The sequence below is a fragment of the Talpa europaea genome (genome assembly GCF_964194135.1).
Source record: "Talpa europaea genome assembly, chromosome: 13".
Taxonomy (NCBI): Eukaryota; Metazoa; Chordata; class Mammalia; order Eulipotyphla; family Talpidae; genus Talpa; species Talpa europaea.
The window spans coordinates 61,066,225-61,187,089 of NC_140080.1; the positions used below are offsets into that span (position 1 = coordinate 61,066,225).

The following is a 120,865-nucleotide window of genomic DNA, read 5'->3' on the forward strand; positions in this document are numbered from 1 at the left end:
TTGTTCAATAAATGGTGCTGGGAAAACTGGGTCACTACATGCAAAAGAATAAAACTTGACTACTACCTCACCCCATGCACAAAAACCAACTCAAAATGGATCAAAGAACTAGACATAAGACCTGAAACCATAAAATATATAGAAGGAAATATAGGCAAAACACTACATGACATGCACATCAAATACATCTTTTTTTTTTTTAATAGAGGCATGCTTTATTTATTTGTTTGCTGGTTTGTTTGTTTGTTTGTTTTGTTTATACATGCACTGGATACAGTCAGAAGCGCGGGAGGGTGAGAGAATTCACCAGAGCCAGAGCAGGAGCAGAGCAGGCAGAAGGACCGAAGTACACTGCTGAGGGGAGCAGCGGGCGGCAGGAGCGGTCTGCACGCCATGTGGGACCCTCCTCCGTGGCCGGGGAGCAGCCGGGGATCGAACCGGCGCCGCAGAGGCCGCGGGCAGCTTCGCAACCCAGCGCTCAACCGCTGCGCCACCGGGGAGGCCCTCAAATACATCTTTACAGACACATCGCCAAAAGCAGTGATAGTGAAGGCAAAGATAAACAGCTGGGACTACATCAAATTAAAGAGCTTCTGCACAGCAAAAGAGACAATAACAAAAACAAAGAGAAACCCCACCAACTAGGAGAATATTTTTGCACACAACACTAATGATAAAGGATTGATCACAAAAATCTACAAAGAGCTGATGAGACTCAACAAAAACAAAGAAAACAATCCAGTCAAAAAATTGGCAGACGAGCTATAAAGAAACTTCCCTGAAGAGGAAATACAAATGGCCAACAGGCATATGAAAAAATATTCAACATCACTTGCAATCAGGGAAATGCAAATCAAAACTACCATGAGATACCATCTCACATCAGTGAGAATGGCAAATATTAAAAAAACTAGCAACAACAAATGTTGGCGAGGATGTGGAGAAAAAGGAAATTTCCTGCATTGCTGGTGGGAATGCAAACTGATCCAACCACTATGGAGATCTGTGTGGAGATTTCTTGACCTACTAAACATAGAGCTTCCATATGATCCACCAATTCCACTCCTAGGTATTTACCCAAAGGACACAGAAACATTAATTCCAAAGAGCACTTGCACCCCTATGTTTATTGCAGCACTATTTACCATAGCTAAGCTTTGGAAACAACCCAAACGCCCAAAAATAGATGACTGGATCAAGAAGATGTGGTACTTATACACCATGGAATATTACTCAGCATTCAAAAAAGACAAACTCATGCAATTTGCAGCAACATGGATGGCTCTGGAAGGGATCATGCTCAGCGAAATAAGCCAGAAAGAACAAGAAAAATACCAGATGGTCTCACTCATAGCAGGAATCTAGGAAACCTAAATAAGGGACCAGGAAAAAGAATAGCTATAAGAAAGAAAAAATCAAGGGCCTCCCCTGGTGGCGCAGCGGTTGAGTGCTGGGTTACGAATCTGCCCGCAGCCTCTGCAGCGCCGGTTCGATCCCCAGCTGCTCCCCGGCCACCGGAGGAGGGTCCCACATGGCGTGCAGACCTCTCCTGCCGCCCGCTGCTCCCCTCAGCAGTGTACTTGGTCCTTCTGCCTGTTCTGTTCCCCACTCTGGCTCTGGTGAATTCTCTCACTCTCCCCTGCTTCTGACTGTACCCAGTGCTTGTATGAATAAATAAATAAATTTTTTTTAAAAAAATGAACTTAAAACAAAAAAAAGAAAAGAAAGAAAAAATCAAAATCAACAAGCAACAAGCAACTATGAACCAGAGACACACTATGGGGGGAGGGGCAGGGAAAGGAGGGATTGGGGTCAAAATAAGAGGGTTGCAATTGTATGGGGAATATAAAAATAAAATTTAAAAAAAATAGAGACATCCATAACAAATGCTAGTGCTCATGGATATTGAATATGTATTTGGGAATAATGACATAAAGGAAGAAATGACTGACATTACCAACCAGGATGGTGAGAGAGTTTGGGACAGAACCAGGGACTTCACCTCCCCACTTAGAGCCCTTAGTACTCACTTCTTAGTACTGACTCTCCACTTAACTTCTATTTGTCATGCAAATTCTCTGGCCTGGACAAATGGTACCTACCTTAAGTTCCCAAATTTCCAAAGGCTCCCCCTACCCTCTGAGGCCCAGTCAGGGTGCAGGGTGAAAACAAATGGGCACAAAGTTCTTGCCTTTGCCCAGCCCTGTGGGCCTTTTCACACAGAGAGCAGGAAATAAATGACTCAAGTGTTCCTTTTGGCTCGGGCAATTGTTTAAATGGGATTTCACCCTTAGTTGCCAAGGGAGGGGAGTTGAGGGGATGGTGTGTAAGGGAGAACAGGAGGTTTCTTCAGACCCCTCCCCAGTTGATTCTAGATAGAACTGGATGGAGGTTTATACCCCACTGTTTGTTTTATTAAGGGCAAACCACTGCCTAAAATCAGCTCACAGCAGGAGCAAAGAATCCCTCATTTCACTGGGAACATGGAATGTCTGTCTCTGAAATACTTTCAGAACAGAGAGAGCCTTGTGCAAGCTCCAGAATGGGCTTCCGGGATGTTTGCTGCCCCACCCCCAGCAGTGACCAGCCCTGGGCCAGCAGGAGGGCCACCAGTGAGGGGCTCCTCTGATTTGTTCACAGTCTAGGCATCTGGGGGGATGTGAGGTGGGCAGGCAAACCCACAGGTAACCCAAAACAAGGGGAGGGACCAGACAACTGGTTATGAAAAAGACAGTGCCATCTGGGTTTAGTAGTGGTGAGTGGGGGGGGGGGGTTTCCTGTCCTGTCAGGGTCTCAGAGGCCTCATCTGTAATCAGACCATCCAGGGTTGTGAAGAGTAGATGGCATAACATGTGGGAGGCACCTGCCCTTCATAGGGAGCACCCCAGGCTCCCACATATATTATTTCCCATTCTGGCAATGAAATCCCATCCCAGGCTGGGTCAACCTCCCTCCGCCCTCCATACTCTCTTGCAGGCTTTAGCCTCAAATCTCAGTGGTCACTCCCTAAGCATGTCTGCACTTCCTCACCTCCAACTCTGCTCATCCTGTGCCCTCGAATTGAGAGGGGCAATGGGGTCTGACTGCTTCCTTCAAATGCTCATACTCCCTCTAACCAGGCAAGCACCTCAGGGAATTTACAGACTCAGTCTGCCATCCCCTCCACAAGAGGCCAACAGGATTCTCCCGACAGAGGCTCCTTGTGAAGAGTGAGATGCCTCTTGAGGGAAGCACTTGGAGCAATACTGCACAGGGAGCCCGGTACTGGCCACGCAGCTCCACTTCTTCCTCCAGCACCTCCTCAGTCACCCATCACCTGTCTCACCCTGGAAGTTAACACAAGATCTATTTCAAGTCTGTTCATCTCTCCCACACCAGACTGAAAACCCCCCAAAGCCAGGGCCCACAATTCTGTGGCAGCAATGTCTGCACACAGCCATGTGTTACCTGATTGATTCGGTCGCCTTTTAAAGCCAGTGGAGGGTGGGGGGCAGCTGTGGGGATCTTTGACTTCACCCTATGTCCGCCAAAGTGGTTCTCATTTAGTTGTTCTTCACCTGGAATCCACAGCCCCTAGATGTCCAACAAATGGACTTCAGGGAGAATAAATCCCCTCCACTACACTCCAACTTGTGCGATTGTAGAGGCAACCTGCAGGCTGGCAAGGCAGGGGGATGGGTGGCTTGGGAGGAGCTAAGCCTCACTCGTGGCCCCTACAATTCTTTATGCTCTTTCCCTGGGCTCTCTCTGGTGTTGACTCTCTCGAGTCATTTTGTGGTCCAGCCTCTTCTGTAGTCACACTGCTCACCGTTTCACTGCCGCTACTGCCGCGGGTTTTATCCCAACCTCCAGGCTCAGTTGTGCACAAATACACATGCGTGTGCACCCATACTCCAGGTGTCCACAATCATGCATGCCCCGCGCCCACGCACCTTCTGCATTAATAAAATCAAGGCCACAGGTGATAGCCACAGAGAGGAGTGGTGTAAAAAGCTTGATTAATTCATTTACCCTGCAGTAATACTGCATTGCTGGAAGAGAAATTGCTTACCTTTCAGCACATGCTCAGAAGAGCCTGTTTCCCTTCTCAGCTTTCATTCATTCATTCATTCATTCATTCATTCATTCATTCTAGCTTTATTGAAAGCACCCAACACTGAATTTCTATTATCTATGTGCTTATTGTCTCCAACACAAAAAGTAATTTTGGGCAACTTGTGTTCATGGTTATGTTATAGAGCAGCCCCGATATTGAACGGGTTGCCTGGCTGTGAAGCTTGGAAATCATGTTGGGCGCCAGCTGTTACAGAGCAGCCCGGATATTGAACGGGTTGCCTGGCTGTGGGTCCTCACCCGCGCGCTTAAAAGGGACTTATTAATACTCCACTACAGGCACACACAAAAGGTTAATAAAAGGTTTATTTACAAGGGAAAAGGAAATAAGGAAAATGTACAACTCAGGGACAAAATAGGGAAATAAAGTCTTCAATGCGTCCTACCCGATACACCGACCTCGAAAACCAAAGTCACTCTCAGAGCTGGCTGGACGCTGCGAGCTGGCGGAGAGCAAAATGGGGGAACCCCCCAAGTCCACATGTCTGGCTTTATATCAACCTGGCTGCTTAAGCCCACCCTCAGGTCCCAGCCACCTTCCCTTTGGTGGTGATGGGATTTGGAGTTCCCAGTGTCTTTGGCTTTGGCCTGGGGTGGGGGTGGAGTCCACAAAGCCCGTATGGAATTTAGATTTAGGACAGCCTTTTCCCCTAAAATTACATCAACAGAGCTCAAAACAGAGACTGGCACATGAGGTTCTCAAAATTACTTGGATGGATGAATGAGTGACCAAGGTTAAAGACCACAGATCCTGCCCTGTAATAGGGGCCTGGTGAGGCCTGGCGCCCTCTTCCTCAGGCAGCTCTGGGACCGCAGGGGCTGGAGCAAAGACCAGTTCTCCCACAGCAAGAGTATTTGGGGGAGGGGCTCAGGGAGCCCAAATTGGATCCACCTCAGAGGACAGACTTTCAGAGCCTGGGCTCTATTATTTATTGCTGGATGGTGAATTTTCCAAGAACCTAATAGTTTAAAACATTTTTACTGCTATTTCCTGTGTGATATTAACAAGTAATACATATTTGGTCATTCACATTCAGTCTTCATCCACAGTTCCTGGCTCAGAGCTCCCCAAATCCATGGAATTTGTTAATCAGTGAGATTGTTAAAGGTGTCTCTTGTTATGTTAATGAAGGCAACTCTTGGAATACACCTGAGGATGGGTTGCTGCTTGCCAGGAAAAACACCACCAATGGAAGGCACAAGTTCCAGCCCCAACCGCAGACCTCCAGGGAGAGGAGGGGAGAAGGGCTGGAGGCAGAATCAATTGGCCATGACCAGTGAATCAAGATGACTATGAAGGAATCTTCCATGAAAGCCCAAAAGGAGGGCCTTGGAGACTTAAGCAGACCTGCACTCCTGGGGAACACAGGAAGCTCCTTCCTTGCCCCACACCTTGCCTTACGCGTCTCTTCTATCTGGCTGTTCCTGAGTTATAGCCTGTTGTGGGTAAAGAAAATGTCAGGTTTTTCTGCCCTCCCGCCATCAGGATAGATGATGGATCCTTGCGCTTCTGAATGCATGCCTGATGGTGGGCACCTGGAATAGGGTGTGGGCATAGGTAGATGGGATTCACCTGGGCTAAGACTGTGCTTTTTAAGGGCGGCGTCACGGGGGCGCCAGGAGAAGCCGAAAGAGAAGCAAGAGAAGCAGAAGCCAAGAGAAGGCCGGAGAGCCCAGATAGTGAGATTTGCTGGGGGCTGGGAGGACTGCCAGCCTCCCGAACCCCCAGCACCCTTGCCTGCCATATGCCTGGTGAACCCCAATAAAAGCCTGCAAAAAAAACCACTGAGGACTCTGACTCCTCCTTCACCCAGTCTGCATGGGATCAGAAAACCTGCACTGTGGTCCTTCCTGCCTTTACACCTGTGTAATAAATCACTGACCTAGTGAGAAAGCAGGTTTCCTGAATTCTGTTAAATGGTCTACAAATTAGTCAAACTTGAGGAGGATGTCCTGGAAATCTCTGACTCGTGGCCAGTTGGTCGGAAGCACAAGTCCAATCTGGACTGTGGTTGGCGTCTAAGTGGAGGGTGGTCCTGGGAGACTGACCCCATGAGTTTGTGGAATCGGAGCTCAGGATTGAATTGAATGGTCAGACTCTTGCATACACATCCACGCAGAAACTGCTCTCAGGACACCAACACATCCTGATGGTGTGGTCAGGAATTCACATTGATGCTACTTGTTGATGATTCTTCTATTCCATGGGGCATTAAGATCACTCGATGGCATTCAGCTGGCAGAAGGGCTGGTCTGGCGGGTCCAGATCAGCTACCCTCGGGTATCTGGTAGCTGGAAGACTGGGCTCACTACTAATATGCCTGTACCTGGTATCCCCAAGCTGGTAGCCAAGGGGCGTCAGACTTCTGCATGGCAGCTCAGGGCTCCCAAAGCTATTTAAGCCCAAAGCAGATGCTGTAAGGCTGCTTTTGACTGGCCTGGGAAGATGTGTGGCATCACCCCCACCAAGTAAGACACAGAGCCAGCCTGACTCAAGAGAAAGGGTAGAAACTACTGGGTGTGAATACCATGAGGGTAGGGGTGGGCTGAGCTGAGAAACAGAGCCGAAACTGATGGAGGATACGAAAAAAAATCTGAGAAGGAGGTGCCCACAAGACCAGAAACTTGGCTCACAAAATACCAAGAGCTGGAGGTGGGGGTAGAAGGGATTAGCCTAGCCATTGACACAGCTATGGAAACCAAGATCCTTAGGAGCCAATGCCCAGATTACAAAGCATAAGACCCAAGCAGGCATCAGACTGCTGTAGGAAGTGTCCAGAGCACAGGCCCAAGGGTAAAGATATGGAGATTGAGCCAAACAGACCCCAAAGGTAAAGATAGGGAAATTGAGGCCATTGTGGAATCACCGTCCCTTTCAGATTCTACATAGTTATCCACCAAAGGCTCACAAGGAGTGACCCTTCCCAAACAGAGGAAGACTCTATCAGTGCAGTCTCTGCACAGGCTGGGGCTGCACTGTCTGCCCACCTGTGACTATACAGGTGCCTCTTCTCACTCTCTCCCTCCGCAGGGCAGCAACTTCCTGCCAGCCCATGACCTGTACCTGCCGGGGCTTCTCTTCACTGACCTCCCTCAGCGGAGGCACCTCTGCTCAAGGCTGCCCGCCTGCAACCATGCAGGTCTCTCTCAGCAGACCTGTCCCTTTCGGGGCAGCTCTTCCTGCCGCTTGTGTCTATGCAAGCATTCTTTATTCCTCCGTCCCTTTTCCTAATAAACCTGTCCTTTAAGTAAAACTAAAGTCTCTATCTCGTCAAGAAACTCACCTGGGAAACTCACCTTGTGCCCCTGAAACGGGAGCTCTGGTGAAACCTTTCCCAGTGTGAACCCAAGGACCCCGCACTCCAAACCCACAGACTCCAAAACCACAACATATGGCACCCAACATGGGGCTTTTCATGTCATCTGGCACCCCACATAACCAGGGGAAGCCTAAGAACCTCACCCTTTTGACTGGAACAAGAAACAAAGGATCATTGGCCCCCAGAGTCACAACCACTTAAACTTCCAGTGGAGTCCATTCTATTCCAATACTTTGATCACAGCAATCACTCAAAAAAGAGATCATATTTCAAGTATTACTAACCACATTGTATTCTTGCATTCTTATTTTTTCATCCAGACCTTTAACTATACTTTTTTGGGTGTGCAGACCTCGTGAAGAAAACGGTGTTCTCTCCTGGCACTGTGCCCTGGACTCCTCCAACTTTGAAATCCCTCCACCTTCTGAACAAGCCCAGTGCTCAGAAACAAGGCCTGAGAATTCAACAATGGCTGTTTGTTCTGGACATTTAGAGAGAGTCCAGGTGAGAGCAGCACCTTCACAAGGTGCTGCTGGCTGCTCCAGTCACAAATAGGGTGGATCTCAGATACAACCCAGGGAGGCAGCACCTGTGCTCAGGTCACAGGCCCCGGCCCTTGGGCAGAGGGAAGGAAAGGGGCCTCCAGGGAGCAGCACAAATGATGTCAGAGGTGTTAGGAATCCACACAGATAAGCATCAGAGAACTGACAGTCTCCTGTAAAAATGTGTGTGTGTGTGTGTGGGTGGAGGGACAGGGGAGGCTTCATTTCTTTTTCATAACAGAATTGTCTAAAGTAAAGATGAGAAGATAGACTGTGTCAGAAAGACCCGGGTACAAGTCCTCACTGGGTGGCCCCGGAATAGTTACTGAATCTGCTGGCACCAGGGAAGAATGTTGCCTGTCCTGACTCTGGGAGCAACCAGTGACAGGAAGCCCAGAAGGTGCCCAGCACAAGGCTCGGCATTCAGTCAACACTCAACAGCTAGTTTGCTTAGATACTATTATTGGGGTGGTAACCCCAACAACTGCAGTTAACACCCAGTATAGATGAACAGCTCCTAAGTTAAATTTTCTAGTCACTCCACTAGATAAGGTAAAAAGAAACAAGATTCACTTTGACGATATAATTTAACCCAATATATAAGAACTATTATTTCAACATGTTATCTTTAAAAAGTTATTATGAAATATTTTATACATTTTTTTTTTCTCGAAGTCTTTGAGACTGCTGTGAACTTACATTTACAGCACATCTGAATTTAGATCCACCCAATTTTGATGTGGCTGATGTGTCTGGACATCCCTGGGCAGCACAGGTCTCGGAGGAATTGCTGGATGACCCTTCCTGATCAGTCTGGGCCTGTGTTTAAGATGCAAGCACTCCCTCCCCAGGGCGAGCAACTTTCTATAATGCTACCAAAGTTGAAGAGACAAAAAAGGCAAATTACCAAGAAATAAATGGTTTATTTTTCTTTATATCCATAGATTAGTAATAATAATACCATTATACAATCTTGCCTCTCTTGACAGAAAACATTATTTGTACCAAAAAAAAAAAAAAAAAAATCAAAACACCCTGGCTTTGACTTGGGGCCAACAAGGCCTAAGGTAATTGGGACCCAAACAGAACATGACCAAACTGATCATTTTGGGCAGAAGGGAATGCTGGGATGACTTGGAGATCTCCACCTGGGGTCCCTGAGGGCTAATGAGTAACAGAAAATGAGAGCTTGTGAGCGCTGGAATCATCTGGGCCAGCCCCCTGATTTATAGAGCTCAGGCTCACCTGTAGTCTTGATGAGAAAATATATTACTGAGCAAATGAATATAATAGAGATTCCAGCAGAACATCTGGCCCAGGTGCAACAAACACTCCAACACAGGCATAATTAACAAGTTTGCTTACTTACAGCTCCTTCTCTTTCAAGATTCATGGCCAGGGCCTCAGCACTCTTATCTACGAGGTCGGGCAGCCGGCCAAGCTGGTCTCTCTCACAAAGCCATTCCCAAATGCCTGCATCTTTCCCCCCTAGCCTTGCCCACCTTGCCTGGGGACTTCGCCGCAAATGGTTGTGCCTGCTGAAAAATGACATTATCCATGTAATAGATATGGGCACGGTTGTGTATAAAAGGAACCCTTGGTCTTTAAATGGGTGCTCAGACCTTACGGAGCTACCCAGGTCTGGGACCTCATGCATGAATAATAAAGCTTCTCCTGACCTCACCATTCCTGAAGTACCCTGGGTAAAGGCTAGAATTTATTTCTACAACAGTCGGAGCTGAGCACATGGAGGGTGCATACAGGTGATGGCTTAAGCTCCAACATGAGTTCACGAACAGATGGAATTGTAAGAGGCAGGATGGCATACTAAAAAAAACACCTTCTCCTCTGCTGGTGTCAAAGTAAGAAAAGAGCTGATATTTTAAAAACAAGGGGATTCTGGAATGCAATTTTTAAAAAAATCAAACAAACAAAACAAATGCCAGAGAAGTTTAAAAAATTTCAGCAAAGTTTTTGAGGTTAGTCCTGTTGGAAATGGGGGCCTGGGCTTGTTAATAGATCCCAGTTCTTTCCAGTCTCAAGAATCTCTCTTTACTTAATGGCACTTGGAAAGACTGGCATAAGATGACATTTGGATAGACGCCACTTTCTGCAAATGGAAAAGAACTGGCCTCTGAGTTTTGTGAAAGTAAAAAAACAAGGAAAATGCTAAGCCTCAAATTTCCTACTTTATTCTTAGTCTATAGAATGTTTGCCGTCCCAAATGAAGAACAAAAGCAAATGGAGGGCCTCCTTGGTGGCGCAAGGGGTTAAGCACAGCACTATGAAGCAATCCACAGCCTCTGCAGCATGAGTTCGATCCCCGGCTGGCCAGGGAGCAACCTACATGGCTCAGCAGACCTCTCCTGACTCGCCCACCGCTCCCCTCAGCAGTGTATTTCAGTAGATCTGCCTGTTCTGCTCCCCCGCACCTCCGGCCTGTACCCAGCTCTTGTATGCATAAATAAATAAATCTTTAAAAAAAAAAACAAAAAACAAATGGAAACTCTTTCTCTGTAAAGAGAACACATTGAACATCTTTACCTTAAATGACAAGCATACCAGGAAAGGACAGTACATTAAAAAAAGAAAAAAAAAGACAAGGATATGAATATAAGTATTGAAGTTCCAAATATACTAATCCATTCCTATTGGTTTCATTTTCTGCTTCTTTAACAAACTGAAAACTTGCATAAGGAATGGCTACTGACTGAGTTAGCTGAGACGGGACAGGCTTCTCAGCACCTGAGACTGCAGGGCCTGGCGTCCCGCCTGGAGAAGCCTCACCAAACTTCCTTACCGTCTACATCTGAAAATGACCAAAATCAACTCCTGGCAGAGTAATAAAGTATTCAAATAACTTGTTATAACAGAGCAGAAATATTTGGACTTAGGCATTTATTTCTTAAACCTTCATTGAGGGTTTAGAATCAAGTGATCATTTCATGCAAATTCATTTCTTTTGACTCACAGAGGCAAAGGTTTAGTGTTTTAATCTGGCCTGGAAATTGTACTTCAGTGTTCAATGGTTTGAAACTTCCTCGGAGATATTAGGGAATTAAATGGATTAAAAGCTTTAAAGAATATAAATATAAATGTGTGTGCCCTTGTATATACATATTTAAATACTTGTTTAAACGCCCTGAGAGGACACCCATCAGTGCGTATAAACCCTAATCCCTCTGGTGATCATTTAGCACCAAGCTATTCTAATGGGGGTGCCGGGGAGGGAGGAGTGTGCAGAATTCAAAAGAACACAGGACAACACGAGGCTATGAAAAGGCTGCGACTCGAGTACTAGTGTCCTTGCTGGCTTCTTACTTGTTCCAGGACTCCCGCTCAATCCCCTCTCCTCCCCTGCCCTAAATGGAAAGCCCTCGAAGGAATTCTTGTGGTGCTCCTAAGTGGGTGAGTAGGGGTTCTAGGCCAGCCAGCATGACAGCAAGGAAAGAATACCCCCAGAGGAGTCTTCAAAGATGCGAAAACACAAAACAGAAGTGCAACATAACAGCCTGGGAGCATCGCCACGCGGTGAGGACAGTGATTAAGGGAGGCATCCTGTCTGTCAAGGTGAGGGGAGCTAGCCTGTATAGGGGAACCCTGCATCTGTTTCTGCACCACTGGGCATGGCACAGTCAGCATGACTTGCTCTCAGAGTGGGAAGACAACATAGGCCATTCTCTGCAACCGCCCGTGACCCCCAGGTAGTGTTATTCTTGACATGGTGAGAAGCAGTCCAGATCCTCCTTTCTTCCTTCTGACACACTGACAGGGAGCACGAAGCCCAGTGCTGTGATCTCTAGCAGGCAACCTCTGGGTGTTCTTTAGGAGATCTTCCTTTGGGAGAAAACCATCAAGGCCTCTCCCAGTCCACCCAGCAGGAAGCTGCAAAAAAAGAAAAAAAGCAGAAGATCAGCGTTTCACATTCCTCCTGGAGCTGCAGACCCAATGAGCTGGCTTGGAAGCCCCCTCATGCTGCCACCTAGAGGCCCATTCCCCGCTCAGACTGCCTGTGGAAGTCAGGCTCCAGAACTGCCCCCCTCCCCACCTTTGGAGCAATGTTCCTGAATAAGCCATGCAGTGGGAGGGGAGTGAGCTTTCAGGTGGGTTTTCCTTCTGTCAGAGAAGGTGATGTGTCCCACTCATTCTGACCAGGGAAGGTGGCAGCACTGATCTGCTGTTCTCCCAACATCCCTCAAAGAAGGCACACACCGGGCCTCTCAGGGGGCGCAGCGGTTGAGCGCTGGGTTGCGAAGCTGCCCACATCCCTGGCTGCTCCCCGGCCACTGGAGGAGGGTCCCACATGGCACGCAGACCTCTCTCTGCCGCCCGCTGCTCTCCTCAGCAGTGTATTTCATCAGTCTGCCTGCTCTGCTCCCCGCTCTGGCTCTGGTGAATTCTCTCACCCTCCCGCACTTCTGACTGTACCCAGTGCTTGTATAAATAAATAAAAATAAATCTTAAAAAAAAAAAAAAAGAAGGCACACACCATCTTCAACACCTGAGCAAGCGCAGAAGAACTGTGACCCGATGCAATGGCTGCAGAGAGCTTTGGCTGGGGAGGGTTTTATTTCCACGAGTGCAGCCAGAGGCTCAGGTCATTTCTACACTTTCCACTAATCTTCCTTAATCACCAGGGAGAAGAACAGAGTGGCGGCTGGCTCTTTGCCACTTTTACTCCCACAGCCTTAGAACAATGCTGAAGTGTAATAACCTTGTATTTCATCCCTTTGGCTTAGCTATTTTATGAAACACCAAAGCAGCTTAGTGAATGCTAAATGAAAACAAAACTTGGTTCCATTTACTGTTAAGAGAGCCAGGGAGGTAAGCTTTTGACGCTGTTTAGAAAACAGCAGAAGCTAACATGGGGTGCAAGAATCTTAATAGCATTTCAACTATTTAAGTCAGAGTTTCACTGAACTGTTTGCAAATCATGTAATCCTGCTCACTCCTGAAATGAACAAACTTCCTGTAACTAAGGCCTAAGCATCACCCCACCAGAAACAGTGGTCTCCAGCATCTCTTCCAGGGGGGTTGTTTTCAGCATATCTCAGTCCTCTTTTCTCCCTTTGGGGACCAGAGACCCCATTTCATTTTTACATTCATCATTGCAGTTATTCAATTAATTCCTCTTGAACCCATTAGACAGCAGACAGAGTGAACCCTTCTTCCAGCTGAAGCCACTGCACTTAATGCAGCTCTCACTACTTATTCAATGAATGATGACATTCTTATACTTGCTCCCCTACTCCCATCAATATTCTAAACTATTTTTGCTGTTTTCTCTTTTCCTCATCAAAACCTGTCTGCCCAATATACTATTCCCTCAGGTCCTTCCTGAGTGACAGTTCACATCTGATAAGTCACTCTGTGCTGAGAGGTAATGAGCAATATTTATTTAGAAGGCCCTTCTTCAAAAGCATTTTCAAGAGGAGTTTTTAAATTTTTAATGCAAATGGAGAGCTGATAAATTTCAGACACCATGATCCTACTAGAGGTATTTTAGAGTGTGTTGGGAGAAGTCTTCCTCTAAATTCATTCTTCCTACAAAGAGACGTAGACGGTCTCCATGAAGCTCCCTAAATTCAAAAGGATAAGATATATTTACCTCAAAAATGATTAGAGCATTTCCTAAAGACTCTTAGTACCATGACCCTCAGGCTGGTGACCTAAGATCAATGGCAGACTCAATGCAAAGGGGAGAAGAGGCCTTGTTCTAGCTATTTCTTTCTCTCCTTACACCCAAACCACTCGATGAAAGAGTGACTCTCTAGTCTAAAAAGAATCCAAAGGGGCACCAACAACTAATTCTGCTCAGCAGGGATACTGTTTGCAGTTCAGAAATTTTTTTCTTTTTTCTGAACTGAATGTCTTTTGCTAAAATTTTGCAACAGAGAGAATTCACATGGCTACAGAACATAAAAGTCTGTTAATTATAAAATGAACAATTAAATAAGAATCTGAATATTTAAATTACTGGGATTGAGATAGATTGTTTTTATAATTGAAACAAGATAATTTACTGCACAAGAGCCATTGATTTTAGTTAAAGCCATTGATTAAAGTTAAAAGTTGATCAATGTCGGGTTTGTAATTTTTCTTGTGTACAGTATTTAGAAGGCTGCCACTTGTTATTTATCCAGCAAGCACTGAGTGCTACATAGAGAGATGCAAAGGTGAATAAAACAAGGTGGTCCCTGAGTTGAGGCGGTCACAGCTGGAGGTCACACGGAGTGTGCGCCCCTGCCTATCACTCAGGAGGTGCTGCGGGGTTGTGCACAAAGGGCACAGGAGGGGCTGCTGACTTCATAACTTGAGATGATCCAAATCTTTAATTAGGAGATAGGCAAGGTTCTTCAGATCTTGTTGAATTTCCTCATTAACCACCATAAACTTTTTAGATCAGTGATTCCCACCTGTGCTAATTTTGCCCCCAAAGGGGACAGCTGGCAATGTCAGAGACATATTTGGTTGTTTCAAATGAGGGGGTACAACCAGCATCTAGTGATTCAGGGGTCAGGTTTGCTATTAAACATACTACAGGGCCCAGAAGAGAACAACAAAAAATTATTTGGTCCAATTTGTCAACAGCGCCGAGGGGAAATATAACGTATTTCGTGCCGCTAAGCCAGGTAAAGAGAAGATAAAGAGCAATGCATGCGTTTATGCATTAGCCATGACCTCACCATGCTGGAGTCATGGACCGTGCCCATAGTCTCAAAGTCCAGCAGGCACCCTGTGCAGAATGAATGGGAGTAGAAGCAAATGGATTTGAGGCTGTCAGGCAGACAGTGTGTGCTCCTCTTGGCCAGTCTGGGCGGTGAAGAACCCAAGGCCAGGTGAGGGCCAGCCTCTATCCATCCAGCATGTGCTGCTCTGAGGAAGTGCAAGCCAACATTACAACTGCCCATACTTTCAAAACAATCTGGTGGTTTGGACTTTTATGAAGAAATACGCCAATTTCTAAATATTGATGAATAATTTGAAATTTGACAAACAATAATTTTACAAGCAAACACACAGATCAAAGAAAACCAGGCCAAGACTAGCCCCACCCCTGTCCAGAATCTGAGGGCTGGTCATCTCGTCACAGCTTGAACACCCCCAGTATATGAACAACACAGACCAGTTCTGTGTAACAGAAAATTCGAAACACAGTCTGACACTCCTTTCTGCTGGTTCACTTTGTGGTTGGAAAATTCTTTGAGGCTGAAAACACACCATCCTTAAACTCAAGAGTTCTCAAAAATCAGGAAATTCCAAAGTCAAGGTTCCTTTTGCAATAATCACACATGCTGTTTCCTTGATTTGGGTACACACTGCTTTTCTTTCCATTTTGTTCAGAGCATACCATAAAGTTCACAGGATGTGAAACAGCCTGGAGACACGGCCTCACACAGAAAGTCACTGGAATAGACAGACCTAGTGTTTCCTCCCCAGTGGAGGGCTGTCTCGCTCTCATTTCCCACATTCAAATCAACACCTTTTTTTTTTTTAGGTAATTCTAAAATTCTATACAAAATATTGTCAAGGAGGGCTTATTTGTAAGAAAGAAAAATACTGTCATGAATTTAGATGATCAATATGAAGTTTGTAGAAATGTGGGAAGTCTCAAGAATGCACCAGGACTCAAACCCTTTTTCTCCTGGAATTTGGGTTTTCAGATGTTAACCTGTCCACTATTTGTGGCATCCCCTCCTAGAAGGATAGGAGCAGAGGAAGCAGGAGAACCACAGGATCAGCACCCTGCCCCACAGCTCCAGCTCTCACCAATTAATAAGTCTCAACATTGGCACCTCCTGCCCCAATTCCTCCCTTCCTGGTACGAGGTGGGGCTGGGGCGGAGAGGGGTGGGCGGCGGGCACACCCTCTTCCATCCTCAGTCTACCTAAGCCTCTCCCTTCTGCATAAGGTCCATTTTCCAGCCAGTTCCCTCCTGATCACTCTGTTCTCTCTTCTTTCAGTTTGTACGTACATCAGGCATCCAAACAATTATGACCCCATCCCATACATTTTCTTTTTGACTTCCCTTGAAAACTCACTGAGGATTGGCTGTTGTCTTTTACTTCTTAATGGCTTCCACACATTCTGCATAGAGCAGACATTTGATAAATATTTTTAGCTGATGAGCAGAATTATAGCTTATAGTATTAAAGAGTCTAAGTCAATGAGATCTTTTCTCTAAAAACATCCAGCGGACATTCTTAGTTCACCATCAGCCCTTGACAAGAAATGAAACCGGTTTGTCCTGAGTAACATTCCTTCTGTTTTGCTGTTGAATCTTTAAGGTGTTATTTACAGATGATTCCACTGTTAGTAAGAGGAACATTTAGGACAATTTCCCTTCCATCTCCATTATGACCCATTTCTACCTAGAAATGGTCTACACTGCTGGTCAATCCTTGGCATTTTTCAAGTCAGCTCTAGGAAGGTACATGACAGGTAATGTGGTCTTGGACACAGACATCTGGTTTGATTCCTGGTCCACTCATGTCATAGTTCAAAATCTTGGGAAATCATGTAAAAGACCAAACCTCAGCTTCTTCATCTTTAAAATGGGAGTAACTTGTACTCCTACAATTTGCTTATACATGACAGCTATAAAGACGTATATAACAAAATTCTGTAGCATAGCAGACATGCATTCCATGTCACCATCAAAAAATGGGGTAAACTTAGGAGAATTATTGACAGTAAATGAGATAATATTAATGTAAAAGTGTCTGAAACATAGAAGTTGCTCAATAAATGGTTTGTTATTACGATTAAAAGGAAAAGGAGGGAAAAAAATAAACTAAAAAAAAAAAATAAAAGGAAAAGGAGGAGACCCCAACAGGGAAAGGAGGATCAGGAAGGTGTAGAAGTATTTCCTAATTTTTTCTTTTGCTTCCACTTTTCTTCTTGAGCAGGAAATGCCTCATCAAGTAGGAGCTCCCAAGAGAGAATGAGAATCAATTTTTGTTTAATGCCACAAGCAAAAAAATGAATTTCTGTCAGTCTGGGATGGTTTAAATCTGGGTCTTCCCTCAAGCAGGAAGATGAGCAACTATAGATACCACAGGGATAACAATTTTTCACTTTTATCCAACAACAGTTCCTGGCCTTTGACAAATGTTTATTGAATGAATGAACCCCTTCTAGGTCAAGACTGTATGAGATGCTAAATCACCTCCTAGACTATCTCGTCCTGGTATTCACATATTTATCCTGTAGGAATCTCCAACAGAAGTTTAAAAATATTGTTTCCATGACTACAATAGCACCAGGGATTGGTCACAAGAAATTCTAGAAGACAGGAGGCTTCCATGGGCACACCAGCACTGTGGCTCTTGATTCAGGGGTCAATTCTGCAGCTCCAACTTATAAACCAATGCAAAAGAAAACAGAACAAAAACTAGCAAAAAAAAAAATGGGGGGACCAGTTCTTAGGATTACTTTGATTCCAAGCAAGAGTAAAAAACGCTGATTTTCTAGAACCATGCCTTATTTGAACAAAGCTAAGTAATGCCCTTCCTTTCTGTATTACTAATAAGGAAATATAAAAACCTATTCTAAAACTTTCTGTAATTCAAGTTTGCAGTGCCATTCCATGCAGGTGAGGTGGAAGCAGAGAGGGAATCTTCCAAACAATTATGTCAAAACTGAAATGGAAATAAACATTGGCTTAAAATGGCCCTAGGTTTGTTTTTAAGATAAGAAGTAGGAGACTAGTAAGCATGTGGCTCCTCTGCTCAAAATCCTCTAATTGCTTCCCATTTCCCTCAGCATAAAGCCAACTTCTTATAATGTCCTTTAAGACTCCACAAGGTTAGGGTGTCCCTGGTGGTGCAAGGGGTTAAGCTCAGCCCTGTGAAGCTGTCCGCAGCCTCTGCAGCATGAGTTCAATCCCGGGCCTGGCCGGGGAGCAACCCACATGGCACAGCAGACCTCTCCTGACTCTCCCACTGCTCCCCTCAGCAGTGTATTACAATAGATCTGCCTGTTCTGTTCCCCACTCTGTCTCTGGTGGATCTTCTCACTGCTTTCCTTCCACCCCACACCTCTGGCCTGTACCCCAGTTCTTGTATACATAAAATAAATAAATCTTTAAAAAAAAAAAGGCCCCCCAAAGTTAGCTGTCAACTGCCTCTCTCATGTCATCTCTTAATACTCTCCCTCTTGTCACACTGCTCTAGGTAGGCCAAGCACATGGCCACCTCAGGACCTTTGCACTTGCTGATCCCCCCAACTTTCCCATGGTTCACTTCCTTACTTCCATCAAGTCTCTGCTCATGTATCATAGAGGGAGGCAGTGCTGTCTTTACATAAACTGATGAGTGCATTCTAAACAGAATGATTTGGTGATTTTCTAAGAGAAAGTGAACTGAAGGATCAAAGAAAAGGAAAGAAACCCAAACAAAGAGAGCTAGCTAGATCTCTAGATCTATATAAGCATCTGTCTGTCCATCTATTATACCTACCTATCAAAAAATAGTGACTCACAATATGGTGACTCTTGTGTGGATGAATGACTGCAAGGTGTACTAGTGATGTTGTTTGTTGATCTGAAGGTGGGCTGTGTAGCTGTGGTATGCTCAGTGTGTGAAAATCATCAAGTTGTATATTCACGATATATACATTTTTTTAGATGGACTTTCATATGTCAACAAAACATATGCCCAACACACACAGCCCCTTTCTTCAACATCTGGGGGGAAAAGTTTATATCCTGATGAAATTCAAACAACTAACTTGCACTTCCTCTCTCTATGCAGAAGACTTACCATCCTACAGTTGCTCTGGTCAGGATCATATCAAACAGCAGTGTTGATAAACCAGCTGTGATTACCTGCAGAAATAATTTCAACAATAGGTCATCAAAGCAGCAGGACTTCAGTAACCTTCTCCAAAGTCACTTTTACAAGCTCAGTTCAGATCCCCGACATTAGCCATTTCTTTCCAATGTCCTTTCCCCACATTCTTCGTAGAATTTAGTGTTGCCCCTGAGCAAAGCATTTGGTATAGAAAATGTTAAGTCCTAGTCTATTTTGGAGGTGGGAATTTTCAAAGCATTTAACTTCCAAACTTTTTAATAGAGGAGGCACACAGCCAACATCTCACTCATCTCTACAGAGCAGGGGGGCCTGGTAAGAACACTCATTTCCATCTTGTCTCAGCCATGCAGAATTAATTTGCAAGGTCAGTGGTGCTCATTAACCTGCTGCCAGATCCTCCAGAAAAAAACATATCCATCAAGCCATCTTAAGCACTGTCTCTCTCCCTGTCCTAATGCCCTGTCTTTTTGGCCTGTGTCACACATTCTAAGAAACCAGGTGCCTCCTTGGGAAAGGGAGCAATTAAATAATTAATTATTTGCAAATATCTAGAAGTCAAAGGGAAGAAGTTATCCCTGCATCTCTGTGGGTCAGAAATTAGAGAAAAGTTTACCTCCCAGAAGTAGCTCCAGGTCATGAAGCCCCGAAGGAATGGCACTAAGGAGATGCAGACCCCTGCCGTGTGTCTAAACAGTGTGTGTGAATCTAGACCCAGTGCTGTGAACACGTGTAACAACTGCTCAGGAAAAGATGTTTATTTTTGCCAGAATTTTGTATTCTGAAATGGTATTCTGAAATGCAGAACCGCTTCCATTAAGAAGGACACCCTAAAGATTGGCTTTCTTGAAATGAGAATAAACAGGCGATATTAGCATGTGACACTCAGACTGAAAGCCCTTGGAAAAGTCAACTACCGCTGACATCTCACTCAAGGGACTTCAAAGACTGTCTCTTCAGGTGGCCAGGCTGGAAACAAGGCAGCGAGCAGATGGTGGGAAGGAAGGCGTGTGTTTAAGGAGCCTCATTTTCATTCATTGATCATTTACTATTTCAAATAGAAGTCTGAAAATATAAACCTTTCAGCATGTAAACTTTGTGATTCTGGAACCTTGCAGCTTACCCTTTTCACTTTCTGGGTGCTGTCCTTTATTGATTTGCAGCAAAAACCTTGACCACAAAAAAGACTTGTGTGGTAATCAGGGACAAAAAAGAAGTGGCAACATGGTCAGAGAGACCATAGCAAAGCAGAACTCAAAGCAGCACAGGAAAGATTTCTCAAAGTGCTGAACAGCATGGAGGTGCCCTTTTGTCTTAATATGACTGTGATGAGGGTCTCCCTGGTGGAGCAGGCGGATGAGTGCAGCGCCATGAGGCTGTCCGCAGCCTCTGCAGTGCCAGTTCGATCCCTGCCGGCCTCGGAGCAACCCACATGGTGAGCAGACCTGTCCTGTCTCGCCCGCTGCTCCCCTCAGCAGTGTATTTCGTCAGTCTGCCTGTTCTGTTCCCAGCTCTGTCTCTGGTGAATCCTCTCACCCTCCCGTGCATCTGGCCTGTACCCTGTCTCTTGTATGAATAAAATAAATCTTAAAAAAAATTTTAAAAATAAAAACAAACAAAAAAACCCCCAAAAAGTTGTTGAATCAATACATAAATATGACTGTGATGAGTGGCAGACACACACACAAATTTTTATCTAACATTTTGTTTAGGACTTTTCCATCTATGATGCAAATGAAGTGGGCCAACAAGTTATTACCTTGCAACCTAATTGTTTGGTTTTGTAACAAGGTTATACTGACCACATAAACTCGTTTATCAGCACAAGGATACAAATGCTCATATATCAGCATCTGTCACTTTGCAAAAGTCACTACAGAAGAAGGCACGAATGGCAGCATAAGATATTTTCCTGTAAGGGATAAAGTTGACCTTCACTATAAAAGTAAAACCCAACTTTAATGTCCCTAAACCTGGAGCTTCTAGTTGGGAGTGGCCCAGTTGAAATACAGAGGTAGTAATGGCCCGTGTCCTCACCAAGTCTTTCTCCTTGATTCAAGCTTGCCATTTTAGTTTTACCAAGACTGTATTTCATCTAGGTTTTCCACTTCATTAACATTTAGTTGTGTGAGTTCAACAATCTAGAGGAGATGGACAAATTCCAACAACTCTACAATCACTCAAAGCTAGCTAAAGAAGAAACAGAACACCTAAACAGACCAATTACAAGCAGCGAAATTGAAATGGTAATCAAAAACCTTCCCAAAAACAAAAGCCCAGGATCTGATGGATTTACAAATGAATTCTACCAAACATTCAGAAATGAATTAGTGCCTATCCTTCACAAACTCTTCCAAAAAATTGAGAAGGAAGGGATAATACCAAACACGTTCTATGAAGCCAACATTACACTAATACCAAAACCGAACAAGGACAACACAAAAAAAGAAAACTACAGGCCAATCTCCCTAATGAACACTGATGCAAAAATCCTCACTAAAACTTTAGCTATCAGAATCCAACAATGTATCCATAAGATAATTCACCACGACCAAGTAGGATTCATTCCAGAAACACAAGGATGGTTCAATATCTGAAAATCAATCAACGTTACCCAACACATCAACAAAAAGAAATATAAAAACCATATGATAATATCAATAGATGCCAAGAAAGCTTTCGACAAAGTGCAACACCCATTCATGATAAAAGCCCTTGAAATTCTTGGGATACAAGGAACATACCTCAACATCATAAAGACCATATATGACAAGCCAACAGCCAATATCATTCTCAATGGCGAAAAGCTGAAAGCATTTCCATTAAGATCTGGAACAAGACAAGGATGTCCACTCTCACCACTGCTTTTCAATATAATACTGGAGTACTAGCCAGAGCAATAAGACAAGAGAAAGACATACAAGGAATCCAAATAGGAAAAGAAGAAGTCAAACTGTTGGGGGGAAAAGGATGTCCTAAAGATAATTCCATACAGGCTTTGTGGACTCCACCCCCACCCCAGGCCAAAGCCAAAGACACTGGAAACTCCAAATCCCATCACCACCAAAGGGAAGGTGGCTGGGACCTGAGGGTGGGGTTAAGCAGCCAGGTGGATACAAAAGGCAGACACGTGGGCTTTGGGGGGATCCCCCATTTTGGCTCTCGACTAGGTAGCAGTGTCCAGCCAGCCCTGAGAGTGCCTTTGGGTTTCCAGGTCGGCGGATTGGGTAGGACGCATTAAAGACTTTGTTTCCCTATTTTCTCCCCGAGTTGTACATTTTCCTTATTTCCTTTTTCCTTGTAAATAAACCTTTTATTAACCTTTTGTGTATACCTGTAGTAGAGTATTAATAAGTCCTTTTTAAGCGCGCGGGTGAGGACCCACAGCCAGGCAACCCGCTCAATATTGGGGCTGCCCTATAACAAAACTATCACTATTTGCAGATGATATGATAATATACATAGACCCCAAAAACTCCAGAAAAACTAATTCAACTAATCAATCAGTTCAGTAAAGTGGCAGGATACAAAAGCAACATGCAAAAATCAGTAGCCTTCCTATACACAAACAATAAATCTGAAGAAGAAGAAATAAAAAAATATCCCTTTTATTATCAAAACAAAAAAAATCAAAAACTTGGGAATAAATCTAACAAAAGAGGTAAAGGACCTATACAAAGGAAACTATAAAACACTGTTAAAAGAAATAGAAGAAGACACAAAGAAATGGAAAGACTACCCTGCTCATGGATTGGAAGAATAAACATTATTACAATGGCCATCCTACCAAAAGCAATATACAGATTCAATGCTATTCCAATCAAAATTTAAATGTCATTCTTCAAAGAAATAGAACAATTATTGACGAAATTCATATGGAATCACCAAAAACCGCGAATGGCCAAAGCTCTCCTGAAAAAAAAATAGAGGGGAATGGAGGCATCACACTCCCAGACTTCAAACTATACTACAAAGCCATAATCATCAAAACTGCATGGTACTGGAACAAGAACAGATACACATACCAATGGAATCGAATAGAAAATCCAGAAACAAACCCACAGATTTATGGTCAACTAATCTTTGACAAAGGAGCAAAGAATATGCATTGGAGCAAAGGAAGTTTGTTCAATAAATGGTGCTGGGAAAACTGGGTCGCTACATGCAAAAGAATGAAGCTTAACTACTACCTAACACCATGCACAAAACCCAACTCAAAATGGATTAAAGAACTAGACATAGACCTGAAACCATAAAATACATAGAAGGAAATATAGGTGAAACACTCCATGATATGCACATCAAAGACATCTTTACAGACACATCACCCAAAGCAGTAATAGTGAAGGCAAAGATAAACAGCTGGGACTACATTAAATTAAAGAGCTTCTGCACAGCAAAAGAGACAATAACAAAAACAAAGAGAAACCCCACCAACTGGGAGAACATTTTTGCACACAACACTAATGATAAAGGACTGATCACAAAAATCTACATAGAGCTGATGAGACTCAACAAAAACAAAGAAAATAATCCAGTCAAAAAATGGGCAGAAGAGCTAAAAAGAAACTTCTCTGAAGAGGAAATGCAAATGGCCAACAGGCATAAAAAAATGTTCAACATCACTTGTAATCAGGGAAATGCGAATCAAAACTACCATGAGATACCATCTTACACCAGTGAGAATGGCACATATTAAAAAAACTAGAAACAACAAATGTTGGCGAGGGTGTGGAGAAAAAGGAACTCTCCTGCACTGTTGGTGGGAGTGCAAACTGGTCCAACCACTATGGAGAGCTGTGTGGAGATTTCTTGACCTACTAAACATAGAGCTTCCATATGATCCAGCAATTCCACTCCTAGGTATTTACCCAAAAGATACAGAAACATCAATTCCAAAGAGCACCTGCACCCCTATGTTTATAGCAGCACTGTTTACAATAGCTAAGCTTTGGAGACAACCCAAAGATGACTGGATCAAGAAGATGTGGTACATATACACCATGGAATATTACTCAGCGTTCAAAAAAGATAAACCCATGCAATTTGCAGCAACAGGGATGGAGCTGGAAGGGATCATGCTCAGCGAAATAAGCCAGAAAGAAAAAGAAAAATGCCAGATGGTCTCACTCATAGCAGGAATCTAGAAAACTTAAATAAGGGACCAGGAAAAAGAATAACTATAAGAAAGAAAATATCAAAATCAACAAGCAACTATGAACCAGAGACACTCTATGGGGGGTGGGGGGCAGGGAAAGGAGGGGTTGGGGTCAAAATAAGGGGGTTGTAATTGTATGGGGAATATAAAAATAAAATTTAAATTAAAAAAAATTAAAACATAAATAAAATTATAAAAAACATTTAGTTGGGTAGAGAAATATCTTATGTGTGCCTATTTTTATCACCATCCTTTTTTTAAAACTTCTGTCATCCCCCCCTTTTTTCCATTCTTTAGTTTGTTTTTTTAAGATTTATTTATTTTTGCACACAAGTGTGGCGTACAGGTCAGAGGTGTCGGGGTGGGGGTTGAGAGGATTCATCACCAGAGACAGAGTGGGGAACAGAACAGGAAGACTGACCAAAGTACACTGCTGAGGGAAGCAGCGGGTGAGTCAGGAGAGGTCTGCTGCCCTGGCTGGCTGGGGATTGAACTCGTGCTGTAAAGGCTGCAAACAGCTTCATAGGCTGGTCTTAACCCCTTGCACCACCAGGGAGGCCCTCCATTCCTTAGTTTTGACCAAAGTTAACTCTCTTGCTAATCTCTCTTTCCTTTTGAAACTCCTTGGACAGTTCTTGGGATGGTGCCCATGGAGATGTATTTCTTAGAATTGCTGAGTGAAGCTCTATTCTACTGATGGATATAAGTGATGCTGGAAGGTTGGCATAATGGAACAACCTCATTAAATTTATGAAGGGCCAAATTCTGCACCATTGTATTCATGAAATTTTCTCCTTTTTACCAGGTATTTCCCCCAACAGTAATGAATAAATGACCAATGTAATTATATTTAAGGTATAGAACATGCTAACTTGATATGCATATGTATGTGTATATATGTGTGTATATTCTTTAGCCTGACTGCCTCTTTCACATGACCTTCAGCAGAGCTGTCACTTCCCATGGGCACTGAGATGGACACACCTAAGCTCTGTGCCTCTGGGAGCTTCTTTTTAGCTTTAGCATCTCATCTGCCACAAAAAGATAGTGCACCTGCTTGTTCCTGTTAACTACACCTTTTGCCAAGAAAAACACATCTTAAAATTTTCAACCCAGTCCCAACGTGTAAATCAGGCTGGTGTAGTAGCCACAGGTGCCTCTGCCATCTGCTGTTTCCTGGAAATGTTTGTGTAGCCTCTTGTCTTTCTCTGGTGCCAGTTTTTCAAACTTCTCTCAATTTTTCTGTCTCAATGAGCAAATTTTCTGCTGTCTGCTGAGACACTGAAATTTTACCAACAGGTTTGTCTTATTTCTGTAGAGTGTACACACTGAAGTTGTTTGCACTGAACGCTACTGTGCAGTTGGGAGGACTGCATTTTATTCTATTCTAATCATCAGTATCTCAGCCTTGTCCACTTTTTTACACTTCCACCACCAGCCCTAGCAGTCAGCTCTTTGGGGAGGCATTTTCTCACACACAGTATCACCAAAGTTCTGTCACTTTGCAAAAGTCACTACAAAAGAAGGCACGGATGGCAGCCGGCAATGCCTTGCTGAAGGGCAGACCCTGGGCAGCTGGCCAGCCCGACTTGCCCACTGAGTACCTTTTGCCCACATATCGACCTTACCATGTGTGAGGTTCAAATTTACACCTCAGCAAAGTGATAGATTTCTATATGCCATGTACCGTCAGGGTTTCTCACCCAAAAGTGTGAATGGTAAGTTTGTTCATGCTTAGGGTTTTTTTCCACTCCTAATTCCACTGAGGAACAAAGACAGGAGTTGCTGAGTATGTAAGCCTGGGTACAAATGTCCCACGTGTAGCCACCTGAGAGATGGAAGGGCGTCCCCAGGTTCACATGTGGGGAAACTAAGACCCAAAGATGGTGTTACTTGTTCCAGTTTAAGCCTGATGGTAATGAGGAGTAGAACCAAACCCTGACTTCCAGGTAAGCTTCTCACAGCCAGAAACTCAAGAAAGTGTTCAAGGGAGCTCCATGAAGCTTTTTGGGAAAAAGAATCCACTGTAAACAGAACATAGATTTTTTTTCTTAAAAATTTATTTTTATTTATGCATACAAGAACTGGGGTCTTGGCCAAAGGTGTGGGGGGTGAGAGGACTCACCAAAGAGCGGGGAGCAGAACAGGTAGATCTACTGAAATACACTGCCGAGGGGAGCAGCAGGCAAAACAGGACAGGTCTGCTGCACCATGTGGGTCATCTCCTGGCCCAGGATTGAACTCATGATGCAGTGACTGGCGATAGCTTGATAGTGGTGAGATTTTAACACTTGCACCACCACAGGGGCCCATAAATAGAAATTTTTAAATCCATGTTCATATCAGCATTATTTACAACAGCTAAAATTTGGAAGCAATCCAAGTCTCTGCTGATAGAAGATAAGCAAAATGCACATACATACAATGTATGTATTTGTTCAGTCTTAAAAATGAAGGAAATTCTGCTCTCTTGCACAACATGGATGAACCTTAAAGACATCATGGTAGTGAAATAAGTCAGACACAGAATCGTGTATTGTACAATTCCACTTATATGAGGCATCAAGAGTAGTCAAACTCAGAGAGACAGAAGAACAGAGGCTACCAGCATCTGAATGGAAGGAGGAATAGGGAGTCACTCTTTAATGGGTACAGAGACAGTTTGGGATAATGAAAGAGTTATGGAGCTGAATGTCAGTAAAAGAATACACCTCAAAAAAAGATCTGTAAAATATCTAAAGTAAGCCCATGAAAGTGTTCACTTTACTCTTGGAACTTGCCATTCAGAGACAATAGTAACAGCCATTACTACCAATTGTTGTTCTTGCTTTCAAAAGCATTTTTTAAAAATGCAAATTTTCCCCCAAAGAAGAAAGACTCCTGTGGTCTGAGGAATGTCTCCTTCACACACAGAGACCTGGAAAATAAACACCAGGCCCTGCCACAGGCCAGAGACGCCAACAACAGCAGAACTCAATACACTGTGTCGGCAGTGGGGCTTTGAACTTCCTGGCTTTGTCAATGGATGTCACAACCTCTGTGCTAGTTAAACAGATTTTGGTATTTAAAGCGGATCGGATTTGTTTTTGAAACATTCATTTCAATCCTGAAACAAATTTTCTGTTTGTTTAAAGGAAAAATAAAGGGGTGTGGTTGTTGCGGTAATCTGACAGATAGTCATGCCTTGGTGGGAGAATCAGATTCAGGTTTATTGTTTATTATTGTTTTGTTGTTGTTTTTAAAATGCCTATAACTTGAGAAAAAACTGCGAGATTACAGCATGCATGCAAGACCCTTCACTGTAACCACTTCAGTTACAGCAATGCAACTCCCACTTAAAAAGTAGTTTTCTGAACAGTTTCATACCATCATCTAGCCTTTGCTCAGCAAATTCTCCCTGACTTGGATAATTTCACAGGCATCCCCACTCAATTCCTATGTGCCTTTCAAAAATCCATCTCTAGAACACATTTCCTGAACTTGGCCTCCATCCACACATCTCAGTGGGTCAGGCACTTCTTCTAGCAGCTTCCATAACCCCTTGTCATTGCACATGCCAAAATGCACAGAAATGTGTGGTCTCCCCAAGGAGGTGGTAAGCAATTCATCTTTGTAAGTTCAAAGTCTAGCAACAGAGACCCACTTATGCTAAGTACCTGAGAGGTTTCATTGAGCTGCAGTAGATCATCAGGTCTAATAATAAAACCCTAGGGTCTCAACATTACTTTTAAATTCTGTTATATATTAGGGACAGTTGGAACACAGACTTGAGAATCACAGGGGCACTCCTTGCCCCTCATTTCTACTTCTTTGACCAATAACCTGCATAGGGAGAGAAAGAGCTTGACAGAGAACATCTGAGATTGGCTCTTTCAGGTTCCAAGTCCAAAACATCAGATGAAATTCTGATTAGCTCCTAGACTTAGCCACCCTGGCAGGGAAGGCAGAGTACTGAACGAACGTGGAAGTGCACTCTTGAACTTCATGACAGGACTAGAGAAAAGAATCTTCCCCTGGAGAAAGACAGAGAAAATAACTGAATAGACAGAACAAGTATCTTTTATACCCTTGCCATGAACACTGCCTGGGAGCTTCTAGGAAATACAGAACCTCAGGCCCCACCCCAGATCTAGTGAGCAACATCTAGATACTAGATGTATGTAGCAGTAGACACTACTGCCCAGTCTTCCTTTTAGGTTAAAGAACAAATCTGATAAAAAATTATATCTGAGAGTAGACTCCTTCTTCTCTTCGAACCCAAGGAACTATTCCAAATTCACTAAACAGAAACCACAGCTATGACTGAGAACTATATTTGACATTTAAAAAATATTCAATTGATTGAATACTGCCTTATTGCCATGGGCAGGGTAATTATTAATGAGACAATTCTTGCTAAACTCTGGGCATGGCTATTAACAGTATTTGGTATCACTTCATTGAAATACACAATGAGGAGCCTCCCTGGTGGTGCAAGAGGTTAAGCGTCAGCATTATGAAGCAATCTGCAGCTATTGCAGATTTGTTCCCCGGCCAAGGAGGTGAACCACATGGCACAGCAGCCCTCTCCTGTCTCGCCCGCTGCTCCCCTTAGCAGTGTATTTCAGTCGAATCCTCTCACCCACCCCACTTCTGGCCTGTACCCCAGTTCTTGTATGCATAAATAAATCAATCTTTAAAAAAATAAAATAAAACATACAATGAGCTATCAATTCTGTCAGGTAGCAAAAAAATATTTACCACAAGCACAATGGGACTGAGAACATACATGAGAAACAGAAAGAGATTAGGGTCCTGTAAAGCCTAATTAAAAAAAAAAATTAAACCCAGAGAAATTTTGGGTGACTTTTAACAAACTCTGAAATTTTACAGAAGAAGAAATGAGAACAAAATAAGGGGGAAAAATATGAAATGAATATCTAGTTCACTCAGGGTAAGGGAAGAAGGCAACCAAAATTTGAGGACATCCTGGGGCCTCCATCGTAGCGCAGGGGTTAAGTCTAAGCGCTATCAAGCTATTTCCAGCAACTGCAGCATGAATTTGAACCCCGGCCAGGGAGCCAAACCACAAGGCACAGCAGACCTCACCCGCTGCTCCCCTCAACAGTGTATTTCAGTGGATCTGCCTATTCTGCTCCCCACTCTGACTATCGTGAATTTTCTCACACACACCCTCCTCCCCTCTGCCGGCACCTCTGGCCTTGACCCCAGTTCTTGTATGCATAAATAAATAAGAATAAATCTTGAAAAGAAAAGTGACATCCTGACATCATGCTCTGAAAAGATAATCTACAGACAAATTATATTTGTTTTTGGCTTATCTTCACATTTGTGATGGTATCCTTTGCAGCACAAACAAAAGTTTTATATTTTGAGAAGTCCTTGTGCTTTGGGTGTTAAGACCACATTTCGAGTAGCAAGGAATTAAAAAAAAAAATAAATTTTTCATCCAATATCTTAACTAACACATATTTAGCTACATCATTGCTTCCTTTTTAAAGAATCATTCACTCACTCTACCTTCAAACATGTATATTCTATTTTAGAACATGATTAGTCTGTCTAAATTCTGCATTTACTGCACTTGACTTATGATGACTTTTCATTGTGATTTTTGGGGAAGATGCCAATATAATGCTATATGACATGAATCTGAGGTTTTGTGATTCAACAGAAATCTAACGATAGGAGCTCTAATAAGCCTATATCAAAGAATCTAAAAAGGTCCATACAGTATTTCTCTGAACATCTCCATAGCAATTTTAAAGAGGCAGATCAGCTCTTTAAAATAGGAATAGAGGGAGCCTCCCTGATGGCGCAAGGGGTTAAGCACTGCACTATGAAGCAATCCACAGCCTCTGCAGCACAAGTTTGATCCCCAGCTGGCCAGGGAGAAACCCACATGGTGCAGCAGACCTCGCCTGTCTCATCTGCTGCTCCCCTCAGCAGTGTACTTTGGTCAATCTGCCTGTTCTGTTCCCCACTCTGTCTCTGATGAATCCTTTCATTCCCCGCATCTCTGGCCTGTACCCCAGCTCTTGTATGCATAAATAAATCTTTTTAAAAAAATAGGAATAGAGGAATGCAGTGTTAAGATTACATAATCTTTCCTCTTTATTTCAGTACTTACATATATCATTCCATTATCTACTGATATTCATAGTTTCAATGGAAATGTCAGTAGTTTCTTAAATTTAAGGTTATGTCTTATTTTTCCCCCCCTCATTGATTTTAGGATTTTCTCTCCCTTTGGGTCTTAACAGTTTGACTAGGATATGTCTACATATGATTTTATTTGTATTTACTGTTTGATATCTGGTGAGCTTCTTGTAGCTACAGGTTGATAACTTTTAGCAGTTCTGGAAAATGCTCAGTCATTTATCCCTTCAAATATCTTTTCTACTTCATTTCTCTCTTGAAAACTCCAATTATAAATATATTAGACTTCTGACAATTTCCCCCATACTTTTTTTGCTGTGTTTCATTCTCTCCATTCTTTTTTTCCTCCTTGTGCTTCACTTTGGGTATATTCTATTGACTTTGAGTTTACCTGCTACTCTGTGTCTAGTCTGCTCTTAGATTCATCCAAATAAGCTATTCATTTCCAATGTATTTTTCTTCAGTTTAATAATAACAATTTGATTTTTTTACAGCTTTGTTCACTTTTAAATTCTCCCATCATTTTACTCATCTTTTTTTAAGTTTATTACTCATGTTCATTTTTAAATTATTTGCTCCAACATCTAGATCATTAGATATAGGAGTCTATTACTGACTATAATAATATCTTCTGCTTCTGTTATCTTTTCCATTTGATTATCAGTCATCTTTTTCCTGCTTCTTTACATTTCCATAGCTTTGTTTGTATGCTGAACATTGGGTATAAGAGAACTGCAGAAGCTACAGATGGAAGCTGAAAGTGTTTCTCTTTTCCTCTAATACGTTGAATGGCTCAATCCAGTTAGGGATTGAGTGGATCAGAAATTAGTTTTTGTTCTAGTAAGTCTCAGCCCACTATTATTCTATCTAGTTCCTTAGTTATGACTATCCCAGATTTGTGTTTAAGAATTTGGTAGATCTCTGTCGCCTCATGTCTAAAAATCCTGGCTTTCAGACATTCTGATGTTAGCTTTTAGCCCCCCGTCCTACACAGGTTCAAAATCTGGCATCTTTAGGGGATGACTCATTGAACCTTTGTGGCAGGTTCCTCTTATTAGGATTTTATATCCTAATTACTCCAAGATTATGAGAGTTTTTATTTTGCCGTCCTGGGTCAGTGTGCAGTCTCCTGAATTGCCCCAGAACTCAGCAAGTATCTCAAGGGAAAATTGGACTTGCCTTTGGGCTCCTCTAGTTTCCAAACTATCAAGCCAGTTCCATATGACTGCCAAAAGCTTTGCCAGTTTCTCTTTTCCACACAATACTTCATCTTCTTGGATCAAGCCAGACCTTTAACCCACACCCAGAATCAGCAACTATTCCCCCTTTCACTCACCCCCATGAAGATAAAAGCTTGTGTTATTCAGTATATCCAGGAAAGGTTCTTCCTTCTCTGGAAATTTACTTCAGTTCTCATTGTTTTCACAGATCTCCAATTTCTTTAAAAATATGATTTTGCAATTTATTTATTTTTCCTCCTAATTGTGTTAGCTGAATGTTGGTCTGTCACAAGGTATGATGTTCTGGTCTGAAGTGGAAATTTTCCTTTTATTATATAGATGAAAAAACTAAGATACACAGAGATGGTGGGTTTTCAAACCAGATTTGGCTGACAACTATTTCCCTAACGTCATCTTGAAAGTCATGATGAAGCAAGGAGGGCAGACTTTATTTGATTTGTTCAGAACATATTCCTGATCAGTGACAATCTTATTTACTCATCATTATAATTTTATTTTATTTTTTTTTTAAAGATTTATTTATTTATTTATACATGCACTGGGTACAGTCAGAAGCGCGGGAGGGTGAGAGAATTCACCAGAGCCAGAGCGGGGAGCAGAGCAGGCAGAGGGACCGAAGTACACTGCTGAGGGGAGCAGCGGGCGGCAGGAGAGGTCTGCGCGCCATGCGGGACCCTCCTCCGGTGGCCGGGGAGCAGCCGGGGATCGAACCGGCGCCGCAGAGGCCGCAGGCAGCTTCGCAACCCAGCGCTCAACCGCTGCGCCACCGGGGAGGCCCTCATCATTATAATTTTAATTAGCTCATGATTACAATCTTATTAAGTCATCATTATAATTCAAAAAAAAAAAAACAAAACATAGTCTAGGACTTTATATATACCAGCCCTGGGCAACAAACTTTCTCAAGGGCATAGTATCTTTTCAGACATAGAGTTTCAGATACGATGCAACTTATGATTAATAATCAGGCAGGCTAGAGGTAAGTTCAATTTCTTTTCCTCATGATTCTCTCTGCTTGTAGGGGAGGAAATTCTCCTGCCTTCTATCCTTTTACCCTCTTCCAAGTTCACTCTGATGGGAAAAAGTTTAATCTGACTATACATTTACCAAGGCTTTTTACACTAGTTAGTGGGATTCCTGAGTCTTAAAAGCAAGATCCCAGACTCTATATGGTTTCTCTTGAATCTATACAATAAAATTCTCTACCCTGCCTCCACCTGTTGGGGGTAGGGATGGAGGGTGGGGTAACAGGCCTCCTATAGAGAGCAGAAAGCTAAAAATGAAGTTGAGTTTTCCAACTCAGCTATGTTTCCCACTCACCTGCTATTCCTGTCCATATGTTCTTAGTATATATTACAAGAAGAGAGGAGAAGTGGGTGGGAGAGTTAAAGTACCAAAACCCCAAATTCTTTAACACATGTTATCTGCTGAAAAGACCTGTGTCTTTTCACACCATTTGACATTGGCCCTTTGGTTATAACTTCAGAAATCTGTGGGACTTTGGACCTTTTCCCTAGCACTTAATTTTTCTGGCACAGTCGAGCAGAAGGTGTTAGATCTTCCCTGTGCTGGGTGTCAAACTTTTCTTTTTAGTACTCACATTTCTCAAAAGTTCATATTAATATCAAGTCTGCTGAATTGAAGGGTCTCTTCCTTTTATCTACCTATGTGGGTATTTCACTTCAGCTCATCTAAAATACGGATTTCATTTGTTTTACTTGCATTATAATTTTATTTAAATAAAGGGACTAAACATTTGTCAAATATTACTTCTTTGCTAAGTGGTATAAAGGGTCAAATAATGTACATATACTTAGAACTTCAACTGTAGAAGACAAACAGGGAATTTGACATTACCCTAATTTTCCCTCAAACTCAATTCACTGACAGCCTAATGTGGAGTCAAAAGATTCTTTATCCTAGTACTTTTTACTTTCTCAACTGTCTTGGTTTTATTTTAAGCAGTAAGTGCACTCACCTACTATTAAACTTAAAGAATGATGGGTTTCTGCTTATTTTTTAAACATTTGTTCTCCTGATTAAAAATTTCTGCCAGTCTCCAACGTTAAGCAATATATGCTGTGCTTCTGAAAAGGAAGGCCATGTGGCTAAGATGGTTTTATTTTCTAAGTTGTTTTGATTCACTCAAAGGATAGATCTGATCTCTGCAGTCCATTTTTAGAAGTGAAATTAATTTAAGCTCACAGTTTTAAATAAAAGCACCATAATTATACTTACTCCAAGACTATGAGGATTTTTTTCATCTCCTTTTGATATAATAATAACTTGAACTCACACTATTGTTATAGTTAGCAAAATGAAGGTGAAAGAATAGATATGCTAAAGATATATATCAAGACCTCCCGGCAATGTTTAAAGATAGGAACTATGGTACCAATTTGGTAAAAACTCTTGCTATTTTTGACCTGCCTCCTTTCTTAATCTCAACAATTCCCAAGGAAGTATCAGTTAGGAGGAGTGAGCCCATGATATTCAGGGCTATGCCCTGGCTCCAAGTCTGAGCACACTCAGTTTTACATGACCAAAGTCACAAATACACAATTCCATATAAATAGACAAAGCTGGCATAAGACTCCCTCCATCAGCTCAATTCTACTTAAGGGATTTACACAAATCACGAAAACTTTTTTGCACACACAACTCCTGGTACTCACAGCAGAATATCAGAGTCACCTCTGAACTCTTATGCTATGGACTGAATTATGTGCCCCTCTTAAATCCATGTTGAAATTCTAACTTCCAATGTGATGTTATTTGGCGAAGGGGCTGATGGAAGGGAAACAGGGCAGATGAGGCCATGAGGATGAGGGTTCCATGATGGGATTAGTACGCTTATGAGAAGAGACTATCTCCTCCTCCTTCCCAAGTGACAACACAGCAAGATGGTGGTCATCAGCAATCCAAAACGGTGTCCTTGGCTGGAACCTTGATCTTTGACTGCCTCTCTTCCCCAACTATAAGAAATGTCTGTAATTAAGCCACCCAGTCTATGGAATTTTGTTACGGCAGCCTCAATTAAGACATTATTCCATGCTCTTTTGGAGAAATTTTATCTGCAGTACCTGGCCTCTTTCCATCACAGATTACATAGCTCATTTAGGAGCTTACCTTACCTAGGACCCTGTTCTCTCTTCCCTAATGAGACCCACCTCATTGCTACTTTTATCTTCTTTATTGCAGGTGCAGGTTTCTAGGGATCAACTAACCTTCTGATTACAAATTCTCCAACCTAGGTTTAAGCTCTGTATCAGCAAAGATGCATCTATTTTCAAGTCATGTTGGGAATGGGGGCACATATTACAACCCATTTTATTTTTCAAATATGTGATACAATCATGATTCTGAAATCAAAAACTAAAACTATACCCAGGAAAGCATCTCCCTACACCCCCAGGGCCCTATGCCCAGTTCTCTCCTCCGATCAAAGGCCATCTTATTTCTAATGCATTAAAGTTTATGCTTATGTAAGTGAATATGAACAGATTCTATTATCCCTGTATTTTTAAACAAAGCTAGCAATTACATACAGTTTTAGTCTCTGTGTATTTTTAACAGTAATATATCTTGGAAAACTTTCCCTGCAGTACATATAATATCAATTAAAAAAAATAGTATTTCTTTGGCCCAAGAGATCCAGTCCCCTATTGACAGAAAGAGAGTTATTTTTTCTGTCTTTTGTTCTAATAATAGTGCTGTTCAGTAACCCTGACATATGCTATTCTAGATTGATGAAAATATATCTGAAGGTTAAGTTGCCAGCAGTAGAAGTAATGGGTCAAATGGTATACATACCCATTTGTAAGTGTAGTAAGTACTGCAAAGCCATCCTCCATTGGTTAATACAACTGACATATCCACCTGTAAGGAATACAGGGCTTGCTCTAGCCACAACCTTGTTAACCAAACATGCTGATTTTTTAAAACTTCAAGCCACTGCTCAAGATGTAGGCTTAGGATGGTATGAATGCAGGTAGGCTGGCAGGGTAGCACTATGGCTCAGTGCTGGCTGCCAGAGCCTCAAACAGCAAGGGCAGAAGCAGAGAAAGATGTCTGTGGCCTTGGGAAGCAGGCGCTCCCACACACAGGCTCTGGGGAGCCATGACCACACACCCTGTTCGAATCACTACTCAATCCTCGGTGCCCTGCAGTGCCCAGCAATCCAAAAGGGTGTCCTTAGCAGACCCCAACCCTGCTGGAACCTTGATCTTGGACTGCCTATCTTCCACACCTTTAAGAAATGTCTGCTATTTAAGCCACCCAGTCTATGGAATTTTGTTATGGCAGCCTCTTTTGGAGAAATTCAGCTGTCTGCTGAATAAACAGATGAACCAGAGGGCCAACGGTGTCCAGCAGAAAGGGCAGGAGATTCTCCTGCAAAAGGTATGTGCCTGTATCTAAAAGAAAATGTGCATGGGACAGAGATTGGGTTCCTCCCTGAGGTTCAAGGAAATGCAGTCCAGATACCAGGGGGAAGGATTTCACCAGTGGATTTAGTGTGAGGATATATGTGGCATTGCCTCCTCTCTGTGTTTTGGACAAACTGAGGGAAAGTAGTTAGAGAAAATGGCACTCTTTCATCTGCTCCATGAAGACACTGCAAACCCTCATTTTAGCCTTAAAGGTTGCTCAGATGTTCACCATGTTGTCTTCCTCTTTCACTGCATTAAGAAATACCCACTCTAAGGGAAGGGAGTTAAATGAGAAACCAATAATGAGCAGCTAGCCTTTATGCTGATTTCTCCAGGGAAGGAACAGAGCAAAGAACCCCTCGGGTCCAGAGGAGTAGAGCCACCATGTTCTGCTGACCTCCTCAGAATGTGACACAGGGCAGCCTGTGCAATCCAATGACCCAAAGACTGGGTGCAGAGATGCACTGCACCAATGAACACTTTTGAGTAAGACTTCTGAGCCAAGTTACCCTAAAAGTGCAATGGATTAACTTTGGTTTGCCCAGTACCTTGGCCAAGAGCTTCCTGTGAGTGTGTTGTGTGCAGGCATGGTTTGCCCCTCAGCCACCACCTCAACTGGCCAAGGCTCTCTGGGACTTTGTAACATATTTATGAAACTAGAGAAACTCATCCTCAAAACCAGGATCTTAGCTGCTAGAACATGTGCATGATACTCATGCTACAACTGGTAGGGGAAGACACAGCCATTTCTGCACATTTAACCCTGGAACTTCTCAGCTCACCACCAAGGCAATGGTGCATGGGGCTTTGCAATGAGACTAGCAGGGCAAGCAAGGCTGCTGCTGAAAGCAAACTGCTGTGCAGTTCGGACATGAAGACAGGGAGGGCTGGACAGCAGCTTTATCACAGAAGCCAGTTTCTTTCCTTTATCAAGGCCATATCATCAATCAGACATTGTGCTAAATGCCAGGCCCTTGATACATCTATTCCCCTGGACTCGATCAACCCAAGAAAACTCTGGTTTAGGCAGCTGCACCAACTGCCTCTCCCCGGCTTGGCCCACTATAGAAAGCATTAGCAAATTGCTCATCTCTTTGGGCTTCAATTTTCTTACCCGCCCCAAGAAGGGAGAAATATTCCCAATATTGTTTCCTAAATACCAATGGGTAAAGAATGATCCTATTTCTGCAAAAACAGACAAATCCAGTTTCATGTACACGGAGACAATCCCAAGGCACACTCCGAAATGTCCCACCACAGTGGGATCACAAAGGCTTTCTTATTTTCATTAAACTTAACTTTCTAAATTTTAAAATATAGTTCTTTCAGATTTCTTTAATGAAGGGAGTTGAACTAAATGGCTTCCTAGGTTTTTTCTAGAGGTGTCATAATAAAAATGAAAGCCACAAATGAAGGAAAATGCTATTTGCTTTGGTTATGGTGAACACACCCTAGAGTTTAACCCTAGCAGAAAATATAAGACCTAACTAACCAAGGAACTGCGCCATTGGCCTCTCCACAGCCTGGCAGTGCTGGCTCACATGTGGGTGCAGCTGCTGTGCTATCTGGCAACGCATATTCCTGAGACATGTCCAGGCAGCAGGGGCTTAGTTCTGCCTGGGTGGCAGGTTGAATTCCTTGACTTTCATCTGCTCCCCATTAGTTTCCTTCAGCATCCCTGTTTCCTGGAGGTGTTTTCTGTATTGTGCAATGATTATCCATTAAGAACAACTACAACAGCAACAAAGTATGGGGGAGCCCCATTATGACAGAGCCTTCCCCAGAGATCTCGCGAATTACAATCGCGCTCACACTCCATCTCTAAATATCACCCACACTGCAAGAACCCCCATTGTTGAATCTTTCAAAAGAGGGGTATCTGTCAAGGTCTGCCAAGAGGGATGCAGGTTTTGCAGTCAGGGCCTCAGTTGGAGTCTGAATTTCCTTACTCTGGCTTAGACATGTTACATAATGTCTTTATTTCTTCAAGACTAAAACGGGAAGAAAAGCACATGGTTTAAACCATCAAAGACAGTGATGAAAATTAAGGTGAGAAATGTGTCCATGGGGCTTGGTGCATAGTCAGCATGCAACCCATGTTAGCTACATACAATCACTTTATTATACCAGGCATTCAATGAATGAGTAGGTCTGAACTGAAAGTCAGATTGCTTAATGAGCTGCTCTCTATGGAGTAAAAATCACATTGTTTTGTCAGTGGCGTGATGAGGGAGAGTGGGACTTTCTATCACCAGGGAAGGGAAGGTGCTCTTGCATTGCACAGAGCAGAAGATGCTGGCTAAGGAGCCAACAGCCTGTGGGACGCTGCCGATGATGGCACATGAGGCAGTCTGCAGGCTGGCCTGTGTCAATCACCACGCCCTTTCTCACCTCCCCAGAAGGCTGCGCACCTCACCAACACTGCACCCACAACACACACTAACAGGCATGTACAACTCAACATGCAAGGAGTCACCAACTTGGTCAGCATCTGCAAAGTGGGACCAAGAGGAAGGGGACCAGCACCATAGGCCTGAGAGCATCCGCCAGGGAGGCACCCAGCCCTGGTGCGGGGGGAGAGCACCATGAAAAGCAGAACCTCACTGAATCACAGCACCCGGCCGACAGCTTGGCAAGTCTGCCATTCTTACTTAGTCATAGCTCCTAACAGCTCCTAACAGGGCATGGCCTCACCAATGGAGCATAAGTGGAACAAGGCATATGCTGCAGTGCTACTGGGAGTCCAAGCCCACTCTCTTTACCTTGGCAATGAACTGAACTGTCATAAGAATCCTCTCCAACCATGGCTTTCAAGAGAATGGGTGGCCACTGCCCAGAACAGCGAGACATCAGCAGGAGGGTGTTCCCTTTTGCCAGTAAGTGAAAACCCAGTACAGGACAACAAAGCACAGACAATGTCAGAGCAAGAGCAGGAGAAGCTTTCCAGAGAAGGCCAGCACCAAGCCTTCCAAAGGAAGCTTCAGCACTGTGGGCTGTGCATCAGTCCAGGCCCTCATCAGATTTTTAAAATTACAGTGTAACATAAACACAGTGAAGTGCATGAAAACTTGAATCTTAAGCATACAGCTCAGTGAGTGTTTACATCCATAAACACCCATGTAATCACACCAGAGATACCAAACTTTGCAGCACCTCCCAAGGCTCCCTCAGGATCCTTCTCAATCAAGACATTCCCCCTCCTGCAAGTTTCTTTTATTGCAGGGCTATTCCATTACATCACTGGATCACAATTTATTTTTCCTTGTATGTATGGAATATTTCCTCCAGTTTGGGGCTACTATGAATAAAACTACTGTGAATTTCCTTAAACATATTTTTTGTTTGTTTTTAAATAACAGTCTTACTGAGCTGGAATGTGCATAGCCTGTTACAGCATACAACTCCATCATTTTTAGTATATTTACAGAGTGGTGCAACTACCACTTCTATCTAATCCTGTAACACTGTTGTTGTGGGTATATGGTCTTCATTTCTCTTGGACTATACCAGGGGTGGGGATGCTGGCTCATAACATAGACATTATTCAACTTTAGTGTTTTCTAAATTCGAAATGTTATTTCACATCCTCACCGACACTGCATTTTATCAGTCTGACTTGTCTGTTGCCATCCTGGTGGGCGTGTGTCTCCACTTCAGTCCCAATTCCCATTCTCCTACAACTAACCCAGTACAGATGGAAAGTTGCAATTGCACCATTGCAGATTCATCCAACAATCTTTGGGGGTGGTAATTCTTTTTATTTCTTTTAAATAAACACCTACAAAAGAGTTTCAAGATATTAGATACAATGACAAATTAGGTACCCTGAATTACTTGAAAAATTGAAAAAAGCATTTTAGAATCTATGATGCCACATGAATGTGACTTTATATTTCTCTAGAGACTACACGAGAAAAAGGAAAAAGGCAGAAGCAAAAAATGTTTTCTATCCACAAAGATCAACAGCTCTCAAACTATAACAGGATGCAAAGTACAAACAGCACTTAAAAAATTTCTCCTTTCAGGAGCCTCCCTGCTGGTGCAGGGGTTAAAAACAGCGCTGTCAAGCTACCACCAGCCACTGCAGCATGAGTTCAATCCCAGCAGGCCAGGGAGCCACTCACATGGCACAGCAGACCTCTCCTGCCTCGCCCCTTGCTCACCTCTGCAGTATATTTCAGTGGACTTGCCTGCTCTGCTTCCCACTCTCTCTGGTGAATCCTCTCACCTCCCCCCACCCAGTTCTTGTATGCATAAATAAATATTTTTAAAAATTCTCCATTCGCAAAGGAAAAGCTCATTCTTTTCAAGTAACAATACAATACCAAACATTTGCTGCTCAATACACATTATTTCATGCATTGAAACATTTTTGTGAAATTATACAATTAGTCCCACTTTACAGATGAGAAAACTGCTACACAAGCTAAGTAATCTTTCCAAGGTTACCAAAGAGTGGGCTTCCTACCCAGGTCTTTCTGTTTCCAAAATACTGAGTTATTAGTCACTACTCTCTACTGTCTTGTCTTTTTAAGCCTAGAATAGGGTAGGTCACCCTATAAATCTCTGCTGAATAAATTTGCTAAATATAACTTCCCACAGAGCAACCTGAAGAAAATTTCCAAGGAAAAGCAAGCCCTCCTAGACGTATAAGTACTGAAATCAGGTCTTATATTACATAATTTTTCAAGTGAACAGTCAACAGTCTGAGTGTAACTTGAGGATAATAAGAACAACCATGACTAACGTCACAGAAGATGCATCCCGACTTGATCAGATCCGGTGGCTCTCACAGCAGTGGATGCGTGGGCTGTGAAGAATCTCTACTGTCACTGGCTGAGGACTCAGAGCTGGACCCGGGTGCTGTGGGGGTACAGGGAGAGACACAGCCTCTCTGTTCTTAGGCATGAACTCCTTTTCTGATTTCTTGTGAGCTCCAGGAGTATGAACTTACAAAGTGTATTCCAATGGAAGGTAAAGTTGAATCATTGACAAAACCTCCCCTACCAAACTGTTGCGGATCCAAATCAACAGCCTGATGAAACGGCAGCAAACGTTGGCTAATTTGGAATGGAAATGCCAACACTTCTTACAGTAGAATTTCTCAGGTGAAAATATAAAGTCTGAAAATATGAGACCACTGTTACTCTCATTTGAAGAAAAACTTTTCGTGGGTGAAAATCCTCCTTTTGGGGGAGCATGAGTAACAAAAGGTTAGTTCTGGGTCAATCAAACTGAGCATTTCCACTTCCAAGAAGATAAATCTATTTCACTATGAAAAAAATTTAAAAAAATTTTTTTTGAGGGCAATATTTATGGGGAGCCAGGCATTCTGCTGGCTGTGGACTCCCTGAGTATCCCAGGCTAACACCCCAGTAGGTATCCGGGAAGTACTGCTACCTGATTCTTATTTTTATTTCCCTAATAAGCCTGATTCCTACCATTACTTTCTTCTCTTGACATGGAGGTGAGGGAAAGTGGTGGGCATTTTATTTATGAAAAATAAGTAACTTGACTGACCGCTTACCTACCATATGTCATAATCACATACCTGGAAAACTGTGCAGAAAACAGATAAATAGGGAATAATGGCCTGGGGTGTGGCAGGAAAGAAACCAGAGAGGATTCTTCTTGAAGACAGATGTGACTGAGAGCCTGCTCCCCTGTGCACCCCTCACCGCACCAACAGAAGTCACAGAACAAGGAAACAGATGGGGCAATGCAGCCAGAGAGATCTAGTTCCCCAAATCTCCTCACAACACCCCCTGTAAGTGCACAGAAACAGTCAAATAAAAATTACTAACATCCTAACAGTGTTTACATACACATACACACACACACACACATGCAACAGGCAATCCATTGTTGACCTAAAAAACTCTTCTTGCTACACATTTGACTAACAGACGACTATTTTGGAGTCATGTAAACAAGTACAACCTGCTTATACTTACAGGCTCGCCATAAGGTCCATGCAGTCTACTTATATGCAAACAAAAACAACATCAAAAATTTTAATGACTCAGCCAGTTCCCAGTGCCAAGTTAGAGTCAAAAGGGGAAAAGTATGTTAGGACTGCTTTTTGTAAGAAAGGAGAGAAATTTTTAAAAGGAAAACATGAACAAATGACTATACAGACTTTAAGCAAATTTCATTTTGGGGGATAAAACAGAACAAGTGTAGGGAGGGCCTAGAGGGGTACCTGAGGCCCTAGAGAGCCAAGCCACCTAGATTACAAAGGAACAGGGAACAGAATTATTATTTTCACGAAATTGTGCCAAGTAAATATCTACTGAAAGTCTTCCAAATATGATCACCCTCTCTAATATGTGTCAAAACTTAGCTTTTCCATAATAAAAGTCCACGCGTTTAGATTTCCCAAGACGGTTCCCTTTTGTTAGCGACAGCAGCTCATTCTCTCGGGGACACAGGAGTTCTTTCTGCCCTCTCTGCCCAGTTTTGAGCAGGGGAAGCCACGTAATTACAGCTGCTGCTGTTTCTCACCAGTCTCACTGGTTCTTGTCCCATGAAGCCATACAAAGGGGTTCGCACACTTTTAGAGTAATAAGCAGAGAGAAGCATCTTTATTTATAAAGAAAATATTTAGAGGAAAAAAAAATAAAAGCAAAAACTCCTGGCCCCCAGATGTCTGAGAGGGGCAAAGATGCCCTATGGGTCTGTGTCTATGGGGGATTTTTTTTTTAAAGATTTATTTATTTATTTATGCATACAAGAACCAGGGTACAGGCCAGAGGCGTGGGGGATAGGAGGATCCACCAGAGACAGAGTGGGGAACACAACAGGCAGACCGACTGAAATACACTGCTGAGGGGAGCAGCGGGCAAGTCAGGGGAGGTCTGCTGCACCATGTGGGTTGCTCCCTGGCTGGGGATTGAACTCATGGTGCAGTGGCTGCAGATAGCTTCAAAGGTTGTGTCTTAACCCCTTGTGCCACATGGATGCCCACTATGGGAGATATTTAAACTTTTTCCCCTCTATTCTAAGATCCCTCACACTCTTTGTGCTTGGCTCTCTCCCAGTGGCCAGACTCCTCTGGGCAGGTGTGCCCATTTTCCCAGCTCTTATCTTGGAGTTTCTCTTTTACTGCCCCTCTCCAAGGGCTAGTTAATTCTCTCAAGATTTACTGTCCTGGTTTATTTAGTCTTCCTGGATTTTCTGCCCTCATCTCTGCGGTATGTTTTGGTTAGTCCCTCCTTAGTCCCCCTGAAGTTCCCTGCCTCTACTGTCCCTGGAAGCTGACTGCTTAACCCTAACTTGCCCGAAGACTCACAGGTACAGGCCTGAAGTGCTCTCTGCTGATTACCCTAAGTTCAGTCATACCTTGGGGAACTTAATTCCAGGGATACAGATGAAGTGTTTTTAGGAGGAGAAACAAACTTAAGCAGAAAAAATGGCACGTTTAAAGAAATGCACATTGCAAGAGCACCACTGGGGCAGTTGCAAGAACTTCACAAGATGCATGCAAACTTCTATTTTTACTTCTGATGTGAGCGCATAGACCTACAAGGGTACACGTATCAATAGCACAAGACCATGCATTTAAGCGTTCACTCAGCCGGCGCTCGCTTACTCAATACTGGCCGACTACAAACTGAGCACACAGCAATTCATTCCCTAGTGTAAGCCCTGTAAACTTTCCCAAGTAACTGGCCTTTAGTTGCAAAAATCACATTAAATTTTAAATTATCTTGGATACTAGCAGCACACATAAAACCTTGCAGTCAGGAATTTATAGAAATTTGGAGTATTTCCTCAGTAAATGAACTAAAGCAGCCTCATTCGGGTCAAAATTGTGAAATCCAGAATTGCTACCATATTCTTGCAGCACAGAACATTGAGATGATCAATGGCACTAAAAATAGCCCCGAAAAAATTAAGAGTTCATAAACAGAAACAAGAAAAACAACAGCCTGATCCAAAATAGCAAAATGTCCATTAACATCACTCACTTCCCTCTGAATTATTTTGACAATAGGAAATGGAATTAAAATTTTTCCTTTAATCTAAAATTGTATTTCCCCACCCATGTGCCCTCTGGGAAAATCTTGTCCATAAACGAATAATTCCCAGATAACCAACTTATTTGCTGACTGTTTCCATACAATCCCACGATGACAGACCCTCTCCTTAACTTGACACTTCATGTTCCTGTCGCTTCACCAGTGATGTCATGGAAAGACATCGACATGTTATGATTGCCCAGAGAGAGACTGTAAAGGAAATTATGTTGCTGCCTCTAGATTTAAATTTTCCATGAAAGATGATTCTCACTGCCATAGCTGCTTAGATTATGAGAGAGAAAAAAAAATGATTTAATTAGGAAACATCCATAATAAGATTTTTAAAGCACACACTTTCAACATAAAAGCTACATTACAGCACAGCTTCATTGGGCTTATAAATTTATTTTCATCAGGCCATTCCAGAACACATTAAGGTGCTGAATGACAACTGAAGGAAGAAAATAAAAGGAATATGAAACTACTACAGAGAAAGTTATCCATTATGAGAGTTCTTAAATGTGACAGGAAGAAGGAGCGAGAGACTTGGGAAGTTGAGAAGATGGAAGGAATACTAATAGTGAGGTGAGAGAAACAGCCTCCTCTTTTGTGATTCCCTTTAACTATCCAGGAATTGAGGAAAGACAAGAGAACTCCACACCCAGCAGATGGTGACAATGATGATAAGAACAGTGAAGAAGATCATAAAGAAAAGGAAGTAATTGTGCTCACTTCAGCAGTATATCTAAAACTGGAATGATACAGAGAAGATTAATATCCTGAGATGGATAATATGCAAATTCATGAAGCATTCTGTATTTTTTTTGTAACTATTTGAGGTGATAGATGTTTACTAGGTTACTGCAGAGATTATTTCACAATACATACCGATTGCCTTATTATGTTGTATATTTGAAATGTACGGGGAGGGGAGGAAGTAATCATAGTAACACAATACGAAGTAGAAAGAGGAAAAGAATTAACACTATTATCATGGACTTCACTAGTGAGAGTAAACATGATGGGCATTATAACTTTACTTCCAAGAATTTCACTTTTCTGTAGTGTGTGTGTGTGTGTGTGCGCGCGCGTACATGTGCCAAAAACTGAAACTCAAAATTTTGAGTCCAGAGCTTTCAAGAAAGATTTATTTACTTGTTACTTCCTTAGATGTTCAAGGTATGATTCAATGTTAAGCCTTGGAATTTCCCTGTAAGTATATCTAAAAAATTTAAATGGAGAGCAAAAAATTACGTTATTTAGAAGTTATGAAATCTGTATGATTCCATATTAAAAAGACTCTAAGCTTCTTCTTTTTCCTTCTTTTAATTCCACCAGAAACAGCAAGAGTTTTACCAGCTGCCTTGGAGACATCTGAAAATTCCAGATGTCTGAACCCTAATAGCATCTATTGACGACACTTTTACAAGTTCATCCTGTACTTAAAACAGGTTGAATTTTATCTAGTAAACTGAGGTAACCAAGACTTCTTCATTCAATACGTTGGCAATAGGTCAAGAGAAACATCAACGTGTCATCAAAAAAAGAAAGACACACGTGGAGACCTGGCAAAGCACCCTGAGATCGATAGTCAAAATTCAGAAAGATTCCTATCCAGTTAAGAGTTCTTCGTAAGAGTAAATCAGAGGCTGAAACTTATCAGCAGAACCTTCTCAACTCTTTTAAGAGAAACTCCTACATGGGAAACATAGTTCAGGACAGCGGTCATGTTGCTACACAAGAGGTGTTGTTATGGAGACAGCTTTGAAGGCTCCCTGGCAATTCCAGTGTATAATTAAGGCCAGTGACCATGGAACAGCCAGCAGGGTGGTCTCCATGGTAACCATCAAACATACATTTTCACAGGCACAGGCAACTGTTCTGAATCAATGACTCTTTATGTAGGTTTAAAAACATTGTGAATGGTGCATCAATTGCTTCTTTTGTTAGACAACGTCTGATTAAATATGCCATAAGAGACCTTGCTTGCATGCAGGCTGAATTCTGAGCAGTGTCAAAGAGTAGGCAATCCACAACTAAATTCACCACTGAGAACTAGTGGAAACAGATGGTAAATTCCATTAATTTGGTAAAAGACTTAAACTAGAAGCCAAGGAAGACCTGCCAACTGGACACTCACTATTACCCCCATTAACATTCCCTCCACCCAGCACTCAGATGCTCCAAATATTATTCAACCCTCTCAATCAGATAGACATTATTATTATACTTGTTTACAGATGAGAAAACGAACACACACCTAGAAAATGGCAGACTGATTTAAATCTAGGTCAAACTTAAGGCTTGACCCATGTTTAGATGACTACATAATACTGTGTGTTTGCTAAGTACTTTGTCACTCCCCAGATTCATCCCCACACATTATCTCACATATTCTGCTTTTATTTTGAAATATTGAGGAGTCCAAGTTCTAGGCATTTTCTAATTCGGCAACATTTCCCTCCTTGATCCTGTCTCTGTGCCCCACTTCTGCACCACCACACACTCCAGGGTTGAAGACTCACACGGGACCACGTCTAGGAGGACTTCTCCATCTGCCATGAGCAGCAATGGGAGGGGGGAAAACCTGCTTCCAGGTTTTTTGGTTGTCAAAACTCTAAATAAAAACAGGGATAAACATTCCAATTAACCGCTGTACCATTAACATATAATCTCTCAAGAGAGAAGGTGAAATTTGATGATAGGGGTCAGGTGGTCAAGTGGTTTCCTAATATTCTGATTGGTAATATCAAAGACTTTCAATCTGGCAAATGCTTTCTTAAGTAGGTACTAAGAATGAATGATTAGGTTCCTAGCAGACCACCATTACCTAATCCTATAATTAAATGTAAATGCCACCAGCATTTCTTCTTAAATATAGTCAACACTGTGAGAGTTATCAGAATCATAACATTCCGGAGCTATCTTTAGGTATCTTCTAGTCCTGACTCCTTCCTTTATGGATGAAACAACATATGACTAGCAATGAGCAGACAGGGAGTGTTCTTTCTTTTCCTTTCCTTTTCTCCCTGAAATCCCAGTCCCTCAATTTCACACCTCATGGCAAAGCCTCCCTCCCATCACCGCCCTTCTGCTGTGCCTGAGTACAAAGGCTCTCTCTCCGTTTTCTCTAAAGCTACCCTTCCAAACTCCTTCCACCTCCTATTGAAGCTTGTTCTCTATTTCAACCTGTTCTCTAGGGGGATCACAATGTTCTATCCCCTTCTCAGGTATTCTTGAATATTTATGATCCATCTTCTGCCCCACTCCCACCCTTGTCCTTTCACTAAAACTGTTTCCCAAAGGCTGGCAGTGTCCTAGCTCTTTTCTCAAACAGGATCTCTTTGAGCTCTTGGCTGCATTTTATTTTATTTGTTAAAATTCTTCCTTGACATCCTTTCACTGAACTTTCCTGGTTTCTTCTTTTACCTCCTAGCTATTACTTCTCTCGCCTTAATATTGGTCTCTGGCATCAAAGTATCTCCCCAGTTAAGTGCTAGCCCCAGTTAAGTGCTATTCTGCTCTCCCCAAACCATTTCATTCTCTTAGTGAGCTCACCTCTGTATTCATTTTCTTGAGTTCAATTCCATCTCTCTTATTGGCAAAGACCAAGAGATATGCAAAGCCCCTGCATTTCACCCCATGTTTTCAACACAAAGCAGCTCCTTTTAGATGTGCTTTCACCATACACATTTGTCTAAAACATATTTCTCCCCAAAGATGTTATTTCAAGATCAATCGCTTCTGCCATGGATTTTGTGTGTCTCTGACCTTAGAGACATTTGTCATCTTTCCTATCCATCAGTCCTAGGTCCAAACCATCATCACCAGCCTCCTATCTGTTGTAAAGCCCAAGTCTTTGTTATCTCTTTATCACATCACACAATAATTATGTAAAATAATTAAATTTTCTTTCAAATTGTCAGTCAAGTTTGACCTTATTCTTGCCATTACTACTTTAATTTAGCTCCTTTCTAAATGCTTGGAATTCATTTACAATTTGTTGAAAACACCACAGCCATATTGACCTGCCTGAAACACTACTTTTTAAATATTTTATTTTATATAATTCTTACATCATTTTTCATCTTTGCACAATGTACGCATTTTCTTTATGGTTATATTCCCCATACAATTGCACCCCCCCTTATTTTGACTCTAGTCCTTCCTTTTCCCACCCCTTCCTCCCCTCCACCCCCGTAGTGTGTCTCTGGTTTATAGTTGCTTGTTGATTTTGATTTTTACTTTGTATTGATTAGTCTTTTTCCTGGCCTCTTATTTAAGTTTTCTAAATTCCTGCTATGACTGAGACCATCCTGTATTTTTCTTTTTCTTTCTGACTTGTTTCACTGAGCATGATCCCTTCTAGCTCCATCCATGTTGCTGCAAACTGCATGAGCTTATCTTTTTTGATTGCTGAGTAATATTCCATTGTGTATACGTAGTACATCTTCTTGATCCAGTCATCTATTTTTGGGCATTTGGGTTGTTTCCAAAGCTTAGCTATTGTAAATAGTGCTGCTATAAACATAGACGTGCAGGTGCCTTTGGAATTAATGAAACACTATTAACTGGCAGTCTTGCTCCAATGTTCACAACAGCCTGTGCAGCTTGGTTTTTAGGGCTTCCTATCTCTCTCTGTGCCCAATTTTCCCCTCACCCCTCTGCTCGCTCCAGCTCCTCTAGTCAAATTTATTTCCTCCTGGTTCCTCATCTGCACATCTGTCTCAGGGGCTCTGACACTCACCCAGGAAGTCCCTCATCCCATTATTCCACCTTTCCCAGATAACCAGCACTTGTTGTGTCAGTCACTCTGCTGCCTCAGTCTACTCACACAGCTCTCCCTTCCCCAACTCCTGAAGTCAGTAACACCTGGCTCAGCAATGTCTTCTAATAGCCTCACACGAGCTACTTTTACCTTCTGTGGTTTATAAGATACCTTAGGCAGGAACCACACATGTACTAATGCTTTCCTACCACTCCATGGCTCCAAGGTTTACGTAATAAATGCTGATTAGGCTAGAATCATGTTAAAAAAAAATCACTCAAAGAGATCATTTATCTTGATGTAAGACACTTCTAAGACCACCAAAACTATAAAAATCAAGTATATCTTAAAGTCCCATGGAATAGTTGTTCCAGGCAGGCAGTAAATGATGACACAGGAAAAGACCTCGGAAAGGCAAGTGAGAGGCGTGGGTGTGACACTCAGGTGCCCACCTCACCCATCCTGGCCCTGTGTGCATTAAATACCAACAATCAAAAACCAAAACCAAATCAAGAGACACATCTAAGGCAAACTACAGAAAAATTATTTTCACAGGGTCATAAAAAGAAACAGCTAAGACTTGGTTTTCTGGTCAACCCACCACACTGCCTTCAGGAAACAAAATGGAGGCAGCTTAAAGAAAGTGTTCTTACAGAGAGAGCTTTGAATTGGAGTAAACACCAAATTCCTAGCACCCTATAAGGCCAGTGCTGCTGTCTGGGGATGCCTCCCTTCTCCTGGCTCATCCTCAAGAAAAACTCACTTGGCCTCAGTTGTTTCTTCCCAGTGGAGGTTGAGAACTCTGCTCGATTAGAACCTAATAGGATGAGACAAAGCATTGCTCAATCCAGGAAGAATTCTCATGTAAGGAGTTAAAAAAATCTGCTGGAGAAACCCAGTAGGAGAAAAACAATCATCACAGCTTTACATATCTACATATGTCATTGCTTTTCCCTTAAATTCATTTACTTCTTCCTGCATTCATACTTTACAGATGGGAAGGGGGCCCAAGATTTATGAAGATGCAGTTAGACTTCATGTGCCTGAATTCATCAAAATCAAGGAAGAAATTTTTTAAATTTCTTTAAATTTAAACTTTTTTAAAAGGTTGCTAAATATTCTGTTGTTTTTAGCTTCTTAGACTGTTTCTAAAATTTCCAGAGAGAAAAGCAATGATAGCGATAACAATAAAAAGTGACTTAGAAAGCACTTTTTTCCCATGAGGAACATAATCAGACCCAAGGAAGAAAGCAAGAAAGATGAGGATAAGATAAAAGCAGGGATGCTTTCTTTCAGAACTCGGAAGTGACGAAGTTCCAATTCCTTGGAAAATGACAGAAAATGGGAATTTTTGGAGCAAAGAAGGCCCCGAGTAACCCCGCCTCCTGAAACTGTTATTTCAGTTTTTCACAGAATCCAATTATCCTCTGGGGCCAATGGAGCATCCTTCTGCATTATTTTCCCAATGTGCAGGCACCCAGAAGAGTCACAGTGACATCATGGGGAAATGCTGGATTACTAAGCATAACTAACTGCATTTCAAATGTCAGCACATTTTGATATGAAAGTGGTCCCAAGAATGGATAAATATTCTGCCACTGAAAACAACAGTGTTATGGTCAAATAGAAAAGAAAAAAAGAGAGGGATAAAGAATGAGATAGAGAGGTCAGTCCTGAGACTAGCAAAGACCTTAATGGTTCATCTAATCTGATCTAATCCTCCACAATTAAGAAGGATTAGCATTAAGTTGCAGAAACCAATTAAAAATTTTACTTTTTGAGTTAACTACAGAGAAGAAAATTGTATGTCTTTCAGAGTTTTCAGAGAAAAAAAATAATAAACAAAATGAAGATTCATAAAACTAATGGTCAAATAGGCAAAGTCATTAGAAAAGAAAAAGTAATTCTAAAGGGTAAGATTTGAACACTGTGCTTTCAGCATTACTATTTTAGAGTTTTCAGGGATGATTTATATGCCATAAAATTCCCCCAATATAAATGTAAAATTCAATGATTTTTAATGAACAAATTTAATAAACTTAATTGATGGTGCAACCATTACCACAAGCCAGTTTTAGAACATTTCCATTACCCAAAAAACTTCCTCAAGCCTAGCTGTAATTCAATGTCTGCTCTAAGAAATCATTAATATGCTTTACTGCCTCCTATAAATCTGCCTTTTCTGGAAATCTCACATAAGTAGAATTATACTATACATTTTCTTTTGTGACTTGTTCCTTTGACTTACCATATTTTTCAAATTTATCCATGTTGTAGCAATACGTTAATAGCCCATTTCTTTGCATTTCTGAATAGTATTCCACTATATCTCATTTATACATTCATATTGATAGACATTTAAACTTTCCAGTTTGGGGGTGTTATGAGTGATGCTGTTCTGAGCATTCAAGTTTAAGTCATTTTGTGGACATATGGTTTCATTTCTTCTGTGCAGATTTCTAATAGAATTGCTGGGTTGTACTGTATAATTAGTTTATGTATAACCTTCTAAGAAACTACTAGACAGTTGTCTATGCCATTTTACTTTCCCACTAGTAATTTATAAGGATTTCAATTTCACCACATCCTTGTCAGCACTTGATTTTGTCTGTAATTTTTTATTACAGTATGTACTGGTATGTATTATATTCTAGTATGTACTGGTTTCTCATCATGGTTTTAACCTGCATTTCCCAAATGACAATGCTATTGATTTCCTTTCATTGACTTATGAACCACTTATCTTTTTTTTTCTACACTGAATGTCTGTTCAAATCTTTTGATCATTTTTAAATTGGGTTGTATGTTGCCTCATCAAACGAAATGTAAGAATTCTTCATATATTTGAGATTCAAGTCCTTTACCAGATACATTTATCCCCCTTGGAATTCACTGAGCTTCTTAGATCTGTCAATTTAGGTTTTCATCAGGTTTCAGATGTTTTCTGGATATTACTTCTTCAAATATTTTTCCTCCACTTCTCTTCTTTCCTGTAATTATTAATAGCTACGAAGATGTGCTGGATGTTGTCCCACAGGTTTTTGAAGCTCTGATCATATTTCTTCACTAAAAAGAAAAAACTTTCTTATTTATTCCTTCTTCTGTCACCTCAAATCTGTTATAAAGTACCTGTAGATAATTTTTACATTTATTTCAGTTATTATACTTTTCAACTCCAGGATTTCCACATTTTTTCCCCTTAATCATTACTATTTCTTTATTGAGATTCTGTATTCATTGAGTCTTTCCTTTAATTCTTTATAGTTTCCTTTGGGTTTTGCAGTCTTTTTTGACTAAAGCCTCTATCTGAGGACAGGTACTCAGACAGTTCCTATTGACTGCTTTCTTCTTGTGTGTAGATCATGCTTTCTTATTTATCTGAATGCCTCTAACTTTTGTTGTTGTTGAATCCTGAACATTTTAGATAATATACAGCAACAACTCTTAACTGTCACTTTCTCTTTTTATTGGCTTTTTAATTTTGTATATTTTTACATCATTTTTCATTTTTTATACAATGCATGCATTTTTCATCTTGGTTATAGTCCCCATACAATTCCCACCATCCTTGTTTTGCTCTTACTCCCTTCTTCCACCCATCCCCTACCCCCTTCCCATAGTGTGTCTCTGGTTTATAGTCACTTATTGATTTTGATTTTTACTTTATTATAATTGGTCTTTTTCCTGATCCCTTATTTAGGTTTTCTAAATTCCTGCTATGAGTGAAACTCTCACTTTCTTAGAGAACTGCTCCTGGTATTGTTTTGCCTGTTTAGTAATATTCTTAGACTAAGTCTATGAAATCCCTCCCTTACAAGGCACAGTTCCTGATGTCTTGATTCCATTTATTTCCTTGTTTTTATTTTTAATATTGGCTTTCTGAGGACCATCCACATATCTGCATAGCTTAATTTTCTGGCAAAGATTAGTCAGAGATTTTGCTCAAACACCTTGAACCAGAAAGGCTTGTTCTCTCTGCTTCTGACCCTGTGTGTGGGCTAGGGAGCACATTCAAACTTCAGGCAGTTTCCAAGCCTTCCCCAGCTTTTGCTTTCTGCTGGCTCTCTCACATCTCCCTGTGTATACAGAGAGGCTCCAGTAGCCAGAGATGCGTGGGTGTCTTGGGCACACTCCATCTCTGCTGCTCCCAGACAAGGTTATCTGGGAAATGGAGAGTGAGGAAGTCCCTAAAGGCTTCTCACCGCTCAAAACTACCTGTTAAATTCCCCCACTGGGTCACTGCTTACTCGGAAGAGACTATAAACTCAAGTTAATGGAGCCCTGGCTCTTCTTTTTCATTTATTACTAAAAAGGCCACTTTAACAATAATACGCCAAATAGTAGGAGCCCTTTTTTGAAAGTGGCAGCATGGTATTCTGCTTGTAATATCACATTGACAAAGCTAGGGAGGAGGGAATGGGAGCAGCCTCAGGCAAGAATGCCACAAACTAAACCAGAGCGTAGTAATTTTCAAAAACAAATGTTAATGCCTCTGGTCAAGTTTTAGAGAACTGGAATGAGTATTTCTGACAATCTTTTCTAGCTTTCCAGATCTGTTAACCTCCTCATTCTGTCAAGCTGAAAGTCAGTATCTTAGTCACTCTCTAAATTCTGCTGGAATAAGAATTAGTGATGCTATTAAAAAGTATTATTAGTGCCATAGAAACGTTTTCACCCTGTAAATGAAAACCTCACCATGAAATCTTATTTTCAAAGAAACATGTTTATTTTTGTTTTCTGGAAAGAAAACCCAACAAACACAAAGATAACTAAAGGCACAAGTGCAAAGGATTATTTCACTAGATTAATCCAGAAACCTCAATGAACATCCTGCTAACTTGACTCCCTTGCTGATATTAGAAAAATGAAATGCTGCACTAGAAAGAAGCTAGTTCCAAAGCATTGCAGAGCTGCTTTTCTGTTCTGTTTCCTTCTAGTTTTCCCTGCTCAATCAGATACACAATAAGCATTCTCACAATAGCCCTTTGTCAAAGTTTCCCAACTGTCCATTTCTTTTCCTTTCTCTATCAACTCTGTCAGGCTGAGACCTCTTGGGCAAGTCACTGAGCTAACCACATGCTCAGAAGACCTGCCCCCATGCACCAGGAGTCTTAGAACTGGAGAAACCATGGAGATTCTCATGGCAAAACCTCATTTTCAGATGGAGAAATTAAGGCTCAAGGAAATGAAGGAGCTTAAGGGCATGTGTGAAAGTAACTGAGGACATGTTTCAGGCATGTGTGAAAGATAACATCATATCGAATAAACAGGTGAAAGGTCTCAGAAAGTGTTACCTGGATGAATGGAGGCTCAATGACTAGAAATGATTTCATGAAGAAAACCTGACATTACACAGGCTCCGAGAACACTGGACACTGGAGATCCTCAGCCAGATTTTCCCCACCCCTTCCCTTTCTCTTACCTTTGCAAAGAAAATCCAGGCTGCACACTGCCCTGGGGCCATAAGGCTTTTTAGCTTCACTGTGCTGAACATGAGAAAGAATCCTAAAATTCCACTGGAAAAAGAAAATATTTTTTGTCAGTGAGGCCCACCCCCTTTAGCCATTAATTTTGTTATATTTTACTAGTTTTTAATCATTACACAACCTCTGTCTCACCTGTTTTCTAGTGACCTCTGGATTAAAAACTCCAAAAATTAAAAAAAAATATCATTAAGTTCTACTTTCCTATGATGAGAGCATTTCATTGCAGGGGGGTAGGGGTACAGACATTTGAGAGGTCTCTGACTAAATCGTCAAAGAAAAAAAAGTGGGGGTTAATACTTCCTGCTCATTCCCATAGTGTTTTTTGCACTTAGTGTTTGCCAAAGTAGAGATTCTATTTTTTTTTTTTTCCAGTAGAACAAACTGCCAAGGAAAGGCTGCCAAAGTGAAACTTAAGAGGACAGAGGATCTGGAATGGCCCCTGGGCTCATGTAAAAATCTGAAGTGGTGGCTGGCTCAGAACAGAAGTCCCCCAAACTAGGTGCACCTATGAACCTTCTAGAAAGCTGGGCTTCAGGAGAATGCCTAAATCAATGCATGTGACCTGAAAAAGCACCCCTCTCCCCATCCTGCTCAGAAAGCCTGAGGATGGGGCAGCGTTTCAGAGACCATTCAGAGGTCTGGACCAGGAAGGACAAACAGACACAGCAGCAACCTGGGGAAGTAGCGGCCGGTGATGGAACCTTTTTCAAGAGCCTCACTGTGTGGCCCAGGGCAAAGCAAAGAGGACTCTAGACAGAACGGTCACTCTGGCATTTGGAGGCAGCGCAATTGGGGACAAGAGTATGTCAGACCCCAAAATGTAAAGAGAGGCTGACTTCCTGGAAGTGGGAGCTTGAGTGTGACTTTTATTTGAAGTTGAAAACTGAAGAGAGATGACTGCAGCTGCACCCCAAGCCAGAGGGGCAGGTCGTACAGGCTGTACCTCATGTGTACCTTGCCATGTTGCCCTCTGTCCTTTATTATAGATGCTGGTGTGTGACTCAGCCAGATCCTGAGCTCTGAGAGGGAGAGTTCCAATCGTGGGCTTCTCTGTATTTTCCCCCAACAGAGCAGAGGATGGTGTGTTGAGAGAGTATGCATAACAGTGTTTCTTGAGTTTACTTGGAAGCAGACTGAATGGAATTAAACATACTTAAGGGGCCTCCTCTGGTGGTGCAAGCAGTTGAGCGCCACGCTGTGGAGCTGTCCGCAGCCTATGCAGCACTGGTTCAATCCCAGCCGGCCGGCAAGGGTCCCACATGGCGCAGCAGACCTCTCCTGTCTCTCCTGCTGCTCCCCTCAGCAGTGTGTTTCAGTCCTTCTGCCTGTTCTGTTCCCTGCTCTGTCTCTGGTGAATCCTCTCACCCTCCCGTGCCTCTGGCCTGTACCCCGGTTCTTGTATAAATAAATAAATCTTTAAAAAAAAATAAACATACTTAAGGCCAAATTTCACAGAAATGTATGTGTTCACTTTATTAGGTTAGTTCACAGCCACATTCTCAGGGCAGGACCAGAGCTAGGCATTGGGTTTCCTTTGTGTGTATTTTAGCCTACTTGGCCCAGATGATCTGTAAAATCTGTTGAGATTTACATCCTCAGTCATGGGAGACAGGACAGCTGTGGACTAAGACACTGAATGATTCACCCCACAAAGGCAAGCAGGCTGGAGTCAAGGACCTGGATTTCCCTTCACGGCTATGCTCACTGAGCCTCCTAACCTTGACCAGATCCCCTTTATTCCTTCCTGCTCCCCCATCCCGTCCCCTAAGATTCTCTGCTCTTAAAGGAGGAATAAGCGTAGCAGCCATCATCCTACTTTATGGAAATCAGAGACTTTCAGAATAGAAGGTTTCTGACCCCAAATCTCATTTTACTAATGAGCAATGGGAGGCACAGGCACAATTAGAATCCAGGTTGCTGAATCTGTCAACAGTTCTCCGTGGCTCTTCAAAATTCATCAAAGAAATGTGCTCTTGATCAGAGACAAAGTGACACATTCAAGGGGCCATGGCTGCGAGGTTAGTAGAAATCGAGGCAGCCAATCCTCCCGGGGCTCCTCCTGGAGGCTTCCACCCGCTGCATCCAAGGAAGGAATGATCTCGCAGGAACCTGTCCAACCTCCCTCTGGTCTTTTCCTCTCCTTTCTACCTCCAGCCAGAGCAGATGGTGATAATGGCTGTCATTAAACCAGGAGGCATGTTTCAGGCTTTACGTTGTTTTCGGTTTTTTTTTCTGGGTCTTCCTGCCACTCTTTATCAGAAAGAGAAAACAATCTATGTACAGGACACATGGGGGCAGCGGGGAGCGGCTCATCAGGATATCCACAAGGAGTCCTTGGCTGGAAGAGACTGCTCTCTGCTGCATGCTTGCAGAAGGACCCATGCAGGGTAAGAAACAGTTGCCAAGATGCCTTTTAGCCAATGTTCAGTTCCTTCTTGGTGGTCTTTGATGGTCACCTGGAAGCACTCTTGCTGCAGGGAGAGCTCACTGATGAGGTCTGCAATGCTTTAGGCAAAGGCCTCCTGGGGCTACAGATCAGGGTGGTCTGTACGTGGGGGAGGATCTTGTGCTCCAACGGCTGGAGGACTTTGTAGCCAGCCAACAGGCTTATGGGTCCTTCAATAGCTGCAATTTATTATTTCCTAGCATGCAATCTTTTTTGTTGATGTGAACAAACAGGCTTGGGGCACCTTGGTTTCCTAGTTAGTGATAAGCTTCCCCCCATGGAAGAGCTAGAATGTCTAGAAGACCAGAAGGGCATTCATGCTTGCACCACAGAGGCGCTCAAACTCCTATACATCTTATTTACACACACACAATCACCCTGTACTGGTATTATCTTTCTACTTGACAGATGAGAAAACTAATCTTGGGAGAAACAGGATAATTTGCTCAAAGACCATACAATCAACCAGTATCAAAGCTGGAATTCAGCCCCCAAGTCCAAGGCTGCCACCATATCAGACTACATTTTTGAGATGTCCATAGAAGCCTTTCTAACAAAAAAGCCTTCGTTTCCCAGCTATAACAAAGCTAGTGGAGTGGGGATCCTAGCAGGGAAGGGAGATAGGTGGGTTTAAACTTGTGTGTATCTAAATATATCCATTTAATCAGCCTACCTACATCCTTGAGTGTTTCCCAAGGCCAACTAGTAATGGTCACCATGTCTAGCTATTTCCTAGTTGCTGGTCTCCAAAATCTGCTTCTCAGAGTCTTAGGGTTCAGTCAAGATTTTCGGAAGGCTGTCTTTCAGGAGCATGAAGGAGGCCAATTTGGAAGCCTAGAATTGAAATTCTGGACCCAAATCTTCTCCCGGACTAAATCAGTATCATCAGTTTTATGTAATGAAATTTTGTGTAAAATTTGCTTGTGGAGAAAATCAAAGTGGGGGAATCCTAGCTCCTCTACCAGTTTGAAAACCACTGCCCTGGTGGAGGAACAGGACAGGATAGGGGTCCCCACAGGCTCCAGGACCCCGCACTCCTGAGGGTAGTCACAACAACCCGGCCAATGGTCACGGAGCTGTCAGCACCTGCACCTGACACCACTCTCTTCTGCCACTCATTCGGGTAACTTCACAGACGGCAAGACACAGCTGGTAGTAAAGGAACATACAAAATAATAACCCAAGGGGCTTTAGGAATTAAGATTACCTGGCACAGCAGCTACCATGGAATCTGTAGAAATACAGGAACGGAAAGTCCAGGACGCTGAGCAGATCACCTGAGGGGTACAGCAATGGTGAAATGGCGGCCCACTCACTCCCTACCCCCAACTGTCCCAAGTAAGTGTCTTTAGTGGCCCTTAAGGGCTGAGCTATACAAGACTGAGTCCACCCTGGATTTCCAAGTTTTTATGTTGTCTATTATGATAATAATAATATCATAATAATGCTGATTTAGTAGAAGTTTGCCCTCTACCAAAATTTTTATGCACATAACCTCTTTCAAGTCTCGGGACAACTCAGTAAAGTTTTATTATCCCCATTTTAGCCGGATCTTTGCCTAAGATTGCACAACTCCTGAACTGTGGAGCCAGAATGTGAACCCCCGCCACTTAGAACCCTGGAATCTTTCCTCAGCACCAGGCAGCCATGCCTGCCCAAGGCAGAACACAGACCCAAAAACGCCTTTTTCAAAGATCCCTCTATTCTTTTCTGCCTTATGTCTAAAAAAAGATTGTGAATGCACGTCTCTGACATCTTTTTTCATTTTTGTGTAAATTATATAACAACCGGCACAGGGGCCAGATGACCATGCTACTCATTTTAGTTTAAGGTCCAAAGGGTACATTTATTTCTAGTGAAGTAAATTCATTCTTTTAGTTCCACTTGGTGCAAGAGGAAATAATCACACATATTGGCTGCTTCCCTCTCTGGAATTTGAACTTGGTAACAAACAAGAAGTCAGGAGATTAAAAAAGCAGAAGGCCTTCCAAAAATGTTCAGAGCAAAGGAATTAAGAATTTCCACAGCAGATTGCTTAATCCTTCCAAATCTGGAATTTCTGGGACTCTGGAGGAGCCAGGCCTTCCATACCCCAGGACTTGGTATGTGTCTGTGGATATCAGGCTGATTTTCCTATAGCCACAGTCTCCCAAGTGAGCAGTGGGGCGGACAGGTACAACTTCCTTCATCACTGCACATTGTAATCAGAGTTGTAGACAAAGGACACGATGGGCTATTACTCTTCCTCAGAGACAGAAATGATCTCAAATGACTCAGCCATCCACTAGGAAGGATCGTTCTGAATTCCATTTCTCTGCAAGCTTTTATTTAATAATTTGATATTACTTCGTTTTGCTTCATTTGTGTACTGATATGTGTATGTTTAACTAAAAGGAGAGGGTCCTTTGATGTCTGGTTTTTGTGTTGTCCAACAAGAGGTTAAGAGAGTTTTTTCGATCTGTGCTTTTTATTATATAAATTTTATTATATTTTTAAAGACTTATTTATTTATTTATACAAGCACTGGGTACAGTCAGAAGCATGGGAGGGTGAGAGAATTCACCAGAGCCAGAGGGGAGAGCAGAGCAGACAGACTGATGAAATACACTGCTGAGGGGAGCAGCGGGCGGCAGGAGAGGTCTGCGCGCCATGTGGGACCCTTGCCCGGCGGCCGGGCATTGAGCACTGCAGAGGCTGCGGGCAGCTTCGCAACCCAGTACTCAACCACTGCGCCACCGGGGAGGCCCTATTATATACAGTTTAAAACATGTACAATATCAGAAGTCATGATACCATGAACTCTCCATATATCCATCACCTGATTTCAATAATTTCAACACATGAATGATCTTGTTTCATTTGTATACCACTCACTTTTCCTTCCTTCCAACACAGGGTATTTTTTTCTTTACTGAGGTAACATTGGTGACAACACTGCACATGACTTAGGAGAAGAGGCTCATACCTCTTTAGATGTATGTCACTACACCATGGCCACCATCAAAGCCCCCACTGTCTTTTACCCTAAAACTTCGGGCTCCCTTTGCCCTTTGTCTCCTCCCTCCCCTCCCCCTCTCGTAGCCTTAATTCAGCAGTCATATTTCTAGGGTTGGTTTACTCTTTTGTTCTTTCTGCCACGACTCTACTGAATACTTCTGTCACCTAACTCAGGACCTATGTTGGGAGGCCTGTTAGGCATCCAGCATGTGAAAAGCACCATTTATTCCAAAGTCCTGCTCTCCACGGAAGTGACAGCTAGATGAAGTCACCCTGGTACCCTGGTCCCAGAGGGCAGCCAGAGTCCCCTCTGAGGATGATGAAGGGACATCCTTGGAGGATTTGCTTTGTTTCTTTGGCAGCTGGTAGCCCTTTCCCAACTTTCCTCCCAGTGTGAGAGAAACTCCAGCGCAGTAAGTGTGATAATGAGGAATGGGCAGAGAGGGAGATAAATTAAACCCAGGACCTCAAGTTTTCTAGGGCTCTCCCTCCTCTCAGTATCCAGTCTTCCATCAGAATCACTCCCGGGAAGTGAACTGCACTCAGGGTGCACTGGCAACCTTCACCAGCCCAGCCCAGGAGGTGGAGGGGTCTAAGAGCACGGCAGTGGTCAGAGGGAGACTAGGAGGCAGATAAAGGAGAAATCACACCCTTGGGTATTGTACCACTTAAATAATAATCCTCACCCAAATCCTGAAAATTGATCCTATAATTAATTATTGAGAAAGAGAGAGGGAAAGTTCACTCTTACCTTTTAAAAAAAAAAAAGATTTATTTATACATGCATACAAGAACCAGGGTACAGGCCAGATGCATGGGAGGGTGAGACGATTCACCAGAGACAGAGCGGGGAGCAGAACAGGCAGACTGACTGAAATACACTGCTGAGGGGAGCAGCAGGCGAGACAGGAGAGGTCTGCCGCACCATGTGGGATTCTCGCCGGCTAGCCGGGATCAAACCCACGCTGCAGAGGCTGCAGACAGCTTCACAGCGCTGCGCTCAAGCGCCTGTGCCTCCAGAGGAGGCCCTTCACTCTTATCTTTGAGTCATTTCTAAAGCTGCACACATTTCTCACACAGCATCTAGATATCTCCATGCCTGTTTCTCTTTAAAAAACTATCCAGCTCTCTAAAAAGAAACTTCTCTGAAGAGGAAATGCAAATGGCCAACAGGCATATGAAAAAATGTTCAACATCACTTGTCATCAGGGAAATGCAAATCAAAACTACCATGAGATACCATCTTACACCAGTGAGAATGGCACATATTAAAAAAACTAGCAACAACAAATGTTGGCGAGGGTGTGGAGAAAAAGGAACTCTCCTGCACTGTTGGTGGGAGTGCAAACTGGTCCAACCATTATGGAGAGCTGTGTGGAGATTTCTTGACCTACTAAACATAGAGCTTCCATATGATCCAGCAATTCCACTCCTAGGTATTTACCCAAAGGACACAGAAACAGCAATTCCAAAGAGCACCTGCACTCCTATGTTTATAGCAGCACTGTTTACAATAGCTAAGCTTTGGAAACAGCCCAAATGCCCAAAATTAGATGACTGGATCAAGAAGATGTGGTACATATATACCATGGAATATTACTCAGCATTCAAAAAAGATAAACACATGCAATTTGCAGCAACATGGATGGCGCTGGAAGGGATCATGCTCAGCGAAATAAGCCAGAAAGAAAAAGAAAAATACCGGATGGTCTCACTCATAGCAGGAATCTAGAAAACTTAAATAAGGGACCAGGAAAATGAGTAACTATAAGAAAGTGAAAATCAAAAACAACAAAAAACTATGAACCAGAGACACTTTTTGGGGGGTGGGGGGCGGGAGGAGAGGGATTGGGGTCAAAACTGGGGGGTTGCAATTGTATGGGGAATATAAAAATAAAATTTATTATTTAAAAAAAAAAAAAAAAACTATCCAGCTCTGGAAAGCAGATTCGATCTTACTCATGACTTGGATCCACTGTGTTAGGACCACCCCTGACATATAACAAGCACCACCGAATATCTGAAAGACCCAAACGCTTCCTGGAGAGACGACTGAACACTGTCCGGTTGGCTGTGCTGGCCCTCAGTTTCAAACTGACCCCAAATGCTTCCCCTCTGATGTTTTCAGCCTGCCTCCTCTTTTACTAAAGTACAATTCTTTTTTTTTTTTTTAAAGATTTATTTATTTATTTATTTGTTTATTTATACAAGCACTGGGTACAGTTAGAAACGCGGAAGGGTGAGAGAATTCACCAGAGTTAGAGGGTAGAGCGGAGCAGGCAGATTTACTGAAATACACTGCTGAGGGGAGCAGCAGGCAGCAGGAGAGGTCTGCGCGCCATGTGGGGCCCTCGCCGGCGGCCGGGGATCGAACCGGTGCTGCAGAGGCTGCGGGCAGCTTTGCAGCCCAGTGCTCAACCACTGCGCCACCAGGGGAGGCCCAAAAGTACAGTTCTTAAACCGAGAGGGTGCACATTAATCTGTAAACAGCAGTGATTGATGGCTGTGGTAAAATCAGCTCTGGAGATATTGGCTGGGCCAACCACATAAGAACTAGATCCAGGACCCTAAAAAATATTCAAAGACTTCAAAAGATTACACTCATGCACCATCTAGTGCAGAATGCACAATTTAAGCACAGATTAAGTGGTTCAAGAGTTGTCAACATGTTCTGTGGCGTCAACAAGCAGTTTACGCAATAAAGTCTGAGTAGAGCCTTCACTGCTGTGCTCCAGAGTTAGAACCTGCTGACTCCGAGTGAGGGAGTGAATTCCATTTCTTTGAAGATTATAGAGCATGAAATTGCCTCCATAAAGTGCTGTACAATCTTACCACATTCAAGACTAATTGATATTTGAACATCAAGATTTCTTCTCACCACATTTTAGCCCTCAAAACTGGCAGGCAAATGAAAGGTCAGTTCCAAGTTTTTAGTGCTGCTTGCTTTAGCTCATACATAGCAATGGGCATACCAGGTAACAAGGTCATTTGCAGTCAGAGTCCTGTGGGTCTGCCTGTTCTTCTGGTCCTGTGACACTACATATACAAATATGCAAACTTTCAAACACAAGAAGAATTTCTTTTCCCTGCTACTGCTTAGCTACTGCATAAAAAGGTGCAAGGGGAAGCAAAGTTGTTGGAAACTCTGCATAAATCATGAAGTTAAAAGATTAGAGGGAGGGCCTCCCTGGTGGTACAAGGGGTTAAGACGCACCCTATGAAGCTATCCACAGCCACTGCAGCACGAGTTCGATCCCTGGCCAAGGAGCTACCCACATGGCATAGCAGACCTCTCCTGTCTCACCCGCTGCTCCTCTCAGCAGTGTGTTTCAGTCAGTTGGCCTGTTCTGTTCCCTACTCTGTCTCTGGTGAATCCTCTCAACCCCCACACCTCTGGTCTGTACCCCAGTTCTTGTGTGCATAAATAAATAAATCTTAAAAAAAAGATTAGAGGGAGATTCCATCCACCAAGAAACAAATCCAGTGCCCATAGGCGAAACGTAGAAGGCTATGGACATGGAGAACTATCTACCTGATCCCTACAACCATATCCAATGCACCCCAAAGCTCTGAGGCAAAGCCACATCATCTGCATCTGAAAGACCGTTTATCTCTTTAGTCACTCATGAGTGAATGAAAGGGCAGCTCAGTCAAAAGCATTTTTGAGTGATCATGACCCATCCACTAGAATAGTTAAAGGAAGGATGATAATATCAAATGTTGGTAAAGTAGGAGAGCAACTGGAATGCTCATGCATTGCTCGGTAGGAGTGTAAAATGGCACACACACTCTAGAAAACTGGCACTTTCTTTAAAAATTATATATGTATCTACTCTAACAACCCAGAAATTCTACACCTAGGATTTTATCCAAGATACTTAAAAAACAAGTTCACAACAGTCTTGTATAAGAATATTCGAAAGCATCTGTATTCATAACAGCCAAAACCTAGAAAAAGTCCAGGTGAGTGTCAACAAGAAAATGGCTAAACAAAAGGAGGTATGGCACACAATGGCACACCATTCAGCAAGAAAAAGGAACAAGCTAGTGACATGCAGAACAATCTGAATGACTCTGTAAATATTAAACTGAATGAAAGGGCCAGACACAGAAGAATACTTCCTGTGTGATTCCATTTGTGCAAGCCCCTAGAGTAGACAGAACATATCAATGGAAATAGAAACACATTAGTAGTGGCTCTGATGCCAGTGAGACGGGAGTGACTGAGAATGGGCATGAGGAAGTCTTTTTTAGTGACAGGAATGTTTTATATCTTAATAGGGGTTTGGCAACATGGGTATACACATTTGTCAAAATTGATCAAGTTGGATCTTTAAGATATTTTATAAATTTAAGTTACATCTCAATTTTAAACTGCTTTAAAGTACCGTCAAATTATTAAGAAACATAAAAATATGAGAAAAACAAAAAAAGAAAGAATAAAGTCTTGCTTTAAAATGCCACAAATTATTTTTATTGAAATAACTGGCATATAATATTATATTACTTGCTGGTATATGATGTAATCATTCGATGTTTGTATACACTGTGAAATGATCTCCACAGCAAATCTATGGGGTTGGAGGAAAAGTCACAATGCATATTTGCTTGAAAAACATAGAAAAATACATCATGACTTTTTTTTTAAAATATTTATTTATTTATGCATACAAGAACTGGGATGTAAGCCAGAGGTGCAGGGGTCGGGGGTGAGAGGATTCACCAAAGACAGAGTGAGGAGCAGAAAAGGTGGATCTACTGAAATACACTGTTGAAGGGAGCAACAGCAGAAACAGGAGAGGTCTGCTGGTAACATGGGTATATACATTTGTCAAAACTGATCAAGTTGGATATTTAAGATATTTTATCCCAGGCCAGTGGGGGATGGAACTCGTGTTGCAGTGGCTGGTGATAGCTTAATAGTGCTGTCTTTAACCCCTGTGCCACCAGGGAGGCCCCCCTTCATGACTTTTCTGACAACACAATAGATACCATCCATCACTATACATAGCTACAAATTACTTTTCTTAAGATGTTCTCTCAACAACTTTCAAATATACAAAAAGTGTTGTTAACTATAGTAACCATGCTGTATATTATATCCCCGTGATTTATTTACTATGTAGTTAGGGAAAAAATGTCAGCAATTAACAGAACCTTCAAAAAAAGACTGCACCTATGGGACTTCTTCCTGTATTATATCTGGTTCAGGGATGAGGAGTCAGGAAGACAGCACTCCTTGACCTACACTCAAGTCCTGCAGAGGACATTCTAGATAGAAAGTGTAGTAAACAAGCAGGAAAGAATACATAAATGGGCTAGACTACCCAAGAGTCCAATGAGGAAACTAACCAATTGGTAGGAATCAAAGCTGCCTAAGTAAGAGTTTGGGGTTTTTAAAGCTGGCCAAACTGATCCCCAACAGGATTTCTAGAGTCTGCTATCATCTCTCATACCAAATTCCTACTTTAATATATATCTGCCTTAGTGATTCACTCTAACAAACAAACATACACTTTTTACACTGCCTGAAGAAGTAGGGTGTTGCTATGGTTGCACAGGTTGTGCACGGCCCAACTTTAGAGGACAGACCACAGCTGTGGCAGCCCTGGGAGTACCTAAAAGCTGATCCAAACCTAGATGGCCTCTTTTCATTTAGATTTCATAAGCAACTTCCCTACTCTAATCTCAGGATGGTTTTGCAATTCAGCCTCTTCCTCAAGGCAGGCACGCAAGGACAAACCTCATATATACCAAAGTTTTCAGTCAATGGCTTTCCACTGGTGGGAGGTGAGAAGAATAACAGACATACCTCATGAAGGCACCTGGGCATGCAATTTGCAAATGTTGTAAGAAAATAACAAACAAGATCACAGCAACCACACACAGAGTAACTTTATAAATAGAGCCCCAGTATGTTGTTTAATACACACAGAAGCAGGTTTAGTTTATAGCTTTTTCCTGGGATGCCCATGGGCTAGATACTAAACTTCGGGCTGGTACAGATGGTACAGCTCTTCTGGAAGGCTGCTGCAGTTTGTACATAACCCATACACATCTTCCCCAAAACTGAAGTCATAATCCTATTATAAAGGCTACCAAGACCCCTGAATGTTACAGCTTTGGGCCATCTCTTTGCTGGAGAGCTCAGCTACTTACAGAAAGAACTAGGCTGCCTCTGCTGTTGACACCATTGTCATGGCCAATTTCATTATGCCGGCAAATTCCTTCTAGAATCCAACTTTACTATATAAGGCCTCTTTAAAGGTACTATCTGATTACCCAGAAAACAGCAACAAACCAAAGTTGCAGGTAGGAGTACTTCCAGAGAAGTGTACCGAGTCTCTCCCTGAAGAATCCCACAGTTTTACAGCTCCCAGAGCTACCCACCATGATCATTTACCACACAATGCAATATAAGTTTGCAGGAGAAGGTAGGGAATGGAGCATCTGATCTGGAGTCCATCCTTTTTTTTTGTTTTTTCACATTAAAATTGAATTTGAGGGCCTCCCCGGTGGCGCAGCGGTTGAGCGCTGGGTTGCGGGGCTGCCCGCAGCCTCTGCAGCGCCGGTTCGATCCCCAGCTGCTCCCCGGCACCGGAGGAGGGTCCCACATGGCGCGCAGACCTCTCCTGCCGCCCGCTGCTCCCCTCAGCAGTGTCCTTCGGTCCTTCTGCCTGCTCTGCTCCCCGCTCTGGCTCTGGTGAATCCTCTCACCCTCCCGCGCTTCTGACTGTACCCAGTGCTTGTATAAATAAATAAATCTTAAAAAAAAAAATTAAAAAAAAAAATAAAATTGAATTTGAAAGAAAATTAATCCTTACTGAGTTCCCAATACATTTTCAAATAAGAGAGAATTCTCTCATTATTCCTTTTAACTTTTTAAAATGGCAACATAACTTGCCTACTAAAAAAATTCACCCTTTTAAAATGTACAGTATAATGATTTTTTAGTATATTCTCAGAGTTGAGCAACAATCACTTCTAGCTAATTCCAGAACATTTTCTTCAGCTCAAAAAGAAACTGACACCTAATTTAGTCACTCCTCTCCCCAGGCCAACCTCCAACCTTAGAGTATTGACCCCTTCATGTTTCCAGAGAGTAACTAAGTGCTAAAGGTCTTGTACTGACCTAAAAGTTTAGCAACACAGGTCCCCTGTTATCTAAAATTTATTTGGTATGATTTGCTAAGTTATTTTGGGTTTATTGTTAATTTATATGGAATTTTTTTTAGCATCCAAATAACAGGGGATACTTGGATAGCAGGTGAAACCTGTAACTCAAGGTAAAATGTAGGAGTGTTGGCCAAAATGCATAAACCATTACCAGCAGTTACTATGTTTAGAAACAAATGGACAAAACATCCCCTCTTCCCCAAAAGAAGTTCCAGGAAGAAATTTAGGAACATCATATTGAGGAGATTTAAAATAAATTGTAAAAAAAACTAGCAACAACAAATGTTGGTGAGGATGTGGAGAAAAAGGAACTCTCCTGCACTGTTGGTGGAAGTGCAAACTGGTCCAACCACTATGGAGAGCTGTGTGGAGATTTCTGGACCTACTAAACATCGAGCTTCCATATGATCCAGCAATTCCACTCCTAGGTATTTACCCAAAGGACACAGAAACATCAATTCCAAAGAGCACCTGCACCCTTATGTTTATAGCAGCACTATTTACAATAGCTAAGCTTTGGAAACAGCCCAAATGCCCAAAAATAGATGACGGGATCAAGAAGATGTGGTACATATACACCATGGAATATTACTCAGCATTCAAAAAAGATAAACACATGCAATTTGTTTGGATGGTGCTGGAAGGGATCATGCTCAGCGAAATAAGCCAGAAAGAACAAGAAAAATACCGACGGTCTCACTCATAGCAGGAATCTAGAAAACTTAAATAAGGGACCAGGAAAAAGAATAACTATAAGAAAGTGAAAATCAAAATCAACAAAAAACTATGAACCAGAGACACTCTATGGGGGGTGGGGGGTGGGGAGGGGAGGGATTGGGGTCAAAATAAGGGGGTTGCAATTGTATGGGGAATATAAAAATAAAATTTATTTAAAAAAAAGAAAAGAATAAAATAAATTGTAAGATCACTGTAAAAGTATTAAAAAAAAAAAAGCTTGGAAAGAGGGTCCACTGATTGGAGATCCAGTCTCCCTCTGCTACTCACTTCTTCCACTTCATCTAATCACCTCAGTTAACTTCTCAAGGCTTCAATTTTTCTTATTGGTAAAATGTAGCGGCACCTGGGATAATCATTAAGATCCCTTCCAGCTCTGATAATCAGAAGTAAAACAAATGAACAGCATCATTTCTTTAGGTGAAAAATATTCACCCAAGTTCACTGGAAACCACTTGGCGTAAAAGAACATGTAAACCAGAAGAATCAGAAAACAGAACTTTCCAAGGACCTTTGGGGGGGAAAAAAAAAACCACACACAACAAAAAGGGAAGTTGCTTGGTGGACTCTTAAATGTGTTAGATGGCAACCTCCTGACAGCGTAAGGAACTTCGAGAAGCATGACAATGCAGGCAACCAGCAGCATGGGCGAGCAGGAATTGTTTAGGTTTAACACCTGGGTTTTGTATGATTTATTATTTTACGAAGGATAGGCTCTCGACAAATGCTAGTGGAGAGGGCACTCAACAGCAAACCTGATCATTAGCTAGCACATGAACAAACAAATTCAAAGGATGCTTATGAGACTTTATGCAATAAAGGCTGAGTTGAGCCTTCACTGTTGTGCTCCAGAGTTAGAACCTGCTGACTCTGCGTGAAGGAGTAAATCCATCATGAGTTATTAAGGACAGGTCCAAGTCTGTGGGCCATCCTGGAAGTCTGACAACTATATTCTCCTACAAAATGTCCCACAGACACATAACCAGGTCAGAGGACTGGCTTGAATGGAGAACGCAGCATAAACAAACAAAACATGATGGACATTTACCTCTGGGATGAGACCCAAATGTTAGGAGCACCGCACTGGTTCAGACATGTCACATAAAATCAGAAACATTACCAACATCACTTTCAACAGTGCCCTAGGATTCTAGTTCAAATAGTCTGAAGCAGTCAAAAAAAAGGAGGGGGGCGGTATGTGGAGTGGAGTGGTGGGAGCAGGGAAAGGCTGCCTATTGAAGGACATTTAAAATATTAAAATGAGGATAGTGTAGATGAATACTTATGTATTCATCAATAAATACTGGTTTAGGCATAAAAAAATACAGAAAGCAGTCATTGTTTCTGGCACAGTATAAGAGCTGGAAGGGGCTTTAGAAATAATCTGGTCCACCTTTCACTTCATAGACGAGAAAACAGAAACCCCGAGGGCTTGGGCAATGCCATAGGCATAGCAAATATTCTATAAACATTAATTTAAGGAGCATGACCAATAAAATATGTATTTTCAGCCATGCCACATACAGAGATGATTGTTTTATTTTTGGTAACAACTTCAAAATCTTTCAAAGTGAAAAACCACAGTGGAAATGTATTGTGGACAATTTCTGAATCTGGAAAACAACTAAAGAATAGTTGAGGCAATGACAAGGTAAAGGTAAGTTTTGAAACTTGACACGTTCATCCTAGAATTGCATTGTACAATTGTATGTGTATAATATGAAGGTAAAAATTGCATTATAACACATGATTAAAATTATAAAAGGATACTGGTTAACAACAGGGTGAATTTGAGTTTCTTCACCAAATCTTTAGCACTAGAATTGAAGAGCAATTCTGGATGCTTGAATAAGAAATTTTAGAAGACAACCCAAGCATTAGTTTACTTGGCACATTATAAATAAACCTGTCATACATCTGAGATCACACCAGATGAAAACACAGAAAACAATGTTCAAGAGGGGGTGAGAACAAATGCACAGGCCATCCATCCATCATAAGTTATTAAGGACAGGTCCAAGTCTGTGGGCCATCCTGGAAGTCTAACAACCACATTCTTTACAAAATGTCCCTTAGACACATAACTAGGTCAGAGCACTGGCTTGAATGGGCAATGCACCGCAAACAAACAAAGCATGATGGACATTTACCTGTGGGATGAGATGCAAATGCCAGGAGCACCGCACTGGAAAAGAAACAGCAGAGCAGTGAATAAAACTTCCCTGGCACTGAGAAAACAACATACCCTTCCACTTGGAAGGGTAAAATCGGCCCAAAAACAAAGTACCTGTACTGAATGGTCTCCTTCTGCTTAACTCCACTCCTCAGTAAGAGAGGGAGACTCTCTTGACCTGTCTCTGGATTTGGCAAAAGGGTTAGCTCTACTGGGTGACAGAAGATCCAAGCCCCATTGGGGGTCCGCTGTGCCACTAATTATCACACCCATCTCCTTTACAAGAGTATTTATAAGTTAAAAAAAAAGCACTAAATTACAAGTATTCTGTACTCTAATCACTAGCTGTTGAATGTGAGTTAAATCTCTTTTTTGCCACAAAATTAACTTCGTTAGGGCCTCCCCAGTGGCGCAGCAGGTTGAGCGCAGTGCTATGAAGCTGTCCGCAGCCTCCACAGTGCTGGTTCGATTCCTGGCCGGCCAGGGAGAATTCCACATGGCGAGGCAGACCTCTCCTGTCTTGCCCGCTGCTCTCCTCAGCAGTGCTTTTGGTCCGCCTGCCTGTTCTGCTCCCTGCTCTATCTCTGGTGAATCCTCTCACCCTCCCGCAACTCTGGCCTGTACCCCAGCGCTTGTATAAATAAAAATAAAACTTAAAAAAATTCATTAGAAGTTTAAAAAAGAAGGTAAGTTAAATTTTCAAGAAGCTAGGCTGGAAAATGATGCACTCATCCATGGTGAGCCTGAAAATTGCCTGGACTGACTCACAGTTGTTGCTGAAAAGGATGAAAGGAAGGCGCATTCCTCTGGTGTGGACCACATATGCCCATGGCACTCTCCCACCTCCTGTGCCACCTTCCACAGCCACTGAAAAAACTCCACATCATCCTGGCAGCTGATCTAATTAGGTTAAGGAATGTTTTGTTTTTGTACTTGCTGGATGTCCTACTCTGGTTCTGAAGCCAGGCTGCATATCCTAAGAGCCAAGAGCCTAGCTGAAGATAGACTCAGAGGGCGTGGTCCCGACCTCAGTGGTTTGTGACTTTGCTCTGGTCTCTGGTCATTTCAACATGCATTGGCTCTACTGGGTGTCACTAGCGGCAGTGCAGAAGAAGACAGTTTTGAGCAGGGAAACCACTGCTAACGTATCAGCCCTGTTCTGCTGCTGGCTTATCTCCCAGTACCATTTCTGTTCTCAAGCTCTTCCTTTGCTCCCCTTTAAAGCACAGGTGGTCTGTTGGCTTCCAAAGAAGCAGCATCATGGAAAGAGGCAGCAGGAGGAAGGGTCAGGAGAAAGGCAATGGAGAATGGCAAGTGTCTAGTCATTCAGAAGTTGCGGGTGTGTAAGATAGGGTTTACATGTAGCTGTGAAACAGACACACTAAAATGAGACTGGCGATGTGGCCTTCACACGGCCACCTTTGTTTACTTCTCTTCCATCTTTGGAAAACATACCCTGTACTTACTCCATTTTTTTTTCAGTGAATCTCCTTTTGTTTATAATTACGGATAACAGAAGTTATAGCCTCTGCGGTAGGACATAAGGGGCCCCTTCCCTTTCCAAAATATTTCCCAGGCTCTCCAATGGTACCCATACTTCTATTACTGGAATCACCACAAAGGGTAACCCTGAAAGCAAGCATTAGCAATAAAAATAAGAATAATTAAATGAAGACGTTGATTCTGTATGAATTTCGCAATTACAGTGTCACAGCACTTCTAATTCCTATATTGTGTTCTCCTTGGGATCAAAAGACATATTTTATTGATCCTTAGATCCCATGTCTCTATGCCAGACAAACAGTAGGTGTTCAACACATTTTCTGGATTGCAATTAATGATCTCTAGGCATATACGATGGGGATATATTTGAAGAGAACTATAACTTGAAGCCCCCTATAGTTCTAACATGTAAACTCAGAGGAAATCACACTAACATAAAAGGCACAGCATGCCAGAAAAACAGCAAACTTTAAAATTCATGCATTCAACAAATATTTACTGAGTACCTACTAAGTGCCAGGTAGTGTTCTAATATGGAAAGACAGCAAGGAATATAGAAAACATTCATATACTCACGGGAAAATAAAGAAGAAAATGTAAACTCCATGGGCTAGACTCCAATACATCTTTTTTCTTTCAAGTCCAATACATCTTTTTTCTTTCACAAAGGCACGCCCCAGAGAAAATACCTATTTATCTTTCTCTCCCCCCCACACACTTTCATCTATAAAATAATATGAATAGAGACCAATATGGCTATTTTCTATTCAACAATGAGAGACTAGTGTCACTCATGTTAAAAAAAAAAAAGAGGCCAGGCATATATCCTATAATATTTCTTTTATAAACTACCTATAATTCCTCAAAATGCAGATTAAGGTGATACCATTTTGTTTTCAGCCCCATATATAACTTTCTCCTTTATTCCTTCCATCACCCTATGCCTCCATCTTGGGTCTTAGCCTTCTATGTATAAAAAAATTCCCAGAATCAGGGTTTGGAACAAACACATCCTCAAGAAAATAGAGGCGTATGTGTCATAGATAGAGAACCACCCAACTACAGGGCTCTCTCAAAAACAGAAAGTTCACACCAGGCCTTGGCCCTGGCAGGCACTTCAGGCTGGCACACACAGGCATAACCATCCCACAGTTCTGAGTGATTGATGCCCTCAGTCTCCAGTGCCCATGGGAAACCCAATAATGACCCTTGCTCTGATTCATATATCTTCATCACTTGTATGGAAAGATCTAAAAATAGGCTGGCCAGCAAGGGGGCCTGGAGTACTGGGCTATCTCTTGGGCAGGGAGCCCCATCTTCACATGAGGTGAAGGAGCTATGAGAAGATGGAAGGACAGGAGAGCCAGCGGGGGGGGGGGGGGGCTAAAAGGGTATCAAAGAGATTTTCCCATCCCCTTATTGTTCTGCTGCTTGAGTTGGCAATGCTATGTTCTGTGGAAGACAGAACTGTGTACACTGATCTGGAAACATTTTAAACAGCAACAGTCTTCTTCATCTTCAGAAAAGCCTTTTGAAAGAGCAGCTGGTGGATCTGGACATCATGGAACTAAGGACTGTTTCAGCTGAGTACAAAAGAGGTCCACAGTCATGGCTGGGGTGAATCTGCTTCAAACAGGCATTTTAATAAATATTAAGATATGTATGCGCTTTATGTATAAATGGAGTACACAGTTCATGTTCAATTAAAGTTTTAAGCTGAATAATTTCCTCCAGAAACCAGTGTGATCAAATACTGAAAGGTATATCTCCAACCCTCACCCTTGTTACTAAAAGTTGCTGCAGTAGGCAAACTTGGGTTCCCAAGAGCAAATCTCACTCTGCCTCTCGATTAGTTCCATGTAGTGCAGTCTGAGATAGCTAAAATCCAAGAGCTTTCCCCAGCTATTCTGTTTAGTACCAGATCCCTGTTCTTTACTTGATTGGGGCAAGGGTGTACTCGCAAGTCCATACACTATACTGACATGCTACAAAGCAAGTCTCCTTAACAACTATCCCTTCACAACAATGTGGAAATCCAGATGATTAAAATTTAGATGTTTCTGAAGACCCTAAAGAGGCATGTCAGAATGTGGCAGCATGGGGAGATGCAGTTCTGGTTCCTGGTTCCCAATGGCATCCCCCTTCTCTTTCCAACCCAGGTTCTGCCCTGCCCATGCACCCCAAAAGACATGCATGTGTGAACACCCTAACCTGCAAGCCACTCTTCATCTACATCCCTCTCACTAACAGTCTTTCTTTGTACTCCCCCAAGGTCTGCCTTGGAACTGAGCTCAGAACCACTGCAGCATGGAATTCCAGGGCACAGTCTAGACAGGGGATATGAGTTCTGGGAAGAAATATCCCCTTAGCCCTATAGACTCCATATCTCATGAAGAGAAGCTTGGCTTTCCCCTCTTGTCTGGCCTAAGGGAAGAACTACTATTTGGTTTCCTCAACTCCAGGTCAACTCACAGATAATTTAACTTGCCTTCCAAACAGGCACACTGGCTTAGAACTCCCTAATCAAAATATTATTGGAAATAATATCCACTAGATCTAGAAGAATATGAGTTAGTGTTGAAAATGTAAATCATACTTTACCTGAATATGTAGTTTAAGTACTGCTGGTCAATGTCACTAAGGAGTAAAGAAAAAAAAAAAAGTCAATCTTCCATTAATAAATTATAGCTACATCTATAAATTATCAATAAATAGTATGAAGACTACTTCATATTCAAAACCTGTTCCCAGATCCTTTTTGAAAACAGTTCCTAGTTTAATACTATCACGCACATTTTCACTTATGGTGGTCTATTTCCTTGGAGCACATTTGCCACTTTTAAAGGAGTGTCAACTTTCTGGGCCACTAGACTGACTTTTAAGGCTACCATATTTGATAAATAAAAATACAGAACCCCAAATAAATCCAAATTCCATATAAATGATAATGTATTAGTGTATGTATATTCCAAATATTGCATAGGACACACCTGAACTAAAAAAAATTATTACTTATGGAAATTCAAATTTAACTGGATATGCTGTATTTTATCTGACAACTCTATTGACTTCTTATTGTAAAAACCTTTCATTAAAAGAACAAAAGGTGAGCCTCCCTGGTGGTGCAAGGGTTTAAGCACTGTACTATGAAGCAATCCACAGCCTCTGCAGCAAGAGTTCGTTCCCTGGCCAGGGAGAGACCCACATGGCGCAGCAGACCTCTCCTATCTCGCCCGCTGCTCCCCTCAGCATTGTATTTCAGTTAATCTGCCTGTTCTGTTCCCCACTCTGTCTCTGGTGAATCCTCTCACACCCACCACATCTCTGGCCTATACCCCAGTTCTTTTATGCATAAATAAATAAATCTTAAAAAAAAAAAAAGAACAAAAGGTGCTCTAGGGATCCAAAGCCACACATCTCAGTGTAGACAACCTTCCAAGGAGTCAATCACATCAAATCTTTTGAGGCCAAGATGGAAACCCAGGGGTCAGCTGGCCAACTTAGGTGCTCTGACCTCACAGCTCCTGCCCACCCAAGCCTGAATTCTAGCCTTTCACAGCTACATTCACAAGGCAGGTCTGCCAACTGCCTGCCACAAAGCCCTCATTTTACTGCACAACACAACTAGTGACTGGGATGATTCCTGGGTTTAAATGAGTTGGGTTAGCAAAGTGCGGAGAAACCATAAAAAAGCAGTGAGCTTCTGAGCTGGAAGAAGTAAACTGGGGCCCAATGCAGCTGGTGACATAATTTTCATAAATACTCCCTAAATGGCTGCACCTGAGGGAAGAAAACAGCCTTCCATGCTCTTGGCATCTCTGACAAGTACTGGCGGCGCAGACCTGCAGCAGCCCAATGAAGACATGACTTTGGAGGCTGTGCTACTGCTTGCACCGTAACTCAGACTAGCAGACTCTCTGGCTGAATGTTAGAAGCTCTAGGGATCCTGGGTCTCACCCCTTTCCTTTTTCCAAAGGATAACTCACCAAAATAAAATTTTACCTTAAGACATTGGGTTTCTGGGACTTCTGGAGTATCTTATAAGCTCCTGAAAATGAAGCAACACATGTCACTGGCGAAGGGCGTTCTGCTACAGAGGCTGCATGCACGTCCAGGGAAATGGAGCATCAGTATGAATTAGAGAGGCCCCAGAGGTGTGGCTGCCATTCCCCTCTTCCCTACAAGGGTCACCCAACTGCAGACAGGGGGGACCAACACTGAGAGTTTCGATGATTTGAATTCAATAATCCCCTGATAATGTAGCTCAGTACAAAGAGGGGCTGGGAATGGTCCTGACAAACAGAAGCACACAATTAACAGGCAGTTTTTGGTTTCCTTTGCCTGGTATGCCTGAGAAAGAAACATCACTGCATTTCTGAACTGTGTGTAACAAAGTGTGGGCACTGTCCCCTTCCCACCACAACCCTTCTATCCCACCCAGACTATAGGCAGGAAACACTGAACATGATTTGAAATAGAGAGATGGTCCTTTTATTTCACCCACTTTGGGGAGCGGGGAGGTTTACTGCTGAAAGAGTGCTTTTAACACACTTCTGGATCTCTTCCCATCATCTTTAGAGATCAACCAGCACCCCACATGTGAACTTGAGCAAGCAGAGCCCCGAGCCCTGGTAAGTTAATTAATGTTTGTCACAGAAAAAGACAATAATATATTGGAAATGGAAACATTTGAAGAAAATTCCAAAACAGAAATATCAAAACAGAAAACACTCATTTAATTTTTAACCTTGAAACCTTGTGTTTAATCTTCTTGTTGTCTAAGGTCACTAAAAAGCGGATATACAAAAAGGATATACAATAAATAAACCTCAATTATTTAAGAAAGCGTTCTTTCAAAACTTACCTACGCAGAATAAGTGAATAACAGCCCAGAAATATCCATCTGGATCAAACTGTAACACAGGATTTAAAAAAAGTTTATAAATACAGTAGTCCCGCCATCTGAAGTTTTGCTTTCTGTGGTTTTAGTTTATGATATCAAACGCCCAAAAATAATGCATATTTTGAGAGAGATCCTAACTTTTATTAAAATAGTTATAACTGTTCTATTTTATTATTCGTTACTGTTGTTCATCTCTTACTGTGCCTTGTTCACAAGTTTAACTTATCAAAGGTATATGCATAATAGGGTGAAACATGATCTATATAGGTTCAATATTACCCAGTGTATCAGGTGTCCCCTGGGGGGTCTTGGAAAGCATCCCTTGCAGGGTGGCACAGCGCCAAATTAGGGTGTCCGAACAAGACTCCTGGGGCCTTGGGCCAGCCTCTCCTCATTTCTTATCCAGGTGCCTAGTACATTTCCTAACAGAGCTCTCTGCCTCCGTCCCTGTGCCCACACTGTGCCTCTAAATAACTAATCTGATGGTGGCATTTATTGCTTAAAATCATTCAACAATATTTTAGGCTAGGTTATTTGTTGAATGCGAACAGCTACCTCCTATTATCTTTTTTTGATATATCGGTATTCAAGTGTAATGGACATTCAATAGAATATACTGTTTAACTGAAAAAAAAATTCACTGGTCTTTGTGTGACTTTAAGGTAAAACTCAAACTCATGCTACTCAGGAATCTCTTCACAGGCCCCCAACTCCTCCAGTCCCATTTGCTGCCCCCACCCAGAAAAAGCACATGCATTTCCCAAGCAGAAATTCTTCCACAACTCCACCCAGGGCACCTCCACCCTCTTTCTTTCTTAAATTTTTCTTCATAAAAGCTTATACCATCTGACACACTCTTTACTTATTATCTGTCTCCATCTCCACACACCTCCTCTCCACTAGACTGTAAATCCTAGGAGTGTAGGGAGGGCACTGGTGCACACACATAGTAGGGGCTTGATCAAGCTGAATCACAGAATATACTGGACACCTCCAGGTTTTTGCCCACACCTGCTCTCGTCTCCTGGCTGACTTCTCCTCACCCTTCAAGATGCTGGTCCAGTAAGCAGAGTCTGGTTTTAGCATCAGAAAGACCTGGATTAAATTCTAAAATCCCCATTTATTCATGGCCCATTTTTCTTTAGCAATGAAATGGAGATAATAATAATAGTCACTTTCCTTGTGGAATTGTGAGATTTTAAATAAAATACATAAAGCATTGGCACAGAGCCTGGCACACAGCAGGCTCCCTATAATTGTTAGCTATTCCTACTTCCTAAGGCCCAGAGTCTTCTTAGGTGCCTCAGCACATCCTATACTTCCCTGGGACAGAGTCCTGGCCTCCCTGGGTTATAATTGTCTGTTTATAGTCTCTCTCCCTCCCCCGTGCTCTGACTAGACTCCGACTTCTGTTTGGAGCAGGACAATTCTTCTTCTTTGTGCCCTCAGTGCCTGGCTCAGTGCCTGACACTTGACAGGGACTTAATGAATGCTGGGGGAGAAAAAAAAAAAGCCAACAATGAGCTGACTACTAGGGTGGGGGTGGTACTCAGTGCTAATAATGAAAACCTAAAGATAACAAAGTGAAAATCACTCTGCAGTAAGGCCCTTGGAATAAAAGGGGGAAAATCAACTTGGCCTCAATGTGTGAGGCTGGGGCAACTTGGGCGTTGGTTTGTGGTTCTCCAGACACATAAAGAAGGCAGACTGCACAGACCGCAGTACCCAGAGACCAGAGCTCTGCGGATCACACTGTTGCAGCCTTGGGGAGAAGACAAAGGCCTGAAAAGTGTTGACCTGGTGGAAAGGTATCCAGTTTGAAAGCTTTTAAATGCTTTTGCATAGGTCAGTGCTATCCTGATTCTAAAAAGAAGGTCCAGAAATTTCTGCTCATATACACAGGCTTCACGGGGTACAGATACTTGGCAGGCAAGATGAGTTTACCTGAACTCACCTGAGAGTCATTGAAGGGAAGGCATCCCGCTGCGGCCAGGAGGAAGAGGGCACTGTGGAGAGGGAGATAAAATATGTAGCTTCACTTTTCAACATCAAAGTGTTTCACAGAGTGTGTGAAGACTGAAATACATCAGCTTGAGTTTGGATGAAGCAAAGATTCTCCAACATCAAACCTAGTTTCCCTGTTCATCCTCTGAGAGGCCCACGACCTATGTAGTTTTCAACTGTGTGCTATAGTGAAAACCAGTTTCTTCTCTGGTTGCTCAGCTAGCTGGTTTCTCAGAGACTAGGACATTTGCAAAACCACAGCTGGTTTATTTGAGAAAAACAGTGTGCCTGTGAAACATATAATAAAAGGGAATTTTTAAAGCTACAGATCCCCAAAAATAATACTAGTGGAAAATCAGACTATTACATTACTTAAAAAAAAAGAAAACACCATAACAAAAGAAACCTAAATTCACAGAGATGGAAACATACAGGAGGTTACCAGAGGGGTGAGGGGCTACGGGATGGGCTAACTGGATAAAGGGTATCAATAAGTACAAGCTTCCAGCTGTAATACAAATAAGTCATAGAGAGGTAATATACAGAATGGAGACTAAAATCAATGACACTATAAACTTGAAAACTGCTAATAAAAGATGGTAATAGATGTATATGATGATCATTTCACAATGTGTAAACATGGAATTGTTATATACTATACTTAAAAATAATGTTGAATATGAACCATAGTTTAATAAAAATAAAAGTTCTAGTTCAACAACCTAAAGAGAAAAAAAAAGGAACATGGAAAGCATATTAAAATTTTTTGTGCATCACCTTAGCCAAATGATCAAAACCAGTATCTCCAATAACTAGACAGATCAACATCATGGTATTGCTGCTGGACATACAAAACCTCAACTGAAACATGAGGAAACAGTAGACGAACCCAAATTGAGGGACAGTCCACAAAACAGTGGACTTAAAACTGTCCCCAATGAGAAAGCAATGAAAGACAATAAAAGACTAAAAACTTCCAAATTAAAGATAACATTTTTAGGGGAAAAGATGACTAAAAAAGACAATACTGGGATAATTGACCCTATTCGAACACAGACTCAATCTTAGATAATGTATTACATAAGACGTTGATTTTCTAAATTTAATAATTACAATGTGGTTACACAAAAGATTGTTATTTTTAGGAGATGCACTCTGAAGTATTTAAGAGTAGGGTCTCTTCTTTGCAACTTACTTTCAAATTGTTCAGAAAAAATAAAAGCATAAAAGTACTGTGTGTGTGTGTGTGTGTGTGTGTATTATATATACACACACAGAGAGAAAGCAAATGCACAAAATGTTATCAATGGGTTAATTTAGGTGGAAGGTATATGGAAGTTCAATGTCATATTCTTTAAACTTTACTGTAAGTTTTAACCTTTTCCTCAAATAAACAAGTTTTATTAGAAAATCTCTTTAACTTTTTGCTGCATCTACTCTGAGAATGAAGACCATTCTCAGCTATCAGACTGTCAATATTCCAGAAAATGTTGACATCTCCCTAAAGGGAGGTGCTGTTATTGTGAAGAGGCCCAGAAGCTCGCTGCAGAAGGACTTCAGTCACATTAATATTGAACTCAGTTTCCTTGGAAGAAAAAGAAGATCCAGCTTGACAAATGGTGGGGAAACAGAAAGGAACTGAGTGCTGTTGGCAAAATCTGGAATTGTACAGAGATCATGATCAAAGGTGCAACCTGGGCTTCTGGTATAAGGAGAGTGTGTGCAGACTTCCCTATCAACCTCGGTATTCAGAAGGATGGGTGTCTGGTTACAATTGAAATGGGGTGAGGGGCAAAAAATATGTTTGCAAGGTTCAGATGAACTCAGGCTTTGCTGGGTCAAGCCCAGAAAGATGAGTTAATTTGTGAAGGAAATGACACCTAACTTGTATTAAACTCAGCTGCTTTGATTCAGCAAACCGTAAAAGTTAAAAACAAAGATATCAGGAAATTTTTGGATGGCATCTATGGTTCTGAAAAAGGAAGAGTTCAGCAGCCTGAAGCATAAAAGCTAAACTATCAGGCTACAGAAACAGTGAGATCCAGGATGAATCCTCAGATCTATTTGTGATCTCTAAGATGCAATAAAAGCCATTATTAATTTGGGAATTTTTCTTAAACAGATTATCTTTTCCAACTGTTCAGCAAGTAAATAGTTCAGAAGCAACTTCTAGTGCACTAAGAGTAACCAAAGGAACACGAATTTTTTTCTAATAAGACTTCAAATGCCTTGAATCTGGTTTTAGAAGGAGAATAAAGGTTGTTCCAGGCAAGAGGAGTATGGTACCAGTGATAAGCAATGGGTGATTGTTCACCATAAGTTATAGAACTTTGGGAAGGTCTGTAATTTTGCAGACACCTGTAGTTGAATATTTGACAGGCAAGTATGCCTGATTCCTTTGTTTGTATATCAGTAACTCTTTATGAAACGGCAACTGAGATATGGAATAGTGATAATACAGCCTCAGAGCCGAAAACTGCAGTTTGAGTTCATGATAAATATGACTGCTGTGTCTAAGAACTTCTCAATTTTACCCTCTGCTCCACTTCAGTCCTTCACTCCAACACCCTAATCCTTGACATTTTTAAATTATGCAAGAAAAAACAAGGAGCTAGCAAACGTGTAATATGTAGGTCTCATTGAAATCTTAAGTCAAATGAACACTTTTTCATATTTAAAAAAAGAGAAAAATCTCTTTCTGCCTACTGAAATATTTACACATGAAATATTATGGTGCCTGGGATTTGCCGAAGCCCTGGATGGAGCCATAGTTGAAAACTGCTAAAAGTGGATGACAGGTGTAGGGGCCTTCATTATACTATTTATGCACTTTTATGCATGTTTAGGAATTTCAAAATAAAACATTTTTGTACAAAAAAGTAACATTTTCAATCACAGATATTTGCACAAAGCTAGCCACATTCATTACAATGTTTGGAGCTATCTTTTGATTCAGTAATCAGTGGTTTTCAGTAGATCTCTTCAGGGTTTCATACACCCAGAGATCATGCCCTCAACTTCCCCTAATTATTCTCTCCTCCTGAAAGAAGACCTCAGAAAGCACAAAACTCTAACACAAACTTCTGCCCCTTTCCATTTTATAATACAACAGCATGTATAGTGTTGTACCTTGTCATTTCTGTCCAAAGCAAAGGCTCAAAGGCACAAATAGAGTGAAATCAGCATTTTAGTTTTTGGGGGACTTTGCTTTATGTCATCTCAGAGAAATAACTACAGAATTCTGTATAGAAGTACATAATGCTAACCACCTCCCTTCACTGACAGCAGTGATACTAATCAATCTTGTCCACACCCAGACAGTGCTCCCTGTTGTCATCACCTGAAGCTGTAGACTGAAGAGACCAGCATGGCCAGCTGAGCCCAAGGCAGAGGGGCTGGTATGAAGGAATCCTCCAACCGGGGCCTGACAGGTTTTGCCAATTTACCACAACAGGGGACAGCCTGAGGCACAGGAAAGTTCTCCACACTAGCCCACTCCATTCCCACAGCCTCACCAACTTCCAAGGCACACAGACAAATGGCCTACAGGAGACTCCAAGGCCCCCGACTCCGGGGAGATTCAGAAGCAAAGGGCGGAAAGAGTGGAGGGTGTAAGGAGGAGTTTCCGGGACTGCACAGGATCAGCAGGTTTTGAGTGGAAGGTAAGGAGAATGCTCTTGGGTTTGGAGTCTAAACTCCAGTGGGAGGCTTTATAGGACATAAGGCACTCCTCCCATCTACAGGCAATGAAAGCTACAGTCTCCAAATGGACAACCCCAAGGGTTAAGGGAAGATGGGGGAGAGCCAGGTATTAGACAGCCATCTTGGCTTTGAACAATACCTCACTCTATCGGGTATTAGAGGACTTCCATAATTCTCTTTAACACCTGCTAATCTTTTAAACAAAAGGATGAGTTCTGATTTTTTTTTTCTTTCAAGTAGTTGCCTGTAATAAAGACAAGATGGGAGTTGAACAAAAGCCCAGAAATATTTGAAATAAAAAGTCCTAAATCCATGTATCAGAGCACCTCTGTTGATTTTTCTGTCTACAGGACTGAGCTTCTAAGCTACTGTGGAAGAGGGAGGAAGCAGACAGAGAACAAGGTGCCCAGGTAGCACATGGAGGGCAGAGTCCAGCCAAGGAAACTAAGGCCAGGAGGGTTATGGCCACTTTCTCCAGGACCACAACTAGATCCCTGGACTCAAGGCCAGTGCCTTCTCAATCATGGGAAATCTTAAAAACCCAATAAACATTATTTTTAAAAATTGAAGTCATGTCCAAGCTTTCCATTTTCATTCTCATCAGCACTGCACAACTTTGAGCGAAGTTTTGGGCATCAATGGCTGAAATCAGGAATAACATATTTCAGGAAAAAAAAAAAAAGTACATTTTAGAATAAGACACACCATAAGGGTCAGAATGTTTATAATAACTTCTGTAAACTCTCTGGTATCAATCTTCAATGGTTTATGGCAAAGTTAGAAATCAGATTAAATCTTATATTTTAAAGGTTTGTGGATTTTTAAAAAAATAACTTACCTACAGATCTTTGCAGGAGAAGTTTTCTGTATGAAAATAAAGAGACTCCAAATTAATTTTTAGAAACTTTTTTCCTTTAAAAGAAAATATTTAGATCAAGAAGCAAAGATAGCCTGAGTGAGTTTACTGGGCTTTACAAGCTTGATGCATTTTAGTATTTGTTGGGGCTTTGTCTGCTTGGGCTCATGAATTCGTGGCTGGCTCAGAGGTGCAGAGTTGAGTCACCAGGCAAAGCTTCCCGGACTGCAGCTCCGCCACTCCCACCACGACAGCTAGGTCTAGTCACGAAAGGACAAAATGACGCCAGACCAAGCTTTCAAAAATTCACACACCAAGAAAAGGTGAGCAGAGAAGCCGCTGTAACCTGTACAAGAGAAAAATTAAGCTCGTGTCCAACTTCTATTCTCGTCTGTCTCTTTAAATTTTCCTCCTTAATCCAGCTCTGAGCAGTGCTATAAATTCTCTGGTATGAGGTGTAAATTAAGAAACAGAAGAAAGGAGAAAGGACATTTTACTCCACCCCTACAGAGTAGGAAAAAAGAGCAGACTGGGAAAATCTAAACTTGGCACTTAGAGTTCCCTGAAATGAAGAAATCAGAACAAAGATTCTACCTTTATGGATTCCTTTTTATTATTCAGCTTGAGGAAATTAGTCCTTCACATTGAGGAAGAAAGTTTTGGCAGAGGGAAGCACACATATTTCTATATTGATAGGGAAAGTAGTCAGACAGGATAGCAGATTAATTCTGACCACTTTATAGTTTTGTAAGTTGAGGACAAACTATGATTTATTCTTACTCTAGTTCAAATGGGCATAATGTTTAAAAGTGAAGTGCTGACAAAACTATCTTAAATTTTCATGCATTACTAAATAACCCAGTTTCAGTGCTTTTTTTTTTTTTAACTTGGTTTTTTATTGAGGTAACTGGCTTACTACATTGTATATGAATGAGAAGGAAAGGATAACACCCTTCAGGTGTTTATGACCACATCACACCCTCCACCAAGGGTTTCATTGTTTTAGTAAAGATTGTGTTTGCTTACAAAGCGGTGGCTTGCATCCTTGGAGCCTTCTATCTGTCACCTGCCTCAGCAGAGCGGAGGCAAAGCCATGCTTGACTCCACTGCCACCTGGTGGGGACATATTCTTCAGCACAGAAAGGACAGCACCTGGATAACTCGCCTGTAATGTCTTATTAAAAGATTCTCAGCTAAATATAACTGTGTAGAGTCCAGGAATGGCCACTGAGCAGGTTTTCTATGATCCAGCAGACCGGGTAAAGGAGGAGTCAGAGTCCTCAGTGGTTTTTTTGCAGGTCTTTTATTGGGATTTACCCGGTACACGGCAGGCAGGGGTACTGGTGGGCCGGGAGGCTGGCAGGCCGGCCTCCCAGCCCCCAGCAAGTCTTCACTCTCCGACCTTCTCTCAGCTTCTACTTCTCTTGCTTCTCTCTGGGCTTCTTTTTCGGCTTCTACTGGCATCCCCGTGACGCTGCCCTTAAAAGCCCAGTCTTAGCCCAGGTGAATCCCATCTACCTATGCCCACACCCTATTCCAGGTGCCCGCCATCAGGCATGCATTCAGGACCGCAAGGATCCATCATCTCTCCTGATGGAGGGAGGGCAGAAAAGCCTGACATTTTTCCTTACCCTACAAACTGACACCTCAACAGTTTGGTGGACAAGCAGGAACGAAAAGGAGGTCGGTCAAAAGGGTATTCCAGCAGTTGCATGAGTAACCCAGCAACTGTGCCGGGCTTACGTTACAGAGCAACAAAGCTACCCAGTGCCCAAAAGAGCTCAGCCATTCCACAGGAGAGGTTCTTACAGGTTTATTTTTTACTTTTTAAAAAGTAACATTTCATTGGAATGTTACATAAGTTTCAGGTGTGCATTGATATGAATGCACTACATTTTCTTTTTTTTTTTTTTTGTCTTCTGATTAAAGGACCCCAAAGCTGGGATTGAAGAGTAAAAACAAGCAATAAATTCATTACTGAATCCATTTCCTCAGGGTTCCAAAGACAACTGAGGAGTTATGTCAGGGCATTCACCTTTCCAGGTTCTTCAATTTCAAAATCACCCTGTTATCTCAGTATGGATCAGTTTAACAATTCAAAAGTATACTGCCAAAAAAAAAAAAAAAAAAACCAATGAACAGTTAACACTCTGGGTTATCGACCTTACTCTGAGGGCTACTTCCTCTGTACCCCCATGCTGCTCTAATTGCTCTCACTTCCTTAGGGGTTAATTAACAGTCTTGGATAATATGGTATAGACAGGATACTGAGGCATTGGGAAATCAGGTAAATGGCCCAGGGCTTGGGCCCAGGAATCTAGTGCCAGAGCTTTTATGATGCTTTTCTGCCATTCCACTAGCCAGCCCTGTGCAGTGCAAGTGGCAGCGGTTGGTAGGCATTTTACTGCCTGCCACCAATGGCCCCACTGGGGCTCAGTCTGCTGGTAGAGGCCAGCAGTGATGGCTGATGGCAGTGGTTCCCCTACCACAGCACCCCAGGGCATGCAGCCCCTGGGGCGCCAAGGTACCAGCTCCACTGCTATGGCTCTACCAGCTGCAGGCAGTGGAGTGGACCCTCAATTTGGTGCTTGGATCATGAAATGGATCATCAGGTGTAAGCTATGAGCTGACTGGTAAATGGTCCAATCAGTCACAGGATTGAAAACGGTCCAATCAAACGGGTATGTGTGGGACCTGAAAGGGGATATAAGGCAGGAGGGAAGCAGATTGGGAAAAATGTGCTCGATTTCATTGGGCTCATAGGTTTGCTCGGACAGCTGACTCCTGCACTCTTGGATTTGCTCGCTTTGACTCACTCACTTAGATGGACACCTGCTCACTTGGACTGGATGCTGTCAGAAGCATCTGAAGGAAGAAGAGAAGCTGAAAAGCTTCCAGAGAAGCCAAAGAACTTTGCAGAGGCCAGGGGCCAATTCCTACCTCCGGCCTGCCTCTGACATCACCTGGTGTCAGCGGCGTCAGGCCTGGTATCTCAGAGAGCTGTCTGTTGGTAGTGTGGGCCAACAACTCACAAAGAGCTGTAACTCTAGTGACCAGTAGTGACTGTCACCACTGGCTAGTGCTGTTGACGGGTGACTGGCACTCTGTGACCAGGTCACCACTGACAGCTGTTCATCGTCTGCACCACCTCCTGGGCCTGCTGCATTGTTGCTGTCTGGTCCAGCATCTGGTGCTGTCCATCCCAACCTTCAGACTGTGACTGGCTGGTGCAACGTCATCTCAGTGGCCCTGCCTATGAGCACTTCCAGCTGTGGGGAGTTGGATCCTGGCCTGCTGCTATTGCTGGCTCCCACATGCTCCAGGGCCTTGTTGACAGGACAGTGCCATCTTGAATGAGCAGCCTTTTGTTTAGGATGTCTGGACACTGGACACTGTCTGGGGTGAGAGAGCTGGCCACTTGTGGCCCTGAGAACTTGTTTTCCCTGTTAAATAGCCCCCACCCCTTGTTGTTGTCCCCTGAGCTTGAGTGGTCTTGCAAATGTGTGCATGGGTGAAAAGCCCACAGACAGTGACCTGTCCTCCACTTGGTACTGTCCTTTTGACTGGCTATTTTTCCCTATATCTCTTTTTCTATACCACTGATGGTAAAAATCTGTTCTTTTATAAACTACAAAGAAAGAAAAAACTAGACTAGGACATATCATTGATTGTAAAAGCATCCCAATTTCATACAGTGAAAACTTTTCAAATGTGAATAAAGCAGCACATTTCAAAATTGATGAAATAAGGAAATTTCAAGATACTGTGATAAGTGTCAGAGTAAGGTGTCAGGCTCCTTGAGTGTCAGAAAGGCTCCAACTGCCTGCAGGTCAGCCTAAAGCACCAAGAGCCTGGTCACCACATGGTGCCCTGGTATGTCCTGCAATCCTTGCTCCTTCACAGCTGGATGAGCTTTAGCACAAAGAATCAAATCAGTCTCTCTGATTAGAATGCACTCCCATTGCATTCAGCATAAATTCCAAATTCCTAGCTCAGGCTCAGAGGCAAATGTCTCTTTCATAGAGGGATACACCAAAGATGAAGAAACTTATTCTAGTTGGTGTGAGGCAGAGCTGGGATTGGAAAGAAAATGAATTCCCTGGGATGAATTAATGTTCCCAGCACCCAGTGTGAGGCTCTGCCCTGTGCTTCCATGTGGCTCGAGGATAAGCTGCGGGTGGGAATGTTGCCCCAGCAGGTCCATAGTCAATTCCTGCTTATATCCAAGGCCTTGGTTCAGCCCTCACTTGGACTGAGTTCTGTTGAAATCAGCAAGCATTCCCATATGTTGAACTGAAGGGAAATCAAAACGAGAGTCCTTTAAATTAGCCACCACTGTCAGGCAGTCTTATCTGGAAACAGATGGCTAGAGACGATAGACACTCATTTGGGTCCTAAAAAAAAAATGCATCTTTGAAATTTAAAGTAAAGGAAGAGAAACTAGCATTTTTGCATTATTATTTACCTCTTTCTGAAAACAGTTCTGGTGCCCACAGATGATAACTTCAGCTACATTATGCAAAGTGAGAAACACAGGAATGGCCTGAAAAAAAGCAGAATAAGCATGAAAATATTTTGTTTGATCTCATAATTACATAATTCTAGATTTCTGCTTAAAAATAAAGATCTGTGGGAACTTTTGGCATCCACATATATCAACCTGTCCAGCTGGGCCTCTCTGTTGGTGCAAGGGGTTAAGATGCAGCCTATGAAGCTATCCGCAGCCACTGCAACTCGAGTTTGATCCCCCGATCCCCGGACAGGGCGCTCCCCACGTAGTGTAGCAGACCTCTCCTGGCTCGGTCGCTACCCCCCTCAGCAGTGTATTTCAGTCACTCTGCCTGTTCTGTTCCCCACTCTGTCTCTGGTGAATCCTCTCAACCCCCACACCTCTGCCCTGTACCCCAGCTCTTGTATGCATAAATAAATAAATAAACTTTAAAAAATAATAATACACCTGTCCAGCAAAAGCACTTCTGCACAGATTGGTGCTCTCTGATGCAGTTCTACTCTTGCAGGGGTGGGTACAGAGGCTTCCTTCCTACAGATATTCTCATCAACAAACTATTCTCCCCACTAGTTCGAGCTCCAGCTATTCTTGTCTGGATGTTCCAAGCACAAGCTGACAATTAGTATCTCACACAAACCCTAGGCTGGCCAATACTGTCACTGTCCTCAAGTTCCCCCCAGAGGGGTGCTGGGTACTGGCCGCTATCTGACAGTACAGCATCTGCATTTGCAGGCATATGTCTACTGTGGGTCTCTGCACCTCTACTCCTACAGTTATCCAGAGGTAGACACTCCCTCTGACACACCAACTCTGTGTGCACCCTGCCTGAGCAGAGCCCCCCCACGTTCTAAAGTCTTCAGTAGGGAAGTGAGACTTTCAGTCTACAACAGAGAGCCTCTGTATTGCAGCTGCCCCTCCCTGTCCTGGGTTGCACTATTCCGGTAATGCTTCAGATACAAACTGCAATTTCTCCTAACCCCTCTGCCATATTGTCCATCTCTGATGCATACAGCAATCATCCATTTGTCATCCAAGGACCTTTGTCTCTAAGTATAATTTGGTTGTAAATATGTGGAAGAGGTGAACCTGGCGTCTTTACTCTTCTACCACCTTGCTAGATTCCCTTTACTATTGACTTGAAAGTACACTAATAATAGCTACCAATGTGTTAAGTAGTTTATTTGTATTCTTTTTTTTTTAAGATTTATTTATTTATTTATTTATTTATTCATACAAACACTGGGTACAGTAAAAAGCGCAGGAGGGCGAGAGAATTCAACAGAGCCAGAGCAGGGAGCAGAGCAGGCAGAAGGACCGAAGTACACTGCTGAGGGGAGCAGCGGGCGGCAGGAGAGGTCGGCGCGCCATGCAGCCGGGGATCAAACCAGCGCCGCGGAGGCTGCAGGCAGCTTCGCAACCCAGCGCTGTGCCACTGGGGAGGCCCTTATATTCTCTTATTTAAAATTGCTCCCTACAACTCTATTAGTGGATGGTATCAGTCTGATTCGTAGACAAGGAAACTGGGGCGTTGAAGACCAGGCAACTTGCTAGAGTGTTTGTGGCTACTTCAGGAGCACAGACACGCCCTTGTTGCAGGCCTAACTGCAAAGCCCACTCTGCCAGCCTTGTGTTACAGTGCCAACACGTGTCAAACCTGAGGCTTAAACTTCTTGGACCTATAAATGCACCAAGTCTATTACAACTTCTGCCAAATTCTGCCAGTCTGCTTTCTCCAGTAATAAAACTGGTATGATCTAAAATGGATAAACTCACAGTTAATTCTATACTAGTTTTTAAAAAGGGCCAGCTTCCATTTCTACTTAAATTTTTAAAATTTGAGTTTCTGAAGTTATGCTTTTCTACTAAGAAGTGAGCAGGCTTTAGAGACAATAGTTTCGTGACAGACTCTATCAGCCTCCATAAAAACCTATCAAAAACAATATTAAGGCCATTTGCAGCTTTACTGATTTCCCCTTGACTAACCATGCACAAGTCCCAGCTGAACTACACTAACTATGTTTGTTCAGGAGACCCCTCCCTCCCTCCTTTCCCCAGTGACTGATTCTTTTGCAAAACCTGCCCTTTATTATCTTTATTCAATCAAGTTCAATGGGACTTTTATGAAAACATACAAAAGTTGTGAGACAACAGGAATAAAAAGAGCTAATAAATATTGAATATTTATTAAATGCCAGATACTATTCTCACTGCTTTTACATATTTAGTCTTCATAATAAGTCTATGAATCTATAGATACTATTTATATCCCCATGATGCAGATAAGAAAGCTGAGGGAAATATTCTGGTTCTTTTTTTAACCTGCCTCTTAATTATCAGATAATTTAGATACTTGCTTGCTGTTAAAGAGATCAGAAAAATAAGAATGTTCTTGCATAATGTCAGAACTCTAGGAAAGACCTTAACAACAAAAGGTCATTACCATCTTTCATCAGGAAAAATGACGCAAGATCAACTAATTAATGAGGCCCAACTCATCATTTTTGATGCAAAATGTAATTCAACTATACTGCAGCCAATTCATTTAGTTACCTAAGAGCACAATTTACAACTAACTTATTCTTCACATCCATTAACTTAAAATTCAACATTTCATTCATGTATCATTAGACACTTTTCTCTGGCTGTCAAGAGAAATCAGTAACTGTTACTTAAAAATTTCCATTATTCCCTTGCTCTTGAAAATGGAATATTGAAGGCTTGATTGTTACTTGTTTAAGAGTTAGAATGACTGAGAACAGCTTTCTATGGAAAAATCCTAGCCCTGCTCACAGGCAAGGCCTTGGGTCACTGCAGAGGTATGGATGATTCTTTTTTTTATTCAATCGCAGTCCCAGGTGGCTTCTTCATTTTTTAAAAAAAAAGTCAATCCTACTTTCTCTTTGGGTCATTTTTAAATACGAGTGTGGTCTTCTTCTACAATATAGAATAATTGCACTCCAGGGCCTTACCCAAGAATGCAACTTGAACTGCTGACTGTCCAATTTTATCAAAATTATTCGTGCCAGAAATAATGTTCATAGAGGATGGCCTAAGGCAGTCTGCCCAACTGTGAACACAGCCAGATAACCTGAGAGTGGTGGTACAGCCCCAAAGAATTGCTTCTACTGAGCTCTATGCTATGTCACCATACCTTCAAAACACCCTAAAAATCCTTGAAACTAGGTTGTCATCATGTTTGTGATAAGGAAGTTACAAGTTACCAAGTCTATTCTTTATGAAGACACCACTGTGAGCAAGGAAAAGCTTTGTGTTTCTTCAGTAATGGCCCTGACCTTCTTACCAGCACTGACAGTCTTAACAGCTTTTTAATTTGGTTGCAGGAAGCTGAGAGCTGAATTCAATGCCCAGCTGTGTTTATTTTGTAAAATATCCTAAATTTCTAGGTTGTAAGTCCTTCTGTGATCTTGTCTAGTTCTTCGTCTCTTTACCTAGATTTCTTTTTAAATTCTTCACTAAAAATATAGTTACATTTGGGGCCTCCCTCGTGGCGCAAGGGGTTAAGAACAGCACTGTGAAGCAATCAGCAGTCTCTGCAACAAGTGTTCGATCCCTGGCCGGCCTGGGAGCTACCCACATGGCCCAGCAGACCTCTCCTGTCTTGCCCACTGCTCCCCTCAGCAGTGTACTTCAGTCAGTCTGCCTGTTCTGCTCCCCACTCTGTCTCTGGTGAATCCTCTCACTCCCCTCCCCTGCACCTTTGGCTTTGTATGCATAAATAAATCTTGTATGCATAAATACAGTTCTTGTATGCATAAATAAATCTTTAAAATATATATAATCATAATTATTTTATTTTATTTTTATTTTATTTATTTATTTATTTTTATACAAGCACTGGGTACAGTCAGAAGCACGGGAGGGTGAGAGAATTCACCAGAGCCAGAGCGGGGAGCAGAGCAGGCAGAAGCACACTGCCAAGGGGAGCAGTGGGCGGCAGGAGAGGTCTGCACGCCATGTGGGACTCTCCTCCAGTGGCCGGGGAGCAGCCGAGGATCGAACCGGCGCTGCAGAGGCTGTGGGCAGCTTCGCAGCCCAGCGTCAACCGCTGCACCACCAGGGAGGCCCAATCATAATTATTTTAATCATAATTATTCTTTTAAGTCAATATACAGCCTTTTTGGATGATGGTAGGGTATCTGAATATATATATTTGTAAATGCAATTTAATCGAGATTTAAGGGTTTACTTTCATTAATTTTATTATTCTGTCACTAGTTGGCAAACTCCCTGGGCAGAGGAGGCTCACACTCCCCTCTCTGCCAGTGACTCTTCAGCTCAAACTTCAAGACCATCTTTGCCCTTTATTTGCAAATGACATAAAGTAGCTGATTCAAACTTAGGAACCTCATTATATGAAAAGGCATCTTAAAATACCCAGAGTTCTTCCAGTGTGGCAAGATGCAAGGGAATAAGAACAGGACTCAGGGTTGGGATCAGCCCTGCAGCATCCCATTGGCCATTAGAAATGCATGGGCCAGAACAAAGGACTGATTTACCTGCTTTCAGCGAATTGCTATTTTTCTCATACTTTCTACCCAAGAGCATAGACCTGAACTCAGTTAAACTGAATATGCAATCCTAAAGCACCCTGTAAGGTCCGGAATGGACACTGTGAGGGTTTTCTATGATCCAATGCAAACCGGGTAATGGAGGAGTCAGAGTCCTCAGTGGCTTTTTGCAGGCTTTTATTGGGATTTGCCTGGTACACAGCAGGCAGGGATGCTGGGGGGCCAGGAGACTGGCAGGCCTCCCAGCCCCCAGCAAGTCTTCACTCTATCTGGGCTCTTCGGCCTTCTCTCAGCTTCTCTCTGCTCTTCTCATGGCTCTGCTTCTCTCTCGATTTCTGCTGGCATCCCTGTGACGCTGCCCTTAAAAGCCCAGTCTTAGCCCAGGTGAATCCCATCTACCTATGCCCACACCCATTCCAGGTGCCCGCCATCAGGCATGCATGCAGGACCGCAAGGATCCATCATCTATCCTAATGGCGGGAGGGCAGAAAAGCCTGGCATTTTTCCTTACCCTACAGTCCACCTCCTCAGAGTTTTCTGCCATATAGTCTTCATATATACAATTTTCTTAGCAAACATAAACAATGCAGCCATGGCCCACAAAAGCAAATACATCACAATATAACAACAAAATATAACAGAACACAAATAAGTCCAGGCAGGGCCCCAACCTAGTGGCAAAAGACAATTATTGGTACCAGCAGATGAGCCACCAAATCTGCTGTCGAAGGCACTGCTCATACGAGGGAGGGGAACCACTCACGGCATCTACTGTAACACACCAGGAGCCATCAGGCTTCCTGGCCTTCTCTGACTGTAGTCCCGACTATAAACCACACACCGCATCCACCCCCAGAATGCACTCATCTTGCAATTGGCGATTCTATTCTGTTGGGGGCAATTGCCCACCCTCAGGGTTTCTGTCTGCAGTGGCTCCAACATTGGGCCTTCATAGCCACCAATGCAACTCACAGACCCCTGTACTCAGGCCAACCCACTGCACAAGCACATGGGTTGGGGATCCTTGGATACAAACTCTACATTCAGCTTGGGCTCCATCCCAAGCCACGTTCCTCAACCGTCCCCCAAGGACGGGTTCCTCAGCTCCTCACCCTCACTCAACAACAAGCAGGGCATCACCCACAGGTGATTTTACAAGACTCACTGGCCTTCCTCAGTTTACTTAGTGCTTAGCAGCCACTCAGGGCTTCCCAAACTTAGTATCAGTACCAGATTTTGCCTTCTCAGTTGGCTTTTCTCCTCTGCCTGGCTGCTGGGCATACACAGTCTGCTTTTGGCCATCAAGGCCCACTGGCCACCCCCAGATTCCCATCTCCTGGGGTATACAAACAATAGCATCCTTCCCCAGGGTCCCAAAAACTTAACTTGTCAAAGTTCCCCCGCCTTCTGGCGGGATTGTCAGTCCAAGTTCATCAGTCTGAGTCCATCAGTCCAAGTCCATTAGGCCTCCCCTTCCATCAGCACTGGCAAGCTCCAAATCATGGTCCCCTCTTCCCCGAAGATTCTTGCTGCCTCAGGGGTCGTGGGCTGGTCCTCTCAGGCGAGGTCTTGTCCCGCAGCTCCGGATCTTGTCCATCTCCTGTGCCACCATGACGCCTCCAGCGTCGTCATAGGCAAACAGTCTGTTACTCCTTAGTCCCTCCAGGTCTTCGGAGGGTTCCATACCCATCTGCATGGATCATCCTGCCGACTACGCCAATTGTAATGCAACCAACCCATTCCAGGTAGGTTTGTTAACGGTTTTAGCAGCCACATGCTCTTCACCATTGTTTGTAGTCGCCGTACTCCTCCATGCACTCTACTGCACTCCTTCACCCTCAACACCACAACACCACCACACCGCACTCTGCTGCACCACCCTTATAAACCAGTCTCTTCGCTCAGGTGTACCCATCTACCTTTGCTCACACCCTATTCCAGGTGCCCGCCATCAGGCATGCATTCAGGACCGCAAGGATCCATCATCTATCCTGATGGCGGGAGGGCAGAAAAGCCTGACATTTTTCCTTACCCTACACACCCAAAGGAGTCTAGAAGGAGGCAAGTGAGGACACACTATCATTCTCTTCTCATATACTCAAGAAAGCCTCTACCAGATCATATGTGGAATATAGAGAAGAAAAAAACCAAAGGAACTGACAACTAAGCCAAAACAAGCCCCACAAACAGGACTGCAGAACTGAAGCTCCAGAGGAGGCAGGACGGGATGAGAACAGAAGTGGGAAGGAGGTCCAGTGGCCTCGGATAAAGGACTGTGGGTGCTCTGATGGCAGGGGTGGTGTGGTAACATACATCTGCGAATACATCTATTCCCATAAATCATGTACAGGGCTGCAAACCAAGATTATCTCAATAAATGAAAAAAAAAAAAAACCCACACCTCTATCAGAGCCCAGGGGTTGTTTATAAATGTTTTTAAATTGTGATAAAATAAACATATTGTAGTGGGGCATTCAGGTGCAGGGTAGGCAGGGGAACTGGGGGGGGGGTGGCCCAGCCCCCAGCGAATCTTTGGGCTGTTTCTCTGGGCTCTCTGGCATTCATTCATGGTCTCACCTCTCCTGTAGTCATATGGCTCCTCCTTGTAGCTGTGCTCCCATAGCCTTCCTTATAGCCTGGACTCTGGGCTCAGGTGTGCACACTTATGCATGCCCACACATGTTCCAGGTGTCCACAATCATGCACACATACCCTACACTCACACTCCCAAGCACCTTCTGATTAACATGATCCAGGCCACAGGTGATAGCCACAGAGGCTATTGGCATAAAAATCCAGATTACCCTACAATCCATTTACCCAAAAATCCATTTACCCTACAATCATTTTTAAGAACATAGTCCAGGGGAATTAAGCACATTCACACTGTTGTGCAACCATCACCACCACCCATCTCTAGAATTCTTCATCTGCAAACCTAAAAGTATGTATCTATTAGACACTAGCTCCCCATTCTCTCCTCTGCTCAGCCCCTGCAACACCCTTCTACTTTGTCTCTGTAAATTTGACTTTACTCAGTATCTCATATAAGTGAAATCACACAGTATTTGTCCTTTTGTGACCGCCTTATCTCAATAGGTGTTGTAGGGTAAGTGAAAATTATCAGGATTTTCCACCTTCCCGCCATTAGCATTAATGATAGATCCCTGCAGTCCTACATGCATGCCTGATGGTGGGCACCTGGAGTAGGGTCAGGAAGACCACAGAGCAGGTTTTTTATGATCCAGCAGACAGGGTAAAGGAGGAGTCAGAGTCCTGGAGCCCTCAGTGGCTTTTGCAGGCTTTTTATTTAAATTTACCAGGTATATGGCAGGCAGGGGTGCTGGGGGGCTGGGAGGCTGGCAGTTCTCCCAGCCCCCAGCAAATCCTCACTCTATCTGGGCTCCCTGGTGTTCTCTCTGCTTCTCTGCTTCTTTCTCGGCTTCTTCTCGGCTTCTGTTCGTTCTTGGCTTCTTCTCGGCTTCTGCTGGTGTCCCCGTGACACTGCCCTTAAAAGCCCAGTCTTAGCCCAGGTGAATCCCATCTACCTGTGCCCACACCCTACTCCAGGTGCCCGCCATCGGGCATGCATTCAGGACCGCAAGGATCCATCATCTATCCTGATGGAGGAAGGGCAGAAAAGCCTGACCTTTTTCCTTACCCTACAGGTGGGCACACCTGGGCTGAGAGACTGGGCTTATAAGGGCAGTGTCACAGGGACGCCAGCAGAACGAGAGTAGCAACAGCTGTAGAAGCAGCAGCAGAGAAGCAGAGGTAGCAGAGAACAGAGCCCACGAGAGAACACTGGAGAGCCCAGAAAGAGTGAAGACTCGCCAGGGGCTGGGAGGCCTGTCAGCCCCTTCCTGCCCCCCTACCCACCTCCATGCCTGCCGTGTACCTGGATGCCGCACTACAAATGGTGTAAAAAGCTCAATAAAAGCCTGAAAAGCCACTGACGGCTCCAGGACTCACCTCTGCCATCTGCCCGGATCATAGAGATCCTGCTCTATGTCTTCCTGGCACTACAGTGTGTTTTCAAGTTTCTTCTATGTTGTAGCATGTGTCAGAATTCCTGTTCTTTAAGAGTGAAAAGCATTCTAGTTGTCTACACCACATTTTGTTTATAAATTCATTCATGAATGGATTCTTGGGTTGCTTCTACTTTCTGACTGTTGAGATCAATGCACCAAGAAGTGGAATTGCTAGATCATATAACAATTTCTATTTTTAATATTTTGAGAAACCACCTGTAGGGTAAATGGACTGGTCAGGTTTTTTCCACCTTCCCATAGCTAGCCTCTATAGATGCCATCTGTGGCCTATGCAAAAAGTGCTTGGAAGCGTGAGCATAGGGCACTCACACATGTAATTACAGACACTTGGGCCTAAATTGCACATGTGTGCATGTGTGTCAATGCTCACACATGTGCCTAGTGGAGGTTGTAAAGGCAGCAGTAGGAGCATGGTGAAGAGGACTGCTCTGAGGTGAGACCATGAGACTACAGAGGAGACTGAGAACACCAGAGAGAGGCCAGAGAAAGAGCACAAAGATTCATGGGGGACTAGGAGGCTGTTTCTTCCCTAGCCTCCAGGGTTGGGGGGAGCCTGCCTGGCCTGCTTGCCTGCCTGCTGGTCTGCTTGTTGTACCTGGGTCCATGTTCTAGCATTGAAAGACCCGTAAAACTCTATACATGCCTTAAGACTCTCGTTATCCATCTGCCCAAATCGACAGAGAACCTGCCCACCCTGGGGCTGCTTGCACTAGACCCCCATACTGTTTTCCATAGCAGTTTTACCATTTTATATTCCCAAGAGCAGTGCACAGGGTTGCAATTTCTCCACATCCTCACCAACACTTGCCATTTTCTGGACTATTTTTATAGTAGTCATCCTACTGAGTGTGAAATGGTCTCTGTGTGGTTTAGTTTGCATTTCCCTAAAAATTTGTGAGACTGAGCATTTTTTCCTGGACTTACTGGCAATTTGTGTGTCTGAGAAAATGTCCATTTACTTTCATTCTTTGCTCATTTTTTATCAGGTCATTTGGTTTTTTTTGGTGGTTGTGAGTTGTTTTCTACATATTCAAGATATTAATCCCTGTTAAATAATATAACTAATACATTTGCCACAAGTTTGCTATAATTTATTCAAGGGGAAACACTCCATAGATTGGGGTACAGTGCCACACGAGCAGTGGAGCACTCTTGCTGTGGGGTTCTGAGCAAGAGCAAGTTTTATAGAGCTTTAGAAATGGCAATGTGGAAACTGGGCATAATAGACTGAGGCTGCATATCTGACATTATTTAGAAAGCTCAAGGAACAAGGAAATAAACACAGCCACTGAGCTGGCTCCACATCCCGACTGGATAGAGGGTATTTCTGGTCAAGCAGAGCAGGAGTGGCTCTGCCCTGGTCCTAGAAATTTATTTCAACATACCATATGCACTGAAAGATTTGTAAATACTTCTTCCATTCACTGGGTTGCCTTTTTACTCATTAAATAGAGTAGTGTTTTGATGCACCAAAGTTTTTCATTTTGAAGTCAAATTTGTCTATTTTCCCCTTTGTTGTATGGGACTTTGGTGTCACATCCAAGAAATTACTGCCAAATCCAATGCTATGAAATTTTCCCCTCAGCATCATTTTAATGAGTCATTTTTATGAGTTATGGAAAAACATCTTTAGATGGAACAAGAAGACAACCAATATCCAGAGCAGGGTATTGCTGTTTTGAAACTCAGCTCACATGTTAACTAATCCTTGCCATCAGACTCTGACCACCTCTGCTAAGAAATAACCTGCTTCTAATCAGCAGTAATAGGCAACAATATGAAGAGTCTCCAATTCCACATTAACATGTATGCTCTTCTGTGGATCCAAATTCCTTTACAGGATACTAGAGCCAAACAAAGGGGGAGAAGAACCACCCCTCCAGTTTGCTTAACTAACTTACTCTTCTTGGGTCTCCGGGCATGGTCTGAGCAGCCAAATCACCAATACCGGGAAGTCTTTCATTAGCAAGCTCACCAATGAGTCAATGTGTACCCCTGTTCTAAACACTCACTAGCACAGGCTTTGAGGCAATCCTGTCAAGCTGACAAGGCTTCCAGCCAGGAAATTATAACAAGTAACAATGACTGATCAAGGCTGTTATGCCCCTTTGAAGACCAACACTCATGCCAACGAAACCATCATCACCGTGACATTGTTCAATGTAGGAAAGCCATAGAAGCAGAACTGAATTAGCCTGAGTAGAAGGGAGAATAACTACAAAGTTCTTCTCTCCTTCCAAATCAATCCTGATCTTCCTTGGGAAGTGTGCTTTAGGGAGGACAGAGGGAAAGTTTGGACAGACTTGAGTTTGCAGCTCTATTTTAACAGGTATAGCTTATCAAACCTGCACCTCAGTTTCCTCATTTGTTAATAGAAAGAATTAAGTCTGGCATCACATCATGAAAATTTTCGATTTCAAAGTGCCTGGCATGCACTATAGCTAATATTCCTGGTGGCGATTACCATAGTGAGCTGCGTGTGTCTCACTGAAGTTCTCAAGTTCAGCAATCATGCCTTATTAGCCTTTAAGCTCCCAGTACATAACAGATCCCCAATGGACAGTCACAAGAATAATCTGTCCCTTAACTTCTGTATATCATTCAATTGTGAGTAGAGGTGGAAAAATCAATAAAGCATTGCCCCAATGCCAGCTTCCTCTCAGGAGCTGCACATCAGGAGAACAGTGCTTCAAAGGTTTGACAGATAAAAGAGGCATTAGGGAGAAGAGCTACTTCCAAAGCGTTTTGCATAACAATACACCCACAGATTTTTAATGCAGAACTTTCCCCCCAATTCCTTATAGATTCATTAAACTGACAGCTTGACACCAGCATATGGATACCTGTTTTCTATCTAACACAAGCTGTACATGTGCCCCATGTTTAATACACTCTATGAATTTATAAGCAACTATGTAGAAATAAGAACATAGAAAACAAAGAAAAGATACTGTTGTCTCAATAAAAAACAGTAAGTGTCTCCTTTGTGTCCTCCTACTCCAATTGGTTATATTTGGTTCGGGGTTGTTTTCCTTTGCTCCAAGAGTTTAATCACAGCAGATTCTATTTGCCTATTAGAGGAGGCTGTGCTCTAGGCTGATGCCACTCAGTGTAGATCCTACCGAAGACATACATTCTTGCACCAGAATGGAAAATCAGTGCTTTGCTTCTTCAAAATGCCTTGCCATGAAAGGCATGTCAGCTCAAGAAAACCATGATTGTGCAGAACTGGCACAATCTTCTTTTGAACAGGTAAAAAAAGAGCTCTCAGACTGGCCCGGCCTGGGGTTTCACACCACAAAGCATTGATCTAGGTTACAGAACAACATGTCTGCCTGAGAACATACTAGGCTGACATTTACGATGCACTTATGAGGGGTTTTAGCCACCTAGAATTCTTATCCCATCATTTGGCAAAGTTTCCCAATACTGAGGATCTATGGGATTTGAGCAGAAGATGCTATACTACCAGGACTGACCAAACAGCACTCTGAGACCTCTCAAGTCACAGTGACTGTTTCAGAGAGGACGTGATCTAGGACTGGCCAATCAGCATGATCCAGCCTCCTGGTAGCCTGCAGACCTGGGGTGGGCAGTGGCTGTGACCGATGCAATCAGAGTGAATCTTAGGACTCAAGCAGGAGATACAAGGAAGACATTCTTTCTATTAGACGTAAATTGCGAATATGTGAGTCTCTAGTCAACACCACCTGTGAGAGGAGAGCCTGGTTCTGAACTGGAACAAAGACAGAGAAGAGAAATGAAAGACAGAAACTGGATTCTGAGTATGTCAGAGCCTCTGAGTCAAGGCATGTCTGAAGGAGATTTCTATCCTCTGTCTTTTCATTAATGTGAACCAGTAAATTTTCCTTTTCCTTAATTTGTGACTTTGCTGACACCTGCAACTAAAACAGTATGAAGTTATTTCTGTGTGAGTACTGTACTCTGAGCTCATTCTAAAATTTATATGAATTGGCCCTACAGAGACAAATCTGAAAAGGCAAAATGTGAGGAATCAGGAGAATTGCCTCTATCTGGGACTAGAGACAGGTTACCAAAACTTCCCCCACCTGAGTTCCTTCTTCCGTCAGGTGATTAGCACCTGCCTCTGTTCTATGGTGTCAGAATCACACAGAAGGATATAGAACAAGTCACTCTGGAAACATAAAAAAGGCACAGTACAAACAAAATATTAGCATAACACCTTACTTATTAAAACCTCAAAATTCTGACATCCACAATTATGCAGAGCCGATAAAAATTTTAAAGCCTTTGAACAACACATTGACTTTTATTAAATCCTGTATCTGCTGTAGGAGAGGAAGCAGCCTCTGTAGGTCAGAGGATGAGAAGTGAGGCAGTGAGCCCCTGAGGGCCTGACAGAACAAAGCAGGAGAGAGGTCTTGGGGTCTGGGCTGAGCACCAGTATGCACCACAGATCATTTCTACGGCCCACCCAGGATGTTTCTCCCCCAATGCACACATCATCCATCTGTTCAAGCTTATGAATGGTGAAAGAATAACGATTTAATATAGACAGTACCACTACTGATTCTCAACCCCTATTTTGCAACTTTAGAGTTGTCATAACAATAACATTGTTATTCAGTTAGGCATATTTTATTTCCTTTTACAGTGTTCATATGTGAGATCCAACAGACCAACACAACAATAAACTTTATTTAAAAAGATTTAGTTGTTTTGAAAATTTCACATTTTTCCAAATGTCAATAGTGATTTTCTGATTAAAAAAAAAAAAAGACTTAGTAATCAGAGAACAGAAAGAGAGAGGCATTGGTGTTGCTTCTGATTTTTAAGCAGAGTTCTGAGTATCTGGTCAGCGGTATCATTAATGGATTTCCTTTTAATGACAAAATAACTAAATCTGGGGGAGTCCATGTAATGTAACTGGAAGTTTGTTCTTCAAACTCTTTTGAGGAGTTCCATTCTGGGGGAGGGACTGGGAAGATCTATGGACACTTGTTTTACTAGTGTCACCATGTGCTGGGTGGCAACTCTGCCAGGCATTTACATCCATGAGTTAGCCCAGCATGCCCCAGCCCATATTATCAGTGGACAGGATTACAGTTGCCAGAAGCAAGGAACAGATTGAGTCTTCCTCGCCGCTCCTGAGGCAGGCTGGATCCAAGCAGACCCCTCTGTGGCTACTCTCTCTTCCTGCTTTTCCATCTGTGCCTTTCCAGCTTGTAAAGCAAGCTGGCCGTTCCCAGTTATCTGCTTATATTCAATCTAGAGAAGTGGGTAAAAAGACCCCAGGTTGGCCTCAAGTCCAAGACTTGCTCTCCAATGTAGCTATTCCATTATTAAAGTGGATGCTTCCCGCTCTTGATTCAAGGCACAGTAAGTTGAAAGGCAAAGGGGAAGAGGTGAGGGGATGATGTTTGCAAAGCCTCTAACACTTACCAGTCTGGACAATGCTCTGGAACCAGCATAGATTATACCCACAAATAACACTGAGGCAGGAAGCCACGTCAAAATACCAAATCTGAAAAGAGGGAAAGAGACCACAATACTTGTCATTTTATGTCCAAAAGGCCCAAAGAATGCAAAAACTCCTACATTCATTTCATTACTATGTATAATAGCCAAGTTGTGGAAACAATCTAAGTGCCCAACCACAGATGAGTGGATAAGAAAATATGGTATACTCTGCATACAATGAAATACTACTCAGCTATAAAAGAGATGATATCTTGCCATTTGTAACAACATGATGGAACTGGAGAGGATTTTGCAAAGTGACATAAGTTATAAGGAGAAAGACAAATACCAGATGATCTTACTCATACGCAGAGTATAGAAAACCAAAACAAGACAAAACTAAACCAGAACAGACCCTAGAATTATGACTGCAGAACTGTGGTTACCAGAGGGAAAGGTGATAAGTGGGGAGCAAAGGGGAAAGAGGGTCCAGTGGACAATGGTGGAGGACTATGAGTGCAATGATGGTAGGTATGATGTGACAGAGGTGGGAACCTACTCCCTAATTCATACACAGTGAAATGAACCAATGTTACCTCAATAAAAAATTATTTTTTAATTGAAAAAAAATAAAAAGACTTAGCTGGAAGGTGAGACCTTTCAGGTGTACCAAACATAGCAACAGTTTGTCTAACCATTCCTGAGTGCCCCCTGGGGGTGACGAAAGCTGACAAAGTCACCACACCTAAGCCGGTCACCCTGCCTACTACCTGGCATTACTGATTCCACTATAGGGCACAGATGAGCAGGTGTTGGAAAAGACCTCCTGCAGGAGAGAGAAGTCGACTGTTTTACAGGGAAATGAATATTGTTCTTTAGAATTTGAGTAGTCAAAGGCTATGAACCTACACCAAATTAGAAACTGTAAAGGTGGCTTACCTGGGAGATATATCAAACAGTAAAAGGTACCAGTGTCAAAGGACAGAATTTAAAAATAAGAGTGTTAGACAAGAACCATCTTACACCAGTGAGAATGGTACATATTTAAAACACTAGCAACAATAAATGTTGGCGAGGATGTGGAGAAAAAGGAACTCTTCTGCACTGTTGGTGGGAGTGCAAACTGGTCCAACCACTATGGAAAGCTGGAGAGTCCTCAACCTGCTAAAGATCAAGCTTCCATATGATCCAGCAATTCCACTCCTAAGTATTTACCCAAAGGACACAGAAACATTAATTCAAAAGGGCACCTGACCCCTATGTTTATAGCAGCACTATTTACAATAGCTAAGCTATGGAAACAACCCAAATGCCCAAAAATAGATGACTGGATCAAGAAGATGTGATACATATACACAATGGAATATTACTCAGCAATCAAAAAAGATAAACCCATGCAATTTGCAGCAACATGGATGGAGCTGGAAGGGATCATGCTCAGCGAAATAAGCCAGAAAGAAAAAGAAAAATATCAGATGGCCTCACTCATAGCAGGAATTTAGAAAATATAAATAAGGGAACATGAAAAAGACTAATTATAATAAAGTAAAAATAAAAATTAACAAGCAACTATAAACTATAAATCAAAATCAACAAGCAACTCACTCATAGCAGGAATTTAGAAAATCTAAATAAGGGAACATGAAAAAGACTAATTATAATAGTGTAAAAATCAAAATCAACAAGCAACTATAAACCAGAGATATACTATGGGGGGGGGGAGGAGGGAGTAGGATCAAAACAAGGGGGGGTGGGATTTGTATGGGGACTACAACCAAGATGAAAATGCATACATTGTGCAAAAATGAAAAATGATGTAAAAAATATATAAAATTAAAAATAAATAAATATATATATAAATTTCTGGGAAAATACAGTTTTAATGTATGGTAATAAGCTAAAAAAAGGGGTATATAACTAATATCCATATTTCTATATCAATTTATCACCTATATATAAATTCTTCATGTTAGTCCATTTGAAATGCTACCAGTGCTTTTGCTGACAAAATATCTTACTATATTGAAATCAATTATTTTCTTTAATATTAAGCTTCTTATGTATTTGGAATTCCACAAACAATTTTCTTCTAGAAATTACTTCATGATTATATTCCTTTTGGTTATACTCTATTTTTTGCTTCAAATAAACAATTCTCTTTTTTTTTTTTCAAAAAAAAAAAGTGTTAGACAAGAGACTATGGTGACGGTTCACCGATGACTTGGTGGAGGGAATTTTATGGGGACTACACCTGAGAGGAAAAATCAAACATTATACAAAAATGAACAATGATGTAAAATATATATACATTTAATAAATATATTTAATACAAATAAATAAGAAAAAAATAGGCAAGCTGGAACTGGAGCCAGAGGCCATGTGCTGACTTCTTCAACCATGAACCCAAAATACTGGTTCAGCAAATTTTTAAGGACTTCTGAAAGGCGCATTTCTTTGATTGAACTAGCCACACCAAGAACAGTTTTTATCACTACAGTATAAAATCTTGCTCTCCTCAAGAAAAGCAAAATCCAGGTTTGACATACAGTACATATCAGTGAAGTTGCCTTTTGCATCCCCCTATCAAATGCATTGCAAATACATTCAGTCTACTAATTCAAGTTTCCAGTCATTCTAATAATAAATATAAATTAATAAAATCATTCCAGCTGGATATAAAATAATAATTCCAAGTAACTCAATGAACTGCTCTCCTAGATGGTGCCTGTTCAAGAAATGTCGTTTGTTAATTTTATTAGCATGGGCAGGCACTCCATCCATAATCAGACTTTCTTTTCTAGACTTTCTCAAGGTACCTCGTATTAAAAAGTTTCTACTCTCTAGTAAAGCCTTCAAATCCTAGTTCCTATACACATTAATTCAGCAAATACTTAAAGCAACGTGCCAAGGGTGACAGCACCAGAATTACTAACAGCAGCATCAGCTATGATTTATTGCATGCTTGCCACAAACCAGTCATGGTGCTAAGTGTTTTCTAGCTATGGTTTTTTAAAATCTGCATGGCAAACTTATTCAAGAAGTATTATGATTATTACTTATTATTGTATGAGGAAACTGAAGCACAAAGAGTTTACGTAATTTGTGTGACAAAAATGGCAAAGCCAGAATGTGAGTTCTGGTCTAACTCTACAACCCTAACTTTTGCCCACCTTTCCTACTTTACCCTCAAGGACATCAAGATCTAAAAAGCGACATTGAATTACTACTTTAGGGGACCTCACATGCAGTGTCTGCAGCTAGGGACTCCAGGTTGGCCAGGTTCAGGTAATCTTAAATTGTGAGAGGAATAGTGAGAAGCAACTTTCAAGCCATTGGGTGGCCTTCATAGCCAACTTGATGGTAGAAGTTGGAGCTTTCTAGACTCCACCTTGATAGTAGAAGGTGGAGATTTTCAAATCCCGCCCCTCAGTGGGGGATGATGGGAAATAAGGGTAGAGTTGAAGGCTTTGGACAATTAATCTGCTAGTATTTGGGGGCAAGTAAACTGCTGGGGTTCTTGATCAGTTAAACTGCTGGGCTTCGGCAGTTTAGCTACTGGCTTCTGGCAGTTAACCACTGATAAGGAAGGGTGTCTTTCGAGAAGTCATCAGCTTGCCACTTTCAGCTTTGGCCTGGACCTCAGTATGCTCAGCAGACACTCTGAGGTAGGACAGAAAGCATCAGGCCACATGGCAACCTATAAATTCTCTCTCCCCCTTTTTTTCCTCACTCCCTGTGTAATAAATCCCACTAGTGTTATTTTACACTGTGCCTGCTTTTAGGTCATGTCCTGCGGTCATAAGTGCATGGGTGGGATCCACCAACCAGTTACCCTACCAGGTTTGATCAGTTTCAGAACTTCTGAAAGGCACATTTCCGTGTGGCCACACCGAGAACTGCTTTTTCAGTTCTTGAAACAACTGTCCACAGGACTGACTTCTTAACAAGTTCATTATTTCCTCTAGTTATTTTTTTCCTCTTCTTCCTACATCTGAGGGTTTCCTTTTTATTATTGTTCACTTTTAAACAATATTTGCTTCCTCCCACCCCCTCAGGTGTAGTCCCCATAGAGTTTCCTTCACCAATGCACCAATGCACCCGTGCACCATCACCTCAGTCCCCTGTGCTCCTCCCTCCCTCCCTCGGATCCTTCTCCCTCCTCCTCCCCTGCAGTATGTCTCTGATTTATAATTGTCTGTTTTTGCTTTGTTGTGTTTTTTACTGTTATTATTTTCCTACACTGATGTCTTATTCGGTTCCCTTATATTCCTGCTATAAGTGAAATCATCCGATAATTTTCTTTTTCCTTCTGGCTTATTTCACTGAGCGTAATTCCTTCTAGTTCCATCCATGTTGCTGCAAAAAGGAACTCTCCTACATTGCTGGTGGGAGTACAAACTGCTCCAACCACAATGGAAAGCTGTCTGGAGGTTCCTCAGTCTACTAAAAATGGAGCTACCATACGCCTGGCAATTCCACTACTCGGGATCTACCCAAAGGACACAAAAACATTAATTCAGAAGAATACCTGTACCCCGATGTTTATTGCAGCACTATTTACAATAGGTAAAACCTGGAAACAACCCAAATGCCCAAAAACAGATGACTAGATCAAGAAGATGTGGCATATATACACAATGGTATATTATTCAGCAATCAAAAAAGACATTTCCTCTAGTTTTTAACATGTGGAAGGGATGTTTCAGGTTGACTGAACTGACTTCATTTTGTGCCCAAGACTCCTTACTGACCTTTTAGCTTGGGGGAAAAAAAACAAAACAAAAAACCTACTGACTGGCAATGAAACAAAAGTTTCCAGCTAGGGGCCTCCCCGGTGGTGCAGCAGTTGCCGCCCACTGCTCCCCTCAGCAGTGTACTTCGGTCCTTCTGCCTGCTCTGCTCCCTGCTCTGGCTCTGGTGAATTCTCTCACCCTCCCACGCCTCTGACTGTACCCAGTGCTTGTATAAATAAATAAATAAATAAATAAATAAATAAATAAATAAATAAATAAATCTTTTAAAAAAAAAAGTTTCCAGCTAGCATGCCCTTCTTCTATAACTATACAAAAGTAAATTATTTTTTTCTCTTCTCTTCACAGTAACCCTGGCCAGCTTGACTAAAACTCAAGCATGTTCATATGGACAGCAAACAAACTAAAGATAATTAGGTGTCCCTTCAAGAGAGAACCTTTTGCTCAGACAGTATTAGACTAACAACTGCATTTACATAACATGAAGAATTGTTTACACTTGCTGCTTCAGGAATTAAAAACCCTAGCTTATAGGGTTTCTATGACTGTCAGTGTTCTATAACAACATGGAGGGGTCAGGCCTTTTAACAGTCACCTGGTGCAGGTGAGATTCATGACAACTGAAGTTTCCACACTTTTCTAGATAGTGTGGAAACAAGACAAAGATATAAGCTGCAAGTGGGGTTCTTCTTTGTGCTTTTGCTATCTCTTGAAATGTATTTTAAAAATAATTTCTTCAGAAAGAAATGAAATGATAAATTTAAAATCCTAGTTAGCTTTGCCATAACCAAACATTATTTTCCAAGGAGATATAGCAATAACAGATGGAAATCCTACCAGATTCTGGGCATGGGAGAATATAATTTTATTACATTTTCATGGTTACCTAAAGAGTTGGAAATTATAATTAGCCCTGTTCACTCCTAGGTACATCCCAGATAAATAGTTAACTGACTAACTTTAACCAACAATACTAAGAAATGAACGAATTTCACACAAACTTCACACCATAAACAAGTGGAATTTTAGGATGCAAGGATGGTTCAATATATGCAAATAAATCAATATAATTCACCATATTAATGAACAAAAGGAAACACAAAATCATATGGTTATATCAAAAGGTGCAGAGAAGGTATATAATCAATTCAGCATACATTTATGATAACTTAGTAGAAGGAAAATACTTCAACATAATAAAGGTCATATATAGGGCCTCCCCTGGTGGCGCAGTGGTTGAGCGCTGGGCTGCAAAGCTGCCCCCAGCCTCTGCAGCGCCAGTTGAATCCCCGGTCACCAGCGAGGGTCCCACATGGCGCGACAGACCTCTCCTGCCACGCCCGCTGCTCCCCTCAGCAGTGTATTTCTTCATCAGTCTGCCTGTTCTGTTCCCCGCTCTGTCTCTGGTGAATTCTCTCACCCTCCGTCACGTCTGACTGTACCCAGTGCTTGTATAAATAAATAAATAAATAAATCTTGGGGGGAGAAAAATAAAGGTCATATATACCAAGCCCACAGCTAGCATCAAACTCAATGAGGAGAAACTGAAATATTTTCCTTTTTAGCACAGTAATCCAATATCTGCTAAAAAAAATTACTTCCATGTTTCTGCAATGACTTGACAACAGCAGTAGCTGCCTTACAACGAGAAACTTGTAGCTAAATCCAGTGTTATCTTTCCCTAAACAGACTTCCACGGCACCTCCAACTTTCAGTGATAACAACTAACAGCTGGTCACTGGGCAAACAACCTAGCAGGAGAATGACTTCATGGAGTCCCTCAGTGGAATCGATAGACTGCGGGACACAGCAGATAAGGCCGTTTTGTGACAAAATAAATGTGGTGCCAGATTCTGTGATTTGTTTGAATGGGAATCTAGGATTCTGTGCTCCAGGTTATAAGAATAGTCTGAATGAGATTTCTGTGCCCTTGGCTTTAAGTACCAATTTGGGACACACCCTCCAGCCCCACCATTATAAGCTCACTTTACAATTCCTTCAGGGACACCAAACTGTCTTCCCACTGTTCTCTCAATTTTCAGTTTAGTCTAATTTAGTCTAACCTCTGCTTTAGCTCCATAATGGCATAATTAGAAAGCCAAGTCACAGAAAATAGCATTAGAAACAGCAGCCATAAAACACTAACCCAGCTGGGTATACACAAAGGAACACTAGTGCTGGGTCCTTGTTGCTAGCCATCTGGTTACACTCTTTGCTAAGGGCCATGGCAACTGCAAATCCTGAGCTGCATCAGCAGTTATAAAACAAAAGATCCATCAAAACTAGGAGATTGAGATCTTTGACAAGAAGCTAAACTGAGCTAACATCGCAAGTGTGGCTATAAAACCACCTAAGAATGAGGTAAAAAGGCCCCTCACAAGTTTAGTGAGCCACAAGTGTGGCTGTAAAACCACCTAAGAGAAGTGAAAAGACCTTCACAAGTTTAGCAAGAGGATGAAAAAGGGTATGATCAAGAATCTTCAGAGGGGGGTTAAAACTAGGACAGCCTGGTTCAAGGGACAAAAGTATCCAGTGGGTCTCAAACTTCTACTGTTGCAGGCCCACTTCTTCCAATGAAAGAATCCTGAAAAATGTTTTCTTTACCAAGTTCAATCACTCCTTGTGTCCCCAATCAAAATATGAAGATGTCCATCAAGGGGTGAATGGTAAGCAAAATGTGGCGCAGACATACAACAGAATATTATTCAGACTTTTTTTTTTTAAAGATTTATTTATTTATACAAGCACTGGGTACAGTCAGAAGTGCGGGAGGGTGAGAGAATTCACCAGAGTCAGAGCGGAGAGCAGAGCAGGCAGACTGATGAAGTACACTGCTGAGGGGAGCAGCAGGCGCAGCAGGAGAGGTCTGCGCGCCATGTGGGACCCTCACCCGGCGGCCAGGGATCGAACCGGCGCTACACAGGCTGCAGGCAGCTTCACAACCCAGTGCTCAATCGCTGCGCCACCGGGGAGGCCCTATTCAGACTTTTAAAGGAATGCAATCCTCATATTTATGACAAAATGGATGAACTTTAAAAACGTCTTACTAAGTGAAATAAGCTAGACACAAAAGGCAACTATGATCACACTTAAATGAAGTACTTAGGCCTGGCAGATTCATAAAGATGGAAAGTAGAACAATAGTTTACCATGGGCTGGAGGAAAGGGAGAATCGGGAGTTATTGCTTAATAGGTACAGAGTTTGTTTGGGATGATGAAGACATTTGGAGATGGATGGTTATAATGGTTGTACACATTGTAAATTTACTTTATGCCCACTGAAATACACACTTAAAAATTGTTTTAACATGGTAACATTTACATTCTATATCTCTTACTACAGATGTTCTTCAGTATGAACAGTGACATTGCTTCTAAGGAAACATGACTAAGGTAAAACGTTTAAAAGACTTGTTAATAACCAAACAATTCATCTCAAAAAGTATAGACCCAACCTATGAAGCTCGCCACAGTCCCTGCAGCAGAGTTTGATCCCCAGCCAGGGAGCTACCCACATAGCATAGCAGACATCTCCTGACTTGCCTGCTGCTCCCCTCAGCAGTGTATTTCAGTTGATCTGCCTGTTCTGTTCCCCACTTTGTCTCAGGTGAATCCTCTCGCCCCCCCCCACAATACTGATCTGTACCCCAGTTCTTGTATGCATAAATAAATAAATCTTTAAAAAAATTATAAGAAAATCCTAATTTCTTTAAACAGTTAGGAACACCATAAGGGTGGAAAACCCAGGTTGATCACCTCTGGAGGACCCCAATGCAAAATCTGACATCTAATTGACTCATTCTAGTGCAATATCTTATTTCTGTGGAGAAATAAGTTCAACCATTTGGAATCAGAATAGACTGAACATTAGAATTATCACAGGACTTGTGAATTTCAGGCCTATATTTGTTTTGATGGACACTTGGCCATTATAACAATGGAGTAATGGTATGGTAACATCACAAAGAAAATCCCTGAAGTTTTATCACATAGAAGAATCTTTGTAGCACATAGAAAGTCCCAAAAGTATTCCACTTTATCCAATTGAGGACACTACACCACAGAAACGCAAAATTATATCTTAATGCACTATTCCTTTGGATTATTTAAGCATATTGTGTGGTAAACTCTTTCAGAAGGAGTATAATATATAGGCTCAGGGATATTAATCCACACCTCTGTTCCCAGGGTCTCCCCTCTTCCCTGTAGACTCAATACTAGTTTTTGTCCTTCTGTATTATATTTTAAGATGTTAAAATAATTAATATTTATACTGTACACATTCTCAAAGCTCCTCCAGAATGCCAAGAAAAGTGATAACTTAGCAATTAAGCAGTTAATCTAATTAATGGAGCAGTGGGGCAAAATAATTTGGACGAGAGACAAATGAGTTGAACTGATGATCACACAATTGCGATCTTTAGCTTATTCATATGAACTTTGACTTCATCTTTTCATTTTGCACATCATTTCAGATGAGTCATGATTTTAAAGAATCATGAGGATTCATCTAGGTGAGGCAGGAGTAGACAGCCAATTCAGACTGACTAAAAAATGTTATGGCCTTTCAAGTTTCTTTTAAATCTATTTGAAAAGTTGTCAATAGAATTGTAACAATTAATGCAATCAATGCATGATCTGAATTACACCCAGGATCAAAATTTGGGTGGGGGCTGGGGGGAAGAGTTATAAAGGACATTACTGAAAAAATTGGCAAAATATAAATATGCTCTGTAGCCAAGATAATAGTAGTATACGAATGTTAATTTCCTGATTTTGTAATTGTACTCTAGACATGTAAAGGAATTTCCTTGCCCTTAGAAAATAAATGGTAAAGAATTTAGAAGTAAAGAAAAGAAGTATTTACTCTCAAATCTGCAAATTATTCTCAAATAGTTCAGAAAAAAATATGCAACAGTATATATCAAGAGAAATGTATTTAAATGTGGCAAAGTAATAACTGAGGAAGCTGAGTAAAGAGTATGGGAATTCTTTGTACTATTTTTAACTTTTCTGAAAGGAAATAATTTCAAAATTAAAAATTTACAATGAAAGTTTAAAGCTGAGAGAACACATTCTTGTGGTTCTATGATGTAAAATAAGGTCAAATAAATATGGTATGATAAACTATCTCAGTTAATTTAAATATTGTATTAGTGGCATTATTAACCTGGAAATCACTACTTGAGTTCTAGTAGATTATAGAAATCATGAATCTCAAGGTTAGGATGGAACTGAGAAAGACCAAACAACTCAAACACACAAGTTTCCTAATATCATACCAAAAGAAATTAAATAATGTAAAAGGAAGCAGGGTTTGAATCATGAGTCCAGCACAGAAAACATTGTTCTACCTTGAGCTGTTGTTGATCTCGGCCCAGCCCAGTTTCCATGACACATGCAGCAAAAGTCCACCAATTAATGTCTGCCACCTGAAAAGGACAAGGGCCAATGTGAATTTAACAGGGCGTCATGGCCTCAAACAATACTCAGCCCCAGCAGGTCTGTTGACTCACACAAATACAAACATCTGATCCTTCTTACACCTCTTGTCTCTCACACTTTTGCTCACAACCTCTACTGTTTCCTTTAGTCTAGTGTCCCATTCAGTGTTGACACTGATACTCTTCTTATTCCTAACTTTTCCTGAACAGCTTCACCCACAGCTATCTCTCCCCCATTAACTCTGCACTGGTATTTCCAACTCCCTATCCTCAAGGATACTGCAACCCTGACAGCCCTTAAACTCCCAAATACAATAAACATAAAACCTTACCTTGAATTTCCCATTCTCTACTCTGATCATCTTATCCCTAATCAGCCAAATCAGAAATCTAGACTCATCCAAGCCCTGCCTCAGTCCTCACCTCCCTCATCTGTTAATAAAATCCTGTTGATTTTATCCCTAAAACAGCTGTCAAATCTGAGCCTTCCACACCATTCCTTTGTCTAATTCAGACTCTCATCATCTCATACCTGGACCACAACACTGGTCACCTACTCTTCTTGTAGTCAAAGTGTTCTAAAATGCAAACTTAATTGTGTTACAGAGCTGATTTTTCCTGATGCCCAGACAGCAGCTCCCAGACTCTTTTCTGATAGAAGACAATTGGGGCATGAAACCCATTTTCTTAGCATGAAGGGGAGTACAGGATATAAACACCCTTCCCTCTCCCACTGCAAGGAGCTCAGTCACATGCCAAATGAGTGAGAGGGGTACTATGGACCTAACTTCATCCTGTTCCACTCTAATTGTTGTTGTTGTTTTTTATTTATTTTAGGTGAATCATAATAAATTCTAAAACTTTATTTTAGTTATGACCTGAGACCCTTCATCTTAGATGTGACTACAACACAGACATTTGTTGCTGCACCACAGTTGAGACTGTTACACGACAAGTTCACTTATGTGTGATGCTCAAGCTTTCAACACCTTGCACCCACCCTTCTCCCAGGATCAGCTCCATTCCATCTACACCCAATGGCCCACAGCCTTGGCACTGTGCCAGGCCCTTTCAGTCATTTAAAGGGTTGCATGTGCGATCTTCTGACCCATAATGTTCTTCCCATGTCCTTGTTGTTGGTCAACACCTGCTCATCCTCTTTGAAGCCTTTACTGAAGCAGCCAGGCAAATCACACAGAGAGAGTGCATGCCCTCCAACAGCCTGGTCTAGAGCAGTGGTTCTTCAGTCATGTGGGCTATTTCTGAAAACATTTCTGATTGTCACAACTGGGGATATGAGAAAGAAGGGTTAATGCTGGTGCGTGATGAGTAAAGGAGGAAACATCCTACAATGTATAGAACAGACCCCACAAAGAACTACCCAGCTAAAATATTAACAGCACTGAGGTTAAGAAACCTTGGTCTAGTGGGAAGTAGGCTACTTAAGTAATAATTACAAAGTGTGATAAAATCACAATAGGAAGAGTACCAGGTAGCATGAGCCACCTAATCGGAGACAAATAATCTAGTCTAATGAGTTGGGTAAGTCTTCTTAAAGAAGAAAAACCTGAATCAAAAAATTCAGCAAAAACCTGAATCATATAAAAAAGCAAAAGACCCAGAATGGCCCCAGAGGTAAGAAGAGAAAATGGCTGGTCTGAAGCCCAGATAAGTTCAATTCACCTAGACCTTAACATTTGAGTAAACAAAGCAAGAGTGAAAAAAAAAAAAAAAAAAAAAAAAAAGCAAGAGTGACAAGAGCTAACACTGGAGAGAAGGGCCACATCGACCATGTTACAAGCAGGGACTTCAAAACAGGGACCCACTGAGGGATCTGAACCATGTAAGGGACACTGTCACCTTTACATTTGCAAAGCACCCTCTCTTTACAAGGAATGTCTTTGAGAGAAGCAAGACCAGGGGCCAGGAATCAAGTTAGGAGTCATTAGAGTAAATTGAGAGGTGAGAGCAACCCAGGAAGGGGTGATAGGGATGAAAAAGGAAGACAGATCCTAAAGATGTCCAGGAGGTCCTGATGGTTAATCAAATATTGAGGATGAAGGAGATAAAGATAAGAATAATTCCCAGGATTCTGAGTCAAGCAACGGGAGAGAGGGTGCCATTCACTGCAGGTAGAGTTATGGAACGTAGGAGAGAAATGCAAACTCCAGGAGGGAAAGGAACTGTGTTTTCTTTACTGATGTATCCCAAGATTCTAGAACAGTACCTGGCACAAGGATGAAACCAATAAATATTTGCAGAATGAATTACTCTGCCTTCAATGAACCCCTTAATGTGCCAGGCATTGTTCTCAGGCATTAAAGATACCTCAGCTACAAAACGGATCTTAAAAAAATTCTTGCATTTGCAGACCTTGCATTCTATTGCAGGGTGGGCAGGTTGGGGGGCACATTTGGTCTGACACAGACAAGAAGGGACAAAGACAATTCAGGTATAAAGATCATACCTTCCCCCATATAAATTCCCAAACTCCCTCCACCTAGAGAAAGGAGAGAAAGCAATCAAGACCAGAAAAGCATTCCTATTTACTGAAGAGAGACAATGCCTGGTCTGAAGCCTCAAATAAGTCCTGGCTTTATTAATTGAAATATACATAATCATAGACAACACTGTAAAGGTTTCTCCATGAAATGGTAGGGAGAAACTTGACAATATAAGGAACATTTTTTAAAAGGAAGAATGAGGATAACTTGCTTGGCTACGTATTTATATGTGTAATAATTAAAACAATTTAGCAATAGACCCCTTAGAAGAGAAACACAAATCAAAACCACAATGTGCTACCATCTCACACTTGTAGGAATGGCTTGCTTCAAAAAGCCTGCTGGCAAAAAGCCTGTTGGCTGGAATGTGGAGAAAAAGAAAACCTTATACAAATGTTGTTGGGAATGTAAATTGGCACAGTCATTTCGAAAAGTGACATGGGCCTTCCTCAGATAACTAAGTACAGAACTATCATATGATCCAGTGATCCCATTTCAGGTATCTGTCCAAAGAATATGAAATCATCAACTCTAATAGTCAAATGTACCACAATGTTCATTGCAGCATTATTTACAATAGTATAGTAAAATATGGAAGTAACTTAAGTTCTCTGACAGATACGGAAGTAACTTAAGTTCTCATTGACAGATGATTGGACAAAGATGTGGTATATATATAAAATACTGTTACTTGTAAGATGAAATTTTGCCTGCAAAATGGCAGGAACTTGATGGGATTATATAAAGCAAACTGAGAAAGATAAAAACAAATATGGATGATTTTGCCTATTTGTGCAATATAAGGAAACAAAGTTAATGAACAGTCAAAACAAAATAAAAATGAACTAGTGGACAGTGGTAACCAAACTGAGGTGAGGTGGTTTGGAGATGTGTGCAAGGATCTAGGGGATAAAAAGTATGGTGGCGAGTGTTTCCTTGCATTTGTTGTTGCTGTATAACAAAAATAATACTACTAAGAATATTTTAAAGAATATTTAACAGTACTAGTTGGACACTTCTTACAAATGCATATAAAGAACATAAAAGATACTCACCCTTGGAATAACGTAGGGTAGGTAAATTTCCAGACAGACAGGACATACTGAAAAACAAGTACCAGATTAATTGACATTTTCAAATTATAGAGAATAGATACATTGTATAATCAAAGAAATTCCTACTGAAGACATATAAGCACCTTCAAGTTTCAAAAGGGTCTTTATCCATCCCCCATCCTCCAAATCATACAGTAAGGTGGAGGGAGAATGAACCCTGCTGTCCCCGGGGTTATTAAAAGCCTGGCCACATCTTGGTTGGAGAACGAAACCAATATAGTGAAAGGCACAGCAGCAGGGTCTGATACTGAGGATGCTCAGACACTCACACCTTCCCAGACCCCTGAAGACTCTTGTAACTGCAGTCACTCAAGAAAACCAGCCAGGCCCTTGGATGTCTGCATTCTCAGGTATCTACTTTACCACTGTGTAGTTACCTAAAAATCCAACCCCCTTCTTTGTTTCTCTTTCTTGTGTTTTCCTTCCAATTTTAGGGCTTTATTTGGTTTTTGCATTTAAGGAATTTTTCTAACTGTGTTTAGGTGTCTTGTGGAACTTTGCTTTAGCTTTTTAAAGATTTTTTTAGCCAACTCGGCAAAGGTGAACTTGTATGTTTATTATGTCTTTTTTATCAAATTGAAAGCACTTGATGAATGAGGAAATTTTTTTTTTTTGTCCTTCTGGGTATCTTTTTCTATTTTTTCTATTTAAGACTTTGAGAATTTTAAAAATTTAAAATCATTAAATGGCTTTAGGCAGGTACTCTATTGATTCTTCACATAAGCTAATCAATGAACTATACCGGGATTGGTCAAGCTTACACATATTTTTTTCCCTTTGGATTAGTCCACACATAATTCCCTTATATGAGAGCCTAAATGTGACATCTCTGGTTGACTCTCTGTGCTCTGCTCTATATTTATTAAATGGATCCTCATTCTCCCCTGAAGTCTATTTACTCACACAAATCAAGATATTCCCCTCTCCTATTTCCCCTAATATTTTCATATTAAAATACAGATGGAGAAAAGATTGTGAGCATGTGGGTGATGTCTTGTATTACCCAGAACAACCTTCATGAAGGTAACAAATATTTATTTAGTTTACTGTGTGTTGAGGCTTGTCTTAGATCCTGGAAAAGCTGGAAAATGCTGAAGCAATCACCTCAACTTGCAAGATTGAAGACCTAACAGCTGAGTTGTCTGCCCTGGGCCCTGGGCTGGTTTACTACAGGAACCTTCCACACCAACCAAGAAAGTCAGAACACTTGCTGTTGAAACCTCAAACAAAAGTCAACAACTCTTTTAAACAACAGATTTTTATTTTTTTTAAGAATTATTTATTTATGCATACAAGAGCTGGGTTACTGGCCAGAGATGCAGGGGGTGAGCAGATCCACCAGAGACAGAGTGGGGAGCAGAACAGGCAGACTGACTGAAATACACTGCTGAGGGGAGCAGTGGGAGAATCAGGCGAGGTCTGCCGCACCATGTGGGTTTCTCCATGGCCAGCCGGGGCTCGAACTCATGCTGCAGAGGCTGTGGATTGCTTCTAGAGCAGTGCTTAACCCCTTGCACCACCAGGGAGGCCCTACAATATATTTTTAAACAGTGACACTAAAATACATGCGGTTTCTTTTTTTTTTTAAATATTTATTTATTTATTTATATAAGAACTGTGTGTACAGGTCTGCAGTGGCAGGACAGGCTGGCACAGGGCATATTCTTTATGATTCAGCAGACCAAATGGGTAAAGGAGGAGTCCTGGAGCCCTCTGTGGCTTTCTCAGGCTTTTATTGAGCATTACATGTAGTGTGGCAAATAGGTACACAGCAGGCAGGGGTCCCGGGGGGCCAGGAGGCCGGTAGGCTTCCAAGCCCCTGGCAAGTCTTCACTCCGGGCTTCTTTGGTGTCTTTCTTTCTCCCCTTTTCTCTCCTGCCTCTCTTCTAGCTTTCTTCTTCTGCTTCTCTTGGTGACTCTCTCGCACTACTCCTCCCATAGCCCACAGAAGTAAATAAGATAGCTTATAACAATGTAACAACTGAGGGTACCTCCATCAGACAGGGCAATCCTAATGGTGGGAGGGCAGAAAAGCCTGAAAAACCATTTACCCTACACAGGTACACAGCAGGCAGGGGTGCCAGGAGGCATCCTGAGCCCCTGGCAAGTCTTTACTCTGGGCTTCTCTCTCTCTCCTAGCTTTCTTTCTCCCCTTCTCTCTCCTGCTTCTTTCTCCTGCCTAAACTTCTGCTTCCACTTCTCTCTGTGACTATCCCAATACTCTTCCCATGGTCCACAGAAGTAAACAAGTCAGCTTACAAAAACCTAACAACTGCAGGTGCCCCACCAGGCAGGGCACTCCTAATGGTGGGAGGTCCCAAAAGCCTGAAAACCATTTACCCTACAAGGTCAGAGAGGCAGGAGGGTGAAAGAATTCACCAGAGACAGAGCAGGGAGCACAACAGGCACACTGACTGAAATACACTGCTGAGAGGAGCAGCGGGCAAATCAGGAGAGATCTGCGGAGCCATGTGGGAATCTCCCTGGCCTGACGGGAATCGAAACCATGCTGCAGAGGCTGCGGACAGCTTCACAGCACAGGTGCTCAACTGTCTGCGCCACCGGGGAGGCCTGCGATTTCTTAAAACAAATTTTCTTCCTACAAATAGAAAGGGAAAGAGTTCAAAGAGACTACTACCTAAGACATATGAAAATAAAGAAAGTAGCATTTAGAGTCTTCTAAAAAATGGAAGAGAGGATCCTTCACTGTTTCTAAAGAAAATTATCTTGGCAGAAATTAGATGCAGGAACAAAAGTTTACAGGGTGTCCACTGCACAGCTCCCTTCCCCTCCTCTACCTGGTCCAAACCCCGCTGCCAGAGAAAGTTTGACTGTCCTGGTTGAGAAGATTCTCCAGGTTGAAACAAGGACATAGTTAAGAATTACACAGACACTACCAGAGTCCAGGACCACCTCATACACCCCTACCTGAGTCTTGCATTCCTCTCCATCACCTTTAAAGTCACCTCCTTCATATAATCTTCCCCTTCATATAATCTCCTCGCTGGCTGTTCTCTTCTGCCCCCTGCTGTTATTATACCACAGCTCAACCCAACAGTCCTAACCCCAAACCCTGAACCATCCTGGGAAATGCAGAAAGATGTCGCTGTGTTACTGTTTAAATTCTGAGGGTGTCTTTAGGAATCTATTATTTCTGTTACTCATGTTAGATATTTCTAATATGGGTAATATTCTTAATATACCAAGTTTTGTTTGTTTTTGTCTGGTACTCTGAGACATGATACACAAGGCAGGTACTCAATCTCTATTGCATTTTTTAATAAAATAACGTAGTGCCCCAATAAACACAAAAATAATGCCACAAATGCAACTTTGTATCCAGAGGGGTATTAATTTTTATGACATAAATGTTATCTGCTATTGAATTTTTTTTTGATACACTTTTTTAAAACAATGCCATAGCTTGTGGGTTTTCATGGAAGACCTGTTTCTCTGCCCCTTCTGATGAATTTTGGAGATAATTTTAAAGTGAAATATCAATACATTCATCAAGTTAGCTAGACAAATTAAGATTAGCTAGAGAAATTAGAAAGGCAAGGATTCCACAAATTCACATATTTCTGAGGTAGTGCTACGAAAAAAATTCTAGTTTAACTACCTGTCCTATAATGAAAAAACAAATCTGTGAGATGCTAATAATTACTGTGTCATACCCCAAGGGTTAAAGTAAAAGATTGTGTTTCTTTTCCCACCTCATTTCATCAAAGAGTTAACTGCCGCTTACTTTTTGGAATATTTACCATGATGTTAGGTATTTGATCAATCACCTTACAAACATCATTTAGATTAATCCTCACAACTCTCTGAAGAGGACTTTTTCCCACCCAGAAGCAAAACTTTTTTTCCCCAGAAGCCAGCTTCATTTATAATATTTCAATATTTGGGGATATAATAAAATCACTAGAGATCTAATTTCTAATCAATTTTCTTTTCTTTTTTTCCCCTAAGACCTGGAAAATAAAATTTCATTGCCTTGCTTATAAGTCTTCCAAAAAGAAGACAAACAATAAGTTAAAATTTCAGTTAAGGTTGCTCATTTTTGATGGGTTTCTTTCACCAGTTCACTGATGTTATCACTTACCAGATGAGAGATTACACTTTACCTTCTGCAAAAACTGTCTAGATAGCAGAGAACCTGTGCCTATCCAAACAATTTTCTGTGCTTTATGTTGACTTGATTATATTCTTAATTGGTGAAGAGGACTTTTTAATCCCTTCTTAAAGTTTACAAGTTTAAGTTTAGCGAGATTTAAGTCTCAAAGGCCAAGTACACGGAGCAAGGATGCAAAACCATCACTGACTCCCTGCAAATCTGTATTAATCTTTAAACGCCCATGGCCATAACAAAAAAGATAACTGGGCAAGGAATGGAGTTTAGGCCCATTGTTTGAATATACTGAAGACGAACACGTATAAGGAAATGCTCTTTGCGAACGGTTCTTACACAAAGAGCAAGAAGGGCCGTCAGGGGGGAGGATAGAGTGAGGAGAGAGCAGTTGAGACCCCACAATGGAGGAAGGCTGTCCTGGGTAGAGCATCACCACCTGGCTTGGTGTCTAGCCCAGAATCCAAAACAGGAGGCGTTGCTTCACACTAGCATACAGGGGGTCCCACATTTTCTGCATGGTACCAAATCCAAGGCCAGTTTCCCCCTCTTAACAAAACAAAAACATGGTAGTACTGCTTTTCTGCCTCTTCGTAAAAAGGGTTTCATGTCGTTAATTTAAACAAAATTAAGTTTTCATTTTAAGAATAATTCCACGAAAAAAAATCTTGCATACACTGTAAGTGCCTGGGATGAAGACATTAAAAAATGGGTTTGGGAATGGTGCAGGAGCGATGGGTAAGAGCTGATATCTCCCATTTAAAGATTTCTAGCATATCGTGGGGTTCTGGAGTAGGGGCATGTTTTTAGAAAAGAGGGCACGATGTGTTTGATTTTTTCCTCCTATTCCTCCTCTCCCCAGAACAGGAGCCAACTGCTTTCAATCCCTTAAAAGTATCCACACAGCCCAAAATTAAGTTCCTGGGAATCTGCTAGTCAAAACACGCAGTTTCTAGCAAGACTGAAAAAAGGATGCTTTACAGGCAGGGAAACAGGCACAACAGGGTCCAACAGACTGTATTTCCAAAGGTGCATGACATGCAAAGTCGGCCTCTTTATCAACAGGAAAAGAAATGATTAAAAAGGTGGAGGCTGATTTGTTTCATGGACGATTATGGATCTCAAATCTCCCACGCTCAATCCCCGCCTCCCCGAGATCCGCCCCCTCACCTTGTTCGTGAGGTAAGAAGCCAGGTAGCACGTACAAAAGGTGACCCCAACCAGGCAGTTCTTCAAGCACATCAGTGAACTCACGCCCCAGCCCGAAGGGACCTTGCAGGATCCCCGGCCGCCACCCGAATCCGCGCCGCGGCCTCGCCGAGACAGCCACGTGGCTCCCAGCTCCGCCAATCGGCGCAGAGACCGCCCCGTCCCCCCCGCTCCCCCCCCCGCTCCGCTCCCCCCCGCTGGACCCCTTTAAAGGGGCCGCGCCTGCGCAGGCCCAGCACTGGCAGTGGGCGGGGGACACAGCTGTGGCCGTGCCCGCGGTGTTGAGATTCCTCCCTGCCGCGACCGCCGGTAGAGAAGGGACAGAGAGAGGGGTCACTGTGAAAAAGTGGCACTTGATAAATGTGGAAACGAAGTCGTTTACGAAACTACTCGCCACACCCTAGTAAAAAGAATGTTTAGAGCTGTTTCTAAACTGTGGGACCAAAATGTTATCTGTGCTTTACTCAGTTTTCTGCATGGAGTTTGTAATGCTTTTTCAAATGATCCCAAATAGTTAACAATAAATGATACTTTAAAAGAAGGGAGACAAAGGGGCATGGACTTTAAAATGAATATAGCTTTATCTTTTTTCTTTGAAACAGTCCACTATGGTAACATTTCCCTAAAACAAGAAATACT

General features: G+C 42.2%; 1 protein-coding gene across 1 annotated transcript; it reads right to left on the reverse strand.

Annotated features, from left to right (window-relative positions):
* Positions 1 to 11,799: 11,799 nt before the first annotated feature.
* On the reverse strand, positions 11,800 to 120,259 carry TMEM241 (transmembrane protein 241; the record flags this gene model as incomplete). Its single annotated transcript, XM_084252425.1, has 15 exons — positions 11,800 to 11,860; positions 18,739 to 18,803; positions 53,986 to 54,079; positions 57,703 to 57,772; positions 69,554 to 69,588; positions 73,681 to 73,716; positions 75,082 to 75,127; positions 75,944 to 75,992; positions 77,937 to 77,988; positions 82,527 to 82,552; positions 87,010 to 87,087; positions 101,060 to 101,141; positions 111,183 to 111,260; positions 114,832 to 114,878; positions 120,188 to 120,259. The coding sequence occupies 15 exons, from the start codon at positions 120,257 to 120,259 to the stop codon at positions 11,800 to 11,802; spliced, it is 891 nt and encodes a 296-aa protein (XP_084108551.1).
* Between the last annotated feature and the right edge of the window lie 606 nt (positions 120,260 to 120,865).